This window comes from Lepidochelys olivacea, assembly GCF_965140295.1.
Source record: "Lepidochelys olivacea isolate rLepOli2 genome assembly, chromosome: 26".
In the NCBI taxonomy this organism is placed as follows: Eukaryota; Metazoa; Chordata; order Testudines; family Cheloniidae; genus Lepidochelys; species Lepidochelys olivacea.
In genome coordinates, this window is record NC_140436.1 from 4,781,205 (window position 1) to 4,925,383 (window position 144,179).

At 46.7% G+C, this 144,179-nt stretch overlaps 1 long non-coding RNA gene across 4 annotated transcripts; it reads right to left on the reverse strand.

Moving 5' to 3' along the window:
* Positions 1 to 1,723: 1,723 nt before the first annotated feature.
* Positions 1,724 to 119,777, reverse strand: LOC311513525. Of its 4 annotated transcripts, XR_014709745.1 has the most exons (5): positions 85,035 to 85,122; positions 83,553 to 83,658; positions 28,361 to 28,497; positions 3,707 to 3,864; positions 1,724 to 3,244 (listed from the first exon to the last, which is right to left on the reverse strand). It is a non-coding gene; the product is annotated as an uncharacterized lncRNA (long non-coding RNA). The 4 variants fall into 4 exon arrangements; XR_014709744.1 differs by lacking the exons at positions 83,553 to 83,658; positions 85,035 to 85,122 and adding an exon at positions 119,647 to 119,777; XR_014709746.1 differs by lacking the exon at positions 83,553 to 83,658 and having other exon boundaries at positions 85,035 to 85,117.
* Between the last annotated feature and the right edge of the window lie 24,402 nt (positions 119,778 to 144,179).

A 144,179-nucleotide genomic window follows, 5' to 3' on the forward strand; every position in this document is an offset into this window, starting at 1 on the left:
CCTTCTCCACCAGAAAAGCATTATGCTAAGACAATGGCTGTCCAGGCAGCAACAGGAGCACTGATGTCAGTACCTAATTCAGCAATTTTTATGGTTCTAAAGAAAAATAAATTGCCAACAGCATTGTTCCAGTGCTACCAACATGTTTATGGCTAGGAACCCACGTCTGCCTTTCCCCTCTTCATTGGACTCTGTTGGCCAGATAACTAGGGCTGCTCCTACTTAGCTGTATGTGGAATACGTGATCTGCTACGAGACTGTAGGGAAAACCCAGTGCTTTTTACTAGTGAATGGCAATTTTTGTCTAACACGTCTTTTCTCTCTCTGCGATTAAAGCTCATGGTAGGTTGAGATTTTTCTAACCTGCCAAAGAATTTGGCCACTGGCTACCGGAGGCAGGAAAACTTTTGGGTTTATTCATGGCCACCTGTCATGCCCCCAGCTGAACGATAGTCTGAAGTTTGCTATTCCATAAATCAGTTCCTCTTGGACATCATAACTCTTCTTTATACGTTCCTTCCCTCTCATAAATAAACTTCATTCCATATGTATATACTGCAAGGGGAAGGCTGATTTGCAGCCCTGTTCAGGCTGAGGTGGCATTTCTTTGCCACTTGACAAAATGCTCAAGGATTCTTTCCAGCTTCTGGGTGTGCCAGGAAGAAAACTTGCTCCTGTGCTCCCCTGCCTCATCCATACCACACTGGGATGTGACCCACCAGACCTCAAGTTTTGCAAGGGTGGGATGCGTCAGGGAGCTTCAAGGAAGACGTTGATCAGGTGGGGGAGTGGTGAGGGAGTTTTAGTGGGTGGCACTCTTTCTTCTGAATCAGGATAGAATCATGTGGGGCTAGGGTGCACTGGAGATGCTGTCCTTTGGGATGAGACTTAACCATAAATGTCCAGGATGTTGGGTTTATTAAAGATTTCATGGCCAAATTATACACTCAGGTAATTATGTCCTACCCTCCAGTTTCAGTTGGATATGAGATTCTTCCTCACTTTCCTACGTAACTGGTTATGTGTATGTTGTATGTAACTCCATGGACTTCAATGGAGATGCCTTGGCACAAAATCATTGTAAGGGACAGCAGAATCGAAATATTGTCTAATTCAGTCTATATATGGCACCCATCACTGTCACATTCTATCACTGAGAAAGCAAAATTATCTACATTTTACACAGGAGGAGCTGAGGCCCAGAGAGATTAAATGACTTGCCCAAGGTGAATCCAGTGTTTTAACCACACCATCCTTCCCCACTTGCAAATACTTAAATGCATTTGCTGAAATCTGCTCATTTAATGGTTCTCAATTGATGCTGAACAAAAAATCAACAATTCAAACCACACCAAAGCTTATTTTGCCCCTTCCCCTCTCCTTGTGTTGTATGTTTGCAGAGAGTGAGGATGTGGAACAACTTGGACGCTTGTCCAGTAATACGAAGTACGCTGGGAAGTGAAGGAGGAATTCCTTCTAAGCTTTACCTCCATTCCTTTTGACAGGACAAAGGAAGGATCAGAGGTCAGCTGCTAGTTAGACAAAAACCTTGTTTCAGCTGCAAGAGTGGAGCAATTTAGGTCCCTTGCTATCTAAATGAAGAATGGAGCCCTCCATTTTGCCCTCTGGCTGGTATTTTAATAGCAGATTAATAGGAAATAGGTTTAAAGAGGCAGCCTGCTTTTTTTTTTTTCATTTATTTATTTAAGCGGTGGTAAAACTGAAAATTAGCAGCGGTGGCAGCTGTATCCATGGGACTCTGTGCTGAAATCAACCTTCTACCACAAGCCCTGGACCCATGACATCTGTCACTTGAGCTAAAATGACTAACTCCATTGCAACCTTTCTGTATCTGGGCTTAGTCACAGCATGGAGAGGAGGGGGCGGAGGGGGCGGACACTTCACGGGGGCTTGTGCTCGCTTCCCCTATAGTCCAACACCCTTTCAAAACTAGCTACACTGTCTGCTCATGCAGATTAAGTGGGATGTTGTGTTTAGAGCCCTGAAGCCAAGTAACCCAATGAACAGGATCTTAGGAACTTCTCCCAACCCAGCTTTATTCCTTACTTTCCCTTAACACATTCAGAATTGGATTAGTAGTTGTGCAATACAAATAACCAAGAAGCCCCAGTCCTGGAGCAGAACCCTATTGTGTTAGGTGTTGTACAAACATAGAGCAAAAAGACTGTCTGTGCCCCCAAAGAATTTGCCATCTAAATATAAGACACAAGGCGACAGGTAGACACAGACTGACAGATGGGGAAGCACAAGGACACAATATTCGGCAGCATGATAGGCTGGAGTCTCAGCACCCTGACTACCTAACTGGAGTCAAGTTTTTTGCAGACATCCTGGCAAAAGCAAGGTTTTAGGAGGTACATGAAGGAGGACAGTGGGGTGGCTTTGTGGAGGTTTTCAGGGAGTTCCTCCTATGTGTGAGGGGCAGCATAGGAGCCTGCCTCAAGATGCTTATTTTGAAAACACTCCCTGCAGATGCTCTCTCCCTCAATACGTAACAAGTCACCCCGCAAGGGTCTTAGAGGACATTCACAGCCCACAGAGCCTTGCCCAGTGGAAAACCTCCCAGCAATGTCTTCAGGTGGGGCAAGGGCTTGCCAAATACAAAGCACACTCTCATTAGCATTCGTGCACCCAAATCTGGTAAAATAATGGAAAAACACGGTCTGTCTGCAAAGAACCAGTTCACCAAAAGTTGGGAAAGGACTGTCAAACCTGAAAACTGATGTGTGTACCTTGGTCTTCACCACCCTCAGTTGAGTATTACAGTAGCATTGTGCTAGGAAAAAAATAAACCAGGAGAGAAAAAGGAGGGAAGTGACTTGTTTAAAGCCACTTAGCCTGGACAATAACTGATTCCCCTGGTTGCTAGTCCAGTAGATCCACATGGTTTCTCTTTGCTGCATGTGCTCCCCACTGGTGACAACTGTGCTGCACCATCTCTCTGAAAATCTTTCTCCTTTCTTTCCCCAGACCTTGAGTACTGGATTCAGCCCTGTTGTTTGTAGATGCAACTCGCGCTGAAGTCAGTGCTTCCAATTCACCACTATTACTCCTGCTTTCTGTCCGCACAGCACCATTGATTTCACTGCCGTTACAACAGCTCGTAGCTGGAGAAAAGCCATGGTGAACCAGGCCCAGGGTCTTTAAATCTCCTCTCCAAATCAGTACTTGCACGGCAGCTTGAGGGTGGAGCATTTGGGGAGGCTGTGGCTAGCGGATGCCGCTGTAGAAATAAATAGAGGTGCACGAGCACCTGTGAGTTGGTATCTGCTCCGCAAAGCTGCCCGAGCCCCATGGAGCAAACGATGTGCGCTCCGGCTGAATTACTGCCGCTGCCCAAATTATCATTTTGAATGGTTTAACTCTGCGACTTCCCCCGTGGAGAGCGAGGGGCGAAGATTAATCCAGAGCCAGGCACTTTAATCATGCCAACAAAGTTCTCTGTGAGGTGTTTAGGCCACGGGGACAGTGGTCACCCCGGTATAGCCCTGACATCCTCCCCAAAATCAGACTGGTAGCTCCACGTGGGAGAGGTATGCCAGGCAGCAGTCTCAGTCCCAATATCACCCCACCCTTATCCCAAAAGTTTTATGCAACTGTGCTTCATCCCACAGTGAAGAGCTGTGTGTGCCTGAGGGGGTAGGACTCCACACACCTGCGTTCTGTTCCTGGGTCTACCACTTACCTGCTCTGTGACCTTAGGCAAACCACTTCCAGTACCATCTTCTGCTATAAAGACAGCACATCTCCACTGGTTCTGTGGAGGGTCAAGGGTGGCTGAATACCCTGCAGGACTGGGTTCTTAGTAGAAAACCATGTGGTTTCTCTATTGAATTGGAGAGGCTGGAAAAAAAATAACCTTGGTGAGTGGTGAATCAATAGGAAAACAAATACTATAGTGAATTAGTGTGCAGCCTAAATGATGAGAAACTCAGAGATCCGGAAAACAAATCTCAGAGCAAGCACATGTGGCTGGCTGGCTGGACAGATAAATGGACAGACATCTGGCTCTCCCACAATATTTTGGCCATGTAGACAAATGCTAGCTGTATATGAAAGTCAAATTAACCACCCACATGCACTGTACTTGCATCCTGCCTAGGACATTAACCTAGCTGTGCAAAGGCTGGTACATCATCTCACAGCCTCTCTCATTACCAAGCAACCAAGGTAAAAAAATAAAAAAATCTGTAACCACAATGCTGAGTAGCAACCTGACACTTGTATTTATTTATGTATATTTCTAAGCTCAGACCTTGTTCAGCAATCTCTCCCATCTTTATTAGAAGTCAGTGTTGGAACAGATGTTGTTTCCCTGCATCCTTGACTTTATCTTGATAAATAATCCAACATACTTAGCAGGAATCATGGTGTCTTTATTTAGAGATTAGAGTTTGAGATGTATTTAAACAGCATCAGGAGAGTTCGTAACCCTAAAAGTTTTCAAGCAATATTGATATTACAGAGAAGTCAAAGTAATGTATCTAACTGTCACTAATCACCATATCATTTGAACAGTGTTCAGGGTATTTTATTATTTATTATTCCTAGAGGTGCCAATCAAAGATCAGGGCCACATTGTGCTAGGGTCCCTGATCCTATAACACAAAAACAGTCTCTGCCCTGAAGAGTTGACAATATAAGTATAAAACGGGAGCCCTGTATGAAAATATGATCTCTTGAGTATACTTCCTTGCCTAACTCTGAGCGGAGTCCTCAGTAAAGACCAATTATACACACACATGTGTTTGGTACCAGGACTGGAAAATGATGAAGTGTGAATAGTATCCTGATAATTTTCTGATGTGGTGCTCGTAGACAGCTCCGGTCTTTTGGCTGCTGTCCCTAGTTTATCTAGTTCATAGCATTATTTGCCTCCTGACTTTTAACACAGCTGTCGTCCTCAGCTGCCTTTGCTGCCAAGAATTACTTTGAAATCATAACTGAGCCAAATCAATACAGCTTTCACCTGCACAGCAAGCCAGTGGGGCGGGGAGGCAGAGTACTGAGCAACATGTACATTCAACGCATCTTACTGGGCTCCCAAAACATGGCCAGACATTATTCCCACTTCTGCAGATTCCAAATTTTTGTTTCCCTGCCCCTCAACTCATTTGAGTGTCTTGACAGTCTAGGGCAGACCTGCAATGAAATGAGCTTGGAACATCTCCATGGCAGTCATAGCATTTCGTCAGGCAGGTGACTTGCTGACTGCAAGGCTATGGACCCAATCAGCAAAAGGATAGCTGGTGCTGTCCAAAAGGCATGAATGAGCCTTTGGTGGCCCACTGAAGCATTAAGACAGAGCTAGGGAATTCAAAGGGAGTGCGCTTGTGGGATGAGTGAAATGAGTTGAATGAAATAAGACGTTGGTTATGGTCAGTTGCTCACAAAGAAAAAATGTGTATCTCCTGATTTGCACTAGTGATCTTAGTTACACTGGTGTAATGCCAAGGAAGTCAATAGTTATTCCTGATTTTGACCAGTGATCTGATTTACACCAGTGCAATGTCACTGAAGTCTGTCAGTAGTGATTTATACCAGTGTAGTAGAGAATGGTATCAGGCCCTTAGATTACCTTTAAGCTATCTTGATTTAAAAAAATGTCTTCTCCAGGCTAGCCTGTGCCCTTGTCGCTCTCAGAAATACAGAACATAAAGCCCCCTCTAGCTTTATGCTCATCCTTCCTTCCCCTTAGAGCCAAGTCTGGTGCAGAGTGAAACCTCTGCTCTCTGGATATGCCACACCATGAGCACATGGATGATGCCTTGCCTCCATCTACTTCCACTTGTGGCCAGATGAGCTACTGTTAAGAGCTTGTACAGAAGGGTGTTCTTGTGGTTAAGACACAGAACTGAGACTCAAGTGATCTGGGTTTAACGCCTGCCTTTGCTATAGACACCCTCTGTACTCTTGGGCAAGTCACTTAACTTCTCTGAGCGTCAGTTTCCCACTTTTAATATGGGGATAATAATGTTTCAGTTTTCCTCCTGTTTATCTATTTTAAATTATAAACTCTTCAGGGCAGGGACTCTCTCTCACTGCATGTTTGCATAGTGCCTAGCACAACAGAAGCCTGATCTTGCTTGAGACCAATGGGTTCCACTGTAATACTATTAATATTATTATGCCCATTTCATAGATGGGGAAACTGAGAGACAGAGTGGGGCAGTGACTTGCTCAAGGTCACAGAGTGAGGAATAGAAGCCAAGAGATGTGGGAAGACAGCCAGTCTTGTTCAGGTCTCAGTGAAGCCAATGGAATGACACCTATGGGGAGATCGGTGGGTTTTGAATTGTGTCCTTCGTGAACTTCTGGAAACCACAGTGCCTGCGGTTTGACCCAAGCCATTCCTGGTGGTGGTCCCTGTTCCACTGCAGCTGCTGGCACGGGTAATGAAATAATTAATTATCAGCATGCCAGTGGGTTTTATTGGTGCACTTACTGCCCCTTTATTGGCAGTAGGAATGTACTTTGCTAGCATTGGTGCAGGTCTGGCACAGATGGCACATCAACCCCCTGCTTTTTGTGTGTGCGCACGCGTGGATCTCATTTCACTTGTTTGCAATGAATTTACAAATCCTTTAAGCATGGAAAACTGAACCATTCCCCGGGGGAGACAGATGGAGGCAGAGGCATTATAAAGGCATTCAAAGCTGCTTTTTTGGTTAATATCTCTATGTGTACATCTACAGATGACTCATTAGTTTGTTTGACACTCCTGCCCTTCTCCTCTCTCTGCCTTTGCAGACACAGTGTGCTTCAGAGCTCCACTCAGAGGAAGTGCTTTCGAGACAAAAGTGAGACCAACACGGGCAAACTGTTAACGCAGCCCCTAGGTGCAATCCCTGCCTTCAGTGGAACGTCTATTTCCTCCTCTTGTGGGGTTTCATTTTAACACTGGTTTCAGAGGAACAGCCGTGTTAGTCTGTATTTGCAGACTACCCCCCTCAGACGTTCTGGTTAAACTTGGATTTATGCTGGAAATGGCCCACCTTGATTATCATGCACATTGTAGGGAGAGTGGTCACTTAGGATGAGCTATTGCCATGAGGAGAGTGAGTTTGTGTGTGTATGGGGGTGGGCGGGGGGGGTGAGAAGACCTGGAAATGGCCCACCTTGATTTTCATACACATTGTAAAGAGAGTGGTCACTTTGGATGGGCTATTACCAGCAGGAGAGTGGGGTGGGAGGAGGTATTGTTTCATGGTCTCTGTGTATATAATGTCTTCTGCAGTTTCCACAGTATGCATCCGATGAAGTGAGCTGTAGCTCATGAAAGCTTATGCTCAAATTGGTTAGTCTCTAAGGTGCCACAAGTACTCCTTTTTCATTTTAACACTGGATCTGGGACTGGAGAATAAACTCATACAGGGCCGGATTGTGATCCCCTTGCTCACAATCAGGAATTTTTGATGGAAAAAAATGCTGATTTGTTGTTTCCCAAACCATTCACAAACCAGTATCCGGTTCAACACAACATCTGACTCAACATTTTTGATCAGTGTTTCCAGACTTTTCCAGAAGTCCCATTTTGACATTGCCAGACCAGAAAGTTTTAATTTTTGTGTTGAAACAACTTTTCATTGGTAAATTTACACTAAAAATAATTTAAGTCAAAATAAAAATGAAACATTTTGACCCAAACCAATGTGGGTTTTGGGGGGAGGGGTATTCAGTTCAGGAAAATTAAGATTTTTTTTTTTTTACTTTTCATCTCAATTTGGAACAAATTTTTTTTCTAAAATGTCAGATTCTGATGGGATGGGAGAAATGTTTCCCACTCAGCCCTAGTGCTGGTGAACCATATCTTATACCACCAGTGATCCCACTGATTCATCGGTTCCTAGATTATAAAGACAGAAGGATAATGGTGATAATCTAGCCTGACCTCCTGTGAAAACAGACCATGGAACTTCCCTGAATAATTCCTGTTGAACTAGACCAGATCTTTTAGAAAAACAATCTGTATCCAAACAATTAAAGCCAGTGGCTAAGATTCTGGCGCAGCCTAGAGGATGGGCTTTAAGGCACCTATATGAGAAGAGTGTTGTCTCCCTTTTAAATAGCCTGTGAACCCTCTAGTGGTACTTATCGTGTTCTGTGTTTTAGAAACCAACCGGCGCAGCAGTGTGCGTGTGTAGTTACGCCTTACATGTTTGTGTTTATTTAGTAAGCGTGGTTATCGGAACTCAACTGTGCCCCGGGTGGCTTCTTCCTATTATCATTGTACAGAAAGCAAAAGACACAACACTGCCTTGGAGTCCTCCTAAATCTGGGCTGATGTGGGGGCCCAAGTGTAATGCAGGGCGTCCCGGGGGGAGAGGGGCTGCACTAAATTATGCTAGCCTCCTCAGGACTACCTATGGCTTACAGCACGCCCCAGAATGTGTGTTGCCATGCCTCCTGCCAGGTTTGCAGGAGTGCCCTGTGCGCAATGAATTCTTCTCTAGCCCCTTGTGGGCTGTTTTGGACTGGAGCAGGAAGCAGATCCCAATGGGATTATTCATGGAATTATGTTCTGGTCAATAGGATTGAAGGCAACATATGCCCCCCCCCCAAAAAAAATAGTAGCAACGCTTCTCTAATTCTCAGCGTCATGAGTCACTCTGTCTCTTTTTCAAATAACATACAAGCAAGGGGGCTCCGGGTCTGCATGGGACTGGATCTGTATTGAAGGACAGCTTGCCTGCTGCTTAGCTATGTTACAGGAATCAATGTCTACTCTGCATCAGCTTCTTGCAAAGCCCCACTAAGTCCTTCCGGCCCCAGCTCCAAGGCTCACTTTCTGCCTCAAGTTTAATAAATACGTACACAGCCAGAAATTGATTTTCTAAAAATGTAATATGCGCACAAAACCCAACATGTATAAAATACGCTAGCGTCCAGGGGAACAATTGAATTTCTTTCCTGCCCAAAAAATCAATTGTAAAAGTGTATGTAAAAATACAATGACACTAAACTCCAAATAATTAGGTGATTGTGCTAAGCGAACATCTTATTTAAAAATGGCTCAGCAGTATGCGTCTGTAAGACACAATCTAATCAGAAAGAAACAGGAAATGTAGCAGTTTCCAGGTGAGCAAGCAGAAATGCAGAAGTCATTGTATGTAGGCAAAAATATATATATACACACATCAGGGTTGGAAATGACAAGGGGAGGAAAGGAATCAACTACACAGACAGGAATAATAATAACCCATTGCCATCATTATTCCTCCGTGGAAAGCATAGCAAAAAGAATAAGGGGAAACATGAAATTAAATCAAATATGATTACCAAATAAATAGAAAAGGACTGGCTGTTTTCACAAAGCATGTTTTGGCACCAGCACTTGGCTGGAGGAGCAGCAGCAGAGAAATGAGAGAGCCTGGAAGGAATTGGACAGGAGTTCAGTTCCTGCAAACCAGCGTGGTAAATGGAGAACAGCATTTGCCACCCCCCAAGTGGAGGAAGAATAGTCCTGTGGTTTAGGCACTTGAGCGGGATTCAGGAGGTTTGAGTTCAATTTAGGGCTCTGCCACAGATTGCCTGTGTGACCTTGGGTAAATCACTTAATCTCTCTCTCTGCCTCAGTTTCCCATGTGTAGAATGGGGATAATAATCTGTCTTGTATATTTATAGCTAGTTCTTTAGGATAGGGACTATGTCTGTGTACAGTACCTAGCACAGGGGAACCCTTATCTCAGAAGGGGCCTATAGGTGCTACAGCAATAACGTTATAAAGAACAGGCCACTGATCCATCTGATCCAATATACTATCTACTGCCATAGAGGCACAGACCACATGTACCACATACCTAAGGACCTGGTGGCTCCTCCATCACCTGCAGGCTTTAAGACAGGACTGGGTGTCTTTAAAAGATATGCTCTAGCTCAACCAGAAGCTGTGGGTTTGATGCAGAAATTACTGGGTGAGGGTCTCTGGTCTGTGCTAGACAGAGGGGAGTTCCGACTGAATTTAAGCCCAGAGCTCTGCTCAGGTAAATATTTTCAAATCCACAGGAGCCTCAGCGCCTCCCGCGGGGCTGAAACCCCGAGCCTTGGCGTGACCTGTGGGGCAGAAGCCCTGAGCCCCAGGAAATATTCGGTGAGAATTTAAGCCCTGGTTACTCAGGAGGTCAGGCTAGATCTGTGGTTCTCAGCCCGCAGCCCACTTGTGGCCCAATCTGCACGCAACTGCAGCCCATGTGACATCCTCAGGGCCATACAGGTAGTATATATAGTTAGTGACAGTTTTGTCTGAGTAAAGAATGCAGGAATTTAGTTCCTGGGGATCAGTTAACTAGTTTTAGGGTCATTTTTGAAATACCCCATTTCTGAAGCACTCCCTTGCTTAACGAGAAGAGAAATGGTGAAGGAACAAGGCATGCCATTATAAGTGGAAGCTGGAAAAATTACACTTTTGTTGCAAGGACATGTAAATGGGGGTTGGACTAGATGACCTCTTGAGGTCCCTTCTAACTCTGATATTCTATGGTTCTATGATTCTATATATCTTGTGTGGATGTGGCCCACATAACAGAGAGCTGCACCTGTGGCCCAAAGAGGTAAATAGGTTGAGAACCACTGGGCTAGATGACCATAGGGGTCCCTTCTGGCCTTAAATTTTGTGAATCTATCCCAGAAGGCCGCCCTACCCAGACCAATGGTCAAACATTTGCAGCCAGCTGAGGAGCCGGAATTAATAGCCCCCTGGTTTCCATAGGAGAGGGCAGGAGGCAGAGCTTGACCAGTAAAAAACCCTTGACTCAGGAGCTGACTCCTCTCTCTGGGTTTCTTGGCTTTCAGGACTCTCTGCAAGGTCTCTCTGCTTGCTTAGGTGTCCCCTGAGGCGGTCGATAGGGAGGCGATGTGCTTGGGAAGCCACCTTGCGGGTGAGAATCCATCAGGATCTTTTGCATGTGGCTTTGTAAATAAACAACATGAATTATTAACAACAAAACAATAATGATAGTTCATCAATAATACATATCCCAAATGATCGGCATCCCGAGTGCCAAAAGGTGCTTTTAATCAAATTAAAAATTAAAATAAGAAAATAATAAGTAAATCTCATCTAATATCTCCCCTCCTGTTAAACCAGAGCAATCAAATGGTCTGTCTACACTGGCATCCTACCTCCCTGCCTATGCTGGCATCCTACCATTTCAGACAAGTAGCCTATATAAACCAGTAACCCCCTGAAGGCATGTCTACTCTGCAAGCCGAGGTGAGCCTGCAGCATTTGGAGACCCAGCTGAGGTAGCCGTGAAACTGCGGCAGCAGCATGGGCTAGCTACTCAAGTGCTGTCCAGGGTCCCGGGAGGGGTTGACCAGACTTTGCTGCCACGGCTTCATTGCTTTTGTTGTTTGTGGGAACAGGTGGGAATCTTTATTTTTTAATTAAAAAAATCCTATTTTCATGCAAATGTCCTTAGCAATAAAGACTGAGGAAGTGAAATGCAATTATACCAAGATACCTGCATCTAAATAAGTTGCTTTTTTAAAATAAAAAAAATAAATAAATAACACAAAATCCACACGGCACCAGTTTCTCTTTTAAACTTCTCTGGCTTCCAGTCCTGAGCTGCTCCCATCTCAAAGTTTAACAGCTCTCATAATCAATGAGCACAGGAGCCCATGGTAGGTTAGTCATTCATCTTTCCCAATGGGTCATTTATCACGTGTGGCGGGTGTATTTGGGAAAGGGGGGGGAAATCATGATTGAGCCTTTTCTCCTTGTTAGGATGTATTGTGGATGTATTGTTTCTTGACTTTAGCAAAGCTTTTGACATGGTCTCCCACAGTATTCTTGTCAGCAAGTTAAGGAAGTATGGGCTGGATGAATGCACTATAAGGTGGGTAGAAAGCTGGCTAGATTGTCGGGCTCAACAGGTAGTGATCAATGGCTCCATGTCTAGCTGGCAGCCGGTATCAAGTGGAGTACCCCAAGGGTCGGTCCTGGGGCCGGTTTTGTTCAATATCTTCATAAATGATCTGGAGGATGGTGTGGATTGCACTCTCAGCAAATTTGCGGATGATACTAAACTGGGAGGAGTGGTAGATACGCTGGAGGGGAGGGATAGGATACAGAGGGACCTAGACAAATTGGAGGATTGGGCCAAAAGAAATCTGATGAGATTCAATAAGGATAAGTGCAGGGTCCTGCACTTAGGACGGAAGAACCCAATGCACAGCTACAGACTAGGGACCGAATGGCTAGGCAGCAGTTCTGCGGAAAAGGACCTAGGGGTGACGGTGGACGAGAAGCTGGATATGAGTCAGCAGTGTGCCCTTGTTGCCAAGAAGGCCAATGGCATTTTGGGATGTATAAGTAGGGGCATAGCGAGCAGATCGAGGGACGTGATCGTTCCCCTCTATTCGACATTGGTGAGGCCTCATCTGGAGTACTGTGTCCAGTTTTGGGCCCCACACTTCAAGAAGGATGTGGATAAATTGGAGAGAGTCCAGCGAAGGGCAACAAAAATGATTAGGGGACTGGAACACATGAGTTATGAGGAGAGGCTGAGGGAGCTGGGATTGTTTAGCCTGCAGAAGAGAAGAATGAGGGGGGATTTGATAGCTGCTTTCAACTACCTGAAAGGGGGTTCCAAAGAGGATGGCTCTAGACTGTTCTCAATGGTAGCAGATGACAGAACGAGGAGTAATGGTCTCAAGTTGCAGTGGGGGAGGTTTAGATTGGATATTAGGAAAAACTTTTTCACTAAGAGGGTGGTGAAACACTGGAATGCGTTACCTAGGGAGGTGGTAGAATCTCCTTCCTTAGAGGTTTTTAAGGTCAGGCTTGACAAAGCCCTGGCTGGGATGATTTAACTGGGAATTGGTCCTGCTTTGAGCAGGGGGTTGGACTAGATGACCTTCTGGGGTCCCTTCCAACCCTGATATTCTATGATTCTAGGATGCAGCTTGGCTGTGAAATACCCAGCCACCCAGTCTTCTCCCTTAACTTCTGCAATGCATCTCCAGAGCAATGGGCCTGATCCGTAGTTCACTGAGCTCAGTGCGTTCCTGTAAGTAGCTGGGAGACTTTCCGCTGACTCCAGTGGGTTTTGGATCAGGGCATAGGAACTGCTGTATGTGTACATTTAATACTAATTCCTCTGCCCCCTCCCTATCCCTCTGGCTACCATTGCGCTGGTTTGCAGAAGGAGAACCTGATCCTGCTGCTCCTGAATTCAATGGAAACATTCACATGGGGAGGAATTCTGAAAAACAAACAAAAAACAAAACCACACCATTGAAATCCATGGCAAAACTCTTGCCAAGTTCAGTGGGGCCATTGGTTTTGGTGGGCACAGGTTCAGAGCCCAATGCGCTGGGTGTCCTCAATCCCCGCAGATTTCTCTGACCATTAGGGTGCTGGGCCCTATGCCAGACTTGCCTCTGATTACCGTGTTGCTCTTTTGTCTTTGCTCAGTTATTGCTCTTATTTTCTCTGTGTTGGCAGGGAGTGATTAAAGCACCAAACACAGTAACATTCATCGTGCAGGGAGTGTGGTCTGGACGGCGCCGGGGACTGCCGTTTGCAGAATAGATGTAGCCAAAAGAGCAGCCGCACCACGCTGCCACTGAGTTCTGTGCCATTGTGCCTTGATTTCTGAGCTGGAGGTACCATCTGTAAGACCTAGCAGGAGGGTTTGGTTTCTCTTCCACCCTCGCCTTATCCACTGTGACTCAGGGCGCTGCTCTGGGTTCTAGGGCTTTGACCTTTCAGACTACGAGTGCGGCTCTGGCCCAGCGTGGTGAGTGACTGTGGGCTTGTCTGGAGCTGTGCCTTTGTATCGCTTCAGTGTCGATGCCACATACACTGCTGGGAAGGGTTCTCCCATCAGCATGGGTCATCCACCTCCCTGAGTGGCGGTATCTTTTCTTCCATCGACCTTGTGCTGTCTAAACTGGGGGTTAGGTTAAGTCAGCTGAGCGACGTCCGTCACTCATGGGTATGGACTTTTTCCCTACCCCTGCATGACAAAGTTGGGTCGACCTAACTTTTCAGCATCCCATCAGCCAGTTTGTGAGGGAGAGTGAGTAGCCTTAGGCTGGCTCCTCACTCTGCACTTGACAAGTATCCCTACATGAGCCAAACTGAGGAGAGAATTGGTTAAGTACCAGGTGATATATCAATTAAGAAGGTGAGTCAGCTCACCCAATAAGAACAGTTAAAAGCGAAACAGGGAGGAGAAGGGAAGGCTAGAAAGCAGGGCTATAGAAGCATAGACTCACAGGGAAATGTGATCTTCCCTAGGGAGAAGGTAAAAGCCTTATGTTGTAGGGGAACAAGGACTTTACAACATACTGTAAGTAAAACATTTGGTGCTTAGCTTGCGTGAAGACTGTTTGCAACCAGGAATCCAGGGTGAGGGAACCCCACCCTGTGACAAGGCTGTGTGGTAGAACGGGTTCTGGGGAACCTCCAGGTATGTCTACACCACAGTTAAACAACTATGGCTGGCCTGTGTCAGCTGACTGGACTCGGGGCTCAGGCTTTGAGGCTGTTTAATTGCAGTGTAGATCTTCGGGGACCTATTAAAACTGCAATTAAACAGCACTGAGCCGGAGTCAGCTGCTGCAGGCCAGCCGCAGATGTTGAGTTGCATTGTAGCAGGGTCTGTCCCAAAAAAACACTGCTGCAAATGGTTCTAAGTGACCCCAGAGCTGACAGCTCCAGGAGCACAGGTGAATTAACTGCAGATTTCCACTGTCAGGGTGGGAGACTTGGGCCCTGCATTTTATTCTGTTTCCTGAACTTGATTGTCCTCTGCATCATGTTTCCTGCTATAAACTGAAAACGAGAAAGAGCAGCTGAAGGTGAGAGAAGAGGGAGGGGAAAAAAATCACCTGCAAACACAAGCAACACCCACATCCGGCTCTCTGACACCTCATACCTGGCTTTCATTCCTCCCTGACCAGGTGCTAAAATTCAGGGCCTGGTTCCACTTATTTCTGACAGTTGCTAGGAAAGTGAAAACACTCTGAAGCCCAACAGCTTCCCCCCTAAACATCTCAGACCAGCCGTGTTCCATCCCCTAGTGAAGAGAGTGAGAAATGCAGGGGGCGGGGGAATGAGATGGAAGGGGACATTTGGCCAGGAGTGTAATGTGAGTTGACAGGTTAGTTTAAAAAAAACCCAATGAAATGCAATTCTCCTCTGTTCAGAAAATGAGGAGAGAGAAAAATCCGTGGAGGTGGATGGACTGAGTGAGGTGGGTAGTTTCATTCTCCCTGCCCCCCTTCTCTCCTGCATACAAGAGAGGTCAGCGCTCAGTAGCCCCCGCCGGGGGAGGGGGGGGAGAGAAATAGAAAGGATCAAGCTATGCAATCCCTGTGTACTCCTACGAATCAGATACGTTCAGGACCACTGGAAAAGTCACAAGTAGGTTTAGAGGTTGGGTTTTTATTTCCTTTCGCCTTTTTTACAATTTCCGTGGTTCATGTTTTTTACAAAATCCCCTTCCCCTGTGCTCCTCTTTTGATCTTTTTTGGTGCACTGCAGCTGTTAACAAAAAATACATCATGTTGGAGACAAAGTGAGTGTGTGTGAGTGAGTGAATGCACGCTCCCTCTTCCAGAGAGGAATCTTGAGGAGAAAAACGAGTGATCTGAATTGAGAGAGAGGGAGGGAGGGAGGGAGAAAAAGCAATGAGGGAGAGCTTTGATCCCACTATCCATGACTCTCTGCCTTTCCGGGGTTGGATTGTTCTAATACAGAGGAGTGTTGGGAGGAGGATTGTCTCCTGACTCGTCACCCCTACCCCCTTCCATCTCCGCTGGCCTAGTGACACAGTGCCTGGTTTTCCTCTGGCTTACATACCGGTTTTACAACTGTGCAGCGCCATTGTGTCATTATTTACACCAGAGTGCAGAGTAGGGGAGTTAAATGCCACTCTTTTTGATTTGCTCGGTTCCTCCACTGCTGAGTCTGGGTTACATAACCTGCTCTGTGCCCAGTCCACAGAGGAGATGGGTCTGTCAAGCTGTATTGACTCTTGCTTTATGCTCTGGATCAGTCCCCAGCATCGGCTGAGAGGGCAGCTACCACACAAGTAGGATTTGAACTGCTCAGAGCCCCTTATGGGATGGCTACCATCTTAGCCAACACCAGGAATTAAACCTAGCAACCACTGGTGCGGGATGCATATGAATCCCTACAGGTTGAGCTGAAAAGCTAGGTTCTCAGCCTGGTAGCTCTGATGGGCCCATCAGAGCTATGTCTGCATTTGAGCTGGCGGGTGGGATTCCCAACGTGTTCCAGTTAGCTCCTAAAAAGAGCAGTGTATCTGCAGTGGCATGGACAGGGGCTTGGGCTAGCTGCCCTAAATACGCTCCTGCCCAACCCCCTGGGTCAGGCCGGAGCGTATTCAGGGCAGCTGAAGGTCCCTAAATGTGGGGGGCAACTGGCACACAAACCGTGGCCCCACCACTGTGCCACCCCTTCCCCAAGGCCTTGCCACCCTTTCCCCTTAGGCCCCACCCTCACACCACCCCTTCTGCCCTCGCCTCACCCCTTCCCCCCCAAAACCCTGCACCCCGCGCATTCCTTTCACACTGTCCCCCCTGGTGCTTGCCATTACAGACGGTAAATGTGATGGGGCTATGGTCTCCTGCCTCACCCCCCCACCCCCGCTCCCTGTTCCAGCACCCTTGCCCTGGGTACATACGCGACAGGCCATGCCGCCGTGGAGACGCTGCTATTTTTAGGCACGAGCAAACATTTGGAGCTAGTCTAAATATGTTGACACAAACTGGGAATCTCAGCTCCCTGCTCAAATGTAGACATACCTGGATTCTCTGTGGATTAGGTGATGTGGGGGGCTTCGAACATGCTGAGCAGTTGGTTACGCTTATACAATACCTGGAGTTCGGAACTGGTGGTGTATCCTAGATAAGACGTCCCACTAAGCAGAACAAGTGGTTCATTTCTTTGGCAGGGACGTGATGTCCAGTTACTTCATGAATCCACCTGGAATGCAGCAGCTTTGCAATTGCCCCGTACCTTGCAGAGTGAGCCCGTGAAAGTTGGGTGCAAACCACTGCCCTTCTGCATCAGGAGTGACTTCACACCCAGCCCACAGTGGCATAAATGGCCACACTGGGCAATGGGGACCCTGGGCGCACATGTTCCGATGCTGGGTGTCTCTTTCCTGCCCTGGAGCAAGACTGTGTAACTCAGCCAAAGTGATTTTGATGGGGTATACAGCTCCACCCTCCCTGACACCGAAACTATTATTGATGGGAACTAACTACTTGCCCCCGGTCAAGCTCAACAGAGGCCAGCAGCTGAATGGACTGTAGAAATGGAACTGCCGCTCAGCCGGAGGTGGTCCTTTGGGGTCAGGGTTGGAGCAGTTCTGCTGGAGTCAGCAGATGAGGAAAACTTGCCCTACCCCTGCCTCTGTTCTACCTCCTCAGTAATAACCAGAGGCCTTCACTTTCTGAGGCTTCCCCCCTCCACCAGCACTGAATTCAGGAGGGAAAGATTGCCACAGCAGAAATTATATAGGTTTAAAACAAACAAACAAACAAAAACAGGGGTTTAGCTGTGACAGGATGGGGGTAGCTGAGATTAGCTTTATAATAACTGTCCCTGTTGCTTTGGTGCCTGCCTGTTCCTGGAAACAAACACTTGTGTTTTCCTCCCAGGGCTGATTATGTGAAGGTCAGTTTTGCCCCTTACTCTCCAAACACATGCGGAGTCCAGCTGAGCTCTCCACCTGATTTCCTATACATTGAACTTCACAACCCTGGAAGACTCTCTGACAAGAAGACATGAGGCTTTGGCCATTATTTTTCTCTCTCTCTCCCTTCTCCCCCTTCCAAAAGAGGATTATGGGTTGCACCTATTAATTCTAGTCCTGAAGCACTGAATGGAACCTTTCCTCCTTGCAGAGTGTTTTATAACCTGCTTCCTCCCAAATCCCCTCTCTGTCTGGAAGTGTGCGTGTGTGTCCTTCCTTGGCTCAAGGAGAAATTGTTGGCAACAGAGTGAGGGTAGCAAGCAGCACGATTCAGGCTCTTCATGGCCGAGAAAACCCTTCCCCCCCACCCCCGTTAAATAACACTTAGTTCCTATATGTCACCCAGGGATCTCAAAGCACTTTAGAAATGCAGGTATTTGTTTGCATCTATGGTACAGATGGGCAGACCGAGCCATGGAGAAGTGAAAGTACTTGCCTATGGTCACGCAGATTAAGTCAGTGGCAAAGCAAAGACTCTCAGGCTCTTGTATCAGCTGCTAGGCAATGCTCTCTCTTGGGTTCTGTGCTATTTTGAGAGAGACCGTGGCTCTGCATTGCCTTTCCAGTAACGCAGAGACCAGTAATTTAAGAGGAAGGAGGCCCTGGGCTAGGCCTCAGAAACCTGGAATGCAATTCTTGGGTCTGCCATTGACTGCCAGCATGACCTTTTGCAAACTGCTTAATTTCTCTGTGCCTCAGGTCCCTAGCTGTAGAACTGAGATGATCATATTCCCTTTGCTCTGTCAGCACTGTGCCATAGGGACTGTCTTACAGTACAGCACCGTGCACATCTCAGCTCTGATCTAGTCCTACCACAATATGAATAACTAACTCTGAATACAGCTTCTGAGGGGAGAAGTATCTGTACTGGGCTCCTATGCCAACACTGAGCAAAGTCTGGCTACATCCCTGCAAAGTTAATTTGGCAGCATCGAAGCTCAACTAGAGGGACTTGCATCCAATCCAGCAGCACACGAAAAACATAGGTCTGATTTTATGTGCGTACTGGTAACCAAATGCATCAAAGTTTCCATGTCCCAGGTTGTTCTGACCTCCCCTGTCACTTGTTCACTGAGTTGGTTTGCTTCTTCCATGTAGTCTTCTGTCTCAAAGCTGCCTGCAGGCGAAGCAAGCAGAGAGGTGCACTGAGCTTTGTAAATGTCAGCAGCATGCTTTATCTAGGCATGCCCATGTAAACTCTCCTGACCAAGTTGTTGACTGGATTCAGATGGGAGAGAGGTGAGAAGGGGATGCAGGTAATTAGCAATCCTATCGCTCCACTGCTATGGTTTCCTTTTTATCTCTGGCTCCTTCAAGGGGCTTGTCAAACAAGGCTGTGAAATGCAGTCCAGCTCCCACAGCTATTTCACTACTCCTGCCCCACCCCGGCAGATGGTTATTGTTCGGAGGTGCCTGTTATGGGGACCACGGCTCCCCCAGGGTGAAATGGAAGCCAGCAGAACCCTCTTTCTTCCCAAGCAGGTCCCTGCCAGGTCAACACCATGGACTTCCATGTGGCAACGTTAAAAAAAAATGAACTATGTTGGACTAATTAAGTGGAAAGTAAAGATCTTTTTGTGAATGTTTCCCCTGAGCAGAAATTGATACCTAGTCATTACACCATGACTGTTCTTACTAATGAGGCTGAAACTGGGCAAAATATTTATACAGGATTAGGTGTTGTGAAAAGACTGGAGATAAAGGAAGCCCCTTCTATGCACTAGGGAATGAAGCACTGTTCAGAGGTGTGTTTGATAGAAGACATTGATCTCCAGGGCTGTCTGCAGTGCCGTAAAACAGCTACAGGCAAGGGCAGTGCCCCGGGGGGGAGCATGTTCTGGGAGCCTGGATTCTACTCCTGGCTCTGTTAGTGTGTGATGGCTGCCATCTTCTCTGACAGGGACTGCCAAAGCTGAAAGCATGACTTGTGATAACATGGGCTAGAGAGCCAGGGCTCCTGAGAGCCTCTGTAGATTGGGCACAAAGGGGGATTGGTAACATACATTGACTCGCAGGTTACATTCGCAACTGGCCATGTGACCATGGGCAAGTCACATAGGGCCAGACTTTCAAAAGAGTTCACCAAGCAGGCCCCTTGGTGACACCTAATGACAGATTTTCAAAAGATCTCAGTCCCCACAGTGCTGAGCTGTCTCGAAAATCTGGCCCTTAATCCTTATGTACCTCAGTGTCCCCACTGGTTAAAAGGGGAACATCATACTTCCCTTCTTCCAAAGGGGCACTGTCCTGTTGAATTCCTTCATGTCTGTAGAATGCTTTGAGCTTCACAGCTGGGAGGCCGTAGAGAAGTGCAAAGTGGAACTACACTGTATAAAAGGCCTCTCTGACTGGAATGCCAGCTAGAGTCAGTGAGGAGGAGTCCAGTCTCCATGACCCATTCATGCCTTTGCCTCTCAACCGAGAGGAGGGACAGTTAGTACCAGTTCTGATGCTGGCTTCTGTGATGGGATCAGTAGTCCCAGGATCTCACAGGCCACTGGGTCAGGAGTGACTTTTGGTTGTATAGCTTCTTGCCCCCTCTCCATATATCTTTGTAATCTGTGTCTGTATAGCGTGTACACACTCTCTCTCTCTCTCTCCCTTTGTTATTCCATTCATCTGCCTCTGTCAACCACTCTTTTTTCTGCTCCATCCTTCCTGTGATGTTGCCGCTCAATTTGGAGCTCAGCTTCTTGTCCTTTGCATTTTGTTCGCCCCTTGGCCCTGCCTTGTGCTGTTGCCTTCAGCCTTATCTAGTGTAATATTGATTTCTTTCTTTTTTAAACAGAGTGCACAGCGAAATCAATGATTGATGAGACGGAGCGAAGCAGCGGCATCCGAAGGACTGGGTTTGGAAGCCAACTGAATCAACATCCTAGAGCATAGCCGGTTGGGGAGCTAGGTAACAACCTGAGCAAAAATCTGCTGTTTCTGGTATAGCGCATGGAATGGAGAATCTGGTATGGGCAGACATAGATCAATTATTATAGGGTCATGTGCAGAGTGGGGGAGAGGTAGGGATGAAGAGAGAAAGGGAGAAAATAAATAATATAAGGCCACCCAGATTCATAGTGCTTAAGGCCAGAAGGGACCATTAGATCATCGACTCTGACCCCTGTATTACATTTCACCCTGTTACCCCTGTGTTTGACTAAAGCCTATCTTCCAGAAAGGCATCCAGTCTGAATATGGAGACTCCACCGTTCCATGGGCAGTTTGTTCCAGAAGGTAATCACCCTCTCTGTTAAAACATCTCTTTTCTTTCCAGTTGGAATCTGTTTGGCTTCAGCTTCCAGCCATTGGTGGTTCTTAATGTCTTTCTCCACTAGATTAGAGATCCCTTTAGCACCCATGAAGGTACTGATGCACCATAATTAAGTCCCGGCTCAATCTCCTTTTATGATAAGCTCAACTGAGCTCTCTACATTTCTCACTTGTGTTACGATGTATTGGATAGCACAGAGATGCTCTAATCAAGGATAAGGTCCCCATTGGGGTAGGTGCTATAGAGGGATAGACTTTAAAGGGCACTTAGGACCTCAGATCCCCATGAAAGTCAATGGCCGGTGGGCGCCTAACTCCCATTTGTACCTTTGAAACTCTTTTAATGAAAATATAGTGCCTGTGAGGCAAACCCACTGCTGGGCCAGCGCTGCTCACTTGCAACAGCGCCTCAGTGGAGCTTGCAGTGATGCAGCTCTCAGGCAGCCTGCAGCAACTCGGCTGCACTGACTCGTTGCTCAAGCAAAGACTGCAGTGGTCCACCTCTCGGGCATGCTGCAGCAGCCTGTCCAGGGGCTGGGTCAGATGCCCGCAGGCACAGGGATTTCGCTCTCGCCGTCAGAGCCGCAAGTTAGTCTGTGCAGCAGCACTGCTCAGCTAGGAAACCTCCAGCTACCTCGCGGTGTTGCAGACTCCCTAGTTTTCCAGCCTGCCCTTGATCCTGTCCCTGCCTGAACCTTGTCCCAGAGTGCTTCAGTGTGTCCTACTCTGACCCTGCTCCAGCCCTGCACCCACCTCCTGATGCCCAGACCCTTAGAATGACTCCAACCTGGCTTCAGACTCTGACTATGATCCTGGTTTGTCTTGTCTACAGACTCTGTTCCAGGTTCTGACTCACGGCCTGTCCCTGGTTTCAGTGCTGCTCTCAGCCTAGTGCTGACTCTGCGTTCAGCATCAAACCTTGGTACCTGTTCTTGACCACTGCTCCAGCCACCAGGCCTGACAGTTCCTGCCCCCAAAGAACTTAGTGTCTAAGAGAGGAGCAGAACCTAGATCTCCTAAATGGTAAGCCAAGAGCCCACCCACTCCACTACATGATAGAGAGGAAGGATTTCCTAGTGATTTCCTTGGGAGACCTGGGTTCAAGTCCCTGTTTTAATACAGACTTCCCCTGTGGCCTTGAGAAAGTCACTTAGACTGAGAGCCTGAAAGGTATTTAAGCCCCATTTACATCAATAGAAGATACCCTCAATACCTTTAGAACATAACAGCCAGACTGGGTCAGACCAAAGCGCCATCTAGCCCAGTATCCTGTCTTCCAACGGTGGCCAATGCCAGGTGCTTCAGAGGGAATGAACAAAACAGGGAATCATCAAGTGAGCCATCCCCCATTCCCAGCTTCTGGCAAACAGAGGCTATGGACACCATCCCTGTCCAAGTGACCAGACAGCAAGTGTGAAAAATCGGGACACTTTTTTTTTCGGTGGTGGTGGTGGGAATAGTTGCGTATATAAGACAAAGCCCCTAATATCAGAATGGTCCCAATAATATTGAGACATCTGGTCACCCTAAATACCTTTGAGGATCTATGCCTCAAATTTCCCCATCTGTAAAATGCAGATAATAGTACAGCCCTACCTCATCAGGGGTTCTTGGGATAAATATAGTGTTGTGTGCCTGGGTGAAACCTTGTTACGGGTTGAATTCAAGCCTCCTTCAAACTGATGTGTGGACAGGCCCATCACTTAAAATAGTTGTAAGAAACACATAAGGGCCCACACCTTAAAAAAAAAAAAGCCTAATAGAATCTGCCCAGACACTAGCCCCACTCAGATGGTGGTTTTCACTGGGATTTTGTGATCCTGGGTGTGTGTGAGAGACACACACACACACACACAGAGAAAGCCAAGCAGGAGCCTGTGAGCACAGTGTGTGTTTGACCCTGGGGAAAGCTAGAGAGAGCGAGCTCTTGGATCTGGTGTTGGCTAAAGAGGCTTGGGGGCTAAGAAACTGCTCCTTTTATTTTTGTCTCCTCCTGTGTTCGGAGGAGCAGGACTTTGATACAACGTTTTTTATTTACAAGGACTGTACAAAGAAAATACCAGACTCTCATCAATTTCTACTCCAGACCATAACATCTCTAAGGCTCTGAAATTTGACCAGCTGCTCAGGTCAAAACAGGGCAACAATATTAAAGTGTGTCAGATGCTCAGATCCTGTGGTGACCATGGGCAGGTAAGTACCTTAAATGGATAGAACAAGCAGACAGAACCTAAAGCTGCACCGTCTGTGGTTTTGGTTGGTCTTTTCTATGTTTTGAAGGAGTTTTGATATAGTTCTGCACTGATTAAAATGTAGAGTGCTTGTTGGGCTTTCGCACACAGGGAGCTATATAAATCCCATCATGATTGATTGATTGATTTTTTCCATTGCCTAACTTTTACATCCCCAGTTCTGGAGCTTGACAATGGTGAACACAGGCCGTGTAGTGAAGCTTTTATGGAGCATTTTACTCCTTGCACTGGAGCATAAAAGTGAGTGAAATAAGAGAGAGGAGCCACAGGAGATTAAAAAGCAGAGCCTGCACAAGAGGTACTCTGTGTGGTGTGTGTATGAGAGAGCGAGATTGATTCAACAAGGATTTATTCACACTTGCAGGCAAGCTGGGGTGAGTGGAAACTGTCTGAGGACAACATTCAGATGACTGTGATTGCAGCTGAGCCACGCTCCATAAAAGATGCGCTTCTCTGGAAAGTTTCTTGGGCTCTGGTCCTGATGCTGTGGGATTCAGGTGAGGTCAATCTGAGGGAAATGTGGAGCCTGGAAGCTAGATCTCCTCCCTACTATCATGGCACCCGTGGGAAAGTCTTGAGCTGTCCTAATTTAAGATGCCCTAGTAGCAGGGGGTTGGGGATGGTGAAGCAACATGGCTCAGAATGTTAATAGGCTACAGACCCTTTTGTTTAATCTCTGAGCCACCCAGCCAGCTATCTGGCTGACTACCTCTGGTGTTCAATAGCCCCCAGCCCGTCTAAGTACACTTGTAAGCAATGATCAAATCCGCCTAGTGCCAGTTAGTAGCCACTGGAAAATAAAGTGGTAGTTTTCGTTATGGGCTTCTATAGGATATACAACAGCAATTTTCATTAGAGAGCTGAGTCTGGGAGAAAGAGAGGGGACTTAAACAGGAATCTGCCACCTCAGAGGTAGGAAGTCCTTATTCCAAATCTTCCTTAACAGGCAGAGGCAGGATTTGAAGCAGAAACTCTAAGGATCTCCCACCTCTTACGCAAGAATCCAAACCGCTGGACTACAGAGAGATCCTAAGTGGTGTGGGCTGCCCCAGTTAATAAAGTGGAACAGCTCCAACAGGAAAGGAAGCTTTCTGTTTAAATGAAACCCCTTTGCTGGCGGAGAGAGGAATTGAACCAAGTTCTTCTCCAACGTTCCAGGTGAGTGCTGTAACCACTGCCCTATAGAGGGTTTTTCACACCTGTGTCTTGCTTTGGCCCAATTAATAGTTAGTTAAAGTGGAACAGCTTCAAGAGGCAAGGCTGAGGGTGCTCCTTCTTCAAATCCCTTTGCCTGATTAGGGCATTAAACCAAGGTTTTCATGCTCTCAGCTGAGCATCCTCACCACAGTGCTATAAAGGGCTTCTCCTGCTTGTGTTGTGCTTTGCTTTGCCCTGCCCCAGTTACTAGTTGAAGTGGAACAGCTTCAACCAGAGAAACCCACATCAGAATACCCCTTACTTCCGTTGTTAGGCAGTAGCACCTCACACAAGACAGCAGTTCCATACTAAAATCCCTTTTCCCCAGGAGGCAGTGAAAATAATTAAACCAGCATCTACCACATCCCTGGGCTATAGATTGGGAGGGAGAGCTGTTCCTCTTCTCATCACACAGAGAGAAGTCTCTCCTGTCTTCTAGGTGGGTGTCTCAGCCTCCCTGATGTTTAGCTCAATGGTTGTCTCCCCACAACTGCCTTGTGTGGAGTGAGGCAGCCACTGAGCATACCTCCCAGAGCAAGTCCCTTGGGGAAGACATGCAGGTTTGGGGCCTGAGGCATGAGCTAGACCTCTGGTGCCTAGGTGAGAGTAGTACACATGTGCAGAGGCATCTGATGCCAGGTGCCTCCAGGGTTGGGTAGGGGCCAAGGAGCAGTTTTTGTGGAGTGCAGTGGTGCCTAACACTGGGACTTAGGCACACACAACCAGAGCCACAAGGGGATGTAGGTGCCTGGGGCGCAGACAGACAGTGTGCCCGTCCTTAGCTCCCTGACATTGTGTTGTGCAGCTGTGACCTGTACTGAGCAGTCATTGCAGTTCACACCCCAGCTCCAAACTGCATCGACATTGATGCTGGAGTTCCTGGGTGGTTTGTCCCAATGTAAAAACACATCAGAGGAAAGGGGCTCCGTGAGCCCAAAATTTTACCCCAGATGCAATTCTGGGTCTTCAATCTGGCGTACCCGTTCTCAGGCCAGTCTGGCTCTGAACTTTAAAGTGCTCTATAATGCGTAGAGTCAGGCTGGCTTGGAAATTTGTGTGCTCAGAGAAGGCTTTGGGGTCAAGGATCTGTATTTAATTTTAGAGAACATTGAAAGTTTACTTCTAGATGCTAGTGCAGCCTGTGTGTGTCTTGTACCTGTTGGCGTCCCATGTCTTGCTCCAACAGCCCCACCTTGTAGAACCAACGTGAACATTTGTTCATGCTGGGACTAGTGGGTTTTGGGCAGCTCAGGAGATGGCTAGTGAGATGCATTCTGAGTGAATATGCTCACTTTCCCCCCTAGCTTTGTGATTTTTTTTTTCCCCCAGCCCAGGGTGAAAAGTCAGCTCTGGTAGGTCATCAGTAATAACAGGTTACTAAGCCTGCTCCAATTACCTACATTGTGAGCAGTTTTAAGGGCAAAGAGCAGAAACACTCAGACATGCTCACACATCAAAGATGATATGACAGTCCTGGAGGTAGCTACATCTCTGCCTGTTGATGGCTTAATAACTTAGGACCATTACTTTGGACAGAGTTGACCTAACCAGAAGGATAATGAATTAGCCCCAATGGACAAATAGAGTTTGATTATAGAAGTCTAAATTAGCTTTTGAAATTTCAGATTGTAACTCCTTTGTTTGGTTGCCTGAACCTTGTAAATTAACTCTCTAATTTCCTTTTCCTATTTAATAAATCTTCAAATAGTTCACTATAGGATTGGCTCCCAGCATTGTCTTTGGTGTGAGACCTAAAGCACAATAGGTCTGGGCTAAGTGACCAGTCCTTTGAGACTGAGAGTAACCAACCATTTATCAGAGTACCCACAGGAACCATCTGTGACTCCAGGTTAAAGCTGTTATGATGCCCAAGGGGAGTTTACACTTGATAATGGGTTGGTTGTAAGTTCTACACTGAGGAAACAGGGCACAAACCCCACAGTGGTGAAATCTAACTCTTTGCCCTTAGGGCTGTACTCTTGTCAATGCAGGCAGCATTATAACTTACTAGTTTTGTGAGTAAACATAGCTCTAAGCATTAGACATTCAGTAGCTCATAGTTATACCCATGTACTCGTATGAGCAACAAAGGTACATGTAGGAGTTGTATATAAAAGACACTCTAAGCATCATTACTGTTAGAGAAGGGCTGTAGTAGAAGTTGTTTCCATGTACTGTGATTGGAAAAAGGAATTATACTTGTACCAGGTGCACTTTAGACTTGTCTGTGGCCAAGCCGATATCATCAAAAATAGAGGTATTATCTGTGTAACTTCATAAAAATAGCACAAAAAAACATTTTCCAGATTAATCCATTCTACAAATATTTTAGTGTATTACATGGTACAAAAACTTATTCTGTTACAGACTTGCTTTAACCAAAACCAAAAAAAAAAAAAAAAAGTCAGCTGGGGCTAAATATTTTATGCTCTTTCCAAAACACTACTCTTGAGTACATAGCTCCATTATCGATTGTATTTTGGTCACAAACTATGTTTCTATGAGTTATGGCCTTTGAGCATCCAATCTGAAAAAAACAACATATTTTAACAGTGTATGATATAGAAAAACACACCACTTCCAACATGTACATCCACCCGCCTAACATGTGATAGTAATGAATTTGGTCTAGCTGATGGGTTACCCTGGAGTGCCCCAAAATGGATCTGGGCTAGTAGTTTAATCTGTGACTAAGTGTGTCCAAATTTGGATGTGTGGGCGTGTGCACGCACATGCACACTCAGGTCTTTGTGTGGGTGTTCACGTCTGCCTTTGTGTTCCATTTAACTTCTCTAAAGAAAAAATCAGCAGGGCTAGCTGGTGCCAATAAAAGAAATAAAAAACAAACTTTGCCTTGCTGTAGCACCTTCCACCAGAGGATCTCCAAGCACATCACAAACATTAATTACTTAAGGCTCAGAACACCCACGGGTGTGGTAGAGGCAAACACTTATCCCCATTTTACAGACAGAGAAATTGAGGCACAAAGAAAAGTGACTTGCCCAAATCAGTACCTGAGAACAGGAGTCCTAACTTCCAGGTGCATACCCCATGGGATCTCAAGCCTGGATTAGAACCTCCTTGGGCCTACAGGTGATCCATTTCCTCAACCACCTATTTGAGGAAAGGGAAGAAGAGAGCCCACTTTTGGCATATTGATTAAAATATTCTCAATTGATAAGCATTTGTAATTATTTCTGTTGTGTTTTCATTGAGCATGTGAATTGCTCATGTAGATATTAGGCCTGACCCAATTCTGTAGCTATATTAAATAACCAGCTCCTGGCCTGCAGCCCTCCCTGCAATTCCATTCCATGGATCCTTTCAATCCTGAGCAGTAGCACCCCTTACTATTTCAGTCTTGGGACCTTCCCCCCAGACACCCACATACAACCAGAAGCACCAGTCCTGGACCAAGACACAACTCTGCCAATGCACTCCTGACCTACAGCCTCTCCTGAACACACATTGTCCATTGGAATAAATGAAGATGGATGTTCAATTTACTTTTTAGTGCTCAACTTCTAGGCCGCCAACCTAATAGTCAAAAGCTTTGGTCTCATTTCCAATTTAAATAGGTAAGCCATAATATTGATGGTTTGCAACAGATACATGATAAATTGAACTCCTCCATCAGCTAGCAGAACCTCTTTTAACAGGGAACGTAGTACAGTGATAAATTCCCACAGACAGGATTGCTATGCAATAGCATAATATATCTTCTATTCCATCTTTTATACATTATGTTTAGTCCTGCATTTTAGTGGAGATATTTATGGACTGGGAGATTTCCTTTGAAGAAGAATCAGCCCCAGCGTGCATCTCTCTAACAAACAGTTTCATGGCCTTTAAAGGAATGGTCTATGGATTTCAAGAATCCAAGCCTACCTTCTGAATGGAGCAGCTGCTGTTATTGGAGGGCGTGGGGTGTGGCTGAAGAGTTCAAATGGTCCCTCATGACATAGCACAAGTAGTCTCCAGAAGCTCAGCAGAACAGAGAGTTGCCTGGTGCAGACATGAGCCACCTGTGGGAGGGATGCAAAGTTAAGAACTCAAGAATTCATTTATTTAACACAAGGTTACTTTGCACTAGTGTGAAGACCACCACATGCACAGAGATCTGGTTCAGTTCCTGGTCCAGTCACGTCATTGTTCCATGCCTCTGTTTTCCCACCTGCCAAATGGGGAGAGTAATAATCTTGCTGGCAGGGGAGAACTAAAAACCAATTCATTGATATACACAAATTCCTGCCTCTGTGTGAGCACAGCCATAATACAGACTCATTTTCCTCATCTCTTGCATTTTACCCTGAAGGCAAAAGCACCAAGGAAACACTCTTTCAATAGGTAAACAAGAAGAGGAACTCTCCTGCATCATAATCTTCTTTCATGTGCATCTGCCTCAAGGCATCTCATTGGTAAAATTAAAGCAATACAATTAAACCATAGCTGGCACCCAGGTGCCCTGCACAATGTGAAGGAAGAATGTTACCTGTGCATGCAACTGGCTTGATACTTTAAAACAGTTAGGCCCATTCCCACTTAGCTTTTTAATTTAAATTTCCTTCCACATTCTGGTCTGTGACCAAAAGTTGTTCTCATCTGCTGCTACTTTCAGCTCAATTCCTACTAAACATGCAAAAAGAAAAGGAGTACTTGTGGCACCTTGGTTAGTCTCTAATTTATTTGAGCATAAGCTTTCGTGAGCTACAGCTCACTTCATCGGACGCTGTAGCTCACAAAAGCTTATGCCCAAATAAATTGGTTAGGCTCTAAGGTGCCGCAAGTACTCCTTTTCTTTTTGCGAATACAGACTAACACGGCTGCTACTCTGAAACCTTACTAAACATGCAGCATCCTAAAATCATCACAAATGCAGGTTAGGAATACAGTGATGGTAATTAATCACTGGAACAGCTTACCTAGGGAGGTGTTGGATTCTCCACCTCTCAAAGTCTTTACATCAAGGTTGTGTGCACTTTTCTAAAAGAAATGCTGTAACACAGACAGAAGCTGTGGGCTCAATGCAGCAATGACCAGAATTGAGCCCATAACTTGGAATGGAATTCTCTGGCCTGCATTAAGCAGGTCAGACTTGATGATCAGCAGAGCTAAGGAAAATTGAAATTTCCATCTCATGGAAAATTCTGATCTCAACATTTGCTTTCATCTCCAAAAATTGAAATATCAACATTTTTTGCAGAATAAGAAGTTAAAAAAATTCTGTTTAGAAGTGACAAAAATGTTTCATTTCAGTATTTTCAATCAAAAGGAAATATTTCAATATTCCCAAATCTAAAGGTTTTGTTTCTCGTCAGTTCAACTTTAAATGGTATTTCCCTGAGGTGTTGCCTCGTGGGGATTATAGTTTGGATTTCTGATACTCCTATTCTCCTCCATGGACCAGACTCCATCTCCCATGATGCATCTACATCCACATAACTCCCACGATGCAAATAATGTATTTTCAACGCTTGTCATTTTATATTTGTATATTGTGTTGTCGTTCAGGTGGGGGTTGATTTAAAAGGTGGAACTGATTTTGGGAGAAGGGGTAATCTTGTATTTTTTAAACTGTGTGCATTTTATTAAGCTATGCTTATTTTAAATCATGTATTTATCTAAGTATCCCTTATGCCCCAGGGCTAAGATACTCATTAATTAATTTGATTTGACTCCCACAATGTATGACACCAAATGCACAGATGACATACTGCATTGCATCATGGAAAATGTAGTCTGGCCAAGCAAAAATAACCACAGCAATGCTCTACCAATCATTGCCGCTGTCAAGAATTGGTTGTCCACATGGTTTTATTGCTGATTAGGCAAATTCTCTCTTCCTACTGTAACATCAGGCCAATTATGTCTTTGTCCCCCTCTAGTGGCTGTACCATATAAAGACATTTATGAGCCCAGTGCTGAGGCTGCTCCTTGAGTTCAAGCTGTAGAGGCCCCTGGTGTAAGACCCAGAGGTCTTGTGTCTGATCCCTGCATAAGAACCCCTCCAGGTCGTCACCACTTGACATAATGATTGACGTTTTCTGGCATTCCAACCAGCAATTCAATAGTTTCCAGTCATGAATCAGAACTGCACGGCCAGAATGCCAGCATTGAGAAGAGATGTTATCAAGGAGGGAGAGGGAAGAAGGGAAGGCACCACACCCCGATTTCAGCAGTTAGCATCAACAGTGTCTGACTGACCACAAGACAATATGGTGGCTGTTATCACACGTACAACCAAGCTCCATTGTGTGAGGGGATGTACAACTAGGAAGCAAAGGACAGTCCTCACCCCCAAGCAGTTGATAAAGTCTGCACACTGGTGTAAATCAGGAGCAACTCCATGGAAGTCACAAAACTTACAGAGGTGTAAGTGAGATCAGAATCAGGCCCCAGCCCTCCAGAACTAAGCAAAGGGAACTGCCAAAAGAATCATTTGATTCTTGGGTTCTCTGCAAGGCGGCGCATTAGGAATGAATTCCGCAGCTGCTGTTTCCTAACTTTGCAAAGAAACTGTTGCATATTCATTTCCAGGTAAAAGGAAAGTGATCGAAGAGCAGGAGAATGCTCACTTGCAAAAGCAGCAGTGCTAATACTTTGTACTTCTCGTCTATTGCACCTTGCACTACTAGAGGAAATCAAACAAAGAGGAGAAGCATCACAACCTGTGCAAGCATCATTATCCCTGTTTAACGGAGGGGGAAAACTGAGACATGGAGGATCAATCAAAGTTACGCAGCAGGACACTTGAAAAGCCAGGGAGGGAACCCAAGAGTCCTGACTCCCAGTTGCCAGCAGTAACCACAAGACAGAACCTAGTTTTCTCTTGATTTCATATGCAAGTCCCTGCACGGCCCTCTCTAAACTTTTCTTTAATCACTGGCCTTGATTCTTATTTTTTCTTCATCAGAAACTTTTGAAAGTGACATCCACAAGTAAAAGGGAGAAAGAGCCATGTCCTCAAGGAGACCTTCCAGTATATTATATCTATGCACATGCAGCAGGGAAGGGGGAAGAGACTTGTACATCTTGGCTTGCCAGGGCTCCCTCAGCAGTCACCAAATAAATCAAAGCGCAGTCAGAGCTGCGCAGGCAGACAGGAATGAGAAAGTTAGAGGAAGGCAAAGAGATTTGGAGAACGTATCCCTGACTTCTGGAGAGAGTTTTATCTCATTAAAACAAATGAACAGATGCCTATTGCCTGCGTCGACGGGGGAACTGCGATTCCTGATTACACTTTATAAACCCCAAGCTGTTTACTGCCTCAGCAGATAAGTTTAGCCTTTAAGAGGAGGAGATACAGTCTGGGGTTTATACATTTAATGGACTTTTTTGTGTGCGTGTGCGATAACACATCTCACTGAAAAATTGATTCGGAGACCAGCCCAAACCAAACTCTGCATGCAACTGCCATCTCTGGGTAGCTGAAAAGGGGGAACTCGCACTCTGCCCAGAGCCCTGCTTGTAACAAGCCAGGGTTCTCAGAAGCTGCAAGGCAGAGGGGTCTAGCTGGGGAAGAGGAGCTCATGCTGGTTACTCAGGGTCGTATGAGGGATTTTGCTCCTGCTCAGCGTCCTCCTGAAGGCAGTGGGAAGAAGCTATAGCACAGCTCAAGCCCATGATCTTCTCTCGTGCAGATGACAGAAAGCTAGGGGAGGTTGCCAGCGCTTCAGAGGATAGCGCTAAAATTCAGTGGGATCTTGATAAGTTGGAGGACTAGGCTATAGACAACAAAATGAAATTCAACAAAGACAAATGTCAGGTGCACCACTTAGGGAAGAAAAACCAAAGACAAATACAGACTGGGGGAAAACTGGCTGGGCAGCAGAACATCTGGCAGTTGTGGTGAACCACAACCTCAACATGAGTCAGCAATGTGATGTTGTTGCAATAAATAAATAAATAATTTTTTAAAAATGCAATCTAAAATAGCATTTGCTTAACAGAGGCATTGCATGCAAGTCACGGGAGGTGACAGTAACTGCTCTACTCGGCACTTTGACCTCAGCTGGAGTACTGTGTCCAATTTTGATCACTAATGCATAGAAAGGATGTAAAGAACTGGAAAGGATCCAAATGCAAGCCATATGAGCAAAGGCTGAAGGAACTGGGTATGTTTAGTTTGGGAAAGAGGAGATTAAGGAGGGGATATGATAGTGGTCTTCAGCTACTCGAAAGATGGAGAAAAGTTGTTCTCTCTGGCCACAGAGGGCAGGACAAGGGGTTCAAACTACAGCACAGCAGATTTAGATTAAATCTTAGGGAAAATGTCCTTCCTAGGGAGGTTATGGGAGCTCCTTCACTGGAGGTTTTCAAAAGGAGCTGGATAGCCCTGTGTCTTGGATGGTTTAGATACAAGAAATCCTGCATCTTGGCATCCTTGGGGTCCCTCCTAACCCTACGGTTTTATGATTCTAAGGGAGTCTGAGCTACCGGCAGGATCAGAGAGTTTGTGTCAATGAGGCACAGGAGGGCAGATGGCCACTATGTTTCTCTCATTCCTTCAAAGCTCTGCAGCATCACAGCAGAGCAAAGAGGTATTTAGAGGGTGCCTGTACCATTACCCACAGTGCTCTCTGCTGTGATGCCAAGGCACCTTAAATGAGCAGACAGGCTCCCATGCCAAGTTACTCTGAACTATCCAACCCACTGGGGTCTGCAGTGCTGGGATGGAGGTTATCTATCTGTCATTATTATTCGTACACAGCCCCTCAGCTGAGATCAGGGCCCCATGATGCTAGGCACTGTTCATAAACAAAACGAAAGAGAGTCTCTGCTCCAAAGAGCTCACTATCCAATAGACAACAGAACTGGTGGGAGGGGAAATGACTTACTTGAGATCACACAGCAAATTCATGGTAGAGCTGGGAGTAGAATCTACATGTCCTGACTTTCCTGCTTGGGTCCTGTCCGGTTGAGCACACCACCTGGAAATCCCCCTAGTGCCTAGGAAACCAGATCAAGGATCAGAGCCCCATGGGTGGTAGGTACCATCCAATCCAATTACATTCACAGAGGCTTTCTAGCATGACAAGCTACACAAGTGTTGGCAAAGAAAAAGCCGGGCCCCTCGCATATCTGTCCGAGGCAGTTATGTCCCACGCAGCATAGGGCACTGTTTACAGCCAAGTAACAAAGATGGCAGTCTATGCCATTGACAGCTTATGGTCTATAGGTCAGACAGGACAGAGAAGATATAATGTGGTGGGGGGGGAGGTTGGGAGGATGAAGTTATAATACAATGAACAGGTTAGCAGAAAAACCATCTATCATTCTGGAGTCTTAAATATTCACCTATTCTATTAGAGAGAGGCGTGCCTGTTTCTAGAGCAACTAAATGTTGTGGTCGACCCCTGGGACAGGGGAAAAATTTAAGTTTTCAGGAGTCACTCACCTCACTCATTTGTCTGTTTATCCCCCTACATAACCCTCTGCAAACCCCATCTATCTGTAGATCTGTATGGTGATTAAATCTAGCCAGCCAGCCAGCTACTACGGTGCCCATCACTGTATCCAAGTGCTGGCTCTCTCCTGAGATTTCCTTTGTGTCCACGATGAGGGGGGCCAGAAATACTGCTGGAAAAACCTTCCTTAAAGTCTTTCTGCATATTGACCCCTCTCTGCAAACCAGAAGTTGGAGGTTGAGTGGGAGGGGGTGGGGAGAGGAGAGGAGAATAGAAGTAAACAAATATTTGGGGATCTCTTAAAGGTTCTAGAGGCTTCTTATTTTTTCCACAACCTATTTGCCCACCCCTAGCCATTCCCCCATGCCGTTTCATTTGGTAAAAAGCCACTTTCAGGCATATTTCTCCACAGCCAGTTTTTACAGATGCACACTACACTCCACTTCATCAATGTGAGAGATTCTGCTTAAAACCCAGTGATTCTGATCTGGAGCCTGACAACGTGGCAATTTATATTCTGTGCCGCATAACCAAAGAGCTTGTTATGCAAACACAGGCCACTGATTTGACAAATCTTCTGGAAACAGAATTAATGTCTGTATTCTGAAAAAAAGATGTAATTTATTTTAATATTTTAGAGAGGAAATATCATATGTATACACATGTCTATAAATACGTCTAACTAGAAAAACACCCCCCCTCCTATCTATTGACTTCCAGAGGCCTGTGCTGATTTACCAAGGCTAAGGGAGTGACTCTAGATAGATAGATATTTAACTGGTGTAAACTGCCATAGTTCCAGGGATGTCAAAGGAGCTATGTTGATTTACACCAGCTAAGGATCTGGCCCACTATATAAAACCATCCCAGGAGGTATCTCTGCATTCAATAGTAAGATGTTACAATGGATATGAGCCCACACACACACACCTTACTGTCAGTGGCATCTTTCATTGTTTGTTTATGGTCTGTGATTTTATTAGCATAATAGTAATGTCCTTTTGCTAACTATGTTTTATTGAGGTTCTGAGGAGGGATGTGCACTCTGCGTAATTGAGGTTTGGATGGAATTAAGAGTTTGGCATCACTCAGATTCATGTGTGAGAGATTTCTTAATCTGATTTGAGGCAGGGAGAGTGTTCTCTCTTGAATCTCCTCCCTCCCCCCATATGAACACATCCATCTATCTATCAATCTCAGGTTTCCATGACACAAATCTCCATGTGATTTAAGTGCTGGTGTTTATGGAAGAGGGAGTGTAGCAGGCAAGAAGGCAGGGGGAGTGGGGTGTTGAAAGATGCCTCTTGATGGGGAAGTCTAAACAAGCTAATAAGGAGGATGGCGATGCAGGGTGGAGGGGAAAAGAGAAAAGCATATCTCCAGGGAAAAGGGAACAGAGAAGATGAATAGTCCAGTGGCCGGGGCACTCATCTGGGACTTGGGAGAACTAGATCCAATTCCCTGCTTTGCCAGAGACAAGTTCTGTGACTTAATCCCTCTATACCCCAGTTCTCCACCTGTAAAAGGAGGGACATAGCATTGCCTCCTAAGGGTACTATAAAGAAATGCACTAAAGACAGTGAGGTGTTCTGATGGTCTGATACTGGAGGGCCATATAAGTGCCTCAACTTGGTAAATTTGGAGCCTTCCATGTGATCTGCGTTTCACTGGGGGACTCTGTGGTGAGGTATTCACGGTGCGCTGGGAAGGAAGTGAAAAGATGATTGACTGAGCTCTCAATTTGAGACACACACTGGGCTTGAGCCAATGTGCATTAAATCACTGGAAGCATCTGCATTGACTTGAATGGGTATTGGATAGAGAGTAATTCATTTCCGCCTGTCCACCCTACAGAAAGTGTCCTGCCCTACAAGGTGAATTCCATTGAGTTCCTGAATAAAACACACTTTTTCTCTTTCAAGACAGGGGACTTTTAACTTTCACTGAGGTGTCAGGCAGAGCTTTTATGGTAACTCCTCCCTTTTTTTCAGGCCATTATTCCATGCTGAGTATCCCACCCATCTGACAGTTCCTTATTCTCACTTGCGAGTTGCTGTGTTTCCCAGAGCATTACTAGATTCCTCCCACTCCCCGCCACCAACTACAGCAATATTTCTGTCCTTTTAATGCCTCCGCAGCATCAAGGCCATTCATATTCCACATCATTTGCTCTGGGGGCTGCAAGACCCTTTTGTCTCTATGAGTAGTTTATGGATCACTAACCCTGAGCCAAACCTCTGAGCCAAAGGTCCTTACTCACGCAAAACTCCCCGTTAAGTCAAGGGGACTTTTGACACTCTACAAGCTGCAAGATGAAGCTCTCTATATACCAGTATATCCTATATCACAGGAGGGGATGGCGGGTCAGGTATTTGCCTGGCATTTTGAAGACATGGATTCCATTCCTCTCTCTGCCACAGGCTCACAGTGTGACCTTGGGCAAGTCGTGTGGATCTCTCTGTGCTTCGGTTCCCAGTTGGTAAAACGGGGTTGCCAATTCTTCTATTTAAATTTTAAGGGCGTTGGGGCTGAAGCTGTCTCGCAGGGCGGGATGCACAGAAGGAGTGAGCACGCTGTGATGTTGAGTGTTACAGCAGCTAACTCTTAGGCACTTAGAAAATCATTGCAATCCACAAAGTCTGAGGCTCCCTGCACAAGGAACAGGGAGAAAGAGGCTTCTTAGGCAGCGAACCACAAAAGCCAGCATGCTAGGCAAGGAGCTGCTACCTAAGCTAGCCAATGGGAGATGCCAACAAGAGGAGCGTGTCCTATTCCTCACCCCTCTCACTGAGATGGCACCTGCGTCAAAGCTGCAGGAGGTACCTATTGCTGCTTGGGGTTCTCAGCTGTGAGCCCTCTCCTAGAATTAAAATAATTGAAGGAGGGGGGGCAAGGGAGCTTGGGGTTTTCCACCTCTCAGGGGGGTGCCCTAACCACTGAACCAGGGAGTCATTCTCCTGCTCTGGCCCAGTGACCATTTCATTATTTATCCACATAGGAACAGTCATTTGACAGCAGTTTTGTACATCACAAAGGTCCTCAAACCATGGCACCTAAATCATGAACTTCGACACCCAACTCATTTTGTGCATCCAGCCATTACTGCCCAGCATGATGGGATTTGTGGGTGTGCCTGTATATCATAAAAAAATTAATAAATACCATGTGGTCTACGAAAAAAATGGCCCAACTGATCACTCCAGAACATAAGAACGGCCATACTGGGTCAGAGCAAAAGTCCATCTAGCCCAGTATCCTGTCTTCAAACAGTGGCCAATGCTAGGTGCCCCAGAGGGAATGAGGAGAACAGGTAGTAACCAAGTGATCCATCCCCTGTCACCCATTCTCAGCTTCTGGCAAACAGAGGCTAGGGATACCATCCCTGTCCATTCTTGCTAATAGCCATTGATGGACCTATCCTCCATGAAAGCACTGGACAAGTTCAGAGTTAGCTGCTGGGAAACTGCTTTTAACTAAAACACTCTGTAAGATAACCTTCTGACAGTCCAGTGTAGTGTATTCTCACTCTTCGTATTACAGTCGCAACATGAGGCCCCGACCAAGATCAGGGCCCCATGGTTTTGCATGTTGCTTGTACCACAGAAAGACTGTCCTTGCCCCGAAAGGGATTACAATCTAAAGCAACAAGATGGACTAAGGGAGGTTTATTAACCACCTTTTATAGACGGAGAATTGAGGCCCAGAGAGACTTAGAGACAAATATTTAAAGAGGTATATGGGAGCTTAATTCCCACCCATTTCAAAAACCAGCCCCCTTACAAATCTGGCCCGAAGTGACTTGTCTGGGGTCTGACAGGGACTCTGGGGCAGAGCTGGGGATTAAGTGCAGTTGTTCTGTGTCCAAGTCCAGGGCTTTTACCACATGGCCATTCTTCTGATCCAAGCAGGCACATTGGCTAGTGTACTGGCTCATCACCTGTGGCCATGCCAAAGTGATTCCCCTGAACTAACTGGTTCCCATCTGCAGCTGCGCTTCTGAAGTTCCCCGCTGTGCTGAGAGGCCAGCACAAGACCTAGTTTTGAGGCCTCGGGAGTGGTGCATAAACCTCGCGTTGGCTCTCTGTGCAGGGGAGAATCTCACACTTTACACAGACATCCCCTGATTTGCGAGGGCACAGGAAGCTCACCGTCAAGAACAGTGTTTGATGGGCCTTGTTTTCAGCAAGGCCTGCTCATGTAATGGCTGCTGTCTTGGCCGACACATCAGAGACTGAACTGCAGAGGTAAAAGTATGAGCTGCTACAGCTTGAGCAAAAGACATGTGTTCCTAGCTAGAGCTGTAACTGCTAATATTCTCCGTGGCTCAGGCAGTGGGTTGCAAGGATCTCCCTCAACTCTTCCCTATTATCTCATTCTCATTCTGAATGCTGCACCTCATCTTCTCTCACTCCCCCTTCTTCACCCCCAGCCATGTACAGCTAATAGCCTCACACAAATGCTCATTAGGTGACTACACCGGTCCCCAAATCCTCCACTGACGCCTTCTTTCCATATTCTCCAAGCGAGAAGATTGGCAGTGACCTTTAAATGTCATTTCCAAATGCCAGCCTGAGCTAACCGGCTACAAAGCGCAGCATTTACGCTAGATTATGGGGAGAGATGGGGCCTGAACCACTCACCTTCCTGATGGGGAGTGAAAGGAAGGACACAGGACAATGCAGAAAGGCAAAGGGTCTCGTGCCAGCAGACAGCTAGGAGGCTGGAGGAGGTTATTACAGCAATACAGATCAACTATCTTGATGGCTTGTGTCTCCTCTAACCAGGGCTCTCTCAAATACTTCTCCCGGGGGTCTACTTCCCACACAGAGAACTAGGTCTGCGCCCAACAGAAGCGTGCATGTGATTTGTTTGGTTTCATTTGCTCTCACATATGGCACATTAGCAAACATTCAATCAACATGCTAATGAGGTTCCGTATGGGAGATCAAGCGTGGATGAGGAGGGCCAGGGTTCACGGCAAAGTCACCAGGCAGACAGGCCACGTTAGCACTGTAACAACAGACAGGGTTTGCAATGCTGTGTTGGCCTTAGCATGATGGCTACAGCGGTCTGCGGCCAAGCGGAGGGTTCCAGCCTTTAGGACTCTGCCTGCTGGAGTCCAACTCGAGAATAGTTGGGATCTCGGCCTGGGTACAAAAATCATTTCCACTAGTCTAGGGCAGTCACGGACTTAACTGGCTGAGGAGTCCTTCTGAAATATCTTCTGTAGCTTGACTAGAAATGATGGGCCTGACCCAGAGATCACTGGATGGAATCCTCTGGACTGCCTGATGCAGGGGGTCACATTAGATGATCACAGTGGTCCGCTACTTGTTTTTTAAATTAACTTTAACAAATATAGTCCAGAGCATGTACTGGAGAAATTTGGTGATTTTTTTTAGACTATTTGATTTAAATTATTAGCTCAGCTCTAGAGCCGGACAAATAATCTGAAATAAAAATCAAATTGTTTATTTTAAAATTAGTCTCAAAATTCAAATCAATTATAGAACAAATATTATTTGATCCTTCCCACCATTGGCCTGCCCCAAAGGGGCGTACATGTATGTGGGTGGGGTGACACAAGGGTCAGCTGTTTAATCTTTATAAATGGCTTTGAGATTCTTGAATGAAAGTTGTTGTATACATACAAATGATTATTTACAGATCAGCCCTGACTAACTTCCCCAGATTGTACTTTGAATTTGTCTCAGGTGGGGAACAGAACCCCAGAACCTTGCCTTGTTCTCTTCTCCCTTAGAGCCTGATCCAAAGCTCATTAAAATCCACAGGTGTCTTCACACAGTCTTCAGTGGCTTCTGGATCAGATCGTTACACTGATGTGAATCAGGAATAAACCATTGAAGTCAATGGGGTTACCATAGTGTAAAGGAGTGGAGAATCAAGGCCTTTGATCAATTAATTGATGTTATAGTAGCATCTGGAAACCTCAGGTGAAATCAGGACTCCATTGCGCTTAGCAATGTACAGCAGGTACACAGTAAGAGAGAAAGCCTGCCACAATGAGTTTAATAGAGAAATGGTTGGAGGAGAAACAGAGGCAAAAGTGATTTGCCCAAGATCATACAGTAGATCAGCAGGTGATCTGGATATAGAACTCAAGACTCTTGACCCCCTGTACATTCCACTGCTCCAACCCTGGCTACCAATTTGTTCGTTTGAAATTGACCTCACTCCTCAGATTTCAGCCAGCACTCGAATTTTACAAATCCTCAGAGAGAAGAGGTTTATTATGGAAACTCAGTTGTCATTATATCAAAGTGAGACCCTGGCTGGTCAGTGCAGTGAGGGGGGAGGGGAAAAAAACCAAACAACTTGACATATGTTACCTTTATGATCAAATAAAATAAAGCGACAAGAGTCACAGCTATAATCACTGCCAAGTTGGAAACATCAAAATTAACCGGCGCAAGATAGCTATCCAGAAGAAGGCAAGAGTGTCTTTGGCAACACAAATCGTATTTCCCTAGGCATCGGATTAATTAAAACTATCAGTGTTCCCAGCTTTTTGAAATTAACTTTGAAAGTGTTTGGTGTGAAGGGATAGATTAAAAAAAAGAGAACGAACAAACGAATGAATGAAAGAAAGCCTGGATGGTTTTGCTCCTTTTTTCCCCTCCCTTAAATGCAGGGAAGGAGAAGAAGAAAGAGTCCAGCGAAGGGCAACCAAAATGATTAGGGGTCTGGAACACATGACTTATGAGGAGAGGCTGAGGGAACTGGGATTGTTTAGTCTGCGGAAGAGAAGAATGAGGGGGGATTTGATAGCTGCTTTCAACTACCTGAGAGGTGATTCCAGAGAGGATGGTTCTAGACTATTCTCGGTGATGGAAGAGGACAGGACAAGGAGTAATGGTTTCAAGTTGCAGTGGGGGAGGTTTAGGTTGGATATTAGGAAAAACTTTTTCACTAGGAGGGTGGTGAAACACTGGAATGCGTTGCCTAGGGAGGTGGTGGAATCTCCTTCCTTAGAAGTTTTTAAGGTCAGGCTTGACAAAGCCCTGGCTGGGATGATTTAATTGGGGATGGGTCCTGCTTTTGAGCAGGGGGTTGGACTAGATGACCTCCTGGGGTCCCTTCCAACCCTGATATTCTATGATTCTAAGAAAAGATTCAGAAATTTTCCTAGGGTGTTTTTAGCCCAGGAGGCAAACAAATACCCTAAGGAATCATTTCCTAATTGAGTATGCTAAATTGCTGCTTCTCCCTGGGGCTGGGGCCAAACTTCCCATGCACTGGATTTCTGGACGGTTGGGTTATTGTGGTTTCTTAAAAGAAGATTCCTATGTTTTTCTTCCTGGCCCCTCTCTTTTTACTTCTTATTCTCAGGCACATGAGAATGTGCCTCCTTGCTCCTCTCTGTGGGTAAACTGACCCTCACAACAGTCTGGGGAGGTAAGGAAGGGTTATTATCCCGATCTGAGGCACGAAGAGAAGTGATTTGTTTAAGGTTACACACGTCAGGTAACCTTAAGCAGAGGCAGAAACTGACACCAGATCTCTGGAGTCCCAGACCCACTCTTAACCACAAGGCCATCTGGCCTCCGACTCAGTACCACTTTGACCAATACATGCATTGTCTCAAAGGGTGGGAGGCCCTAAGCAGACCTCAAAATCCCAGCTGTAGACCACTGCCCCGGCCCTTGGAGTCATACAGTCATGACCATAAGTCGGATTAGCTGAGGGAACAATGGAGACTTGCCTCACACACGTGGTGTCGAAACAGATGGCTGAACAAGACAAAGCAAACAAATAGAATTTCAGAACAAATCTCCCAGTCTCTCTCTCAGCCTGGGTGAGCTCTGCATTAGCAAGCAGCCAGAGTGGCAGCTTTGGGACATGGCTCTCTGGGTGACATTTTGAGTGCTTTTCCTAATTAAGGATGAAGCATCAGCTGATCAGCGATTGGAAGTCCTAGTCAAACGTGGCAGGTGCCAGTTAACTCAGCCGCTCCCTTTGGGGGTGTCACTGCTGGTAACATGCAAACATTAAGGCGGAGAGGGTTAGAATTAAAGGGACACTTGTAAGATAAATATAATCTATTTACAAATATCTGGGCTGCTAGTAGGAAGAAATGGCTTGCTGTTAGGGTGCTAGCTTGGGGGGCTCAGGGCACCTGTGTTCAATTCCTTCCTCCCTGTGTGACCTTGGGCAAGTAATTTAGTCTGTGCCTCATTTTCCCATCTGTACAATGGGGATAGTAGCACTGCCCTACCTCACAGGGTTGCTGTGAGGATAAATACTTTAAAGATTGTGAGGTGCTCAGATACATCAGTAAGAGGGGACATACAAGTACCTAATTAGAGCAAAGGGCTGGACTTGTAATGAATAAACAGCCCCACAAATATGTTTGCAGTGAAGAGGCCAACTTAGCTCTGCGGCTGGTGCTACATTATTCATGACTGAGGACTCAGATGTATGCCAACTGAGTGTGGAACACAGTCACACATGCTGAAGGATTCACAAATTCAAAGACAAAGGATCACTGGTCTCAAAATTCACCTGGGAGCACACATCATTCACTGTTCATCCTTCACCAGTTGCTATTTTCTGTTCTCCTGTTCTAAAAATTTCTATCATGCAATCGAGGAGCATGAAGCAATAACATGTGACTTAGGAGTCCAATCACACACCATAAATCATGAAACAAAGAGAGACCCTGGATGGGGTAGACTGGTGCTCTGATATGGTACAGAGAATTCTTTCTAGATGCCTGGCTCACATGCTCAGGTTCAAACTGATCACCAGATTTGGGGCCGGGAAACGATTGGCCAGGACCCGATGAGCGTGCATGTGTGTGTACACACACACACACCCCCGGGTTCAGGGGGAGGGAATCACTTTCAGCTGTATCATGGGTCATTGATCACCACTTAAAGCACTATTGGAAGGCACAGAGGCACCGCAGTCATGGGCTCGGTATGAGAACCTGAACGAAACAGAATTAAGTGAGGTGCAGTCCATGTGGGGGCCTGCAGCCCAAGTGAGAATTTCACCCACAAAACCAATGATATACCTGAGATACACTGATGATATTTTCATCTTCTGGCCAGACGACCTAAACTCTCTCACAAATTTCCACCACAACTTCAACCCATCCATCCAACTCTCTCTAGAACACTCCACACCAGCATCAACTTCCTGGACAACACAATTTTCTTCAACAGCAGAGCCCCACAGACAACCATATACGAGAGAAACCTACAGGTCCCCACCCTTACCTCCCTACAGTGATAGCTGTGTTCTCCCATCGGCATAGTCAATCCACCTCCCCGAGATACAGTAAGTAGGTGACTGGAAGAATTATTCTGTCGACCTAGCACTGTCTATGCCAGGAGTTAGGCCAGTTTGACTATGATACTCACGGGTGTGGATTTTTCACTCCCTGGAGTGCTGTAGCTGGGTCAACCTAACTTTGAGTGTAGTCCAGGCCTTAGCAACTGGCGACAGCCTCTATAATACAAGAGGGTGGAACAGCATGCAGGTGCCATAGAGACGTTTAAGCTCTTTCCTACCTGACAGCTAGGGAGGAAAAAAAATCTCAAAAAATATTACCATGTGTCACAACCTGTCAAGTATCAATTTGATGTTCCTAGTGCAGCATTAGGGAGCTGCGCTGATGTGACACTAGGCGTCAACTACCTACAGCGCATGAAAACCTCTAGCAGAAGCACAAGCTAATGCTCAAGGAGAGGAGGCAGCATTAGCTCTATCTTCTGGGTCTGTCAGAAGCTCCAAAAGGTCAAGAGGTCCAGGTAGAAACAGATCAGGAAAGCAGTGGGGTTAACTTTAACAAGCCATAAAACACAACCAGCTTCTAGAAGTGCAGCCACCAAAAGGCGCTACGACAGCTCTGCTCAAGCGCGTCTCGAGTTTAGAGCGAGGTGACTCTGTTTCTGTACAAAGCTCAGATGGCAAATGGAAACCTGAAGCACCTATCAAACACACAGCGTTCATACATAATTGAAACACCTGGGGGAGAAACACTCGGATGCAACAGACGAAGCCTGATATAAACAAGAGGAGAAGGAGAAATAAAAAGGAAAAACAAAACAAAACCCAACCAGCATACAAGATGTTGCAGGCTATCATGAAGAATTCTGCTCAGCACAAGATGAAGAGAGTGCACTAAGCATACCTGAGTTAGCTGCCTGAAGGGATGGCTTAGTGATCTAAGACATGGATTTTGAAAATGCAGTACCTAGTCTCCCTGGGGGAAAAAAGTTCACTTCTCAGCAGGTTCAGCCCTACAGCAGGTAGGTTTAACACTTTGCTGTTTATTGCCTTTCAGGTCAGAGCTAAGAATACCATCTCCTTCATATCCCATGGCACTTTTCAAAAGAGCAGGTGGTCAGCCCAAGTTTTCCTGACCAAAACATCCTTCTTTCTTGTCATAATAGATGTACTTTCAGAATATTATTCAGCCACTAAATGTCTCCATGTGGTGTGGAGTTCTAAAATAGTCCCTGGTAAACAAGAGAAACCAAGGCGGAACTCACACTCGGGGGAAGCCTGTTTACCTGAAGCTGCACTTGTTTTCTTTACTAAAAGCCTCCTTCTTAAAAAAGACTTATTCCATACATCATAATGACATCTGCCACTGCAGCACAGCGGGCTAGTTGCCAGCCTTCATCTTAGTATTGCTGCATATGTAGCAATGTGTGAGAAGCACTTTTGTATGGAGGACGATATATAAATATTCGAGTTAGTCGAAAATGTTCTGACAATGTTTTTTTATGGGAAATTATCCAAACATTTTGAGATAGTGGAAACATTTCAACTTTTTCATTTTGATTAATATAACATAAATCATTCAGGAAAAACATAAGAAGAAATTAAGCTCCTTTATGGAGTAAGATACACGGAAACAATAGAAAACACTGCCCAAAGGACTAGATCACATGCAAGGGCTTCATGAGCAGAGGTGTTTCTCTGGGGGCTGATTGCAAATACAAGGGCTGTGCATTTCAGTGTATCAGAAGCAGGCAGGACTAGAAAAAGCCAGAGAAGCACTGATAGCATGGCCCTAGAGAAAGCCAAGAGATAGAGCTTCTTTGGGGCAGAGTGCTGATTGGAAGCGAGTTTGGATTCCTGAACCAGGAAGGTGCCTCCTGTTCTTTGTCCTTGCTGTGCTCAGGGACAGAAGACTTCATATACATTCTCTGTACATAAAGGGGACAGCACCCTAGAAATACCTGGGCTCTATCATCAATTTCTCCTCCTAATGGAAACAACCCTCAAGACTTTAAAGATTGGCTAGCTGCTCAGGCCAAAAGGGGCAACAGGACTGTGGGGAGGGAAGTTGGCCCTGCTGCTGAGGATAAATAGAGGCTTCCTTCACCAAGTTGACCCTGCTGATGGGGATAAATAGAGGCTTCCTTCCAAATGAGGAGAGAATAATAAGACTGGGACTTTTCAGCTTGGAAAAGAGGTGACTAAGGGGGGATATGATAAAGGTCTATAAAATCATGAGTGGTATAGAGAAAGTAAATAAGGACATGTTATTTACTCCTTCTCATAATACAAGAACAAGGAGACACCAAATGAAATTACTAGGTAGCAGGTTTAAAACAAACACAAGAAAGCATTTTTTTCATGCAACGCACTGTCAACCTCTGGAACTCCTTGCCAGAGGGTGTTGTGAAGGTCAATACTATAACAGGATTCCAAAGGGAGCTAGATAGATTCATGGAAGATAGGTCCATCAATAGCTATTAGCCAGGATGGGCAGAAATGGCATCCCTAGCCTCTGTTTGCCAGAAGCTGGGATTGGGTGACAGGGCATGGATCACATAATGATAACCTGTCTGTTCATTCCCTTTGGGGCACCTACTATTGGCCACTATCAGAGGACAGGAGGATACTGGGCTTGATGGACCTTTGGTCTGACCCACTATGGCTGTTCTTATGTTCAGGGTGGTCAATGCAGCACCTTACAACCAGGCTGTGTTTAGCCATGCTAAGCTACCTGTTACTACAAAAGCCTAGCTATGACTGTGCTGTTTATCTTCCACAGGAGTTTGTCAGAGACATGAGTGAAGGAGACTCATCTACAAGGGATGGGAGCAACATGACCAAGAAGCATAAACATATTCTGCTTAGCCCCCGTTAATATATATAGTGGGTTCCAATCAAGTGTCCATCTTAGATTCCTGGTGCAAGGACCAGCTCTCCCTAGGCACCAGTTTCCTCATCAGAGAGGAGAGGGGTGGAGGGGGCTAGGAAATGCCAGTCCAATCAGGCAGAACTGGTGGGCTGTATGATTTTGGAATACCTTTTTAGAAATGAAGCCAGAGGGCTGAAATAAAACACCCTGGGCCAAGCGGAGCTCTCATTTATGCCAGTGTAAATCTGGAGTAGCATGACTGGCTTCAGGGGAGGTTCTCTGGATTTAATCAGACCTCTGCATTTTCTCCCATGCCCTATTGCACCCCATGACATCGAGTCAAGGAAGCGACAAGAGCCCATGGCGATGCCCCTCAAAAACGGTTGGGCAGAGCCGGGGATGGGGCACCTCTGTTAATATTGATGTAACAGGCCTCATGACCGTGCACGCCGATCCTTCTGCTATGCGTGCGGAGGAAAACAGCAAGGGGGGGAGGGGCTAGAGATGGTGTGTTGTGTTTGCAAGTGCTGTGTGAACTCCCACTCCAAGGTATCACAATGCCTGCTTTTCCTCTTTACAGCTTTGCTGGGGCACAGCAGTCCAGACTTACACCAGCCCCTGCTATTCCAGTCCTGGGCCCCATGCCACGCGCTGCCAATGCACCCCAGTCTTGGTCTGCAGCAGCCCTGCCATTCCATTCACGCCCTGCCCCACACTCAGCTCTGCCAGTGCCCCTCAGTGCTAGCCTACAGCACCCTGCTGCTCTTCAGCCCAGGCAGCTCCACCCCAGACACAGATACACCCATCAGAGTTTTGCTAACAGGGCTGAGCAACATTTGAAAATAGAAACAAAATACCCTCGGAGCAAACTGAGCAGACCTAGGATTCCAGAAGGCTCCTGGACCAAACCTAATTACTCTTAAAATGACTTATAATCATCTCTCCCTCTCCCTGCCCTGCAGGATCTAACGCTCTTACAGCCGTGACATGGAAAGGAACAAACAAATGCAAAACAAATCATTAGGAAAAAAGAAACAACAAAACGCTACTAAGGGTTTCTGCGCAATGGCTTGTCCTGTCTTGTGCATTTCTGGCAGCCCTTGGCAACCAAGGGAGGTTTCCTCTTCCCTTCTTTCCTTATCGTCAGACTCAGGCTAGCTGCTTTGGCTGTGAAGCGTGTGGTGCCTCTAATCCCATCTCATACAGGGGCCCTGAAACGAGTCGACCTGGAAGGATGGAGGCAGCAGGTTTCATACTCAGGCCTCCTTCCTCCTCCCCCATCCAAGCCTTAGAATTCACACTACAGTGAGGAGGCTGAAAGCCGCAGGGAGCCTGTGACAAGTAACTGGGGCAGTGGGCAACTGATTGACAGCTTCAGGGTGGAGTAGATGAGCTGGAATGCTTTGGTGCCTGGGGAATCCACTCTAGGGGTGAGAAATCCAGTCCTAATTTGCCTCCCTCTTCCTTTAAGGCATGGAGGAGTTCCTTTCTAGCCCAATCCCTGCAGCACTTGCTGAATGGTAAATCCCAGACTGCATCCATGGTGCACCCATTGAACAATCAGAGGGGTTGGGAGAAGTTTAGGCTGACTAGATAGCAAGTGTCAAAAATCGGGACTGGGGGGGGGGGGGGAATAATAGGTGCCTATGTGAGAAAAAGACCCAAAAATCGGGACTGTCCCTGTAAAATCAGGACATCTGGTCACCCTAGAGACGTTTGACCCCCTCATTTCTGCCCAGTGTTCATGGCGTTGGCGTGCCGAGTGACATTGCCATCCCTGGAGCTGGTGGGTTCATGCCATTGGGTTGGTGACATTTTGACCACATGATGACATTTAATAGGTGTCATTTCTAAGTCACTTGAGTAACAAAGGGGGAAAAGTTAGCTGCAAGGTAGCCAGTGACATGGCACATGCCTGATTTAGCAATTTCTCCCCCTCCTCTCAGGTCCAGCTCACATAATCCAGTTATTGGGGTTATTTTTAAAATGGGTGAAGTGCTGTTGAAAGGTGTCGGCCAGAGAGCTGCAGAGACAGAAATCCTCTGTATAGCCACAGAGGATGGGCAATGGCAGGGCAAACTTTCCCCTCCAAAGAGGAAAGAGATCGTTTCGCCACACAGTTCACAAAGCATCCCAAAGCAACGTACAAGCTCTCCCTATAGAGAGCTTTTCAGCCATCAGTGAAATGCAGCCACCTCCAGGGTGGAACGTGGCAGCTATTCAACAGTACACAAAAACACTTCACTGTAGTCCAGGAGAGAAGCCCAATTAGAACCCTTCAGTGTATTCAGCAGTCCATTCCAACACTGCGTCATCTAGGTCAGGATGTGGACAGAAAATCTGCATTGAAACCCTCCAGCACAATCTGTGTTTCTTAGCCAGCTACAGAGCTAGAGCAAGCTACAGGGTTAGCCTGTGTCCGGCAGCCTGAATCAAGAATTCCTTTGCCTTCGCAAGAGCTGAATCATGACTTTTCTCTGCTACAGGAGACAGTACAAATCACTCTTTGAAGTCACAGAGGGAGAATTATCACAGGGGGGATTTAGCCAGGATTAGCTGGACTGCCACAAGATCTTCCCAACCACTTGGGCTTTATGTCTCCTCTGAAGAGCAGCATCTGCTTAGTACAGCACACCATGATGCCACAGAAGGTCATTGGGTTCTATGCTGACTCAGAGCCACAGCAAGGAGGCTTACCCCTTGAGTCACTTCCTACAGCATCTGGGTTTTTCTAGGTGGTCTCCTAACCAACTATGAAACCCTACCCCAGCTGCTTACCTTGTACAAGCTGACAAGTGAACAATCCAAGGAGGGAAAGTCACTCTGCTTTACTCCCTACAAAGGAATGCAGGCTATCTGCATTGCCAATGACAAACAATCCAGAATCATGAGTCTGTCCACCAAAATCATGAAATTATTTTAAGGCATGAGATTTTGAAAACATAATAAATTTGAGATTTTTTTCTTTAAATTTGCCTTCTTTTATCTGATCCTTTATGGCTCATATTTTCAAGCTTTTCTCCACAGCCACAAAGACTAACCACTTACTTTCTTAAAAACAAAAAAAAACCACAACAACCACCAAAAATAGAGTTGATGTTCTCAGGTCATCACATGACTCCCGGACCAGGGACTTTAAGAGAAAACACCAAAAGACAATCGGCAATGGTGGGGTATCTCTGCCAATGGACAGTTGCCTCTCTCTCTCTCTCTCTCTCTCTCTCTCTCTCTCCTTACGAGTGGGATCCCTGGTCTTGCCAAGAAGAGGAACGATGATCAATGTCATTGCAGGGGCGCAGACCCCAGTCACCGCGCAGCTCAAGAAACTTATTTACCCAAACCCACACCACAGAGACGAGAGACCAGCCACAAATGCATCTCACTTAGTAGCACTCTTCTTCCATTAGTTTAAAAAAAAAAAAAAAAAAAAAAAACCCCCACAATCAGGAGTTTATTTGCTATTTCCCCCCCCCCCCAATTGCAGTGAGTCTTTGCCAAGTTTAGTTTAAACAACTTATCCTGGCTATTGCTGTGCACGCGGGGGCTGTCCCCTCCGTCACAATCTCCCATGAGATGAGTAGCCCTCTTCTCCACTTCTGGCTTCCTCGACAGAGGTCGAGGACGCCCTAGAGTCAGTTATTTCTTAGTGTGGACCCTCTATCTCAGTACAGGCATAAAACATCTTGGCCTCTCCCCTCTCTTTCAGTAGAGGCCACATACGTCTTAACTTGTCCCCTGCACCCCGGCACTGGCAGCAGCTGTCTCGGTGTAGCCCCACTACCTTGGTACAGGCCGCAGACACACTAACGATTCTGCTCTTCGTTTGTTCGAGAGACAATAAACGCACTCCTAGTGGTGTAGGAAGGGAGATGGAGACAAGGCAGTGAGGGAGCATTCCGATTAATGCCACGATGTAATATGTAAAACACAACATTAGCACAAAACCTGGCCAAGCGCATTCTCTCGATTACCTCGGAATTATAATTACACTGGCCCTTAATATCCCCACATCCAAGTAATTACAGCCGGCTTACTGCTTCCAGCCGTGATCTGATATTAACTTTTAATCACCTCGCCTTTGTTCTGGGGAAGGGACGACCGAGGCTCCCGGGAAACTGGGGCCTTGTCCAAGTCCCATAAATCTGTCAGCTCTTTGCTTCCCTGCACTTTAATAGGCTTTGGATTCTTTTCACTCTTGGAGGCTGGGCAGTGTAATGCATTCCCTTTCCACAGCACTCAGCGTTAGCGCCTAGGTTAACAAAGGGGGAAGAGAGAACTTTTGATGCTGCCCTTTTCCCTGGAAAAAAAGACTGTAGACCGTGAGTACTAAACATATGGGGAAAAAAATCTATCTTTCAGAGCCCACCCAGAGAGCTTGGAGAGAAACTTGCTCCAGGACAGTCTGTAACAGGTACCTGCCACCAGCATTATCAGAGACTCCATCCACAGGTAGAATGTGGAAGGACCCACCTTGAATGACCTGCCCCATTCTTAATAATAATAGTAGTAATGAAATAATACATCATACTACAGTAATAGCCTTGGACATTTTAGCATCACCATTCTATGCTATTTGGAACCAATAACATAGTACATTTTTTCAGCAATTGAGACAAAGACCGCTGAAGAGTGAGTCACTGGAACCAGATCAGCTTTGGGACACTATGTAGCAAGAAACCCTTTTGCCCAGCTTTCAAGAAACCTACACACTGGTGGTGGAGGGGGCTGTTCTCCTGTGTCCAGTTTCATATTCTGCATTTCTCTTTACACGCACTGGTTGCTGAACTTCATCCGGGTGCAGAGGGGCAGGGTGAAGTCCCCACATCACCTAAATCCAAATTAAGCCCTAGGGTTTAAATAGGATTGAAATGCTGTATACCCCTTGGGCTGTCCCACAGCACAGGGCGCAAATTGGACTTTCTTGTGCATATTCTGAATTTCTATCAGGCGTTCCATGCTTGACATGCATTAGCTAGACTGCAGGATCCCCTGTACGGCAGGTATTTATTATCCCCTTGTCAGAGAGAGGGAAAGTGAGGATGAGAGGAATAATAATAATATCAGTGATCTGCCCAAGATCACACAGTAAGCCAGTGGCCGTATCAGAACCAGAAACCAAGAATCCTGGCACCCAGGCCTCAGCACTAACCACTAGAGAAAATTCCTTCCACGGATATATGCACACACACAGGACCTAATTTTCTCATACAAATGCTATATTTAGCAGTAGCACAAATTGCACCAAGGCACAAATATTGTATTTACATATCTCTGTGCTACACCTAGACAAAAGAGCAATTAACTGGGTAGGCACTGTAATTGGGAGGCAGTGTAGGCTAATGGCTAGGGGCCAGGTTTTTAAAGGGATTTAGGTATTGCTGCGCTCAGCATTGCAAGACCTAATAGATTTAGGAGCCTCAGACTCATTTTTTAAAGGGATTTATGTACTTAGGAGTCAAAATCCCTTTTGAAAATGTAACTTAGGTGTAGCAAGGCTGACTGCAGTAATGCCTACATACCTGTAAAAATCTGGGCCTAGGCCCCTAACCTAAGAGTCCTGGTATCTACTCCATGTTCTGCTGTGTGACCAAGAACATGTCATTTTCCATCCAAGCCACTGTCTGCCCTGTCTGACTGTAAGCTCTTTGGGGCATGGATTCTTTCATTCTGTGTTTTATCAGTGCCAACTTCAATGCCCCCCCCATCTTGGTTGTAGCCTCTAGGCCCTACCGTAATATGAATAAAACAATACTCCTCTCAATTAAATTACTTATAAAAACATCCTGGGTGAAACCCTGGCCCCTTTGAAGTCAATGGCAAAACTCACCTCCTGTGCCTGCTAGAACAAAAGCATCTTCCGCCAAGCTGCATTATTATGGGGATCAGTATGGAAATTATAACCCCAGAGGATGGAAGAAAAATTTAACACCTGAAATTAACAGTAGGGACAGATGAGGAAAAGAGGGAAAAGTCAGCTAATATAAAAGATTTTCCCCAGAGGACTGATTTCAAAACACGGTTTTAATTAACTGTGCCTTTCACTGAAGCTTAGCATCAGAGTTATTGTATATTAAATAAATACCAGTTGATTATTAAGAGCATATTTAGTGAGCCTTAACTACAGTAGGTCACAGACAGACACACCTCTCTACTGCACATGTGTTTCTGAGTAATCAGTTATTTACTTAGCATATAATAATTGCCTCGCTGAATCTGAACAAACTCCTCTAATGGTGATTTACATGAAACAAATCCTAACTGTTAATTACAGGGGCACTTTGGTCATTCCCAGGGGCAGTTATGGAATTAGTGCCTATGGTGGGGGAGGGAGGGGACCTCACGCAATAGGTTTGCATCCTTTCTGAGGCATACAAATTATGGAGTTAAAGCACTCCCCGACACACAGCCTCCATTTCTTTCCGTAGTGGAGCAGAGTGTAAAAGAGAAGGAACGTTGGTATTACTTATTTGTATTGTGGTAAGAGCCCGAGTCATAGACTAGGACCCTATTGTGCTAGGTGCTGTACACACACAGAGGAAAGAGGCAATTCTTGCTCCAAAGAGCTTTACATCCTTCTGTATCTGAGTATGTGCTGCAACATCCCGCTATCGCTTCGGAATGATTCATTCCAAGGGCTCTGAGCCAAAGCCCATCAAAATCAATGGGAGTCATTCCACTGACTTCAGTTGCTCTGGATCAGGTCCCTAACGGCTCAATTTGATTTAGCAGCAGAGGGTTCTTCTGGCAGAGAGATACAAATTCATCTCCAGAGGTGCAAAGCAACAGTGCCACTCAGTGGCTGGTTAGCTGACTGACTGGTACCTAGCCCACCACCTGGAGAAGTCCTTGCAATACAAATATAGCCCATCCTTTCCTCCTCCTAGTCCTGTTCTCTTTAACAATAGCAGGCGCTTAGTCATATCCCCTGGCCCGGTTTGTTACCAGACTAATGAGGAAGAGCTAAAATAGGAGGGAGAAAGTGATTAAAACAAATAGACCACGGGAAAAGAAAAGGTTTTCCTTCCCCACCCCTTCTGCCTTAAGGAAAAGTTGTCTTTGCATATTTATTGGCGCAATAATAAATGAGGGTCCAGGCTTTTACCCCTGATTGATGGACACAGGGATTAGTCTCTCTTTGTGCTTAAACTAAGTGGTCTGGCTCGGACCACAGCACATCCATCAATTCAACAGGCAGAGCATAGAACTTATTTCCTCCTTCGCAGGGGATTTTTAAGAAAAAGGTGAATTTTTTATTAGAGCAAATATATAGAGAGAGTCAGTGCTGTACTTTATCCAAATTAAGGGCAACTCTGGCAACCAGTTAAATAGACGGACTCAGAGTAGTTGGCTTTGAACTGATCATTAAGATGTCATGGATGCAATTCAGTGGTTAACAATGCTTCATGATTCCAGGACATTCTCTCACCCCACGCCTCAGATCCTCGTAAGTCAGTCTGTCTATCCATCCGTCCATATGGCATCACAGCATCTAGTTAAATAACCAGGCCAAAGAGCAAGTGCCATACCTGAACTGGTCCATCACGTCTGATATCCTGTCCCCAAGAGCAGCCTATGCCAGAGATTGCAGAGGTTTCAACTCAATTATGCAATACCAAAGGGAGAAGTTGCTTCCAGGGTCTGTTAAGTTTTTCGCCCCTAATTCCTGCAAGGCTAGAGAAGGGACAATGTGCATTGCCACTGCCATCCTACATAAGTCCCATCCATGCCTAGTTTCCAAACCTTCCCCCATCACAGACTCCATAAATCACAGAGAGGCCTCCCTAGGCTCCAGTCACAGATGAAGATGAGCCCTTTCTTCCTCACCGAACCAGGGATTTTTAGTCATGGAGGTTCCCCACCCATCAAGTGCACGGACATAGGGAGGCGCAGGATCCATCCCTGGGTGGGAGACTCAGGATCCAGTCCGAGCGGGCACCATGGCCTCACTCAGAATCCCAGATCCCAAGCACTAAAGAGAGGGATGTCAGAAAACAAGAGCCAGATTTTGTGGCTCTCAGCCATGTCCTCTTAAAAGTGAATTCATGGCTCCTGCCTGCCTGGGCCATCATTTCACAAGGTTTATACACAAACCACATGCAACTAGCCTGGAAACATAAAATTATATAGGGCAGTTAATTGAAGAAGGGCGGCGCTGCATGCAGTAATTAAGTGTTCTTTGGAGCAGGAAATCCCTGGATGTTCAACAGGCACAACGGTACCATATCAGTGCTAAATGGCTTGGTGCCTGATCCAAAGACCATGGAAACTAATGGGAGTCACTCCACTGGCTTCCATGGAATCTGGATAGGCCTCTTGGTGCATGGAAAATAGAGTTTCCATTAAGCAGGATTTTCCATTAAATCTGTTGAGATTAATCAGGAGGCACTGTGTATCATGAATGGACCGATCAGGCTGTCCTGATAACCAGGAAGAGATTCACAGACTTGAGGTGTTGTTCCAAACAGCACAAGAAAGCCAGCTAAGAAGAGTAAAAATCCATTATACAAGATCTGTCTTACAGGGAAGAGGGAAGAGTTCTAGCCCATCCCAGTATTCTCTCCTTTGGCTCAGGGTGCTGGAGAGGCTCCATTAATACAGCTCCAGCCCCCCCCACCCCCAATAAATTAGCCCATTGATTGCTCCAGTTCTATTACTTATCTTCCAGCAACACCTTGAGACCCCCCAGCCAAGATCAGGGCCCCATTGTGCTAGGTGCTGTACATATACAGCATAAGAGACAATCCCTGCCCAAAGGAGCCTACCATCTAAGTAGGTGAGGTGAACAAAGAGTGGGAAGGAAAACTGAGGCACGGAGAGGGAAGAGACTTGCCAAAGGACACATAGTAGGTCAGTAGCAGAGCCAAGAATGGAACCTAGGTCTCCTGACTCCCACTCCAAAGCCCTCCATCCATCACCATAGTATCTGATGCTGAGATCCTGAAAGGTATTTCGGCACCTAATTCCCAAGGGAAATTAGACCCCTAAAGACCTTTGAGGATCTGGGACCAAGTTCCTAGATGGAGGCCCAACCCATGCAGAGTTCTGCGGGTGAGGAATTGCCTTTTAGCTCAGAGGGACAGAAATGGCCCTGTGGAAACAAAGAAGGGCAGCTGAAAATCACCAGCTGGTTGCAATATAGCAGAGATGGTCTCAGCCTATGTTCTGCAGAAGGGTTCCTGCTGCTCTGGAGATCTATCTGCTAGGCTTCCGGTAGTGATGCATGTTATGGGCCTGTCTAGGACCCTAGAGAAGGTGCCAAGTGGCTTTTTTGACCTACTAATCTCCAAAAGAGACAGGCTGAAATATTCAAAGCCACTTAGGGGACTTAGTCACACAGCTCCCATTCATTTTAAAACTGAAAATCTCAACCAAAGACCGCTCTGCACCCTGCCCGCATGCTTTGTACCCTCCTTTATTGGATGGCTGTTTGATGTGAGATCCACTTTAATCAGACTTTCCAAGGAAAAGTGTAAGGGGGTTTCTGACATTGCACGGAACGTGTACAAGACAAATGAAAGTATCCGCTGTGTGATGTTGGTACCCTGTGTGCGTCTAAGTCGTAAAGCTGGTCAGACTTTGTTATGAATACACCCTCTTTATCCTGCTCCTACCATGAGACCAAACGCACACTCAGAGTTCAGAATAGAACCCTGGAGTCCTGACTCCCCACTCCCTTGTCTTAGGGCTAGACAACATTTCTTCTTGGATTCTATTGTCAGTTCCTACAGGCTTGTGAAAGTCACAGTCTCTGGAGCCAAGCTTTTAACGTGCCGATTACAGCAACCGTAATCTTATTAGGAACCTCAAGCAACCGCAATTTATAGATGCTCTTCTAAGGAGACCTATCAATATATTTATTTTCCTTCTGAGATATAGCTGAGTCGTGCATGAAGTGTATTATGCCTGGACAATCTTCTATCAGGATCTATAGATTTTCCCCCATATAGATATTTGGCTCCACCTCAAAACAGAAAATCATTTTTTAAGAAACAAAAAGCACTTTAGTCCTCTCAAATGCCCGTAAGTATAAGATGGAAGTTCTTGTTGTCTGTAGGTGACAGCAAAATTTCTACAGTCGATCAGCCAGGGGTAACCCAAGTCATTTAAACATGGTCACACTGGAAAAAGTATTACCTTTAATACCTATAACGTTGGATTTTATTTAATATTTAATATTGTTTAGCACTTTCAAAGGGTGGGTATTATTATTGCCATTTTTCAAAGGGGAAATGGAAGCAAAGGGAAGTCAAGTGACCTCCCAGAGCCACAGAACTGGTCAATGGAAGAGCTGGGAAAAATATGACCCACGAGTCCCCTTACTCCTAAACCCACTGCTTTAACTACTAGACCACACCGCCTACTAGAGGTGGGAATAAAACTTAGGAGAAGTCCTGACTGCCAGTTCCTGGTTCTAACCTTTAAACAACACTGCTGCCCAGAGCTAGGTACAGAGCCCAGGAGTCCTGGCTCTCAGTCCCCACTTCTCTAGGCGCTAAACCCCACTCAGATCCAGAAGTAGAACCCAGGGCTGCTGGCTCCTTCTGCTATGGCCATTGGATCACATTGCCTCCTTAATCACTTTGCAGGGTGCGGTGTGGCACGCCCTTCAGATCTACACAGACAGACACTCTGCAAACAGAGCTCCCCATCCTGCATACAAAAGGGGTCTCTGGCAGCAGCATCCCTCTCTCCAGGTGCCATGGCAAGCTGTCTGCAGGTCAACGATGGAGAGGAGCGAGCTGTCCAGAGGGATGGCTGGGCAGGCACATCTCTCTCGACCCAACAAAAGAGCTTTATTAACTGCTCCATTGAACCCTCTCAGCATAGGGCACCCTGAGGCAGTATCAGCCACTGGCACCCCTGGGAAAGTGGATCCAATCCAGCCATGCTGCTGGAGAATGGTTAGGGCCATAGGGCAGTGTCTTGGATCTAGGGGTTCTGCATATTTCCCACTGACCTGCCAGGTAGCATGCAGATCCTTGGGCAACCAGGACGTTCGAGGAGGTGGGTGCTGCTGCTGCCTAATCTGGTGGGGTGGCAACCCCTGCACTGACAGGATCCAGAGCGACTGAGTCCCCTCCCATGCACATACCCACAGAAAGGAGCATGGTGGGGCCATCCCCTTATGTGGAGAGGCTAGGGGAACTGGGGTTATTTAGTCTGCAGAAGAGTGGGGAGGGGGGGAGGTTGGTTGCAGCCTTCAACTACCTGAAGGGGGGTTCCAAAGAGGATGGAGCTCAGCTGTTCTCAGTGGTGGCAGATGACAGAACAGGGAGCAAGGGTCTCAAGTTGCAGTGGGGGAGGTCTAAGTTAGATATTAGGAAACTATTTCACTAGGAGGGTGAAGCACTGGAATGGGTTACCTAGGGAGGTGGTGGAATCTCCATCCTTAGACATTTTTAAGGCCTGGCTTGACAAAGCCCTGGCTGGGATGATTTAGTTGGGGTTTGTCCCTGAGGTCTCTTCCAACCCTAATATTTTATGAATCCATGGAAAGCAATGACAGCACACACCGCAGCCTACTATACAGCCCATTGAAACCAATAGGAGTCTTTCCACTAGCTTTGCATCAAGCCCAGAGGGAGAGATTGTCACTGTCTGGCACAGCCTCTGTGCCAAGAGCAGCCACAGAAGGAGCCGTACGGTGGAGCCTCATTGATTCTCCCTGACGGGGCTGCTGAGCGATTTTGCGAATGAGGAAGTGAACAAATAAAGAGCCAGCCTAATGCCTCCCAAAATGTACTCTGCTCGTTTATTTTGACAGTGGTAGTTTAGCTTTAAATATTTATAATGCTTCCTAATGTACTAGTAAATGTACTGTAGTATATTCCACAAAGATGATGAAGTCTCAAAGACATTGCTGCAAACATCATTGTCTCTCCCCTGCTAAATCTTTGATGAGATGTAGGGGTGTGTGTGTTCATGCACTGGGAAATGGTCAGAGTGCTGGGTTTCTGCTAGAAGAAAATGCATGCATGATTTCCCCATATGGGGGGAAATTTTTCAAGAGCTCCTGTGAGATTGGGAACCACAAGTCCTTCAAAACACAAAGCTTGCAGATATCCCCTCTAGAGCCTGATTCTGCTTTCACACACACAACCCCCCACTGTAAATCAGGAGTAATTCCATTCAGCTGATATAAGTGGTGTGGTATGAAACTGATGTCAGCGTGAGGATATTCAGTCTTGGAGAGACACCGAGCAGTGAATGCAAGACAGCTTGCAGTAATAGTCAGGGAAATACCCATGGTGTTCCTTTCAACCCCCACTGCTCACCTCCTTCAATCCTGGGAAAGGAAGCAAAGTTTTCCTCACATGCAGTGCTACACAGGCATTCCCCATAATTTCCAGGCACTACATTCAATCGGAATCTGAAACCTGTCCATTATTTCAGTTCTGGGTCCACATCCAGCTGAGCCAATGTACCTCATTCCTGACCTACAGCACTTCCCACTACTGCAGTCCTGGGATCCCACTCAGCTCAGTCAATGGCCTTCAGCACCCTGTGATGCCAGACTTTGGCTCCCCACACATAGCTCTGCTGCTGTACCTTTACACCCACTGTGACATCCTCGTCCTGTTCTTTCATTCTGGGAACCCACCCATACAGCCTTGCCAACACACCTTTATCCTGACTTGCAGCCCCCCCACCTGCTGTCTCAGTCCAGGTCCCAGGCTGCTAATTGTGCAGAAACTTACACTATTACTTTGTTTGATGCGACTGGAACCCCCACCAGGATCCACCCAAATGAGACTCAACCCACTCAGTCCACTGGTGACCTAAGGCCAGGATTCAAACCCAGGTCTGCAGGCAGGCCCCCTGGAGCCACTGCCCCCAGGGCTGTGTGTTCAGCTGTGCTTCTACCATCCAACTGCCCGTACTATAGGAAGGGCATCCTTAGCTGCTCTCAGCAGGCAGCCCAAGGGAGGTGGTGGTGGGGGGGGAGGGAGGGGTTGGAAGAGATTATTTAATCAAGGACTATTTAAACTGCAGGGCGGACTTCATTTACTATTACGGCGTGACATAAAAATTTAAAGACTTTAACAGAAAAAAAAAAATCTATGATCCAGTTTTATGCCCCTTCAAGTTCTTCTAATAAATCTGCAAAAGGGAATTTATCTTCTCTCGGTAAATGTGTCACTTCCCCATGGGCTTCTGAAAAGCCTAGGAGGGCCAGGCATAAATCCCACGCTCCAGCTCCATTTCATCCTCCCCGTCCGTGTCTCTGAGAGCTGACATACCCCACCTTGGGAGCTGCCGAGAAGACTCATTGCCAGCCTTATTCAGGCCTGGGGTGAAAAGGGAGCTTGTTCCAGATTCCCATATAGGGTCACCCGGAATACACCCCTGCTGAAACCAGCAGCATGACTCCGAGCCCATGGAGAGCGGGATGGGGTCTGTCTGTCTTTACAAGCCCATTATCACGGTATCTGAGGTCAGGACCTGCTCCGGGAAGAGCCGAGACCGGAGACACAAAGGAAGTCCTGGGAATGCTTGGCCTGCATGCACCCATCTATCCCTGATGGCTTCATCTTTTGTGCTCCCATTGTGACAGCGCAACGGCAAAGCGTGAACTGTGTTTCTGAGGTCAGAAGAGCGGCTGTTGAGTGACAGCCACTGACCTAGCTGAGGGTGTCCTATGGCACCAATGACGATCCCCACCTGCAGGTATACAGTGGAGGCCGGATACAGGATTCGGTAGTTCACTAGCCCCAGTTTGACATAGCTTTCCTATGCATCCCATTGCAATCCTACAGGGCTTTCCTAAACACCACTTCTCAGCAGGAATAATCCTCCTCTGACCTGCTATCCTGTGTTTAACAACACAGTTTTTGGAGCCGGGGAATGGGTCTCCTCTATTGATCCTGACCCATAGCTCACCGAAGTCAATGGAATGACTCCTGTTGTCTTTGGATTAGATCCCAAGCACATAGAGAACCATGCAAACCTCCAGCTCTACCTAAATGATTGTTAATAGTAAATCAATCGTGATAATTGCACAGGTAGTTTTGCTAGCCGAGGAATCGGATTAGACACCTAACAATGCTGCTCTGACATGCTAGGACCAGAGGGTGCTTTGAAGTGCAGAGTGCTCTGAAAAACTCCCTTAGCTAAAGTTTGCAATGCCCAAGCCCCACCCCGCTCTGAGGCACAGGCAGGTTGACTTCAAAGTCAGGACTCCTGGGTTCTGCTGCTGGCTCTGGAACAGACTTGCCGGGTGACAACACATTTCATCTTTCTCTTCCACAAGTTGCCTCTCTGTAAAACAGCGAGGATATTGCTTAGGGATCAAGGGGTGCTGTGAATAGTAGTGACCGATGTTTATAATGGATGAAACAAGACCGAGAAGGGCAAGGTCTCTCCTGTTTTATAAGGAGACATGAGGAAAGTGAGGCCCAGAGCGATGAAATGATTTGCACACAATTATACAAAATGAGTGTAAGCACCTTGAGAATGGCGCTGCTCTGTCTGTGGTGCTTATCTTTTCCCCATTGGGTACTCAGCAAGCTGTGGGAGGGAGGGCTTGACCGCCCCCATTTCCATGTTATGGAGTCAAGCAGCAGGTGCTCTGCAACACCCATGAAATCTGGCTTGCTCAAAAGCATGCCCACCAGTTGCCGAGAGGATCTGGAAATAGAACCCAGGAATCCTGACTCCCACCCCTTTGACTCACTTGACTGATGGCACCATACAGCTGTGGCATAAGGAATTAGTGGAGGTCAGCGGAACAGCCGGCTCCTACTGCACCAATTAAATGCCCATGTTAGAAATGGCAAAGGGAGAAAGCCAGCTCTTTTCCTTCCTCTTTACCCTCTTGTCATTCCTGTTGCACAGAAGCAACAGCCTCCAAATATTTAAGCTCTTGCATATGGAGCCCCTTGTTTCAGGCAGGCGTGCTCTACTCATCTGAGGAGGCTTGTGGACCAGAACATTTCCCTTCCCTTTCCCATTGTTTGGCGCCCTACGTGATTGCATAATCACCGAGAGGGGACACAGGCTAGTTTGCAGGGGAAATTTAAAAAAAAAAGATAAATCCTATCTATAATTAATGATCCTCCAAGAGCACACGGCCCCTTATTAATACAGCAATTTGGTGAAACAGTTTATGAGATGCTGAACTTAATCACCTGCAAGATCCCAAGTCAGATGCTAGGGGAGAGAGCCTGCTCCGATCGCACATCCAAAGGATGCTTGTAACATGCAAAACTTTTGGCAGAAATTACCCCCCTCAAGCTATGACTGGAGATAACCCAGGGGGCTAGGGCTGATTTTATTCCCTTCACAGGCCTTTCCTATTATTTCATTTTTTGGCAACTGTAAGCCAAAAGTTTGTTTTCAGGCTTTTGGGCTTTCAGTGAAAGCCATTCGCCATTTTTTGGGAAACGTATGCAAAAATGAAAATTTCATGGATGAAAAAAGTTCCCCAACCAATTCTAAAAACAGGCCATTTCAAACTTTGTGAAGTGGAAACAATTTTGAAGTGTCAATATTGTTTTTAAAATCACTTTCTGATTCTTTACGGACTTTAGTGGTAGGTGCTCAGCACTTCCAAAAAACAAAACAAACCACTTAGGCTCAATGTGGGATGCAGCGCATGTGTGAGAACTGTTATTTGGATTACCGTCACTAGGAGCCTTAGTCACGGACTAGGACCCCATTTTGTTCTGTATTTGTACAGCACCTAGCCTGAAAGATAATCTCGGTCACAAAGAGCTTACAAGTATAAATGGTCAAAGCTATTTTTGCGTGCGTGGATAATGGATACACAGTTTACACGTGGGAGCTGCTCAACAATTAAATAAACCCCAGCGTTATTTATATTGCAGTAGTCACTAGATCTCTCAATCAGCAACCAGGATCCCCCCACTGCACTCATTCCTGGCTTTAGCATAGTGGTTTCCGCATTCAGGTTGTATAGTGCGCTTAGATGTTTGTTGGAGATGCATTTCTTTTCTAACAGCCCCAGTGTATTCGGTGTCTGATCATTTTGTCACGTACAGGCACTCTTACCTGTGCACTGTCACCATAGTCTTTAATAAAATTCACACCCAAAGGGACTTCTCTGCCACTCCTCCTTGTACAGGACAGCATGACGTACTGATCAAACAGGAGAATGCCACAATGGGCTGACTAGTATGCATGTATGACAGCTGCTGTCTCGTGGATGGAATCAGAACTGCCCAATTGTGGGTCACAAGCCCTGTACAGCAGTACTAGCAGAGATTCTCCTTGAAGAACATAAGAATGGCCATACTGGGTCAGACCAAAGGTCCATCAAGCCCAGTATCCTCCCATCCTCTGACAGTGGCCAATGGCAGGTGCCCCAAAGGGAATGAACGGACAGGTTATCAAGTGATCCATGCCCCGTCACCCAATCCCAGCTTCTGGCAAACAGAGGCTAGGAACACCATTCCTGCCCATCCTGGCTAATAGCCATTGATAGACCTATCTAGCTCCCTTTTGAACCCCCTTATAGTATAGTTTAGCCCAATTGGTAGGAGTGTTTGGGTTTGAAGGAGGCAAATCTGAGATCTACCCCTTTCCTAAAGTTTTAAGTGGGCAGCCTGGCTAGCCTTGCCCTTGTCCCACACCTTTGTCTGAGGATTTCAGAACACTCAGCACACATGAAGTAGTGAAAGCTGGCAGTGCCCCAGTTGGCGACATGAGCAAGATTACCTCCAGTTATCCAGAGGAGCAACCCAAGGTTCCCACTCCCCTCCACTCCTTGCTGATATTACGTCCCAGGAAAGAGCGTTTTAGTGGGCGGAAAGCCCGCCCACCAACTCTCTTCCCTGCATAGAGATGCGCCCGCCACCCTCACAATCAGCCAACATCCCCGCAGGCACCCAGCTCAATGTTGCTTTAAATCATGTTACGCTCCGATAAGCATTTGTGAGCCTTTAAAATGATAATTGCACAGTATGGGGCATAGCATAGCGGTGGCCTCATGAATATTCAGGAGCTGGGGACCCACCAATGTTACTACTTCCAAAGGGAAGCCAGGGGTGCATCTCTGGTCGCAGCCTCAGCAGGAACCGAAGGGCTGTCTCCTCCCCAAGGATATGTGGGGAAATAGTATTGTACAGTCATTGTGTTTCTGATCTCCATATTCCCCTTAGTGCTGCCTGATCTCCTCATTAGCCTGGTTACTCCCAGAGCCTGAGGTGCAGACAGGCAAAGTCCCAACAAAGCAGTATCAGCTGAAGTTCATCCATAGAGGATGCAAAGATGTACTGAGTGAGTGGGAAGGGATAGAGTGCTCTGCTCCATGACCTGCCAAATGCAACCTAAACCCATTCCTGCAGCATTTACAGTGGGCAGAGTGTTGTAGTTATGCATCCGATGAAGTGAGCTGTAGCTCACAAAAGCTTATGCTCAAATAAATGGGTTAGTCTCTAAGGTGCCACAAGTCCTCCTTTTCTTTTTGCAAATAGAAACTAACACAGCTGCTACTCTGAAACCTGTAGTTAAAATCGTGACTGGCTGTCTGGCCTCCTGGATTCTATTAGAAGGAATTAAGAGGCTTGTAAGCCCAGAGCAACTCTGCTGGATTCAGGGGAGCAGATCCAGGTTTACACTGGTGCAAACAAAAATAAGAACATGTGACTCAGCTGAGATGGGCAGCAGGGTCAGGAAAGGAACCCAGGACTGTCAGTCCTACACAAACATCTGCCCTTTATGGGTAGCAGGGAAAACTCAATGGGAGAGAACAGAGAAAGCCACCCAGAAAGCACTGAGTGCAGTGTGTTCAGCATGGTGCAGCTGTTCCCGCTGCTGCTAACCTTGCCAAGGCGGTTTTCAAGGGCTATGCACAGCTCTGACATCCACCAAGAAAAGGTGCCATGAAATCAATTATCCTAAACTCTGCAAGGAGAGCCCTTGGGGAGGCTGTAGTCAAGCAGCAGGATTACCAAGGGGGCATTCACACACCACGGCTGGCCTGGAAGGTTGGAGAATATATTTTAAAGATAGTTTAATTAGCATGATATATGTCACCTCCCATTGATCGGGACCCCAGCATTGCAGAAATCTATCACAGGGAAAATGGACAGTATCGATTGCTTTGAACCCCTTGCTGGAATAACACTGACTTGTGCTCTGTTTAATAAGCAAATAGCTTTGCTGTAAATATAACCAGAGGAGATGCTGGAACAGGGAAGCGTGGCTTGTGGGCCTTGCTGTGCAAAAGGCATGCTGTTCTGAGAGACTCTTATTTATTTATTTAAACCAGTGGCTACAGAAGGGAGTTAGGCCAGGGGGACAAATTGGTTTTGCCAGGCCCATGTGAAAACTGGGTCCCTGAAGGTCAGGCTAACACTGCAAACACCAGCAGCACAAGGGCCAGGAAACCTGCTGCCATGGACAGCGTGAGCTGAAATGGCATCTGACACACTAGCTGTGCCCTAGTCCCAGTGACGTCTCAGACAAATGGCACTGCCATGGATAGGATTTAGTCAGGCTGCTCGGTGCTGAGTGACTTTTACAGGGACATTCTCAAGGTAAAACCAGGGGTGTGTGGCGGGGAGAATTTCCATGACACAAAGGGCAGTTAAGTGTCCAACTGCCACTGAAAGTCAGTGCCAGTTGGATGCCTAGTTCCTTTTACTTTCAATGGAAGTTGGGTGCCTAACTGCCCTTTGTGCATCTCTGCCTGGATCATTTTTGTTTAAACATCCCTGAGCTAACTAACCTCTGGCTAATAAAACGGCTTTATTCTCACCCCGTGTGCAGCCTGCCTGCTTTTTTGCATGTCATTGGACTGCAACACCACCACTCAGCCTGCCCAGCTTCACTACTCTGTTTCTAGCCCCTTTCATGGTCTGGTTCTCTGGCACTGACGCAATATTGCTGTGCTTGGACTTCTGGCAATGCAAGGCAGTGTATACGTTCCAATAGACGGGGCAGAATCATCGGCACTCTCTCACAGCAAAGTGTCACTCAGGTCACTACAAAGAAGTAGGGAGATACATATATTTGTATGTACTACTGTTCCAGAATCTAGTTCTCTGTTGTCTGGCCTGAACCTCCTGTGAACATTTACACCAATGCAAAAGGAGGGGCACATTACAGCCCCTCTGAACTGTTATGCCTTCCTGAGACACACTGGATCCAGAGATAGAGCATGAAACCTTGGTCTTCGGAGAGCAGGGTTCTATTCTTAACCTGCTTTGTGACTTTGTTTCCTCTTATTTCTCTTTGGTATTTGGAGCAGGAATGGTCTCTAACCAGTTTGCACAGGGCCTGGCACCATAGGTTCCTGATGCCAGTAGGGCCTCCAATACAAATAATCGTTTTACATCTATTTTACACATATGTGAATGACAAAGGGCAAGGCAGTGGAAAATCAGAACCTCCAGTAAATTTATTAGGGGATGAGAGTTATCACCTCCCTGGAAGAATCCAGTACCTTGCAGGATCAGGCCATCAGAGTAATTGCCTGCTGAGTTTCTGAATCCATCCCACTCCCTGTAAGTTGACCAGACCCCAACGGTTAAAGGTTTGATGCCGTGAACCTGACCACATTTGAGGAGATAAGAAAGTGACCAAGGATGAAGGTTTCCTGCCCTACAGAAGATGCAGCCTGTGTTCAATCTTCGCAGGACTGTTTCCTCCCCACCCTGCCCCCACAGGGTTCTAATACAAATTAGTGAAACAAATGAAAGCAAAAAGCTTTATAGGGCAAAGATGGAGCAGGCAATTAGCTTGTACTCTCAAAACATTATTCACTAATTGTGCAAAGAGTTGTGTACAAAAATTGGACTAATCAAATAGATTTGATGCTGGGAAAGGAGTGAGTGGCAAAAGAGGAGGCAGAATGCAGTTGAAGTGCTCACAAGCTCCTCATGTACCTCAGCTCGTCCCTGTAATAAATACTTCGACAAATATGAAATGGTCTCTATTGAGATCAGGGGCTGCACTCCACATGAATTACCCATGCCTATCCAAGTGCCTGCTTTCCAGGGGGATGTACCCAAAGCCAATTGTTCTTGTGATCATAGCCAGAGTGCCATGGATGTACAGAGGGCTTCACACGTAAAAGACAAGGTCTCTGGCTTGAGACTAGGAGAGGAGACCAGAGCATTTATGTGCCCCTAGAGTGCATCAGCTCTAGCAAAATCAGACCCATAGTTCAGCAGTGGTCTAGCTGCAGTGCGTCTAAGCCACTCGTGCAACGAGCCCAGGTGTTTCTGTGGCTGTAATTTGCAGCACACCAGGTCCACTGCACATCAGGACTGAAACCCTGTTCAGCCTCCTCCTCCCGCAGGTTGTCCCAAAAAACCATTGTAGTGGAGCTCTAACCTCTGCTATGCCTGCGTACAAGCCAGACGAGCAAAGGAGACTCTGAGCTAGCTGTTAGTCACAGTGCTTAACGCAATGCTGGAGGATGCTCAGATGTTATCCTAGAATCACAGAAGATTAGGGTTCGAAGAGATCTCAGGAGGTCATCTAGTCCAACCCCCTGCCCAAAGCAGGACCAATCCCCAACTAAATCATCCCAGCCAGGGCTATGATGAGAGCAATATAAGAACCTGAATAAATAAATACCTGCCTCTCACATTAGCCACAATCACAGAAAAGTTTGTTTGGGGCCAGAAGGGACTGAGATAACAGTCCCATCCCTAATACACAAACACTTTTGCTTAGACTGTAAGCAGTTCTATGCGTGGACCATCTCTTTGTTTGGCCTTTGTAGAGCCCAACACAGTAGTGACTGTATGAATCCCAGCCTGGATTCTCTCAGGGGAAACTGTCTCTTTAGGTTGTTTCAGAGGCCTTGTCAAGAAGTGGAAGGGGACATATCTAGGATTTTAGAAGCCCTGGCTAGTGTTCTCAGTTTGTGGTGGTCCAAGTTCATCCCACCATACAGCCACCAACTCTCAGTCTCCACCAGCCTCCATTTCATACAGGCATTTATCCATTTCAAAGGGCCTGATCCAAAGCCTATTAAAAACCAATGGAAAGTCTTCCATTGACTTCAGTGGGCTTCAGAGGAGACCATGAGAAAATGGAGGACTCCTGCTGTAACTGGACCTTATCGGTCAGGCTCTCCAGCTTCTATCCCTCATTCTAAATACTCAGGAGTCTGTGGCTGTCTGGATTTAAGGGACAGCATCCCACGTGTTAGAAGGAAGCTCAGACTATGCTCTCTGACCTGCTCCATTAGCAGCAAAAGATCAGGGTTCCGTATTCTTCCAAAAGCCACCCCCGCCTCCCTTCAACCAGCCAAGCTCAGCCTCAGTATCCACTGCATCAGCGCTTTTAGCCACAAATTAGCTGGCTGCTGCATCGGAGATCACATCAATATTTCTCCTCTGTTTGTAGTAATCCTCCCTAAGCTGCGACATAACTGCTCCCGCTATTGCCGAGGAAACAACAGATCAATCCCAGCTACAGCAAAAAAAGTGGTGAAAGCAGCAGAGAGATCACTGGGAAGTGTGTGTGCACATGTGCAATACCCACAACATCAGACTGGTCTGCACTGCGGTTCTCACCCATTTGCATAAGGCTCACACATCTGAACGCTCTCCCGTTGACATGATTGCATGTGCAGCCATTAGAAAATCCACACAAGAATCTCTGTAGCAAGTACACTAAGCAAGCCCTAGTCCACACTAAAAAGTTTAGTAGCTTAGCTGTGTCTGTTAGGAGTATGGGGAGAGAACAAAGAACACATGCCTAACTGACAGCTATGCCAGCAAAGACCTTTCACTGGCATAGCTTATTCTGGGAATTGGTATAGGCCTTGTTTGCTGGTGTAAGTCACCTCTCCACTGGAAGAAGGGGAGGGTGGTGTTCTGGTACAGCTATACTGGCAAACCCTTTTAAGTATAGGCAAGGGGTAAAACCTCTCTGCTTGGCAACGGTGCCCCACCCAGTGAATTCACATTCCAGCCTGGCCTCATTCCTGTGGCAGCCCCAGGACTTTCTTCTTTTTCCAGAGCAGGGAGTACTGTTCCTTTTATCAGTTAAGTCTCCCTTGCCACCTTGCTCCTTGGATTGAATTAATCTGCTACAATGGATAAAGTGTTTGAAGTGCCCGCCTCTTTAACCTGCTACACACATACCCCTTCATCACCCCTCTGTTGCAGATAGCCTGGCAAATTAAACAGACACCTGTTATGTACTGGGTTCCAGGCAGCTTCTTAACATTGAGACACCAAGACTCAGTAGTGGCTTATACAAGTATGACCTTGATTAATTATGTGTCCATTGCACGCATGAATTCCCATGCAAACCTGAGGATTTGTTCAACTGTAGGAGAATTGCACCCTGAACTCCAAAAGTCCTGTCCCAGCAAGCACTAGGCTCTGTGTAAAACCTGGAATCGACTCTCCAGGCCAGTCTTTTCTTGGGTCGTTCTGAAGACCTAGTAAGGTATTTAAGAGGCAATGTCCCATTATATCTAAGCAGCCCCAGTTCATTCTCATTAGAGGGTATGCTACATTAACAGAACAGAATCCCCACCAAGTCTGAGCAACAGAGCTGTAACCAACACAAAGAAAGCTGCCCACTGCCGGTACTTCACCCGCTTTAACATGAGCCCCATTTGTTCCTGATTGAAATCCCAAATGACATTAAAAAGGGATGAGTGTGTTATACAGCTGCATCATGTATTTCTGAATGTAGACAGTACAGGAATCCACCCCTCTTATAATAAAGATACAAGCATTACTTGCTGGATGTGTCTCTGCCAGCAAATTGCAGCTTTGCTGACCCAGTAAAGACCACCACAACAAGGCAGTTCCAGAAACTGGGCTGGAGACTTAGCTAACGCTGCTAGTTGGGACAGAATTCAGAGGAGAACTCGTGAACTTCCTAATCCTTGGCTTGCTGCTGCAGCAGGAATGAGAACTGCATGGACATGGATTCTGGCTGCTAGGAGGTAGGCAAAAATGAAATCCCATGGTACCTTCAGGATGTACATGCAGAGATTGGATGCAAGAGCTTCCCAAACTCCACGGAGAGCCAGAGTGTATGGGGGCAAAGGAAACATCAGCCTGTGCCAATTGGACACCACCTGCGAAATGCTGCTAACCTGCAATAAAGATGGTTAAGAAGTCACGTGTACAGCATAAAGCAGTGGTTCTCAACCAGCAGTCTGTGTACTCCTGGGGGTACTCAGAGGTCTTCCAGGGGGTACAACTCATCTAGATATTTGCATAGTTTTACAACACATAAAAAGCTTTAGCTAAGTCAGTACAAACTAAACTCTTACAATTATTTGTTTGTACTGCTCTGTATACAGAAATGCAAGTATAATATTTACATTCCAATCAACTTATTTTATAATTATATGGTAAAAATGAGACAGTATGCAATATTTCAGTAATAGTGTGCTTGGACATGTTTGCATTTTTATGTCTGATTTTGTAAGCAAGTAGTTTAAGGGAGGTGAAACTTGGGGGTACACAAGACAAATCAGACTCCTGAAAGGGGTACAGAAGTCTGGAAAGCTTGAGAGCAACTGGCATAGGGGAGAAAGCATAGGTAGGGGTAAAGTGTCTCCACCAGGGGTTCCCTCACAGCACTGACTGGCAATCCAACTTGTTTGCCACTTTGAGTTGTAAGGAAACTTTCTTCCTCCTTTGTGCAGGTCATGCTGGTGAGACGGGCTGCACTGCCTGCTCTGGAGACTAGTCCTCTGCAGAGAGCAAATCTAGCTACAGCAACAGTACAGCAAGCTTCTGCAATTTGGGAGATAACCCCTGCTCCAGGGAGACCACACCTAGGGGGTAGGGAAGAATTTAGTCAGTGTGGCCAGACTCCTCAACAGCACCAATCTTAATGGATGGGTTTGAGATATGGTTACCTGCCCCCTAAAGAACAGACCCTACCATGTTCTTTTCACGTAGGCCACCAGACAGGTACCATGTGGTCACTACAGACCTATACTGGATTTGCATTGACAGCCTTATTATTGTTCCAAGATTGTGATGGGTACTCGCCAATATAAGTGAAGTCATGGGGTAAAAGTCCCAAGAGTGCATTAAGAGCCTAAATCCCATTCTTGCAAGGGACTTGGGCACATAGGGACAGATTTTCAGAGGTATTCAGGCACTTAGAGATTCAGATAGGTGCCTAGTGGGATTCTCAAAAGTACCCAAGTCCCATTTATTTCAGAAAGGAAGAGAAGGAAATTTACTTAAAAAAAAAAAAGTGAACGAACCAAACATTCCATGCCAGTACAGATTTGGCATTGCTTTTATCTGAAAGGCTACCTTCGTAATTACATTGCAATTTTAGTCTGTTGTTCAGGGTAAATCAGAGGGCAATTCTTGTGCGATTTCAGTCTCCTAAAATGGAGCGTTATGGGAAAGTTAGAAACCTCAGCTTACATGGTGACTAATCTTTAAACCAGTTGACAGCTTCAAATCTAGTTAACAGGTGACCTACAGGGATGTGTAAAAATGGTGGTGTGTTTAGAGAGCAATTACATTTAACTCCAGGGTAATTACAGGATTATTAGACCTGGTTTGTACAATAATTCTGTGCACTTTACAGTTCCTTTAAAATGAATCCGTCCAGGAATCCATGGAGAAATTTAAGCTGCTCAGGTGCAGCTCGGTGGACAAACATCCTCATGATATTTAAAAAAAATAATTGTGTTCTCTGAATGCCATGTCTTCACTTTTCAGTTCTGCCCACTGGAAACAGACAAAGCAAAGCAGCTGACCAGATTTGGTTGCTTTTAACCTCCAGGACCAAAGTCACCTGGAAGGAAATTTGAGTTGTTGGGTCACAGGCAAGAAGAATAAAAGCAAAGAAAGAAAAAATAAAATAAAATCTACCCTTGAATTTCACATCTGCGATCTCGTCTTTGATACAGATCACCCACTAGTGTACATCTCCACGGATCTGGCCTGTTATCTGTCACTATAGCGTTATTTGTATTACAGTAACACCTACGTGCCCCACCGAGGATAACAGTCCCATTGTGCTAGGTGCTGTGCAAACCCAGAGTAAGAGGCCCAGTCTTGAAAAGTCTACGAGACAAAGGGTGAGAAAAACAAAGTATCATCCCCAGTTTACAGAAGGGCAACTGAGGCAGAGAGATTAGGCATCAGATGCTCACCCAGCCACTTCCAGTGAGACCATGGAAGGCAATGAGTGTCTGATACCTTTTAAAGCCTAAGTCACTGGACCAGGGTTCACACAGTAAGTCTGGCAGAGCTGAAGAGAACCCAGGCTTCGTACATAAACACACACATATAAAGCACCTGTAAAAGCAAAGCTCTTTCCAAGTTTGTGCAGCCCCTGTGCAAGTCTCTGGTTGTGTTTAGCCTGTTATTTTCTCCTGTGTCTTTTTTGACAGGGCTGATTACATTTACGTTTCCTGAAAGTGTCAATAAAAGCCACTTTCGCTGAAATCACCTCAATCTAATTTCCAGTCAAACGTTAAAAAATAAATAAATAAATAAAGACAGGCCCCAGATTAAAATGAAGGCCTGGCTGCTTCTAACAGCCTGTCAGACACATGGTCCTGTCCGATGGTACCTTTGCTTTAGAATCAAACGACAAAAACAGTGTGCTCAATGGTTTGAAAGTGACAAAGTGGCCGAAAAACAGTCAGATTGTTAGCAGTCCAGCATTGGTAGCAATGGTCCAGGAATGGCATAAAGACAGATATTATAATCTATGCCTGCACTATGAATGAGGGACGTGATTCCCATCTGTGTACACATACCAACATGACAGCTAGCATGAGCATAAGATAGCAGCGTAGTGGAGACAGTACCCAACTGAAAACAGTGAGTGTTTTACTCTGCATGGCTCGGCTCAGCTGCTGTTGTCCAGGGTAATGTGGTTACACTATTTCTACTCATGCTAGCACAAGTATGTGTGCATGAGCACAGGAATCCCAGTCTTTGATGGCTGGCTATAGCACTGGCTTCAGGATTAAGGTACAGGAGTGGAACACTCTGGATTCGTTTCCCAGCTCTGCACAAACAGTGAGAGACCTTGGGCAAATATTTAATCTGGGACTCAGTTTCCCACATTAAAACTGTAAAACGGTGATGACAATATATTTTACCAACCCTTGGTAGGCTTCTCTATTTAGATAGCAAGCTCTCCGGGACAGGGACTGGCTCTTGCTAGGTGTGTTGACATCACCTAGCACAATGCCGCCTGCAGCCTCTGGGTGCTACTCTAATACAAAGCTTCAGGATCAGGAAGAAATATCCCCCAGGTCAGAAGGGAAGGGGCCTTGTTTTGTTTTGGGGTGAGGGGTGAGTGTGTGTGAGGGTGTTGCCTTCCTTGGAAGTCTGGGGTAAAGGCCACTTTCTATGATCACCTGGGTATAACTCACAAAAGCAAGCCTTCCATAGTGAGTTGCTTTGTCTCAGCTTGCTACCTTTCACTCTCATTTTCCTCCCTTCTTTCCACAGTGCCTTTAAATTCAATTAGCTTCCAGGAAACAAGAGCTACTGTGGGGAGCTCTCTGCTTTTGAAAGCCAACTCCCACTTGGTTCAGAATTATTCCTCAACAGCAGCAGGACGGCGGACATCATTTTCCCTCATGCCTGGGGGCGGCCAGTCGCCTGTTTCCCTATCTTAAAATACTGCTGAACATTTAAAAATAGGGGAAAGGAGGAAGCTCTTTTTAAGAGTATGAGAGGGAGAAATGGAACAGGGATTGGTGACCAAGGCAAGTAGAACCAGCTAGCTAGAAACAACTGAAGGATCTGCTCCTGTCATCTGAGCTTCCTGGTCTGCAACATCAGAAAGAGACACACTCTTATTGGGAAGCCAGCCACCCCACCACCTGCAGTTTAGGACGACTGGATGTCTGTCTAAAATAGGTAGTTTAGTTCATTCAGCCAGAAGATTTTACACTCCATGATGTGCACTTACATACCAGGGAAGAATAATTCCGTTCTTGGAGGAGTAACTGGGTGATATTCTACGGCCTGTGTTACACAGGAGGTCAAGTTAGAAGATCAGAATAGTCCTTTCTGGTCTTAAGGCCATAGATTTATGTACCTACCTGGTCAAACTCCAAGGACCTAGAGGAATGAAGCTAAGGCCACAAGTTCATTTCCTAAGTTACCCTAGAGTGGTCTGTTGGTAACAAGGTCTGGTGACTAAATTATTGGCACACATTGAACCTGCCATCCAGGGATCTCAAAGCACTTCACAAGTGTCACTGAATCAGCTTTGCAGACCCGATGATGCAGATCAGACCCAGAGGGTCTACTTCTCATTTACATCAAGGCCACTTTTATACCACCCCTGACTGTATGCCCCCTTAAAGGCCCCTTTGCACTTTTACACTCACTCAGAGGCTCCATTACATGGTCAGAATGCTATAAAATGGCCTTGGCACAAATGAGAATGAATCAATGGGCTAAGGATACTGAGCTTCCCATTGTTCAGATGGCAAAACGAAGGAACAGAGAGTTAGCTCGAGGCAACTCAGCAAAACAGTGGCAGAGCCGGGAGCAAAACCAGCACTCCTGGCTCCCAGACTGGTTTAGATGCAGATTTAGATGAAGGGAAAATGTGGCCTCACATCTCCATCTTCCCACTACTTCCACTTGGTAGGATCCAAACAAGCCCAACTAGAAGAAAATGGCTCCCACAAGCCCTCCTGTTCCTTCCTTTCCACATGCATGTATTATTTATTTTTACTAGTCAGTCTTTTCCAAATACCTATAAAAAGAGACTCCGCTGTTTTAATTTATGCAATCTTCTACCGTCTGTGGGGTTCCCTCACTTGAGTGCTTCACCCAATGTATTCCTTCCCTTCCCCTCTGTTGGATTGTACAGCTGCTCTAGCTTTCACACTCTGGAGTTTGATTTCTATGTTGGTTTTGTCATAAGCTATATTCTAGTCGCTCAAGTCTTTAGGTGGCAACTCATGCACTCCCAGTTAGCAGAAGAGCCTTCAAAACCAGATATCCCAGTGCATGTGGAGGTGCAGGGGAGTAGCTAAGGAAGCAGGGAGGGGAGTGGGTGTTTACAGCTGTGAAGATACCCCTTCCCTATTTCTGCCTGCAGGGCAAACTTTTTGGCAATTCCCGGCAACAGAGAGTGAACTGAAGCAGAAGCGGAGTGGTATCTCTCTTCCACCTCCTGCAGTGGATCACTAGTCTTGGACACAGAAAGGAGACAGACTGGGACTCCAGCAAAGTAGAGCTGCTCACTGTCTGACCAGCCGCCAGTGCATCTCTGCACGAGATTCGCTCATTTTTAAATAAATATACTTTTATAAATCAACTCCTCCTCCCCGTGCCCTCAGGAGCTCTCACTTGCATCTCTCTGCTCATCTCAAACTCCCCCTGAACCAAAACTGCACTGCTATGGAACCCAGGGACAACTGAGCAGTTCAGGTGGAATTGCCTTTCAGTACTAGTGCTATTATCAGACAGTCTGGTCCGCTGGTACAAGTCCGTGTAGCTCAACAGCGCTGCCAAAGTACACCAGCTGGGGGCTGGGCCCAGGCCTATCAATGCCAGCAGGACGGCACCAATTTACACAAGCTGGGGCTACGGACACTGTAATTTCCTGGCGGAGGACTCTGTCCCCTGCAGCGGGTCAGCCACATCCTCGAGCATCCCACTCCATTCTTGAGTCAGATTCCAACAACAGGTCTTTGGCTTTAACTCCCTCGATGGACATTACTTTCCCCGAGAAGGAATAACCATGCGGGGGGAACACATGAATGTTTGACCCTGAACCGGGACTCTAGCACCACTTTGTCCACCAAGTACATTTCCTGAGAGCGAAACATGCAGCTGGAGAGGGGAAAAAAAAAATTGCCACGTGGCTTCCTCAAATTTTCCCAACAGAAGCACATCACTTGTGAGACCCTCACCAGAGCGAGCTGGGCTGAATACAGAGAGCAGTCAAACACTGCCATGTGAGGGCACCAGCGAGGAGCTGCGGAGACAGGTCAGCTCACTGCGCATCCATAGGAGCTGTGTGCCACCGCACTAAGAGGCTTCATCCCCAGCAAGACCTGGCTGAAGATATCGGAGGGTCTGTCCACACAGCAACCTGGGGGGATTGCTAGGTAGACACACCCGCGCTAGCATAGCACGGGTAAAGATAGCAGTGCAGACCCTGTGGCACAGGCAAGTATGTACCTAGGGTCCCCAGGAGGTCCGTACAACCTGCAACGTAGCTTGTTCCACTGCACCCACGCTGCTGTTTTTAATATGGGTGCGTCTACCCAAGCTGCAATCACATCACAGATTGCAGCATAGACGTGTCCTGAATGCTGGATTGGGGACTGTACCTTTAAAGGGCTGACAAAGTCCCGACAGTGCCCTGAGAAGATCTTGCTGTTCTCCGCTAGCTGGAGCTGGACGCCGGTAAAGCAGAGCTCTTGCCAGCACTGTAAGTGCTGCGTGATCACAGACCACTACACTAGGTACGCAGCAGTAGTCTGTGGGCCTGACTCTCCTGCACAGAAGGCAGTCGTTTGCCAGTGCAATGGAAATGCAAAGCAGATGTAACATGCTACCAGGCCAGAATGGACACGCTTCATACTCACTTGGCATGGATATGAATGACTGCATGAAGTGGAGCCGCAGGCCCTGGGACTCCCAGGGCAGCATTGCATGCGTGACCGCCATCCAAAACTCAGTAAGCCACTGTCATGGGATTTGTTTATATTTCATGTCATTTGGAGTCCTTACGCAGGAAGATTCCTCAGTGGGCTAACCCTAAGCTAGGTTCTTACCTCAGTCCACTCACTATAGTATTTCAGGTCCTTATTTAAGGTTTTACTCCAATGGTACACAGTCATAATTGGGCAAATTGCTAGCACTTGGAAAGCAAGAGTTTATCAAATAGTCACCCATAAACGCGGAATTTTTCTTCAAGACACACTCAAACAATGATGCCTGCAGCCTCAACTGCAGAATATTACTGAAACCAGATCCTTAGCGTCTTCCTCATTGTCTACAATTCTATGTATTGGAGAGCACCCTAAAAGGCTAAAATTGCAGTGCTGGTTTAGCAGTAAAAGCACTTGCCATCTGCTCGAGTGTGTAATAGCTGCCTCAAAGAGCCGTGCATTAGAAGAAAACAGCAGCACACCTGGGTACCTGGTATCCTGCTGTAGATGAAACACAGGAACACACAGTACTTCTGCTAAGGAATCAAAGCGGTGATTGAAAATCTAGGGCATGCACAAACAGCTCTGCGGTGTTTGTTAGGGAAGGCACAATGGACTATGCAAGAAGCCTTCTGAATTTGAATGCAAGATGTACCACATGTTCTATTTCAAGCCCCTTTCACCTCACAAAATGCTCATGCCCAGTGATTTTCTCTATGCAAAGCAAAGCCGTGCACAGATCGGATGTGCTCATGGAGGAAACAAGGAAGGGATCGGGAGCAGAGGCCTTCCCTCAAGGGTTGCATGGCCCAAAAGCTAAGGGGAGCAAAGAGAGCAGATCTGTCCAAGAGACAGGTTATAAAGAACCTGTAGCACTTTGGCTTGTTTAGCTGAAAAGGGTATAAGAAACATTTAATTGCAAACAATTCACCCCACCCTCCTGAATGGTCTCTGGAAGAGGCAGAGTCCCTAGTGCTTGTACATCTTCAAGACACTGGCTAGGAGGCTTTTCTTAATGCCTTTTCCAAATTTTGTGGAGAGCTGACCTGACCCCGATGAAGCTGTACTGGGTAAAGGGACAGATCCCAACAAGGTCCGGAGAAACTCAGCCAGGTCAGCTGGTCACCGCTCCCATCCTGGCTCACCCCTTGGGTTCCTGTACTTGGAAGTCACGTGTAAATTTTAAGTCTTGTCAAAGAGGTGATGTCAGGCACCTCAGGCTCAGCCATCAAACCCTACTTGCCATTCTGATTCCAGGCTCCCCACACAGCTCTGCCAATGTACAACAATCCCAGTTGGCAGAAGCCCCAGCCAGCTCTGCTGGTGCACCTTGCTATGGACCTGCAACCCCCGCCCCACCACTTCTAGGCCAGCCTGCCACCTTCCTCCACATCTGCTGATACACATTTAGCTAGATACTTATGGCCCTATTATATCTACCATCATATCTATCCATGGGTGTAGTTTGAGGGGGAGGCAGGGGGGGTGTTGTCCCCCAAACTGCAAGCATCAGGCAGGCATAGAATTTGCCCTCCCCCCACCCCATTGGCCTGATTGGAGCGCCCTGCCCCCCAGATATAGATGTCAAACTATGCCTATGCCCTCACAAGACCTCTGCGAGGCTGGGCGGGTGCTATTATCCCCCATTGTACAGATGGGGAACGGAGGTACAGAGAAACTAAATGGCTTGACTAAGTGCACACAGAAAAGTCAGTGACAGAAGAGAGTTAAGGCAGGTATCCCATATTCCAGGCTAGCATCTCAGCCACTGGACCAGCCTTCCTACCCTGCTACACCCTTTGCTATTCATTTAGGGGTGTGGTTTTTTAAAACTGCAGTAGTCACACCAGTACAAACATTTACAGTAGATGCAGCTATGCCAGTATGAAGGTGCATTATACTTGTATCACTTATTCCCCTTCCTATACTGGTCTAAGTTTATTTCCATTAAGAACCTTCATACTGGTATAGCTGCATCCATGCAAGGCGAGTTGTCCTGTTTAATTGTGTTAAGACAAGGCCTAAGTATGTGGCTTAGCTGAAATGGGGTCAGCATGAGCAGCTGTAGGGCAAGTTTCTGCCATGTGTTGCTCTGCCAACATACTACCACCAAGCGGGTCCCTCTCACTGGCCCATTCATTTCTTGGCATCCCTGCAGAAACTCCCCACAAAGATAGATAGATAATGGTTATGGGGGAGGCGCTTGTGTGACGTGGACAGCTGTTCAAGGTATTGGATTGAAACCATCAATTATGTGGACCACGAAAAGGGAACGAAGGTCACTATTCCCCAGCCGGGGCTGGATTTAAACTGCACACGTCGAGTATCTCTAGACTGCAATCTAAGGCATGACTGCAACTTGCCTAGATGTGCCCAGGCTAGCTTTGCCTGAAGTAGCATGTCTAAAATGAGCAGGGTGGCTGTGGTTGCACTACCTTTAGCAACAGAGGTAGGTATGCAGAGTCCGTGGCATGCTTGTATAGCCCGGGCTGAAGCCCATACTGCCATGTGTATGTTGCTATTGTTAACCATGCTAGCACAGGTATGTCTACCCAAGCTGCACTCACACCATAGTTTGCAGCGTAAGCATACCCAGGGTGGCAGCAAAGACTCTGTCCTCTGCTCCCAAGTCCCTGAGCTCTGTCTCTTGCAACTGCACATTAAATACCCTTTCTGAAAAGCCACTGGAAGCAACTAGAACAAATCCAAGATTAGTATATAGGCAATAGGGAATTCTTTTAAAAGTATTAATCAAGCCAACTAAATACAGAGATGTATTTTATCATTAATCTGCCATTGCTCATCTCTCCTCCTCTTTTAAAAACTTCCTTTCAATCCCTTTTCATTCTTCCAAACACTGTCAAAGTGTCAGGCAAGAAGGAGGGACCTGGGAGATAAAGTGGAATTGGTATGCTTTGCAGAGACCCAGGACACCAGGGATTTATTTTAATCCAGTCCATTAATCAATTTCTCTGTAGAAATTGAATTAACTGTCTTTCATCAGCATCACATCCTGGGACTTGAAAACAGTAACTGCTACACAGGAATGCAAATGAAGGGAGAGCTCTGCACGCTCTCTTTGTAGCGTGTGCAGAGCGAGAGAGAGAGCATGAGCGAGCAAGAACACATCTTTAATGAAAGAATAGTGTGTTTTGCCCATTTTCTAAGAGCATTTGGCCCTTTCCATTCCTCCCTTTAACACTAGAGTCTCAAGTCATTAGCAGTCCCTAACCGGAAAGCGGAAGGTACAATGTCCCATCTCAATTTGAGTAAGATTTTCACCCTCCCTCAAACTAAACAAACTCAGAATCAAATCTTGCTCTCTGTTTACATCAAATAAAATTGAAAAAGCAGACATAGTTCCTTGTTTCAAAGGCAAAACACCTTGTTCCCTTCCTTTCATTTGCCACTGGGATTTCTAACACTATGCAAGTTCAAAAGAGCCAGAAAGAAAGGATTCCTTGTAACTCTGCCTTGAAAAATCCATCTCTATGCCCCTTCTCAAGCTCTCCTCCCACTGTTTATTGAAGGGGCTGCACAGAACAGGGCAAACTGTGCAGGAGACAGCTTTGTCTAGGGCTGCTCCAAGACCATGGAATAAACTCCCTCAGAAACTAAGGATCATCACAGATCTCACCACCTTTGGCTCCAAATGCATGGCCTAGTTCTGACTTGGCCTTCTACAACGCACACACAGAGTAGTGTGCACACACACACAGTCCACAAAAAAACAAGAACACCCAACTACACACATGGTTCTCCCGTGACAGATGTTAGTCACATTGCTTAATGCACATCTGGGAGATGCTCATGTATGATGTGACAAGGGCAGGATAAGTACCTGCCTAGAACATAGGAACAGCCATACTGGGTCAGACCAAAGATCCATCTAGCCCAGTATCCTGTCTTCTGACAGTAGCCAATGCCAGGTGCCCCAAGAGGGAACGAACAGAAGCCAACAATTTTTGCTGGAGTTTTACAGGAAATTGCTTCAGCTGCAGTTTCAGAACCCTAACCCCAGCTGGCTTTAAGAATTAACAGGATAGATCTTCAGGTGATCCCAGGGGAGTTAGGCACCAAGGGTGAGGATTCGGAAGTTCCTAATCCCCTGTGGTCACTTAGGTGCTTTTGACTCTCCCACCCTAAAATCCCATTGACTTTCAAAGAGTCAGGTGCATAACTCCCATAGGCACCTTTGACAATCCCAGCCAGTATTAACGATAGGCAGGGGTCAGAGGTCATTGCCTGGATTTTAGTTTCCTCACTCTTGCCTACTCTCATACAGTCTCAGCTCTTCCAGGGGTCAGCACTAGCAGGGCCGTGGTTTTACATTTCCTTTCAGACAAAGGACTCCCAGCGTCAGATTGTCCTGCTGCTTTCAAGGCTCTCAGCCAGGAGTGAGCTCTGCTAAAGCCAGGGGAGTCACAATGGCGTAAGCAAGAGAACAAGCGCGTCATGGAGCCAAATCCTGCTCCACTGAAGTCAGTGGAAGATTTGCCACTAACCTCAAAGGGGCCAGGATTTGCCTGGAGTTTGTTGGGAAATGAGCCCCCCCAAATACTCAACTACACAGCAACGGTAGTGGGAGTGGTACCATTGACTTCAACGGGGCATTGGATCAGACCCTAAGTATGGGTTCTGGTAGTTGCCTAATTAACTAGTCTTAAGCACCACCGCTGGTAAGTCATTCTGAACTACCTTGGAGCAAGACCTGGTGGGTGAAGTATTAACAGAAATTGTTCCACTAGAAGGTAATGGAGAGAAGAAGAGGCGGCGAGCTCTGTATGTGTGGGACCAGGACAGCTGCAACACCACAGTTAACTTGGAGCAAGACACAAGACAGATTTACTCTCCCTCCCCTGTGCATATTATTTTCCATCCCCAGCCCAAGCAGCAAGAAATGAAAGTGGAATTTGCAAGAGAACATTGCTGCATTATTTAAAAAAAAATGCTGATGAATAATTTAGTCAAATGAGTCTGTGAATGTTAGACCATATTGCATTACAAAACAAATGAATTACAATACACAAAGAAATTCCTACACTCATTGAAAAACATTGCAAAGGAGAGCCATATTCTCTTATTTAAAGAAGGGAGGGATTTAAATAAGAATCTGTTATAACAGCCAAGACGCCATTTCTAGCATTATCTTTATAGAACCATAAAAGAAACAAATCCTCTCTAACAGCTGGGCTCTTTTTCCAATTCTCCTGTTTTTGCCAAGTTGACTTTGAACCCAGAAGGTATCCTGGCTTATAGGAGCTGTGGAGTCATTCACAAGTATACCTAAATTAGCATCCATCCAGTCCACCCCGGCCTTCTTAAAAGGCACCTTGTTCAAATGCTCCTGGTAACCTCAAGGATCTGCAGGATCTTCAGCACTATAGTCAAGGGAATTAAATACATTTCCAAAAGGTCTGATCAGCCCTTAGTAGCTTTTAGCTTAGAAAAGAAGGATGGGCTTGTAGTTAATGCACTGGTCTAGTACACAGGTGATCCTGGCTCAAGTCCCAGTTCAGCAACAGACTTCATGCGACATCAGCCAAGTTGCTTCCTCTCTGTGCCTCAATTTCTCCTTTGTAACTCAGGGGTCACAATACAGTATTGCCTTCATCCGTCTTGACTACTAAATTGCAAACTCCCCAGGCAAGGGACGGTCTTACTCTGTGGACACACAGCATCTAGCATAATGGGGCCACAGTCTCAGTGGGGCCTCTAGTTGCTACCAGTAACAGAGGCTGCAGTGTGGAGATCCACCCCTAAAAGGAATTAAATACTTTGTACTTGTAGAAGGATTGCAGATTTACAAACAAACACTGAAAGTTTCCATCCTTGTTTTAGAGATGGGGAAACTGAGCCCAAGAATAGCCAACTGACTGGCCCAAGGAGCTTCTATAGCCCCCTGTTAGCATGGTATCTAAGCTTCACCATCTGTACCCCTGGGAGGCAGGGAAGTGCTATTATCCTCATTTTACAGATAGGAAACTAAGGCATAGAGAGGCTAAGTGACATGTGGAAGGTCACACAACTGGATGTGAGAGCAAGGAATTTAATCCAAGTCCAAGGCTAGCCACCTAACCCCTACCCCACCCTTCATCTACTGACTGGGTGAGATCAATAGAATCTACGTTTCCCGATTCCCAGCTCTGTGCACTGACCCATAACTGCCTTCCTGGAGTAGGCAAGTTCAAACAGGGAACCAGTCATGGGGTCCCAGAGCACAGGCTCGAGCCTGCACATCTACACTACAATTTTATAGTCTGCAGCCAAAGCACCAGTCAGCTGGCATGGGCCAGCTGCAGGTGTTTTGTTGCAGTGTAGACATAACCTAAGAGCCAATCACTAATAAAATTTAAAAATCCCTTGAAACTGACAGCTATGAGAAAATGATATAAAGTTTCAAAAATACAGGAAATGGCAAGCAGCTGGACTGCCCTTGGGTACAAAAGGAATTTCAGTTTCTTCTTGCCAGCACAGAAGTTGAGCTACAGTTAGTTATTGCTTTATTTTGGATTTGAAGGGTTTAGGAGAGAGAATTCAGACTGTTCAGAAGCGAGTTCCATGCCCAGGCACCTGCGTATTTAATTGAATCCTGAAAAAGGAGTTAAAATGTTAAGCCTATTCCTGTCCGTGATAATTGGTTATTAGCATGACAGAGAAGACCTCTGCACTCAGCTGGTGCATGCGTTCACCTGGCATCTAAGTGGGAGAGCTAACAAAATGAAGGAGCCGAGAACCAGGGCCAACAGTTGTGAATCCAGGACAAGCTACAGGACTGGCTGCCCAAGGGGAGGGGGAAATCTGTGCTGTACTCACATAATTCCCATGCACTTTAGAAGAGAGATAACAATCCCAAGCACCACCAAGCCCAAGCATTCAAACATCATGTGTTATGCCCCCAAGTCATGATTTTAAAACTAGTGTTTTGGAGTGTTGTGGGGTTTTTTTTGTTTGTTTGTTTGTTTTTTTTAAGAGCCTTGAGGGGTCACATTTTCAAGCTTTTCTCCAAAGCCAGGAAGAGTAGAAACCTGGGAGAAGATCCTCAGCTGGTATAATTGTCATAGTATTTACACCAAGGATCTGCCCCTTGCTTTTCTTTAAGTGAAAGCTGCAATTTTCATAGTCACATGACTCCAGGAGCTGGGGCTTTAAGAACACCCCCCCCGGACTATTGAAAGATTCAATAAAAATTGTGCGAGTTGACAACAATCCCAGCCCTCCTCTTCCCTTTATCAATAGCTTATTTGCTTTTAAAAACACCCTCAGTATCAAATTTGTCAGCAGACTTCTCCCTCCACCCTCACCCCATGCTTAGAAGGTATCCAACTCTTCAGCCATTGAGCATTGTGGAAAAGGAAAAATTTGGGGTTAGACCACTAGACTGGGACTTCAGTTTACCATTATAGGGCCCATAAAAGTACCATAGATAGCTAAGAAAGGCACTCTTCTGCCGTCCAAGGGTGAACTGATGCTTTGGTAAGGTAGCCGCGCGTACACTACGTTTGGATGCTTTGAAAGCACAGCACCAGAAGGCCGCTGGCATGAGGCCAGAGCTAGCTGGTTGCTTTCTGTTTAACTGCAAAAAAGGGCTAATTCTGTTCTGTACAGGGGCTTTGTTCTGAAGCTTTTTATTTAAGGATAAATGGGAAGGGAAAATGCTTTATTTCCAGCTCTTTGCTTCCTCCAGTCTATTCTGCTCAAAGATTCGCACCCCCCCCCCTTTGTTACAGGATTATAAACAAAACTTTGTTGAGATTTCTCTTTGGTTCAGCCCTTTTTCCTTTCAAGCCCCCTTCACTGCCTAAGGCTCCTACGCGGAGCTATTTATTCTTGAACATAAGTCTCTTGACGAGATCTCAGTTGGACTAATATGGGGCGTTTGGAACTGCAGCTGCTCAGAGATCATGTTTTGTGCTAGCACCATGGCTCAGGAACTGAAAGAAGGAAAAAAAAATGCTTTTGTCAGAGGGCATGACTCACCCCTGGTGTAACTACTGAAGTCAATCCAGCTATGCCACAGATTGATTTGGCCCAGAGTGAACATCATGTGCAAGTAGGAACATCAACATCAGAGTTGCAGGACTGCCTTTAAAAATAAATAAATAAATAAATAAATAAAAGGCATTCTGGATTCTTTTTAATCTATCTTTTGGCTTTTAAGCCTGTGAGGTCACATTTTCAGGCTTCTCCCTGCAAGCCTAAGGATTAGAAACATACTCTGCTCTTCAAAATGGAAGCTAAAAATCTCCCAGATTCACAGGACTCCAGGAGCTGGGGTTTTGAGAAACACACCCAATATCACATCCCTGTTCCTTCTCTAACCAGAAGCTGAGGCAATGGGTGATTAGACTGGTACCACAGTGCTGCAACCCCTCACCTTGCTCTCACTGCAGGGAAACAGAAAGGCCAGCCAGGGGAAAGGTGTTTTCTTCTTCACATGAGCCATGGAAGTGCAGATGAAAGCCTCAGTCCTGGTGTGCATGTAAAGGTATCAACAAAAGGAACTGATGGAGGAGCAAGTCCAGACAGTTTAATTAAAAAGATAGGATTGTTCAAGAGGTAATCTGGGAGGGGGGGGGGAAGGAAAGATAGTGATTTGCAGATAATGCAAAGACCTGGAAATAACCTCAGTGATGCAAAGCTTAATTCTCAAGGCCCTAAAACCAGGGCTGCGAGGAGGATGTTGAAAACACTTGACCAGCAAGAAATGAATGCCACAGAGGACAGTCTGTTGGCAAAGCAGCCCTGCAATACCCACCACAATAGGATACAACTGTAGGTTCGCTTATGCTCCAATTACCCAGTCTGAGGCTCTGTTGTAATCAGTTTGGGGTCAACAGTGTTGCAACACAGATAAAAATAGCAGCAGAGCAGAGAGAGAACAGATGGCCATGTGGTTAAGGCACTGCATGGGGGCTCAGTAGATCTAGGTTCACTTCCCTACACTGCCACTAGCTCCTTGTGACCTTGGGAAAGTCACCTAGACCCAGACCCATCCATTGTTGATTGGATTTAGGCTCCTATATCAGTTAGGCAGGGCAATGCTGAGCACAGCAGCCCCTAAATACCTTCACAAGTCTGGGCCTAAGTCTGCATGCTGCAGTTCTCGCTTATGAAAGGTGGATAAAAGCACTGCCCTGCCAGCCAGGAGAGTTGTGAGGGATAAACACATTAGAGACTGCAATGTGCTCAAGTACTACAGTAAAGAGGCTATTTACACCCATGAGATTATGTCTACACTCCAGCTGAAGGCACGTTTGCAGTTTAGGTAGGCAGACCCACACGAGCTGTAATCTAGCTAGCATGGTTTAAAAAAAAAAATAGACAATGTTTCAGTATTCAGGTTTATCATCATCTACACCCAAAGTCTTTAGTCCCATTTCCCCATAAATTGCCTCTCAGGCAAATCCAAAGTTGCCTAGAAAGGCAGCCCCCATGCCCACCTCTCCCCAAACTCAGTACCTTTTTCCCCAGGTGATTCTCTCTCCTCCAGTGTTTCCTCCTTAACACCGGCCCTTCAGCACACAGGCTTCTTGGGTCTTGCCTCTCCTTTTCCTCTGGGGAATGAGCTGGGTTTGGTTATAAAGACTCCAGACCCCTCTCATTCCCAGCAGCTGCAGAGGGGATTGATTAATTGGCGCCAGCTGCTTGAGGGTGTTTTTTTTTCTGCCCAGGTGGTAGTTCACTCTGTCACTAGCCTGTTACTGTGGAGGGCACTGCAGAGTGACACATCTACTCCTCTGATAACCATGATTGAGCATGATGCCTCTGTAGCCCTCTGGAATTCCAGCCCTGACCCCAGATGACAACACATTGTGCTACTAAAGAACACTAGGTGATTGTCTGTCCTGAACTCACCTGTGTGGGAGAGGCAAGAATGGAAGAAGTGACCTGAGATGGTGTGAAGGAGCATACAGCTCTGAATCTTAGCAATACAGCGGCAGGTCCATGCAATGGGGCTATTTATGCTGGTCCCTTACTTTGTTTTGTTTAATACAAACCAACTGGCCATTTAATTCAGTTTTATCTGCCGAGCTCCCAAGACTCTCTTTGGTCCTTTTGTGATTATGTCTCTTCAATTCAAGAAGAGTCAAGACCAATGCCAGGACACAGCAGAGTCTGCGTCCCCATCTGACCTCCTCAAAGTCCTGGCTTGAGAGAAGTCCAGAGAACAATCGCTGGAGAGGTTGGGACCCGCTGGCCAGCTGGAGGGAAGGGCTGTAGCTTTCCCTGAGGTACCCATGAACAAGAAGCTCCCACAGTCTGTCTTCCCCTCTCAACCTTAGTCCCAACACAGTCTTGGAGTTCCTCAGCCCATTGTATATTTAGAGGGATGTTCCAGCCCCAAGTTCCCCACACAGCTCTGCCAACTCTGCCCCACATCCCCTTTATTATTCCAGCTGACACCCTCAATCCTGACCTGCTGCATCCCCTGCTATTTCTACCCTGGGGTCCTGTGGGGTTACCACAGCAGCTGCATTCCCCTTCGCTTCTTCTTACCACACCCCTTCCCAGGAACACATAACTATCTGCCTGGGGGACTTCCCCATTGCCATAATGACAGAGCACCACACAATCTGTCATGTATGTACTCTCCCCACCCCACTGTGAGAGGGAACTGCTCTTTGCCCCATTGTACAGATGGGGAATGGAGGAACAGAGCTTGCCCAAGGTCACAGAGGAAGTCTGTGGCAGAGCAGAACCTTGAACCCTGGTCTCCCAAGTTTTAGACGAGTGCACAAACCCCAGGACAATCATGCCCCTCGTTGGTCACCCATAGGCCTCCTGTTACTCCAGTCACCTTACCCCTCCAGAGCACCGACCTTCTATCGTGCTAGATAACACAGTGGTTCTGTGATGAGGATGAGCAATTGCAAAACCATAACTCCCACCTGCCATCAACTCAGCACCTCCCAACTTCCTTTCAGCTCCCAGAGAGGAGGATGCAGCTTTCACACTGCCTGGCACCCTGCCTGAATACGGAGACTCGGGGTGGAAGATTTCCCTGTGGCTAGTCAGCACTTTCTCAGCCTACACTTGGTGGGAAGTTGAGCATTGCAAAAAAACTTCTCCACACATCTCCCTCCCCTCCTTGTATCCCTCTTCGGTAGTGACAGGCTATTCAGCTGAAATTTAATTAAAAGCATCTACTCACAGGGTTTGCAGCCATCCATAACCCGACCCACATGCTGATGTGTGTGCTCCAGCCCTGGGGAAGGAAGTCAGTGATCAATTACCTTCTTCTGACCACTGCAAAAAAGCCCTGCAGCTTGGGAGTGTGCACTGAAAGCCCCAAATCTGAAACACTTTGGAAAGACTTAAGTGTCTTTTAACAGCCCAAGGGAGGTCAGTTTTCTTTCTACTTTTAATCTGTAGGGAGTTTTAAAGGGCCGGAGGAGTACTCTCCAAAGAGAGAGGAAGCGGGAGGGAGATGATGTGATGTCACAGCGATGGGCATCATATAGGAGCCCTGACAGAGAGAGACAGAGAGAGGGAGGGTCTTTGCCTGAGGTTTGCTGACAAAAATCTCCCACCATTCCTAGGAGCGATACAACGCCAGCAACAGGAGCCCTAATACCTACAAGGTTCTAAGCACCCACCAGCACCCTAGCCCCTGTGTCGTCTAACCCTGCTCAGCAAGTTGGCACAATATGCTGCTTAAAACGCAGTGGAGTGCTGGCACTTTGTCTTTACTAGCCCTCCCAGGGGTGGAGCTGCAGCTGTAGCGGCCATGGTGGGAAATATAGGGCAAAAATGTTTAGTCCAGCCATAACACACTGTTCAGCGCGTGCCTTCCCTCCTTCTGTGGCCGAGCAGCTGCCTGCTGCTACTCTTTAGCTGATGGACTCAGCTGGTTCGCTCAAGTGGTGTAGGCCAGAGCGGAAGGATCGAGGGCAGTGTTTGTCAAACTTAATTGCGCCGCGAGCCCTTTGGACAACAAAAATTACTACAACAACCTCAGGAGAGGGGACCGGAGCCTGAGCACACCTGCTGTGGGCGGGGCGGGGTGGCCAAAGCCAAAGCCTGAGTCCCGCTGCCCTGGGTGGGGAGGCCAAAGCCCAAGTGCTACAGCTCTGGGCAGAGGGCCTGTAACCTGGGCCTCGCTGCCCAGGTCTGAAGCCCTGGGACTTCGGCCCCGGGTGGTGGGGCTTGGGCTCTGGCTTTGGTCCTGGGCCCCAGCAAGTCTAATGCCAGCCCACGACCTACTTTGGGGTCCTGACCAACAGTTTGAGAACCACTGATCTAGGTTCAACCAAGCCCCCCTGTTCCCATGGGCCCTATGTGCTGTATTCGAGGCAGAGAAGGGACTGCATTCCTCCAGCAGGAGTGGAATGGATTACATGAAGGGTTGGAGGTGGGCACCCTAAGGGAATCAGTAACTGCCTTAGAGTCAGACCCTGGGGGTAGCAGGATAAGGAAGCCCGCTGAAGGAGGGTGAGGGTTGCCGTGGCTGTGCACGCCGAAGCTCTGCTTTCCCAGGCAGCTGCCATCCACCATGCAGCAGAGATAGAAGCTCTCACCAGAAGAGGCATGGAGCAGTGATCCCACCGCTGCGTGTAGGACAGCAGAGCATGGCTGTGCAGCCGGGGAGCACGTCCGCAGTGTCATATTCGTTCCTTTTTTCGTCTCTGTCCTTTAAACTGTTCTGACACGTTAAAAGTTTCCGAAGACCAACCATCGCCTGTAACCAACTGGGGGGGCTGGAGCTACACTGCATCGCCGCTTCACGTGCATGCCTGTGATGCTGTCACTTTGTAACCGTAGCAAACCTGTCGAAGCAGCTCTGCTGGGCACGGCAGGGCGGGATAAATCTAGTATTTCTCCCATCTAGCAGTGTTAGGGCGTCATCCGTCAGGCTGTCAGTCCCGGCCTGTTGACGGACATGGCTGGGGGGCAATGCACATGGCGCAGAGCCTCTCAGAGCCTCGTGGGAGCAACAGGAGACAGGGAGGGAAAGACCATGATGGAAGGAGAGGGCAGAGGAGAGAGGCTTTGATTGTCTTTTCAGATCTGACGCCAGGTTGAGAAATGGTTTGGCTCTTTCTCCGAAACAAATGGGCACGGCGTAACTTAGCACCTGTATCCACTGGTACAAGTACGCGCACACCCAGAGATACTCACATCTACAGACACCCACGTGCACGAGCGCGCACACACACACAGATGTGCCCACATGAACACACCTACAGGCACCTATGCACACACACACGGATGTATACACATACATGCAGAGACGTGCTCACGTGAACACCCAGACAAATGCCCACACGCACACACGCACAAAGCTGCCCAGACTCCTATCTACAAAGTCTACTGAGGCCATCTATCTCCTGCAGGTGTGAAACTCCATCCTGTTGCTAGAACTATTCAGACATCCAGAGCTGTATCACCTTAGGTACTAGTTTCATTAGCTAAGACGTGTTGAGTCTGGTCAATGCTTGGATAGGAGACTTCCAAGGTAAACCGAGGCGGTTTCAAGAAGTGATGTTAGTGAGTTAATAAGGGGCACTCTGGGGTCAGTGTTGTACCCAGTTAGATTTCCCCTGTAGTTTCAATTGCACACAGTGTTTTTCTTCACTTCCCATTCTAAACTCTTCGGCAGCGTTGCTGTGAGCCACAGTGTTGCTGTGAGCCCAGAGGCAGCTGCATTTCAGTTGTGGGGGAAATAGAAAAGACTGCTGCTGGTTATCCCCAGAACAGGCCCAGTGCAGACAACGGCAGTGCAAGGCATTCCCACGTGGCCCAGCTGGTATAATTTGACCCTGCCCCTTCTTCTAGGAGGAAGAGGAGCCAGTCTCTATGGGCCTGTTCAGTCCTTCATCACTGGGAGGGTTAGTTACGGCCAGCTTTGGTGGTGAGGTAAGCAGGGTGTGGACTCAGACCCTGCAAACTCATTTCATGAAGGCCACTGGACAGTTGTCAGATGGGAATAAGGCCAACTCGCAGCCATTACTGACCCAGGGCCAGCTCTGAGCTAGTGATCTAGAGACACAAGGTTCATTACCAGTTCCTCTGAAAGCCCCTTCTTCAAATGAGGCCCGGGCACACCAGGCTGCCTGATAGCATTTAACCCATAACGCACGGACCCTGAACAGATGCTGTCACCATTTATTTTTCAATAAAAGCCCCCCCCCCCCCCAGGAAAGGTGTTTCATTTTCCATTAAAGTGGGTGGGTTTTCATAGAAAAAGAAATGCAACCAAAACCAAAGTATTGGCATGCTGGGGTGGTTGTAGGGTTTCCAACCCTCCAGGATTGTCCTGGAGTCTTCAGGCATTTAAGATTAAAGATTATGTCATGTGAGGAAACCTCACAACCAAAATTGGCAACCCTAGGTGGTTGGTTTCTTTGGGTTTTTTTCATTACGATGATGATGAAATCCTGATTTGGGGGGAGGGGAGGTTTGAACATTTTCAACAGAAAATTTGATTTTTTTGTTGTTGCATTATCAACAAAATGTTTCACTGGGGGGAGGCGGAAATAAGTCTTTTGCTGATCAGCTATAACAATCACATCTGAGCGAATAACTCTGTATACAAACTAAGGGTGGCCAGAAAACAAGAATCCCATTTTACAAAAAAATGTTGAGGCTACGCTTGGTTTTGTTTCCCATTGGAATGAAACAGAAACCCTTACATTTTTTGTAAAAAAAATAAAAAATAATAATAATAAAAATGTAAGAGCGAGAGAGATATACCCAGGAATCGTCTGGCTAAGCCAGTCACCTGGTATGTGGGAGACTGGGTGCTTGCACTGCCTTATTATAGCAGGAACTGGAAGCTGGATCTCCCACACCGGAGATAGAATGTCCTAACCACTGCTAAATATTCTGGAACCTCTGTCTCTCTCTGACCAGAAATCCATCCTGGAACTGAGAAAACTTCCTGGTGAAAGTTGTCAGCACTGACGCGTTTCCTCAGAAAGTTTCCGTTTTGATAAATCAGCACTTTTGGAGGGGGAAAAAAAAGTATGTATTAAAAAAAATTCCCAACTAACTCGACTAAATGTAACCCCGACAGGCCCCGGTCATTGGCAGGCAGGATCGAACCTGGGAACCTCTGGAGCCAAATGCATGAACTGCTACTGCATGAGCTAAAAGCCATATGGCCCTTAGCTAAGGCTGTGGCAGACTCATTAATCTCTAAGTGGTCTTGGTGCCAAGAGAGGGGACAGAACACCACACCCAGGAAGCATGTGGGTTACATAAACACCTCTGCAGAATGGTTAGAAAACATAAATAAATTAATCAAACAGAGCAGCTGGATTAATAGGATTCAAGAAGCTCCACCCCTATGCCCCTAAAGCAAATGGAACTGGGCTATCATAACTGCCACTGCAACACAGAGCCTAGGCATGCAGTGAAAGCGCTCAGCTTTCTCAATCGCCCTCTGATTAATGTGCCCACAAACCTGGTGCCCCTAAATCAGTAGACAGAGCGCCAGGGGGATACAGGAAGCGGGGGGGGGGGGGGGCTGGGTGAAAAGGAACCACTTTTATATTTTTCATAAAGTAGAGCTGTAAATCTCAAAAATCATATGAGCTTTTAAAATTGCCTTCTGCTGGCTGGACACAACTCAATAAAGTTCGGAGATCTATTGCCAATTCCCAGTGTGTATACAGGAGTGGGGAGAGGGGGCTGCTGCCAGGTTTAAAAAATGGAGGGTCCCGAGTTGATTTGATCAAATGGACACCCTGAGAGGAAGAGAGGGACATCAGTTGGTCAGGACTCCAGTCTAAATCAGACATGACGCCACTGAGATCAACGGCGCTGCATTGCTGTGACTCGGGGCTTGGGGGCTAGAGTCTGATTTCAGGGATGCTAGTACGAATAGGGAATAACTCCAGTAGCTCAGTGGTGTTTGTCCAGATTTACACTGGTGTCAATGAGACAAGAATCTGGTCTTGGTACTCACTTTAATTTTCTTGGTTCATGCAATACAGAATCCTGCACTAAGGAAGAGTACGGGTGGTGCGTGTCTATCAGTGTGGGCCAGATTTTGAACAGAGCTCAGGGACAGATTTTCCAGGGCCCACCCCCTAATTTAGGCACTTAAATAATACACAGATTTTTCCTGCTCAGCATCCTGCGGCTCCTACTGCAACATTTGCGGCTGGAACTTCAACAGAGAGCAGCACCCAACACGCTGAGCTCTTCTGAAAAATCAGTTCTCTCGTGCTTGTGAATCCCTCTCATAACCTCACAGGGGTTATGCCAGGTTGACAGGGAACTGTCTGTCAGGGCCTGATTTGCTCTCAGTTATACTGGTGCAATTCAGGAGAGGCAGGACAAAAATCAATGAGGACAGTGGTAGCTGTGCCCAGCCACCGCCTCTGTCAGCGCTGGTTTGGTTTCGGCAGCTGTCTTGGTACAGACATATTAGGATGGAAGAACGGCAAATTACAAAGCATGTTTGCCATGTTTGTCATGTGGTCACCAAAAGCTTCAGGGGCGTGATCAGACCGCCCATGAGGAGTTTAACAGAATATCTTGCCAGACCATCTTAAGACCCTTGCTAGAAATCGAGCTGAGTGGCACTCGCTCTGCCAGGCAGCTGTGTCTGTTCAGGATGTGCCTCGGGGATGATGATGAATTCAAGAGCGACTCCAGCAAACACAGTGTGGTGTAAACAAGAAGAGCATCAGCTCCACGTTGCGTGGCATGAAGGGCTCTCCAAGCCGCTAGCTTTGACTCTTGGAAACATCAAGCAGCACAACCAGGATACGCTCTCCTCTTGGGGCCATTCGATACAGGGAGGGCAGCTCCTTCTGGTTGCCACCTGATTACCATGGATTAGTGCCAGGATTACATATCCTCAGAGGGACGAGTGGCAACACCAGGAGGCTCGTTTCAGGAGGTGGGCACAAAGAAGGAGGATTGCAAGAGCAAGGAGGGGGATGCATGGGAATACAGCAGGAGGAGCACAGGGAGGAGGTCACCCCAACTCTCTGCCCACAACTGTCAGTGATCCGGGTGCTGGTCCAAGGGGTTGCTTCTTCCTCCTTTTCTGCTTATATGTTATACCCCAGTCCCTTAGCCTTTATCAGTTTTGAGTCTGTTAGTGTGTAAACCTCCAGGGCCAGGACTGCCTGTTGTCTATGTACAGCACCCAGCACCACGGGGCCCTGATCCTAACTCAGACCTTTGGGGCTACCATAATAATCCCAATTATTCATTGCTCCTTCCTAGTAGCGGGCGAATAGGAGGCGCTGGTGCACTGGCTGTGAAACACACTGATGCCAGTGACAAACGCACACTGCTAGCTAGCGGGCTGCTCAGCACAAGTCTATACTGAATAGAAGATCCCAGCCTGACACATCTGTTCATAACAGCCTTGGGGTTTAAGGAGCTGAGCACCCACACCAACTTCTGAGATATGCAGACAGCTTTGTAACGTTCAGTTCTGCATTGGAAGGGACAGTCTCCCTGAGACGTCAGGGGAAAGAGACTTAGGGTGCAGAACTGTAGGGATGAATAACTGAAGGCAACGCGCAGCTCAGGAATTTCAGCAGGTGTCTTTCTGAACTTGTTAGACTTCCCAGAGAAGCACAAGTGGAGGATACGCTTGGCTTGTGTTAATGAAATCGTAAGAGAAAATGATGGAGTGGATGAAAGAAAAAGTGCGGAGTGGTTGAAAGCTGCTAAGAGTCTGCTAATGACGGCTGATTCCATATTAGCATGACTGCCTTTGGTGAGCAGACCAAATGTGCTGAAGCAGAGGCTTTTGTCAAGCAGGGCCAAAACACATCTGTGAATAATTGAACAATATTCATGTTGGTGGAGTCAGCAATTTATCGCTGGCTCTCGCTGTGCTCTCTGACAAAGGGGAAAAACTTCTGGATAGAGAGAAGAAGATGAAACAGATCCAGCTCTGCTTGTTAAGGGAGCATCAGACTGAGGAGGGTACTAAGGGTGGTGGTACACCCTTAGCACACAAGGGAGAGATTGCTTGAAACGCAAGTTCTCTCTCTCTCTCTCTCACACACACACGAATCTCATCTCATGGTCACAGGCTCCCACCCACAATCACAGATGCACACACAGAATCACACATGATCCCACATCTGCACACAACACACACACAGTCTCATACTCCCCTACAAACACGTACATGCAGCTACATACATGTTCTCACAACCTCACATAGTCGCTTCCTGTCCATGTGCATTCAGACACACACACACAGAAGCATCCATAGAGATCATACACTGACCTGGAAGGACTCCACCTCTAGCTTCATGGGCAATCAGCCCTTTGCCACCTTTGCTGGCAGGCTCAGCTGAAAGGCTATGAGAGGAGAGTGGATACCTGTCCCAGCTAGAGGGCCAAAACCCTAGACATACACACAGCAAACCCTCTGTGGCACCTCCCACTTCAGGAGCTGCACCCCACTATAAGCAGACACACCTCTTATGCAATGCTCAAGTGCAAGGAGTTGGCTCACTTGGGACAGAAAGAAATGTACGTGGAGGAAGAGGTGGGAGAAGAGGGGTTTCAGGTGATAGCGGCTTTGGATGTGTTGTCATGTATTTCCCCCCTGTAAGGTCAGAGACAACTGGCCCCATTAACACAGATCTTTAGTGGATAAAATTGCCTGGCAAGAGGATGATTTTCAAGTATCATTACATTGGACTAGAGAAACAAGGTGGGTGAGGTAATATTTCTGACTGGACCACCTTCTGTTGGTGAGAGAGAAAAGCTTTCCTGCCTACCCAGAGCTCTTCTTCAAGTTGTCTGTGTAAGCTTGACTCTTTCACCAACCAAAGTTGGTCCAATAAAAGATATGACCTTGCCCTCCGTGTTTTTCTAATATCCTGGGACTGGCGTGGCTACAACACCCCCACACTGACTGTTCCACTACTGTTGTTTAGGGGCTGTCCGGTCAGCTGCTACCAGTCATTTAGCCTACGTCACACTGAGCGTGCCCCCCAGGTTTGACCTAGTGGGCTGCCCAGCACAAGTCTATTCCTTATGATAGTGACTCCGACACTCTGTAGTTAGTGTACCACAACTGCCAGCTCGGATGAGAGCGACAACCTGCTGGAAGAAAGGACAGGAGCCAGATGGAACAAGGTTTTAAATTGATGAGATTAAATAGGTATGGCCATGGTTTTTGTCCACAGTGAATTTTGTGCTAGAGAAAGGTGCCCAGATTGACGGCTCCAGTGAAATGAGACCTCTGCCTGTCTACAGAGCAGGGCGAGCGGCAGGGGGAGTTCTCTCTTTACTGTTCACCAACTAACCTGGAAGGACTCCACTTCTACAGGAGAGAGGAGTTCTGGCTCCATGGGCAAACAGTCCTTGGCCTTTCAGCTGAGCCTGCCAGCAAAGGCAGCAATGAGGAGAGAGTGGATACCTGTCCCAGCTAAAGGGCCAAAAGCCCAGATTTACACACCCCTGATGTGGGAAGGCATTTGGATTGGAACCGACAGCTGGTCCATGACTGGACTGACCCAAAACCCCAGAACTAGACTATCCAGCTTACCAAGCCTAGATCCAAATATTGCTAGAGCTCATTGGAAAATTAGAATTATATTTTTGTGAGACATATTGAAATCAAATCATTTTTATCCTGAAATTTCCTGAAATTTGTTTAAAATGAAGAACCAAAAACTGAAAAATTGGAGATTTTTGAAAGCGGTTTTCAGTAAAAATGATTGGTTTCCAAAAATGAAAAAAAAAATACCATTTTTTAAAACCAAAAGCAAATGTTTCATTTTTGGTGTGTTTTTATTTTAAACTACAAAAATGGAAAATGTCAACCAAAATGAATTTTTTGCTGATCAAACCCTCCTCTGCACACACAAGTCTCCTGGGGAAAGGATGAGCAAGAGAACAAACGACACCTGACAGACGTCAGTCCATCACTTAATGCATGACTTGAGGGCACTCAAACACTATGGGAATCAGAGCAGTGTAAGAAGCTGTAGAGAATATAATAGTAGCAAAATTTATTCAGCCCCATTGAACTGAGCTACACACAAACCAGAAACCCATTTAGCCACCTAGCTAAGGACCTGATTCTCAGAACTGTTCTGCACCAGGCAACTCACTGTAGCACTTAAGGCTGGATTTTCCCAAGAGCTCAGCTCCCATTTATGTGCCTGAGTAAGTGGTTGCATTTTCAGAAGAGCCCACTTTCAGGCTGAGTGCACATTGTATAACACTAACAGACCCCAGTCGTCAGAGTCAGCGGGCGGGATCGAACCTGGGACCTCTGGAGCTAAATGCATGAGCCTCTACTGAATGAGCTAAAAGCCACATGGCCCTTGGCTAAGGCTGTAGCAGAGGCTCCTTAATCTCTCTCTAAGTGGTCTTGGTGCCACTAGATGGGACAGAGCACCACCCCCAGGAGGTGTGTAGGTTACAATTGCATACTGGGCTCTTTTTAAATCTGGCCCCTTGGGCTGACAGGCTTTGTAGGCCATCCCCTACTGCCCCACTCCCCACCCGCAAGCCTTCCAGTCCCCCCAGCCATCTTACACAGCACACTAGAGCATGCATCTCACTGGTGCTGGGCCTTTGTAAAACTGCAATAAGAATAGAATAGTAAATCTCACTTGAATGTTCTAGGCTGACACTTCCCCTGCAAATCTGAATTTGTTTTTCTTCTGAACATTACAGTTTGAGCATAACATCTTTTTTCTCCCTCTCTCTGTCTTTGCACTGGGTGCCATGACAGTTGAAGAAAGCGGAGGGAAACTAAGTCATTCTGTAAAAGCTGAGAGTCAGGCAGGATTCTACACGACTGCACCACACAGGAGAGATCACTATGAGGCACCATCACCCAGCTACCCTATCCTTCCAGTAGCCAGCAAGGAGCACCATTCATGTTGCTGAAACAGGGAGGTAACACATGGCCAGACTTTCACCAGCCGCTGTAAGCAGCTGCTACAAGTCCCAGCTGCTGCGATTATTTCTTTCCTTCCCTCCCAGAGAGCCAGTGGAGGGAACATTTCCTCATTGGCAACCCACTGCAGGTTGCAGCAAATTTCATTTACGGGTGTCATGAGTCAAGTTTTAAACTCAGAACTAATTGAACATACTATTAAAACTAAATGTGTGATTTCCCCTCCTCATCTTCAGGAGGAGCAGGGTTGGGGTTGCTAATCTGTTCCTGATACCCAAGGTCTCTAGCACCACTCTGCTGTGAGATGTGTGTCATTTTATTTATCAGCTGTATTTCATTCCAAAACCAAACACTTGAATTGATTTCTTCTTTAGCCTGGTACAGGGCAATCCTAAAGTAAGGGAATAAACCAACAAGTGCTGCGTAGAAGCATAGGAATTTCAATAGTTTGCAATCAGATCTGGATCAGACCTGGGTTCCATCTAGCCCAGTATCCTGTCTCTAACAGTAGTCCACACCAGATGAGCCAGAGGATGATGTAAGAACCCTGCGCTAGCAGATGTGGGATAACAGGCCCCATCACAGGTCTCATCCTGATCTCTAATATTTACAGACTGGCTTAAGCCATGAAGCCAAGATTTAATATCCCTTCTGAAATGTTTTGTCATCATTAATCATTAATAACTGTGGATATTCTTGGCAGTCAGAGAAATATCCAATCCCATTTTTAATCTTATTAAGTTCTTGGCCCCAATAACTTCCTATGGCAAGGAGTTCCACAGTTTAATCATGAGCGTGTAATGCTAGGCTGGCAGCAAAGGCAATATATATGGCCTAGAATTCAAAGGGAAACGTGAGGCAAGGGAGTTTGTAAGCCTGAGCTGGTGCCAGTTGTTAGAGCATGAACAAGAAGAAAACCATTGCAAGGATAGTAACTGTGTGAAATGATTGGCTGTTTTGCAGTGCAACACTGTTTCGGTGCATTCACACTAGCACCTTTTACAATCTGGCCGCCGAGTTGCATCGCCAGCCCTGTCACTAACATTCTATGACCTAGAGCAAAGTCACTTCCTAGGAGTTTACTCCATCTGTAAAATGGGGACCATGCTATTTACCTGACTTTCCACAGTGCTTTGAGAGCCTCGGATAAAAATCACCATCTCTTTATCCTCTGCAAAGGACTTCTGAAGCATTGCGCCCAGCACTGTTGCCAGGAGTAGGGGCTGCTAGGTAGCCCTTGTGGGATGGAATCAGGAGGCCTGGCAGCTGCAGACTACCTGGCTCCCTGTCACAACCAGGGAAGACCTACTGAGGGTGACACAGGTTCAACTGGACCCCGCTAGCAGCATCTCCCTAGGGTGCAGTAACCAAAGGCTTGGCAAATGCAGGAGGCGGCTGTTGGAAAAGGGCGCAAGGTGTTGTAAGCTCAAAGGCTTCCAGCCAAGGGTTTGTCGCAATAGCTGTTTGCTTAGTGTGCACAGGGAGGCCGGAGTTCAGGGGCCTTGTGGCCGGACAGAGCTTTTTCTTGCCGTGAAATCCCACCAGAAAGCCTTGGCTCTTTCACCAACAGAAGTTGGTCCAATAAAAGACACAACCTCACCCACCTTGTCTCTCCAAAGATCATGGCAAGTCCCACAAGGTGGTCACCTCTCCAGCATAAAGCTGCCCATCACCCCTACTTTGCCTACAGCTGTTTCTGCCCTCAAACCATCACCACCCCTGTATTGAAATGTTTTCCCTGCTTCCACCAATGTGTGCAGTCCAAATAAACCATAGCTCCATCTTTCTACGTGCACCCAGCAGCTTGGCTAAGAGTGTTCGTGGCTTTTCATTGCCTAGAATGATTTGGGGGATAATCACAGAGTCTGGGGAAATAATAAAGCCAGAGTCTTGACGCAGGATCAAACAGAAAAGCCAGCTACACATTCTCACAAACACTCGCAAGCAAAGCCACGCAAGGCTAAGATTCCCCATAGAGTCTGGGAGATGTCCCTCAGCTCGAATGGCGATAACACAGGCCTTAGAAAGGGCCGCTTCAATCACAGACAGCAGCAAATCAAACTCATAATCACTGCTTGGCTGTTTCCATTGATTGCATCAATAGAAAAACACAATCCCTGGCAAAGAGGTCATGTCAACAAGACCTGGGGAGAGCAAAGCACATTTTTATACTAGCTGGAAAAGTTACAAAACTGGAGAGAGAGAAAGGGTCTGGCCTCCGTCTCAAACGTCCTTTTCTGAGCAGTTGGCAAGCCCTGGCACAGGGCGGTACCAGTAGGGTGTGCTCAGATGCCAGAGTGGTAAAGGAAGGACTGGAATAGCAGGGGGAAGGGGAACTCCAGGTCAGGATTCAGGGGCTCCAGCGCAGCTGTGTGGGAAGCCCAGGACAGGTACAGCAAACACAGATCGAAGTGCATCAGCAGAGCTGTGTAGAAAAGCCCAGGATTCAAATAGTAGGGGGTGCTACCTGTCAGGATTGAGGTGCTTCAGCAGAGCTATGGGGAGGGACAATTGCTCAGCATCTTCTAATATTACGCCTGGTTATCTTCAAAGTTCCCAGTCCCTCATTTCCATGAGTGCGAACAAACTAATCCAAGGATTAGCTAGCATTATAAAGTGCTTTGAAGATGAAAAGCACAATTGACGTGATAATTATTTAACAAACAATAATCATAAACACTCAGAGGTAGCCGAGAGAGAGCTCTGGAGTCTCCATGAGAAAGCAAACCATCTGCATGTCTCTTGGAAAGGCTGTGGAGCTCGGTAAGGTTTTTAGGTGGCTATGCTTGTTAATGGGATCTTAATTAAGGCGGAGTGTCAACAGAAACACACCCTGGCATGCGCTTGTCAGCTATGAGCTAAATTCTCCTTTCAGTTGCAGTGGTGCAATCTCCATCCTGAGCTGCAGCCCGGGGCTCCCCACGCAGTTCTGCCAATGTGACCCACAGCCTCCCTGCCAATCCAGTCCTCACCTTCCCACACACCGTTCTGCCAAGGCATCTCAGTCCAGACCTACGATCCCCGCTGCCCTGAGTTCCCCACAGCCATGCCATAAACTCACCTCAGCCTTCATAAAGCTGTAATGGTGTCAGTGAAGGTAGAATTGGGCCTTATGGGTACAAGAAACCATCTATCAACCCATCAAGGTTCTTAGATTCCAGGCTGCCAGCTCTTTGGGGAAGGAGAAGGAAGGAGCTGTTCTGTGGTTGTACAGCTCCTAACACAATGGGGTCCTGGTCTATGACTGCACCTCTTAGCCACTACTGCAGCACAACTAATAAATAATAATCCTAGTAATATTAGGAATTGTTGTCACCATGATATCTGAATGCATCCCGAAGTAAGAGTGAAAGAAAAATGATCTGAACTCCATGGGGTTAACAATGCTTGGGGCAGTACAGTCTATTGGGTGAATGAGGACAGGAGCTCACACCAGGTCTCCTTCTACTGCATGATCAATCAGCTGTTAAAAAAAGAAATCCCTTAAAAACAAGCTTGCGAAGGAAGGTCTGGGAACATGCAGTTGGGAAACAGACGGTGGAACCTGCAGGAAATATTATTAACATGACTCTGGTGTTGCAGGGGATATTAATATTAATGGCGATATTAATGCCAACAAACATCAGACTCAATATTTCGAGGCATCGTATAAACTCTCCTAATGGGCAATGGCAGGCGGGCGATTTCTGTGCAGAACAGCATTGTTTCTACTTAACATGATAGATAAGTAGAGAATGCCGAGCCACTTCCCGGATCAGCGCACGCACCGTTTCTGCCTCTCACCTTTTAAAACCTTCTTCCATCTTTAGAACTCTCTCCAGCTTCTCATCCTTCAAACCAGCTGCTCCTAAAGCACTGACCAGAGATGTTAATACTTACGAGATGTTATCCAGACAGGTTGCAGCACTCATCACACCTCAAGTGTCCATAAATCACAGGCCAGTGCCAAAAAATAATGAGACTGGCTTAAAACATGATTTATTTTTTTTAAATATCAAGTTCTGTTTATTTTCTTTCTGGCTTTTGTACCTGTAGGGCAGGGCTTCTGAAACTCAGGGTTGCAAGGTAGTTACATGGGGGTCACCATTAAATTAAATTAAACCCCCCTCCTTTTTAATTTTTAAAGGGGGGGTCACACTCAGAGGCTGGCTGTGTGAAAGGGGTCATCAATACAAAACGTTTGAAAATCACTGCTGTAGGGCTAACTCCGCTCATGTTTTTAAGCTTCCCTCTGCCACTGTGAGGTCTAGAAACTTACATTTTTTAAACTGAGGTATTCATGAAATCACAGGACTCCCAGTGCTGGGACTTGACGGAAAACACAAAATATCATGAGACTTGTCATAAAATCACAAGAGCTGGCAACAATGAAGTAATAAACCACCTCTCAGACTTAATTTGTAGCATGTTATATATTTAGTTTTGCGAGTAGTTTTGCGAGTAACGCATTTGTAAATTTTTTTTGTAATGTCATTTTACCTGAAAGGGGGAAGAAAATGAAGTGTCTAGGAATGGAGTAGTAGCCCTTTAAATAGTTTGAGAGCCTTTCAGTGGTGCTCACTGTGTTCTATGTTCGGAGAAGCTTCCAGAAAGCAGCCAGATCAGCAGAGTGTATATACCAAGGCCTGGCACGTTTGTGCATATCAAGGCCATGTCAATACGAAGAGCTAGTGCACAACAAGCTGGAGTATGACACTCCAGAGCGCTATCATGCCTTGCACTAATGCCTGTGCAGACCCTGCTGCTGTGCACTTTTAAACATGATTATTTGGAACCCCTGTGTTGTCTTCATATTGTTTTTGTTGTGTGAAGGGCAAAAGACGCAACGAGAAGCATGAGCCACGTTAGGTGGATAAAGGAGAAAGCATCCTGATCAAGAACGTGCAAAGTAAATAACATTGGTTAGCAAAGACCAGGCTTTAGGGTCAGAGGCCTCCTTTGGCTTTATTTACCTGGAATAATAGAAAACAAGAACCAGGAAGGGGATTCTGTGCCCCTTGGAATGGGCTCTGGCTGCAGCCTGGGAGGAGGAGAGAGATCTCAACTGGATTTCTGTGTCCACTTGAAAATGATCCCAGTTATTCCAAGAAGCAATCAGCCCAAGTGATCTGAGCATATAGACCCGACAGGCAGATACAGGTCAAGCCACTGGGCTTCATACAGCCTTGACAGGATGCTCATAGATCAGAATTAAGCTGGTTCTCTACGTGGCACCTTTCTATGATTTCTCTTCTTTGAGTAAATCCCTTGGGTTTGGCAGGTGTTCGACATCTTTGAAAGGTCTCAGGCACTGGTGGGTACAATGGCCATGGCCCACCAGCCAGGAGAGATGAGCAGCTGCTCGCTGCTTTCCTTCTCGCTCTGACACCCTCTCCCTCCACGTGGCATTGACAAAGCAAATAGATGAAGCCCCATGAGGATGCAGCTGTGTCCTGCTGGGGTGTGACTGAGAGAATGCCAAGCCAGCTGGGGGTCCTTTAAGATGTCCCATAATGCTCCTCTCTGGACTGCCCTGTGGGGCAACAAGTGGTGCTCTGATGCCTGCCCCAATAACATTAAGTGCAGCTCCCCACTTGGATCATGCCTCATATTTCACAGCCCAGGGGATTCCTCCACCCACCCACTCCATCCAATGGCCCTTTGGAGCCCACCAGTTTCCTTTGCGTACCTCCCAGCACATAACAGAGAACTCTCACATTCACCAGTTGGGATGCCACCGTAACAGCATCAGCCCCATGTCGCACCATCCCTCGGGCCTGTGGTGAGCTCAGCCACCAGTTAGATTTACTACCACTGATCTGCAGTACCTCCTCCCAGGCTGATGTCTTCCACGCTTACTCCCCCTGCCTCATCTCACCACCCTTCTGCGTCCCATGGGAAAATAGAGAATGGGGTGACAAGTCAGGAATAGGGTAAGAAGGTACTGGCAGAGCCTGGATTTGGATTTCTGCACCGGGGCGGTTAGGTTTGGGCTAATGGCTCCATGATAACCAGGGATGGGAATCTCTATTTTATTACACACAAAGGATTACATTACATTACAAAGGATTTCAGCATCACTGATCTAGTTGCCAAGATCATCTTAATAGATACGCTCTCATTTACTCCAAACTGCAAAGTCCGGCCAAGATCCACCCAAATTCCTCTCTCTCTTCCTCCACAGGGCAAGCAGCCAGCTTGCTCTGCATGATTTCATGGGACGTGATGAAGGCAGTGAAAGATGCGCACACACAAAACCATTGGCGTGTTCCTTCAAATGGTTTCCATATGGAAAGCCAAGAAAGCCTATACGGGGTCTCTGAAGACCTGGGGATTTTATTTGGTCAACAGAGCCTGCGTGATTCAGATCAACCTTCTTCGCTTCACTGGCCTGGCTCCTTCTGCTGCCAAATGCATGTACTTGAGCAAGGCCTAGCCTCTCTGGCTGCAGCACCTCATGCTCTGCTGGGGTTCGGGGTGGCTTGCTGGGCCAATTCTCAGGATCTATTTCAAGAGAGTAACACTCAGGTGTCAGATGCCCCTGTGACTGTTCTGGGGAGCAGCACCCCCTACTGGCATCCACAACAATATCAGAGCAGAAGACGGCTCCATCAGAGTGAGATTCCTCTGAGACAGCAATGGTACATTATTCTTTTTCTTTAGTCCCTAGGGGATTCATAGGCATCACTCTTCCACTGGGCTCGAGTTGTTCCATTGTTCTGGGCTGATGATACGAGAGTGCTCTAAAGCCGTCTATAGGTAAACAGGTATTTAACAGAGGAGGTGCCTGAAGATGGTGCTCAAGAATATGGGGTTCATAGGCATAATAAAGCTTGTTGTGGGCTCCAAACAGATTCCTCTGTGGAGCTCTTAACAGTAGAGGTCAATGCTGAGATGCTGAAGGTCCCCAGTTCAAACCCTGCAGCTCACCCTTGTGGGCTGGGGATGGGGCGCTACAGGTCCTATTTCCCCTTTGTAGGGAGAGTCCTCTTGGGATCATGGAAATAATTCAGGTAAAGAAAAAATCACAATGAAACCAGGACCCTTCACCACCAGGACAAAGATCTGACTCCTTCCCCCAGTGCTGCAGCTTGGCTGTATGTATCTTTTCTTTTCTTGTAGTGTGCTGTATTATAGATCAAAGTGAGTCATTTTCGCTGGGGCCCAGCAACAGCGCCTGCCGCACTCCGTCGCCCTCCTCTGTCCCCCCGCATCATTTCCCTCTGACCCGTCCTGCTTTTTCAGCATGTTTATGGGCATAATTACAGCGTGCTATTGATTTCCTGACAACCGTCCTGATGTAACTATTTTACAGAATCAAGCTAATTTCATACATCGAGGTTTTTATGGTCCCTGGCAGGCTGATGAACACAGCTGACTTGGTAAGTAATCATGTTTTCTAGCAGAGCTAGAATACCTGCACCCCAGTTGGCCAGGGGGTTGGGCAGAGTCAGGTTTAAATCACATAGCCACTGGCAGCTGTGAAGAGAGTGCCCCCTGCTGATACTTTCCTTTGGATGGTTGGTGTGAGAATAAGTGATGGTGCCAACAAGTGATGTGCATTGTAAAAGGGTCCAGAGGCAGCAGTGGACTGAGACCATAACAAACCTAGGGGTAAACGGAGAATGGAAATTTCCGTTCTGTGGGGAATTCTGATATTTTGACATGTGTTTTCATCCTGAAACAAGCTGAAAGGTCAAAATACCAAACATTTTTACAGAATGAAAAGTTGTGAAAGATTTCAATTTGGAAGAGTTGGAACAAAAAGTTTCAGGGTTCAAGCAGAAGCCTTCCACTTGGAAATGCCAATATTTTCGACATTTCAAAAAGTCGATTCAAAACAGAGCGAATTTTCCCATTGGAAAAGTCTGAACATTTCATGCAATAATTGTGGATACTGACCAACAAACCCCATATTTCATCAGGAACAGGGTTTTTGGGTTTTTTTGGTCAAAACATTTCAACCAGGCCTGGATCCAGAGGGATTTTGCCCCATCAGCTCATCCTGCCCTGGTCAGCATGTGCTGCATATGCAAGATGCATCAAGTCACAGAACTGTCAGCCATTGCCAGTCCTTGCACGTCATGACGGGAGCTGAGGGATTAGTGGGGGCTTGATGGAGCACACTGCAACAGCAGGATCTACTCGGCTGCAATCAGCTGAGTATCACTCTTCTTGCGGCTGGGACCACTTTGACCAGGGGTTGCATGGACCTTGCCTCCTAAAAGCTCAGATGTTCCCAGTTCAGGACATTTACCCAGGGTAGTCCTGGATGCCAACCACCAGGAAAACTCAGCTCCAAATCAGGATCTGAACTTCTCCAAAGTCTGGGGTTGGTCAAATCTAGGATTGTGGTTCAGGCCCAGCTGAAAAGCAAAGAATATTTTAGATCTGGACATTTAGACCAGGGTCCTGAGACTCGTACCTAGAACAGTTTTGAAGGGGGTTAAGATGCTTTAAGCCCTCTTGGAGGTTCCTATATTTGGGGCCTGTCCAGCCCCAACTGCTGCTCTGGCATACACCCTGCTTCCCACGGCCTTTCTATGTGGCCAGAGAAGCTGAGAATAGCCATAGCATAGTACAAAACAATGCAGCCATGCCACTGATCCACCCCCCATTCAAGGGGCTGGGATCCTGGCTGGCACAAAGCTGTTACACCGGCCATGGGGCATTTTCAGGGGCCATATATATCCATGTTATGGCCCCTCTACTCAGCCAGAGTGACTTAAAAGGGCTATAGGGAGAAGTGAGAAGCTGGTCTAGGGTATCTAAGCACCATGCGTGCCCTGACCTTATACAGGGTGGATCTGGAGGGCTGAACGCCAGGCCAGACACTACAGTGATGGGAATGGGATAAAGTCCACAGTCAGACAGGCCTCTCTTAACGAAGAGTTTGTCTGTTTTCTTTACGGTGATGGGGGCAGTTGCACAGCGCTCCTGGGACTACTAGGAACTTGATTGCACCTCAGTGACTTGCTGGTATTTCCTTCCCTGGCAGGTACGGTATCATGTAACCAAATGGCAGCGATGTCTGCTTGGTTCTGTGGGAAGATCTGGAGTAGCAGCAGTGGGCTTAGAAGTCTTACATAAATCAGAACCATGGCTCGAAGCCACTGAAATAGGAGACTGCACACTCCAGCGTATGCTGGGCAATTAAAATTGATGCTCGGGTTCCCGTTCTGCGGAGCTCTTCTGACCCACTTGTGGGAGGAAAATATCTCACCGTCAGATTGGCCTGGGTCTCTGCCTTCCACCAAACAGTGTTTAACTCTTTCACGCCTGAACCCCGCCCTCCCTTAGCTTGGCCTCTCTGGGCTTTCACTCTGGCTGCATCTCGCTGCACAGACCTGAAGCTGAACAGAAGTGACAGATGGAGGGACCTGCAGCATAGGCTCCCATACTGCACGGGCCTGGGTGACCTGATCGGTCTTTCCCCATGTATAAATTCAATGGGCTTCTTTTTTCTCCCAGGGTCACTCCATTGACTTGTGATTTACATCGATGTCAGAGGGGGATCAGGGTAAAGCCTCTGAACACGGGGCTATTATTGTCTCCAGGGCCCCTGGGGTTAGCACAAACTATGAAAGCAGAGAAATTTTTTCCCTCTTCATTATTGTTTTTTTTAATAATACCAGTTGCTCCCCACACGCTTTCCTGTTTTCCATCCCATTCCACCTCTTTCCCATGTGTGAAGACTGGAGTGCTCTGTACGTTCACAGAGTGAGTAGATCTGCAGTGCAAGTACAGTGCCCATGCACCCTATTGTGTCCTCCACATCAGTGGGTGAGAGAGATTTGCAGCCTTCATGGCCTTTCTGCTAAGACACATGCAAGGGGAAATGGGTGTCCACAGAAATGACTCCAGGGAAAGCCAAATTGCTGTCTAGAGAACGCATGATTGTGCTTTCACTGCAGCCTTATGAGACCATTTGGAAACCATACATCCTCAGCATTGTATTCTCCTCTGCTTCTCCTGCATCCCCTACCCTCCTCTAAAACTCTGGTTCCAGAAATATATTGCGCCTATTAAAACAGGCTTTGGGGCGGCTGCTGATCTCCCCCAGTTGCTTGTGTAGTGGTATGTCATTTCCCTCTCTCCCGCTTGTTCACTCCCTGATGGAATATTTATAGGACAGCAAGACGGAACGATCCCAGCCTTGGTGGATGGATGGATGGATGGATATCCAGTGATATTTTCTCCAATCACCACTTCCTCCATGAGCCCAGGGCCACAGATGGTATCTCCAGACACAGCTGCTATCTGGGGATGCTCCTGGTGCAGCTTCCTGAATGCCCCTCTCATCTAGATTTGATAAGGCAGCTATTTGGTGATAGGTACCAATTCATTATTAAAGCTACTGCCAAGAAGGGTCATTCATTGCAGAGCTAGGCTGGCTAACTCCCCTAGAGTGATACAGGTCCCATTAGAGCTGCACAGCCAGATTCTTCCCTCACTAAGGGTCTGTCACAGCATTGGCTTCACTTGGGTCCTTCCTGATTTGCACCAGCGAGAGGAGAACCAAGCCAACTGGGAGCACGAGGACTAAGACTCCATCCTCATAGTTCAGAGATATTTCGGCTCAGATCCCAGTTTGGTGCTGACAGCCCCAGTGAGCTGAACCACAATGCTGAATCTGAACCTGCTCAGACTTTGTGGGAGTTCCATCTCAGATCATAACTTTCAGCCTGATCCAACTCCCGCTGAGCTCAATGGGAGTCTTTCCACTGGCTTTATGGTAGAGTGGCTTGGATCCTTGAGCCACCCATCTGGGATCCTGGCTGGGCCCTTTGAGGAGCACCCGCAGGAGACCCCCAAGGGAGAGGGAGACATTCCCATTTTGTCTCCATTCCATTGTACTGTCTCACGCCTTTCCCTGACCTCCAGGAGATGCAACCCAGGGGGAGAGGGGCCAAAGATGGCTTAGGGGCTGAGGGCTGCTCTGCAGTCTGGAACAACCTACCAGTGAGCACTATAGAGACTCCCCCTCCAGCTTCCAACACACCACCCTGGACCCACACCTGGCACGTCTCCTGTGATGGGGCGTCCCTCTGCTGTGCCTGCAGCAGGGGAATTCTGCTCCTACCCCCTTGTAGCACAGTTCTGGCCTCTCCAGGACACCAGGGGGATGTATAGGGACCTGGAGAAACAACCTGTCTCTGACCACTCTACATGCAAACATGTTGTAGCATTTACTAAAACCTGCCTCGCACCCCCATGCAAAGGTAAGGTCCCTCCCCAGCACACACACACGCACACACACACACACATCTCATCCCCTAATCTCCTCTACAGCTGCATCAGATGCCCAGTGCAGCCCAGGCCCCGCCTGTTGCAGTATAGTGGATGTTCTATCCTGGATCCCAGCAGTCCAAGAAAACAATTGTTCAAATCAAAGTACCTCCACGGCAATCAGCGAGAAGAGGCCTGCGGTAATAGACCAACCTAGATACAATTATATATTGATTGGTAGCATTATGGCTGGCCCTGATTGCTTCTTATTGATACAAATCCTCTGGGCTGCCTGTTCAGTTCAAGTCAAGTGAGAACAAGTAGAGAAAGCAGTTCATTAGAGGGGTGTCAGGAATTCCCAGGGGTCGACCCCAGGTGGCTGGCAAACTACCAGGACTGCTTCATTCACTGCCAGCCTGGGCACTCCTGCTCTTTACCATGTCCCTCTTCGTTACTTGGTGCCCCACAGTTATCAGCCTTGCCCCTATGGCTGTGATGCATCCAGCATCTGATGAAGTGAGCTGTAGCTCACAAAAGCTTATGCTCAAATAAATTTGTTAGTCTAAGGTGCCACAAGTCCTCCTTTTCTTTTTGCGAATACAGACTAACACGGCTGCTACTCTGAAACCAGCAAGGAAGCTGGCTCACTAGCTCAGTCAGGTTTCTTGCCTGAGCTCTGAGCCCAGAAGAAGCTGCCCGGCAGCAGTGGACTAACACTTTAGCCTTTAGAAAAGGAGTACTTGTGGCACCTTAGAGACTAACCAATTTATCTGAGCATAAGCTTTCATGAGCTACAGCTCACTTCATCGGATGCTGGATGCACGAAAGCTCATGCTCAAACAAATTGGTTAGTCTCTAAGGTGCCACAAGACCTCCTTTTCTTTTTGCGAATACAGACTAACACGGCTGTTACTCTGAAACCTGGCTTTAGCCTTTCACCGCCAGACACTGCAGCAGCCTGGATCTGAGCAAAATCCTGGCCACACTGAAGCCCCATTGACTTCAGAATTTCACTTTAAACATTTGTACAGCTTTTGTACAAAAATCAGCTTGGGGCAGACAGCCAGCATGGAAACTTTCAGCCCACACGCACAAAGTTGGGCCAAGTTGTAAGCAACTGAATGCAAGGTATAACGGCAAGTGTCGGGCAACTGTAACAATAGGTAGTGTTACCAGACCTGCTTGTAATATATCACATGACAGCAACCCAACTTTTCTGATTGCCTCCGTCTGCATTGTGAAGAGACGGGCTACAGCAACGAGGCACAGCGCAGCACCCGAAGCGGCATCGGGGGAAACACATGAGAGAAATGGAAGGACAAGAAAACGGCTCGCCGACGCCACATCTCCATCACGCCATCCACAAACGCACAGGCTTACACTCCTCCACAGCCCAGGCACATGTGCGCGGCAGTGATAAGAGGACTTCCCATAGGCTTCAATTCATCACTCTGCCCCGGATGAAGATTTATTGAGTTATCTTTAAAGCACCCAGAGAGTTTGTTGTGTTTGGGGGACATAGGCCCTGGGAGACTAAGTAGAGGGCAATGGAGATAGGGAGCAATCTAAATCAGAGGTTTCCAACCTGAGGTCCACAGAAGATGTCTAAGGGGTGCGCGAAAGGTTGCCGTTACCATAGAACAGCGATTTTCAACCTGTGATCCGTGGTCCCATAAGGATCCGCAAACTTAGATTTCCAAAGGGGTCCACACCTGCATTTGAAATTTTTTAGGGGTCTGCAAACAGTGGTGTTGGACCAATTTTTACTCTGGGGGGTGCTGACGGTGGAAACCATGTATTTGGGTTGTTATTACTACTTCAAGCCAGGGGGTGCAGCATCACCCCCAGTTCCAGCACCTATGTCCACAAATGAAAAAACTTTGAAAACCACTGACCTAGCTCTTCCTCTGATTCCCTCTGGCTCATTGGAGAGGGAATGGTTCCTTGCACAAGCAAAGAAGGAAAAGTAAGGAAGCTAAAGCTGCACATATCTAAGGGAAAGGAACAGATACAGACAGAAGGGCTGAGATAGGAAGGAGGGAGGGAGAAATGAACCTCCATCTCAGCCAGAATCTGAGGTTCTTTCCATGGGATTTTAGGTTCCAATGGATGCTGATGATTAAATAATACCTTGCCTTTCCCTGCATTTTTCTTTCTCTGGGCAATCTTAAATTGCTGTGCCAACATTTCACAGCATCCCCGGGAGGGAGAAATCTACTTGTAGCCCCATGTTAGAGCAGGTCAGGAAAATATTTCCCTCCCACCCCGCCTCAAAAAAACAACATTTTGACAACACACAAATATTTCCAAATTTGTCAAAAAAAATAGTTTTGGGGGTTTTTTCCCCAACAAGAGCCTGAATATTTAAAACAAACATTGAATCTCCACCACCCCAAAATTCATTTGGTCCAAAGCCTTTTTTCACCCCGCAAAAAGTTTCACAACATTTTTTTTGACTAGCTCTGTGTACATTTACAGTAAACCATATTAAATGCATATTGTTTGCTTGTACCTAGTTTACTAAACAATCCAGATTACTCTGTATCAATAACCTGTCCTCTTCACTGTTGACCACTCATCCAATTTTTGTATCATCTGCAAACTTTCTCAGTGATTACTTTAACATTTTCGTTAATGACCTGGAAGAAAACAAACAGAACAGGTCCAAGAACCAATCCCTGCAGAACCCCCTGCAGGACCCTGCTAGAAACACGCCCATTTGATGATGATTCCCTGATTACAATTACATTTTGAGACATATTGATTAGCCAGCTTTTAATCCACTTAATGTGGGCCATGTTCGTTCATTCTGGTTTTTTAATCAAAATGTCATGTGGTACCAAGTCAAATGCCTTACATCAACACTATTACCTTTATCAAACCAAACTTGTAATCTCATAAAAAATATCAAGGTAGTTTGACTGACTATTTGCCATAAAACCCACATTGATTGGCATTAATTATATTACCCTTCTTTAATTCTTTATTGATTGAGTCCTGTATTAACAGCTCCATTATCTTGCCAGGGATCGATGTCAGACTGACAGACCTATAATTACCTGGGTCATCTCATTTACCCTTTTTAAATATTGGCACAAACATTAGCTTTCTTCCAGTCCTCTGGAACTGCCCCAGTGCACTAAGACTTATTGAAAATCAGCATTAACTTGCCCAAGGTTGCACAGCAAGGTAGTGGTACAGACGGGAAGAAATTGCAAGGGTCCTTACTTTAGTTAAGGTACATATATGGCTCCGGTTACCATAGGATCTGAGGACCTCACAGACTTTCATGGATTTATCTTCACACCACATTAGGGTTGCCAGTTTTGGTTGGACATATTCCTGGAGGTTTTATCACGTGACAATCTTTAATTCCTGGAGACTCCAGGATGGTTGGCAACCTTACACCACACCTGTGAGATAGGCCCAGATTCTCTAAAGTATTTTGGCACTTAATTCCCATTGATTTAGGCACCAGCATACCTTAAGGATCTGAACCCAAGTGATCTGGCCAAGGTCATACAGAAAGGCTATAGCAGAATAAGGATTTGAACCCACATCTCCCAAGTCCCACGCTATCTACTACACCATCCTTCCCCTTCTCCAGCCTCCTTGATGATCCATGCCCTATCCACTGGACAAGACCACTACTCTAAAGGGTGTGACTGGGGCTGGATTTTCACAGAAGTTAGGCCCTCCTTCCTGTTGAATTTAAGCACCTAGCCCCCTTAGGTTCCTTGGGAAATGGCAATCCTGAATCTCAAGATATCTAGGCTCCTGTCCTCACCAGAACAATTCAAAGAGGCACCTGGGACTTCAAGAGAAGGGAGGAAATGCAGAACATTTAAATGAGCCTTCCAGGGCATTTGTTTTTCTTCTAAAGTGTTTATCCCATGGTAGCTGAGTGCTTCTCTCAAAGAGCCTCCTGCAGACACTTCTCAAAGAGGCTGTCAAAAAGCCTCATGCTGCCAGCTAAGCTAGAACTGCTATGTTGTGTCATTGCTGGGAGCTGCACAGTTATTTCCTCCCTTTATTTGTTGCAATTTGGCTGCCAAACGGTTTTCAAATACACACCATTAATTCTCCGACACGGTACAAGTGTGCTTGGATCTTGAGAGAGAGAGTCTGAAAGAAAAGCTGGAATTCAGACGGCTCTGGAGCAGAGCTGCCACACACAAAGGATTTTAAGGGGAACAAAACAATGAATTTTAGATGACTATTAGTGTGTGCGCTACAGTAGCATCTGGAGGCAGCATTGTCTAGTGGTTAGGACAGTGGCCTAGGTGTTAGAGACCAGAAATCTATTCCCAAGTCTGCCACAATTTGCTGCTGTACAGCCATGGGCATAACTTGAATGATGTGACCTGCTGTAAGACATGGGGCATATCACTCTGTACCTGTTTCCTTTCCCACCCTGGGCCACTTTGACTGCTAGTAATTCAAGGCAAGGACGGTATCTTACTGTGTGTTTGCACACGGCCTAGAATGATGGAAGCCCAATCCACACAAATAATGAAGTGCTGCATATGAAGCCAGGTCATTGTAAGGAGCAGCCATTAGACAAATTAGCCCCAGTGAAAAGAAGTGGGGAAAAACAGCAAAGGCAGTAATTGAAGCCAAATAATGAATATTTAACTCTCATAAGTAAAGTTTAATTAAGTTATCCTCTGGCTGAGGCTTTCTGCAATATTGCTAGGGCTTTCAAAGCACATTAAGATGAGTGGAAAATAACCATACCAGAGACACAGGATCCATTCCACCTCCAGTTCCCCTCTCAGAGGAATACTTTGAGGAGTGTCATTGTTTAGCCTGTTGGTTTCATTAACCATGAAGTTGAATTAATTTAAAGAACCAATCCCACTGTCAGCCCCCTAACCCCCAAACTAATAACAAATAGTTTATTTCCATTGCAATTAATTGCGGGATGGTCTATGCAACATCAGGCTTGCATTAGTGCTACCTCCTCTTCCTTAGCCGCTGGTTTTGTTCACCCACCTGTTGGGTCTTGTCCACCACCACAGCCCTGATTCTATAAGCACGTGCTTCACTTCACAGGAGAGATGACTCCTGTTGGCTTCAGGATCCTGAAGTTAAGTGCTGGGAGGATCGGAGCACAAATGCTTGTCAGCTCTTTTGGGGGTTTGGGGGGGAGGACTGTCTTATTAACTACTTCCAAGAGGTGGGTGAGGTAATGTCTTTTAGTGGACAGGCTCCTGGTGCTGAGAGAGGCACGCTCTTGAGCTCAGGTCCAGACCTGTGTTTTAACTCGAAAGCTTGTCTCTCTCGCCCACAGAAGTTGGTACAATAAAAGATATTAACCGCACCCAGCTTGTCTTTCTAATTATACATCCTGGGACCAACACGGCGACAACAACACTGCATACAATGGTTTTCACTACAGGTCAGTGCAGCTCCTTGCACAGCAAGGACATGATACCTGATTCACACTTCTAGATGCTACTGTAACCCAAAGACTAATGCTAGAAAAATATATATACCTGCCTGTAAAGTCACCCATTTGTAGAATTAAACTTGAAGCAACACTCCTGCAAGGTTCTTTAGTGTTCCAGCGGGAGGAGGGGAGAGACAGAGAGATGCTGGATTTTACTTCTGATTTCTGGCTATTGTTGATATTGTGGGACTGTGAATGGAAGTGGAGGTGGGGCATCAATGGGAAGGGAGGTGGGGCTTGAGCAACAGCCCATAGAAAGCGAGTGGGACTGGGTGATTGATAGTGAAGTGGGGTGGGGGGAAGAGGTGAATGGAGAAAGGGAAGTTAGGTGGGACTGGGTGTTTGATAGTGAAGCGGGGTGGGGGAAGAGGTGTGGGGTTTAATGAATGGAGAAAGGGAAGTTAGATGGGGCTGGGTGATGTGAATGGAAGAAGGGGTTTTTCCATACCACAATCTCTGTATTAAGAGAAGGTCCATCCTCTGAAAAGTTTGAGACCCCCTGTGGTATTTCATTCAATCACACCTGCTGTATTCACTGAATCTTATGTTTGGCATTAGGATAAACAGCCGAGCTTCAGAGAGTTTATGCAAGACCACAGAGACAAACTCTGAACCAGAGCATCACCCAGCCCAGAAGAAAATGCAGCCTTGATAAAGTCTTGGGTACAGCTGCTCAGGAATTTCCTGACAAAACGGATTTTCATCAGAAAATACCAATTTGTCAAAACTGAACGTTTTCATGGGCAAGGGTCGGGTTTCTATGAGCTTTGTGACTTGAAAAGATTGTGGGGGGAAATGGTCTGAAATTACCAAAATGAAAAATTCTGGTTTTGCAGCTCAAAACAACTTTTTATTTCAAAATGTAAGCTAAGTTTAGTAAAAAAAAAAAAAAAAAAAAAAAAGTGAAATGGTCAAAGCTCAAACAAAATGTTTAGAAATTATTGAAACAAAACATTTTGATTAACCTAAACCAACGTTTTTAGGGGGATTTTTGTTCATGAAATTTTCAAGATTTTGACTTTTTATCTTGCTTTGGAAAGAGAGGAAAAGGTTGAAATCTGGAACATTTTTGCAGGATGGGAAAATGGTTCCCCACCGAGCCCTAATCAAGGAAAGCAGACGGGAGCGTGATTAACAATTTGAAACCTACCCTTTTCTCCTCGCCCTACACCTTGCTTTAATTTTTCTTGCAACCAGCTATTACTAGAAATTGATAGCAATTGTTGCCATCAAAATTAGTTTAATTGAAAATTAATGTGGCTGTTTCCTCTTTTGAGCAAGTGCATGGCAAATTGCTTTAACTTTCCTGTTTAATCTAACCCTCCAATTTATTCAACATTAAGATGTTTTCTAAATTTGTTTATTTGTGGCTGTCAGGCTGTTAGTGGCTTTACCAGCCTCCAATATTCTGCTCCCTTGTAAACATCAAGAGCTACTTTCTCCTCCTCCCATCTCCGATGAATGTGGGGAAGATTCAGGGCCGGCCCAAGGTGCACTTGCAAAAGCAGGACTGACTGTGTGAACAGTCAAAGGGAGGAGGGGGAATCCAAGCAGTTGAATCCAATTAATCATTCCTCTCAGAGCTGCTGGGAGTGGAAGGGGCGCAGGGGCTGTATATAAACCAGACCCAGCACGTTGCACAGAGAGGTAACATCCAAGAAGACTGCAATGCTGAAGGAGTGCTGAGGCAAAAACAGCCCCATAAGGGGGAGAGGCAATTGTCTTGCAGGAAAAGGTACAGAATTTGTGGTGATTTGGGCATGGGGGGTTGGAGCTGCCTCCCTAGGAAACTCTGGACTTGCCTGAGAGGTAAGAGAACTTATGGGGAAATGGGACTGAAGACTGTGGATGTACATGACAGACTAAATACTGACACTCTTTTATAAGTAGTGCTACATTCTCTCTGGTTTCCTTCTGTGTGCCCCTTTCTCTCTCATCCTGACCCACCAGGAAACTGCTAGGTAACGTTTGGAGCTCTGGGTTTTGTAGCTTGGGCCAGAGGGCCAAGTCACCATAGTGCTCGTCTGCCAAACTGACATCCTCTGGTGGGCTGTAGCCAGCAATGCTTGCTCCCAAAGTTGACCCAGAATCCATTGCGCCAGATGCTGTGGTGTTTTGAGGGAGTTGACGTGACAGCCTATCAGATTTTGGAGGGCACCTGGCCTGATAGCCACAGAAAGTGGACCACATGGGCAGAAACAGAGCAAGTGGAGCGGAGCCCTGCAGGACTGGCCTGCTGATGAGAAACCACTCTGGACCTAGCACTCTTATGGCATCACTTCTTTCACAGTAGTGCCCTAGGCAGGCGCCTGCACTTAGCCTACACCTCAGGCCATTCCTGGAAAGCTTAGAAGCTTGTGGGTGATTGCTCTTTTAACTAAAACCAAATTCATTAGTGTACTCTGTTCTCTCTTGGGCTTGCCTGGTAGAACTCTCAAAGATTTTTGCATAAACTTCACCTCCAACGATGCAGGGAATATATCCGACTATCGATCTTGCTGTCATACTGTTAATTGCAGAGCCTTCCCTCTAAAACCTCTTCAAGAGCTTCTAATGCGCCATTAGCACCTGGATGGGAGTGTGCCGTTTACGTGCTTTGCTCGCCAGAAGGTGGGGTGAGGCGGAGGGGAAAGCAGCTCAGCAGTCTCTGTAGGGCCAGGACTCTGAGCTTCCCCCCAAATCTGCATCTGCTTATCCACTCCAAACAAAAATCACTTATCCTAAATGGCAATCAGCCACTGATGGCCTCTTTCCCAAATGCCTGGTATGACAATGAGTGATTTGTAACAACATCCAATGAGGTGCACCTAACCTTCTTGTAATTGCTTGTCCTTTCCAGGGCTCTTAAAAGCTTTCCAGTGGAAGAGAACAGAGGCTCCTTGTCAGAAACAGGCTATTACACAGATGAAAAGCACCTTCTTTCCATCCTCCTTCTGTTGGGCGGGGGGGTTTTTCTCTCCATTTTCACCTCTCTCTCTAGCTATAATGGGAGAGGGTGAGTTGAAGGCATTTTTAAAAGGGCAACAGTTTGAGTCTAGAGTAGCAGCCGTGTTAGTCTGTATCCGCAAAAAGAAAGGGAGGACTTGTGGCACCTTAGAGACTAACCAATTTATTTAAGCCTGAGCTTTCGTGAGCTACAGCATCCGATGAAGTGAGCTGTAGCTCACGAAAGCTTATGCTCAGATAAATTAAGTCTCTAAGGTGCCACAAGTCCTCCTTTTCAGTTTGAGTGTAGTGTCCAAATGATCACAGAGGAAGGTGGCTCTGGGTAGGGCAATCTGGGAACTGCCCCTCCTTCTAGATGCAGCTTCTCTAACCCTGTAGCTCCAACACACTTCATCCTACTTCCTACAGGTTGTTGCATTGGCACAGTGAGGTCCGGGTCCAGCAAGTGAGCCAAAGCTGCAGGGGGAGCTGAGCCTCCCCACACTTGGGGAGGATTCTGAATCTCTCTTCTGGAGGTATGATACAGTAGGTTGGTAGCAGCACAGGCAATACAGAAGGTCATGGAACAGGTGGGTTGAGATTTGCCGGGATCTGGTGTGAAGTGCAGTGTGGTCTGTTGGTTAGGACAGGGGAGTGGGAGCCAGGGCTGAAGGGGTTTGTTTCCAGCTTGGGGAGGGGGACGGTGTTTACTGGTTATAGGGGGGGGAACTTGCCACCAGGACTCCTGGGTTCTATTTCTGTTTTTGAGGGACCTACCTCACAGGAAGGCGAGGGCTGTGGGGATTCCGCACAATTTGTCAAGTGCTATGTAAATACAGAGCTTGATGATTTTTTATTATTATTATTATTATTATTATTATTTTTAGCCTCCAAGGAAAAGTAGGGCTCTGGCTGGCCAGACACTCATCTCCCCTGGGAAGGACAGATGACATCCGAGGTTCAAACTTCCTAGGAAATGAAGGATTGTACTAGACATTCCAACAGGTGGGGAGGGGTGTTACACCAGATCCTGAGTAAGAGACTCACCCAAGCTGCAAAGTTCAAATCCAGATCTTGCCCTAAATTTGGATCCAAGATTTTGGTAAGTGGACACGTCCAACGCCTAGGGCAGTGGTGTGTCTGATTCCTCGGTGCTACCACAATGCAACCAACAATGATAACGGTAATAGCAGCAGCAGAATACCCTGGTCACTCCCTGCTCAGCTACTTCCACAAAGCAGGCCAGGTAAGCACATAAAGTGGGATTTTCAAAAGCACCTAAGTGACTTAGGCACTGAGGAGTAAATGGGAATTAAGCTCCTTAGGCCCAGATTCTCAAAGGTATTTGGGCACCAAAATCCCATTGAAATCAGCAGGAGTTAGAAACCTAAATACCTTTGAGAATCTGAGCCTTGAATCTGGGCTTAAGTGCTTGTCACCTGAAAATGGAACTTAGGCTCCTAAGTCACCTGGAGCCAGATTTTCAAAGGGAGTTAGGACCCTAACCTCCTTAGGCCCATTTGTAAATCCCACTAGGCACCCAACTGCATCTTTAGACACCTAAATACCTTTGTAATCTGGCCCCCTAGATAAAAAGACCCAAGCTATATCACAACAATCCATCCTCTTTCCATCTCATCACTTGTACGAGTGTTTTATTTCTCCATGTCTCAGTGATGCTGGGCAGAGCATGGAACCCCCCCCCAGGTATCCTTTTCAAAAGCACTTTGAGGCACTTTGACAGTCCCTGAAAGCAAATACATCACCTGGAATATGGCAGGGAGGGGGAAGTAGCCCCTTTCACTGCCACCGCTTTCAGAACCCACCAAGCAGCCCAAAAGCTCTGGTCTCCTATGGGAGTTTAATTTGCAAGAGCTTCACCTCCCTATCAGCCTGGGATAGCAGTGATTGAAACAACTTCAAAGCAAACCCATTGAAGGGATTTCAAACAGCTCCCTGCCGGTCTCCTGGAGATCAAATTGCCCAACGAGAGCAGCGCTGCTGACTTGCGTCACTTCATTAGTGATTCACCCACAATTAATTGATCTCATGGCAACGTCCTGTCACTTTTGTACACAGGGAACCTGATGGTCTGATCTCAGAAATGCTAATTTTATGCAAGCATAGCCCCACTGACTTGACTGGAGTTAGTCCTGATTCACACAGGTTTAGGAGGAGAATAGGTAACCTCTGCACAGAGGTTCTCAGCTCTGCTTGGACCACTGGTGGTCTGCAGAGAGACAGCAGATCAGACATTGCTGGCCGTGGAGCCACTCCCTTCTGCAGAGACCCAGGCTCTTCCATGCAAAGAAAAGCCTCCGATGCCTGTAAAAGCAGCTCAGAAGAAGACAGCAGAGTCTCCATTAGTAGGCGATGCCATGTGTGTTCTTCTCTTGTGTAAATGAACAAGACACAAAGCAGCACAGCTGCAGAATCACAGCACACAGCCCCCTGGAGGTCTTCTATTTAAGTTCTGTATTAACCAGCTCTGCACACCCTGCGAGTCCCAACACGAACCCAGCGGCAGGGGGGCACATGACAATCCTCACTTACAAAATCGCCCTTAAAAGTCTCAGGTGACCCAGAGGCTATCGCAAAGGAGCCATCAATTCCCCGAAATCATGGCCATCTCTTAAAAATGTCCCCATATCCCTGAAAGATCCGCAAAAGATAGTGCGGAGATGGGAGTGGCTCAGCACAGGTTCCCTGGAAGGTCTGCAATAAAGCACAAAGCATTTGCACTCATTGATTCAGGAACTGGAAGAAAGATGTTCCCACTGTCTGGTTTAGTTCACATTAGTGTCTGGGCGCCAGATGGCCATGGGCACAGAAAGAAGAAACCCCAGCTAAGATCGGGGCCTACTCACGATGAGCTACTGTATAAACCACTCGCTCCTCTTAAGTGAAACTTCTGATCTTAGCAGACAAAGGAGACACAAACAGGTGAAATGGCTTCAACAAGGCCACACAGCAGGCCAGGGCTGTGAGTAGAACTGCAGGATTCCTGAGTCCCAGTCTATCCCTCAATCCACTGAACTAAACTGTCTCTACTAGAAAGAAAAGGAGGACTTGTGGCACCTTCGAGACTAACAAATTTATTTGAGCATAAGCTTTCGTGAGAAAGCTTATGCTCAAATAAATTTGTTAGTCTCGAAGGTGCCTCAAGTCCTCCTTTTCTTTTTGCGAATACAAACTAACACGGCTGTTACTCTGAAACCTGTCTCTACTACAGCACCTTGGAAAGTGGGATTTGTATCCCATGGGGAATGCTGACATTTCAGGGGGGAAAGTCAGTTAGAATTGGAATGAAAAATTGAAATTTTCCACCAAACAAGAATTCCGAAATGTTTTTTTGATTCAGGAACATCAGTGTTTTGTCTCAATAATGTAAAAACAGTATAATGTAAAATATATAGTATGATTGTATTAAAATTAATTAGAATAGAAAAGTCAGAACAAAATGATAAAAGTCTAAATAAACTGAATTTACCTTCTCAAAATGAAACAAGAAAGTTACAATGCCTTTTTCACATAGAAAACATGGAAACCAACCTGTTCCCATGAAACATTTAGATCTCAACAAAACTGCATTTTCTGACCAAAAACTGTTCAGTCCAAAAAAAAAAAAAAAAAATCTTCACCTGTTCTAGTTTCTTCTGATGATCTCTTTCTGGTTTCTTGCATCTTCCTCTAAAGCAGCTGGCTCTAGCTAGCTACAGTCAGAGACCGGACACCGGACTAGAAGGGCCACCATCAGATCCGGTCTGACAATGCCTGTGATCTCTGTGCTAAAGACTATGAGAAATAAGAAGTTGGAATTTTCCTTTTGAGTTACTACTTAGATGGCTCACAAGGAGTATTCAGGGTCAGGGAAGGGGAAACTATTTCATTCTACTTAGAAATAGGTCATTACCGAGCAGCCGAGCTCTGAGAACGAAGGCTACAGCTGCAGAAAAAGCTGATAAACATCTCCTCATTTACCCAGACTTCCTCCCCTTTTCTTTTAAACTGGACTCTTAATCTAAGAAAGACTCTGACTTAAAGTGAGTTTAATAAGCTCCTGCAGACATTGTGCAGGAAAGCTGCCCAATTCCATCTGGCGGGCAGATAAAGCAACAGAGGTGGCTGCAACCGGGGATAAGACTTACATATATACAAAGGGAGGAACTTGTGAGGTGAAAATCCCAGCACTGTTGAAGGCAATGAGAGTTCTGCCATTGATTGCAATGGAGTCAGGATTTCATCCTTGCCTGTGTTGTTAGCTACACCTTGTCTTATGAAGGGCCCGATCCTGAGAAGTGATGCACATCCTCAATTTCCACTGAAGTCAAACAACATTTATGCTAGTCTGAAGCCTTCTCTGCACTACTGAACTGAACTGGCTGTTATAGAACCAGGCTATGCACAAATGATCCAATGCATGGGGCCCCAGGGGAAGTGGGAAAATACCCAGAATGCAGTGAATGCACTCTGGCCCCATTCCTTGCCCCCCTTTGCTGGGAGTTTGGCCAGTGTTAGACTGCTAGGGAAGCCATCAGTAAGCAAGGGTTCCCCTCTATGTAGGTGGTGTTTCCCCAGGAACCTCCTTCCACTCCCTTCAAGGCCCCGTGCATGCAACGGAGAATTACCTACATACTCCAGTTGGTAGGGCTTATGTAAACTATGTGGAACACTTTTATGTATGGATACAAAGTGTGTTACAAGCAGCTGGAACCATTCTTAGCAAGGCAAATATCTTTAGGAAGATCAAGCCTGATTCTGTTCTCACCATCAGTGCAGCTTGTTTACTTTTTTGCACTTCATTCAGTTTGGATGGTGGGATTAGACTGCTCTGCTTCACTTTCCAGTCACTTCCCCATCCTCATTCTTGTGTACTAACCCTAGCATGGTTGTAGCTAGGATTTTCTTCCTAGTTTCCAAGGCCACGAAGGACCACTGTGATCATCTAGTCCGACCTCCTACATAACACCAGCCATAGAACTCCCCTGCCTTCCCCCAAATAACTGCTAGAGCAGATCATTTAGAAAAAACATCCAATCGTGAATTTAAAATGGTCAGTGACAGAGAATCCACCACAACCCTTGGTAAAGTGTTCCGATGGTTAATTACACTCACCATTAAAAATATATGCCTTATTTCCCATCTGAATGTCTAGCTTCAACTTTAAGGAACTCACAATTCCTATTTATATTAGAGTAGCACCCAGAGGCCCAACTGAAAAAAAGTGCCCCATTGTGCTAAGTGCTGTACATATACTTATTAAGAGACAGTTCCATCCCAAAGAGTTTACAATCTAAATATACAAAGGGTGGTGAGAGAGGAAGAAGGATTATCCCTTCGTTACAGAGGGGAATACGGCTTATTACAGAGCAATTTGCCCAGTGTCAGAGAGAAAGCCTGTGGCAGACCTGGGAATTAAACACAGGTTCACGGCCCACTGCCCTAACCCCAAGACCATCCTTTCTACCTGCAGAGAAGATTTAAATATACATTTTAAAAGCCTAACTCATTTAAAGATTTATCCTCTTGCCAGGCCCAGTTCTGCAGCCCTCACTCAGGCATAGTCCCTGTTCCATGCCACTGGGAATTCTGTCTATGTGAGAAGTATCTGCTGCAATAACTGGCCCATTAGGTTCTGTAAAACCCTTCTTACCAAAGCCAAATTCCGGGCCTAAAACAACTTGATAATGTCCCTTTACTCACTGTACTTTCCCCCAGTGAATTTGGTACTGAATATATGTCGGCTTTGATTCAGGGAAGGGATTTTTCTCTCTCTCTGTAATTGTCTTCAGTTTGCCGATTATTGCTTTCAGAGCTTGTGTTCCATATTTAACAGTGCCATGATGTAGGGCAGGCAGAGGGAGTCTTAGCGGGAAGTAAAGAGGCTGAGAAGCAGGTTTGCAGGTGAGGAAAGAATCCCCCATGAAGCAGGCAGAATGAGGCTTACTATTGCTTTGTTTCAAAGCCAGAAACATTTGAAGGCCAGATCCTCAGCCAGTGCAAAACCACATAGCACCACTGACTTTGGAGTGAGGCCAACTTACACCAGCTCAGGATCTGGCCTTGAGCCTGTGGCTGTTTTAAAAAATACTTTATCAACTATTTTTCCAGTAACAGAAATCCATGTTGTGCTCTGTACACATGGGTGGGAGCCAGGAATTGCTGAGTTCTAATCCCACCTCTGCCACTACAGCTGCAGGCAAATTGCAAGCTCTCTGTGCCTCAGTTTCCCACACTTGTGAAATGTTCCACCCTGCTGGGATGCTGTGTGGATTATGGACTCTGTTTAGCCTGATTCTCCCTTACTTTGTGGCATTGTAAACCACTGGTCAGTGTGCGCATTATAGGTCCCCCTCTGTGCCCAATCTGCAGAGGCTCTGAGTCCATAACAACCCCCAGCTACAGAGGCTTGGCTTTAACTTAAGATGGAGCAGTTTATGCTTTTGGTTCTTCAGGTGCCCAGTTCAGTCCCTGGTGCATCAGCAGCATCACAGATGATCATTTCCTCATGTGCAAAAAGCTGGTTTAGTAGCATTTAAAACCTATTTGCATGTGTGTGAATGGCACAGAAAATTCAAGGCAGGGCAGTACAAAGGTCTGGAGATGCTGAACAGGGTTATCTGACATGAACCTTGCAACCAGAGCTGGTCAGAAAATGTTTTTCAAAATGCTGAAAATATATCATGGGGGAAAAAAAAATCAAATTGTCACTGCTTATAGCCAACTCCACTTGGGACCCGTGAGGCATTTGCCATCACCGGTTACAATTCAGATCCAGAGGGAGCCTCCTTATTCTTCTGAGATGCCTGGCGGGAATTTTCACCATGACTGAGCCTTCTGTTCATTGCATCAGCTCCGGGCCCTATTGAAGTCAAGGGGAGTTTTGCCATTCACGGCATGGGGCCAGGATTTTTAGGGCCTGAAAGGACCATTATGATTATCTAGTCTGACCTCCTACAGAACAAAGCCAGAGAATCACACCCCATGGGCATGTCTACGTGGCAGTGTAAGCCCAGGGTTAGTAGAACTCGAGTTAGCCGAACCCTGGATTTGTTAACCTAGGGCTTAAGTGTTTACGTTCATCTGTAACCGCAGTTTAAGAATTGTAGAAGCCTGGAACTCCAGTGTGAGTATTGCATTACACAGGCCTAAGTCCAACTACCCATATGCAGACTTCCTAGGGCCCTCCCAAAATGTTGCCACTCCAGCCCTTTGTTCATGGTGCAGGGGGGGGAAACTTGACTGTCCACCAAAAGACAAAGAAAGTCAGCCCATGGGATTGTGGGATACTTTTGGTGGGCTCCCAGAACATGAGTCCAGTGGGGCTGTATCTATACAGCAAAGCAATAGGGATGGGTTCCAGCTTGACTCAGGCTCAGATCATCCACCTCCATAGGGTCCTGGGACCCTGGATCTGACCCCTGGGTTAGCTCAATTTGTGTGTGGACAGAAGGTGTGTTACGCTTGATCCTGAGCTTAAATCCCAGGCTTACGCTGCAGTGTTAACATACCCAGTAATCCTGCATCTAGCACATCAACTTGTTAAACTGTAGCATCTCTTTTAGAAAGGCCTCTAGTCTTGATCTGAAGACTCCAAATGATGGCAAACTTCTAACGTTCCTAGCTAATTGTTCAACTGTTAAAAATGTGAGTCTTATTTCTAGTGCTGGTCTTATTCCACTCAAAACTATTTTTTTTTTAAATGAAAAAGGGCTCTTTTTGGGGAAATTAAATTTGTTGTTTCCCCAAAAATTTTCTCAGTGAAAAAATCCAACCCCCGATAACTCTCCCTTCCTATTTTCTTTCCCCCCCTTTCAAACTTTTTCATGTTTCCATTTCGCTACTGCAAAAAGGGGGGAACAAAAAAAAGGGTTGAGTTTTTTTGGCGTTTAAAAAAAAATCAGAAAATTTCAAAAAAAAAAAAGTTAAAACTTTTGAAAAAAAATGAAATTTCCAAAAAATTTTGGTAACCTATTTTTCAGCCAGCTCTGCTTATTTCAGTATAAACTTCGCCGACTTCAACTTTCCCTATAACCTCCAGACTTTTCTCCTACTTCCCTGCATGAGCCATTAAGGCACCAGAAGGATACCAAATTCATTCTGGTTCTGCTGTGCTGTTCACGATTTGCAACAGAGGTTGTTGGGTCCCCCCCCCCCAATGTAAAACCTATTCATCACCTGAGCTCCTCCAGCCTTGTTCTTTTATTTCTTTTTCTTTGTCCTCTCCCCCCTTCCCCGCTCCATTTATTTGAAGCTCCTGGTTTCCCCCCACCCCCTCTTTTCTTTTCCTCCCAACGCAGCATTTGAACAACTCCAGTCAGCGAGATTTGTAAGTAATTGTACAGAAAGGGTGACATTTAGATGCATAGTCCCAGAATAAATAGCATGGATTTGCTTTGGCTGGAACACTAAATTTAACCAGGCAAGAGTCCCTGAGATTGAAAGAGATTTCTGTCTCAGGAGACAGGCAAATGCAAAGCACCAGGAGATGGGATATACACATATACACACCTCACTGGGAATTAACAGAGTCTCAATCAGCCCCCCATTCATCCTTCCTGCCATGCGCTGTTGTTCCTCTGAAAGCCTCTAATCATTTCTCTTATCTTCAGGATGAAAAGGCTTCTTGTTAGTCTCTCAGGTGCCACAAGTACTCCTTTTCTTCTGGTTAAAGAATGGCGTCATCCCCTGTGCCTGCCTCTGTGGAGATTCGTGCGAGGAGGCTGGGAGCCTGTTCTAACCCAAGGGTGGGGGGATGAAGCAGTTCGGTATCTCCCAAAGAACTCCTGCAGTCAGTGGCACCTATTTGGGGGCTGTTGCCCTCGGCAGCCAGGGGAAGGGGAAGACTGATGTGACATAACTCCACAGGACCCTGGCAGGCCAAAGCTAACAAGCTGCCTGATCTGGCCTGAATTTTGATTCTGTCCAGTAGGGGCCAGGGGAACACTCACTCCAGCCAGTTCATTACAATGATCAGGGCATTGTAGAGTAAGACAGATGGTGCTAAGATAGATGATGCAGGCGGCTACCCGCACCACTGCTTGGAACCAGGGATCCAATTCTGTCTGCTTGGCCCATTCATTCTCTGGCCTCTTCACTGAGACTGCCAATAAGGGAGCGAATTAAAACACGGCTGTAGATACCTCCCCAATGGAAACTGTGTGGAGAGGCACCCGCCTATTGTCAGGGCATGGACACTGATCTCCACAGTCACTCCTAGAAGGCGGGGGCAGATCATTCCAGTTGGGAGCAGGGCAGTGTGTATACGTGGGAGGGAATAAATTGTCTGACACGGTCCATGCTGTGCCTCTGAACAGCAGTCAGGGCAGCATCTCTCTCACCGTGCTCTTGTCCATTCACACAGCTTCCCTTTGCCTCTCCTCAGAGCTGCGAGTGCTGCCCTGCACTGACACTTCTGACTGCACTCCCTGCCCTGCTCATGGCCCTTTTTAGTTGACCTTCATTTCTTTTTGGGACCCTCCCCTGCTTGTCAGCTGAGTGGGGCCCCTCCCACCAAGTGAGATCAAATGGAGCAGCAGCTTTCACCACCATCAAATTCAATTTTAAAACGGGGGAGGACGAGGGCTGAGTGCCCAGTGGGAAGTGAACAAGGGGAAGGAATCTAATACAGCTAGTCCTGTCCCCCAACCCAGTCCCTCTGTGTTCCTACTCCCCCAGCTCTGACCTCCCGGGTCAACTTCTATAGCAGTTCAGCATATTTTCAGTGTGAAATAAATGTTATTTTCTCACAGGCCTAAGCCCAATTCATCTTCCTGTCAGGGAGAATCACAGAGAGAGCCTGAGCAGAAGGCGGCTACTTATTGCCTACATACAGCAAAAGGGATAATGTTACCACACGCACACACAAATCCCCGCTTCCTTGTTTAATCAAGTCAAAACATGGATTATATGAGGTTGAAAAAGAGTTACCTTGTTCTCCTCACCAGTCCCTTTGTTCCGTCCAGAGCTATAAAACCCTTTGTGATTTTTATCTTTTCATAAACTTTTATTGAATCTGATGGTGCGAGGGCCACGGAGTACCATCCAATTAAATTTTCCCGTAATCCCGCTCTTAACTCCACCGTGTCGCACCGATGGGAGACTAAGGACTAATAAAGATGACAAATGAGAGGAGATAAACCAAACAGAGTTGGAAAGGCGTATGGGGGCAAGAGGGCACAGGCAAGGGGCTTTAATAGTGTAAGCTGTAACCCCAGTAACTCACTAGAAATATGGCTTTCATATACTGCCGGGCAATCAAAGATTCCTAAAGCTGGTATTAAATACCGCAGAGCTCTTTCCCCAACCGTGCAGCTCTTGGAAGGCTCCCCAGAGACCTCACTCCATGCTGTGGCAAGGCAACAGGCAAAGGGCTAACTGTCGCCCTGTTCCTCAACCTTAGCAAGAGAGCCGATTGGAATATTTTTGACATGGTCAAGAGACAAAAACTCTATAGCTTCACGGTTACAGCACTAGCCTGGGACGTGGGAGATCCAGCTTCAAGTCCCTGCTGTGCTTGAATCCAATTGCTCAGGGATGAAATCTCTGCTCAAAAGTCCCTGGCCCACACCTGCCTAAATCCACACAGCTTCTCTTTCACAGAAGCATTCAAAAGGTTTGAGTTGTGTTCCCACACAGAACCGAAACAAACGTTCAAAAGTTGCCAGGCAGCAGAACTGTCATCCTCGGGTCACCCCTACTTTAGTACCTATTGGGTTCCCCTGCAAGCCTGACTCACCCCAGCAAGCGTCTTCATTGGGCGGAACTCACCCCTTTGCCGACTCACCCCTGCACCACTTACGCTCTATGGTAACTGTGCGTGTGTGTGAGACAACTGCCGTCTAATCTGATGCACCTGGGATTGAACCAGGGAGCTTCAGAGCTGGAAAGCTCTCCAGGTGTGGGCTTTAGAAACATAGCCTCTGCGGAGCAGCACAGAGGGGGGCCTCTAACATCCACTCTCACCAGTGGATTCCTGTTGCAATAGTTCCTGTAAAATGCTTGGGGGCATTGTGCTGGCCCTCTGCCCCGAGGCGTTTCACCCCGCACGGTGAATGAATTGGCCATGAATTGTTTCATCCAAAATTTAAAAAAAACTTTTTTTTTTAAACCAAAAACATGTTTTTGCAAACAGAAAGGGCAGGGGGCTAGTTGAAAACCATTTTTTTAAAATCCCCATTGTAAAATAATTGGTGTTTTCCAAGCAGCTCTATTCCTAAGCAGCTCCCCCATCCCTTGGAGAGAGGGCCCATGCCAAAAAATCAGAGACAAACGCATGGCTGTTTGAAATATGAATTGGTATGCAAATGTCCTGGGTCATACCCATCTGGAGTCTCTAGCTAGCTGATTCATAAGCCACTTCCTCAGTCCCTGCAGTGTCCACAGATGGGGCTTTCTGAGGGACTTCTGTGTTCTGCAATTGTTTTCTACCAGACATACAGAAAAGACACACACACAAAGCCTTAATCCCAACTATTTTGCAAAGCTTTGCTGGAGGAATTGTTGCACACAATGCACAGAGCAAGCCTCAGACATGAGAGGCCTGAGTTGGAAAGGGAGGAGAGGAAACAGGCCCCTGGAAGCAACCCCTCTCCGGTGAAATAAAAACACAGAACAACTTTTTCCAGTTGTTTCTGCATCAAGAAGGGAGGAAGGGACAATACGGACCTGAAGGCAGGGCTCTCTGTGTTTGCGCCCCGTTGCTGGGCAGAGCTGCCTTGACTCATTGTAGGGATTTGGGGGTAGAGATTGGAACTGGAGTAGCTGGGAGCTCCCCAACACCATTCTCTGAGGCACTGCCTACTGGGAGAGGAGTAGTTATGAGGAGAGCCCCAGGAAATTCATTTTTATTTTTGAGAATTTTATTGGTTTATTTTTCGGGAATTTCATTTTACTGGGAGGACCTAGGGTGTAGATGGAGGGGGTGTAGGTGGAGACCCTGGGGGATGGGGGTTTGTGGGGTGAGCCTATCCTACACTCGCCCTGTAGCAGCAGCTCCTGTCCTCCAGGGGCTGGGCCCTGCTCTGGGCACTATGAGCTGCTGGCCCCTGGGGTTGCAGAATCACTCACTCAAATATATTGGAATGAGTGATTCTGCATCCCTGGGCACCAGTCACAACATCCAGAGTAGAGGGCCAGGCTCCGCCCCGCAGGACAGGACCCGCCACTGTGAGGTAAGTTTTGTGTGTTCTAGGCTGTGCTTTGCTTTATTTCATGTTACTTCGCATTTACAGAAAACCTGGGGCTCCAGGTTAGGCATTTCCAACAGCCAGTGTTATGGCATCATTCTTTGAGCATCTCCTGCTGGGAGGCACTGGGCCAGGACTAGCGGTGGTGGTCCACTCTTCAGCATGTGGCTGGTGCACCATCCTCTCTAATTAAATGCCTATAGCTTTGCAGACTAGAAGAGTGGCCAGACCAAAGGCCCATCCAGCCCAGTGTCCTGTCTTCTGACAGTGGCCAGTACCAGGTGCCCCAGAGGGAATGAACAGAGCAGGTCATCATCAAGACCACTCTTTTGCCTCCTATTTGTGCACCCCAGACAAGTGAATTCCAAACATCAACCCCTCTCGGAGGAAGTACCACCCCTTTCCATCACTGACAGATGAAATCCCAATAGCTCTGGAAATGTTTCCCATCTCAGTCATATTTCACTCTCCATAGCCAGAGCTCCTGCATCATCAGTGCCCAGTTTTTGGACAACACAATTAAGTGCTTCACCATTGCTTCTCTTGCCCGGCAAAGGGGGAAAGGCTATTTAATCCAGGGCAATGCGGTTTCATTTCCAAGCCCCGAGCCCTCAGGGGTGGAGATCTGTGTAGCACGCAACAACCCAGCAGCCCCATGCTCTCCCTGTGAAACTTTTGCAGCGCTTCCACTCTCCAATTCCAGCGCTCAAAACACACTGAACAGTCATTTCATGGCTTTTAATTAACACACAGAGACACTGGTTGCTGTGGCGGCAAAGTGGAGATACCAAAACCTGCACCTCTCCTGGAGTCTAATCGAAGAGCTGTCTTGGGCGGTTAGCTGCCTTCCTCCTGAAACCAAAGCTTCACACCCATAAATACCCTCTGATTTTTTTTTTTTTTTTTTTTTTTACTGACATGCTATAATTAAAACTTCCGACTATGCCATGCTTTGCCGAGCAACACATCAAGTGCTCCTGTCCTAGGGAGTGGAAGACAGTAACTTGTACAGGAATGTAAGGCCCGGGCATAAGGCCATTATTCAGCCAAGCTTTGATGTAACTAGCTCAAGCACCCAAAGCCGTGATGCCACGGCAGCATGGACTGGTCACCTGAGTACGTAGCCATGCTCCCTTGGGCCGCTAGCCTGTGCTGCCACAGCTTCTCTGCTATTGGTTCCCACGCAAGCGAGATCCAAGCTAGCTCGGCTATGGCTACATATGCAGCCATCACCCCTCCACCTGCAGTGTGGACACACTCCTGTTTAAATGCCTGGGAAAAGAACTAAGCCTAAAGCAAACTCAGGCTCCCTCCACCAAGGATGCTGATTTTCCAGCTCTCCTTAATATCTAAAATAAAGGGACTGTTCCATAAAGTAGCCCAGCTGACCTCGATAGAGCCTGGGGAGAAAGGTAGCGAGCTGAACAAATCCATGGTCATCACCTTGAGTTGCTCCCCAAAGTTCTGGGGACTGAAGAAGACTGACCCACCAGCAGAGACGTGAACATCTCTGGGTACGTCATCACTGCAGAGTGAGCTCCAGTTACTCCTGTCGAGTTAGCCCAGCTCGAGTGAGAGCAGCCACAGTGTGAAATAACATTCGAGCGGCTGCGTCCACACTGACACTGCACTGAGTCCCGGGCAGCACCGTCACGGTCAGCGCTGGGGCACGTCCCTGAGTTCTTAGTGTTTCGCCAATCTGAGCCACAGCAAAACGTTTTTCCCAAGTGAATTGTGAGAGAACTTGCCTTTTGTTTCCGGGCACATGGAGGGAATTGTGGGAAGACATTAGTGGACTCATCACACTTGAGTGGGGCTATCCTTGTTCCACACAACACAGTGGCCGTGTTAGCAACTGACGAGTTGGGCTAACTTGGACTTTAGCCTGAACCTCCTGACAGGCCAGCCAACTCGAGTTAAAAGCACCACCGTGCCCGCGTTAGGGTTTGTTGTGTGCAAATGGGCCTTGAACTAGGGGCAATGCTTGAGTTACCACTGGAGTTAACTTTGCAGTGAAAACGAGGCCTAGAGCATGGACGGAATATATCCAGAAGGGTGCGCAGAACAACTTCCTCCGATTTCCTGAAGCAGGGAAAGAACCAGGAAGGAGACAGGTGACGGACAATAGGCGGGATGGGATGAAACAGACCATGGAAATGTCTGCTGAGGGGCAGGCCCTGTTTCCTAAGGGTGAGATGCGTTAGATGGTTGACTCATTACCCCAAGCGAAGTGAGCATAAGAACAAACTGCACCTGTGCCACTGCAGTGCGTGCGGTGAAAACACCCGATGCTGACGGGAGAGCGCACTCCCGTCGACAGGATACAACCACCTCCGCGAGCGGCAGAAGCTACGTCAGTTGGAAAAGCTCTCCCGCTGACAGAGCACTGTGCCCACGAGCGCTTACGTCGGTGTCATTTACATCGCTCAGCAGGGTGGTTTATTCACACCCAAGCATTAACCCGGAAAGCAAGCGGCTTCCATCTGAAGAGCATTTGCATAACTCCCTGCGAGGCTGCCAATTGCAACAGGCAGCTTCTTCATCAAAGTGGGTATAGACGTCAGCTCTAAATCCCAGCAGGCCAGCTCCATGTCAGCAGAGAGAGCAAACATGCACGCAGGGCATGCTGGTGTGTGTGCCTGTCTGGCTCTGCGCTCCCTGATGGGAAAACTCTCTGTAAGCTTTCCAAGGCTGACGGGCATGGGAGGGAGATGGAGGTGGAGAGGAGGAGGGGGGTAAGGGGGGGATCCTGCAGCATTGTGCCCACTCTCTGCTTGCACATATGAGCGCAGGGAATGACAGTAGCATTGCCAGACCATGCTTCCAGGAGCACGTGATTCAGACACACCCAGAGCTACCCTGTCCCTCCTTCCAGGGCCCAACAACTCCGCATGGGACCTTTCAGGCATTTTATTTTGAAATATTGCTGCCTCCCTTTCAAGCATTTCCCCTATCACCGTCCCCTCCCAATCTCTTAATAGGCACATTTGCATGGCAGCCAGGGCTCTGCTGCTTAAGGGCACAGCTGCTCTTGCTGCTTATCCCCAGAGCTGTGTGAGCCATTTGCAAACTCTGTGCAGAGCTCTCCAGGTTTCCTGATTGGTTACAAACTCCAGACTCAAACCAGCTTCACTGAAGAAGTCTACACACTTGGGTCCCTTCCTGACTGAACATGGGACAGGTCCAGCATTAATTCAGGCAAGACAAAGGAGGGAGGAGAAAGAGGGGAAGTGACTTGCCCAATGTCACTCAGAAGAACAGTGGCAGAGTGAGGAATAGAACCCAATATCCTGGCACCTAGGCCAGCACCCTACCCACTAGACTACAAGGATGTGTCTACACAGCAATTAAACACCCGCATGCAGCCCAGGTCACCTGACTCAGGCCCATGGGGCTCAGGCTGTGTGCTAGAAAACTGCAGTGAAGATGTTCTGACTGGAGCCTGGGTTCTGCGATCCTCCCCTCTCGCAGGGTCCCAGAGCCCAGGCTCCAGCTCAAACCTGGATGTCTCCATTTCAATTTTATAGCCCTGCAGCCCAAGCCCGAGTCAGCTGACACGGGCCCTACGCAGTGCAGACATAGCCTGATACTCCTGGACCTACAGCACGCTCCCGCTCTTTTCTCAGTCTTGTACCAGGATTTGGCTCCCATGAGCTCCTGCTCACAGAGTGCTGGGCTGGGGCTCAGCCGCTCGGATCTCTTCCTCCCTGTGAGCCCCACACTAGAACTTGTTTCCTGGAAGCGTCTTTCCCCCTATGAACTTTGTGCCAGGACTCTGCTCCCTCTGGGAGCTCCTACTCCTGTGAGCTCCCTGGGTCTGTGTTCCCAAGAGCTTCTGCCCCTCGGGTTCAGCTCTTTGGAGTCAGTCCTGTGAAATTAAGTTTCCTCTGGCTCCAGGGCATTTTCACTGCGAGCGTCTGCCATTCTATGAACCCAAACCACAGGGGACATGAAGCAAAGCCACGCAGAAAAGATCCAACCCATATCTGTGATAGGAAGCCTTCTAATCTCACTCGGTTGGCTCTCTGTTTTAGGGATTTATACTGCTGCCCATCACTCTGGTGTCCTAGCCCCTGCCAGATAAAATCAATAGCAAAGTCCCTACTGTTCTTCCTGGAATCTCTGACATCGCCCTTCTCAGGGTCAACACCACTCTGGTTTGAGTAAGTCTCCATGGGGGAGACATTGGTAAGGGTTTGGGAATAGAAGGGTGTCCTAGCCCCACCTAGGGCAATGCCTTTCTCCCCCAGCTCCTGTATTTCACCAGCCTGGCAACTGCTTCTCCGTAGTCATTTCTAAGACCCACATACTGGCCTTTGATTGGGAGCAGCTGCTTTTAGCTCCCGCACCACTGACTCATACATCCTAATCGCCAGCTCCCCCTTCCCAACCTGCGCACGGAATGGCATGCCAGCTCAGCAAGGCTGGTTTGATACACCAGGTAACTATCAGTGGATTGCTTTTTAACACAAACACGTCTTTGAGACACTCCGCGACTATCACACAGCTGCAGGGTTGTGGCTCAGTATCTGCCCGAGTCTTTGTTTTTGAAACCCTCCATGACCTTGTGTTTATTAATTGGTGTGGATTTTATCTATTCCATGTGCAACGGCCCTCTTCGAAGCAACTTTAATGAGTCTCTTATTCAGAAATGTTTAGCTTCAAGAATCACCCAAGTTGTGGTGTGTCCCTGAGCTCCCATGAGGGCAGGGCTACCATCAGGCTTTGGAAGGGGCAGATGCACAGATTTCCCAGCAGCTGGGATAAAGGAATTTGCCTAGATTGGCCCAGCTACTGTGACCCAAGCCAAGTTTTTGCTCCATTCCTTTTTAATAAATGGCTAAGCGAGTTGTGCTTAGTGCTGGCTAAGCGAGTTGTGCTTAGTGCTGGCTAAGCGAGTTGTGCGCCATAGAGGTTAGCAGGAGAGCTGGCTGGAAAATGAGGCGAGAAGGGATTCTACTGAGAATTTTAACCAAAATGAAAGGAAGGGAGAGTTTTTGTTAAAATTTTCAGCTGAAAGTTGTGTCTTTTTCTCAAAACCTGATTTTTCCCCCCCATTTTTTGCTGAAATTTTTCAGTTTTCATTTTTCTGACCAAAAGAATTTCATTTGGTCAAAACCCCAATTTTTTGATCCCAATAAATAAATAAATAAATAAATAAATAAAGTTTTGATGGAAACATTTCAAGCTGTTCTAGAGAACAACCTGCTACTGCTGCCAGCTCAGAGGAGTTATACCTTTAGCTCAGGCAGAAGGGGCTTATGCTTTCTGGGCCTAATCTGAACCCCTTCAAAGTCAATGAGAGTCTTTCCCTTGACTTTCACAGGCAGGGAATCATGCGTGTAATTCTGAGGTCCCACGTTTGATCCTTTCGGGCAAGCTAGAGTGGAATGGAGATGGTTCCATGGGCAAGCCCTGCATGTGAATAAATGTGAGGAGCTCATGGTCTGGTGACCCAGAAAAAAATGAGTTTTAAGGCCCAACTGAGCGATTGCAGCCAAAGTAGCCCAGCACCATTTAAAAAATGGTACTCCACATCAAATTCGCCCATCTGATTCCAGGTCCTGGGAGCTGCCGGCAGAGTGCCTGCCATGGTTCTGATGACCCATTTGAAGAGCTAATGGATGCCAAACCCAGTTAGTGGTCTGAGGTCTCCAAAGTGTTACTGGTACGGGTTTTGTTTCATCATCATGACAAATCCCAAAGGGCTGTAGCCTCCTTGGAAATCACGCACCACCCAGATCAATCTCTAGCTAAGTCCTTAAGACAGTCTCAGAGATAATAATATTTTAAAGTACAGTGAAGTCAGGGGCTGTATTCTTTCAAGCAAGGGGCAGGAAAGAGCTTTTAGTTTGTCTTCCCTGCCCCATTCACCCTCTATAGCTATGAAATGTCTTTCTGATATCCTAATAGAGATTAGGAATAAACGTCCTGTGAGGTCAGGTTATTCCATTACACCATATTTCATGGGAGAATTGAGTGGGGAAATGGTTTTGTCATCTCACAAAAACTTTCAAGATTTCTAAAATTTCTCCTGTCCCCAAAATCAGCACCAGAAGTTAAAATCTCAAAACTTTTTATGAACTGGAAACGTTTTTTTGGATGGGGTCAATTCAAACCTTTTGCTTAGATAATTTCAACATGTTTTGTTTCCATTTCAACCATTTATTCCTTTTTAATTCCATCCCTATTATACATTCCCTTTAATTTCTAAATGAAAAAATCATTTTGACCCCTAAAATGGAAATTGTTCATACAGGAAATGGCAAAACAGGACATTGACCATTTTCCAAACTTCCCTCCTCCCCAAATTTTTTCTTCAAAATCACAAAACCTGATCCTTTCCCAGGAACAGTTTCTCTTTCGACAAATCTGCATTTTCCGACCAAAAAAAGAGACAAAATACTGGGCTAGATGGTTCACTGGTTTGATCCAGTCTAGCAATTCCTACCTAACAAGGAAGTGCCTCAAAACTGCCATGCCATTGGCCAGGCCCACAACTTGCCAAGAGGCCCACGGGATTCTCTGAATGGGGCAAGGAAAGGATCTTGCATGGGAATGAGTCCTAAAAGCTCTGGACAAAATTGAGCTGAGGGAGGGCAGGTACGTGGGGTATGCTGGGCGGGGAAGCAAAGAACTTGCAATTCCAGCTTGGTGCCAGGCCTATTCCAGCCTGCTGAGAGCCCTTCCCTCCTAATTGCCCCATAGCCAGCAATATGTGACGCTCCTTTTCTCTCCTCCCTCATTTTCCCTTTTGGCTCCCTCTCCCTCAGCCTGCCCTAAGTACAGTTGGTCTATTTAGAAGGCACATTTGAAAGGGCCTTTTGAGTCAGCAGCAGATGCCATTCAGCCTGGCATTTTCTAGCCATTAATAGCAATTTATGGAGCTCCGTGACCCCTTCCGCCTTTCCACTGCTTTAACCTGTGAACCCTTCAATCGCTGGCTTATCTAACCACCACCAGAGCTGCTTTTCTGCTTGGGTCACAGCCTCAGTCAGAAGCCAGCAGTGTTCAAATCCCTCCAGACAAGAGCCCTTTGAATGGGCTCTTCACAGCTCCTTCACCATGAACTTCATCGCATGGCTTTTCTTTCATTCCCACTTCCCACCCATGGGGGGTGCTAGGGGTTCACAGACTCACATTGACAGCAGTGAGCTTTGGATCAGGCCATAGGTGCTGTTGAGGTGCTAAGAACCTGTGACTTTCTGCCTATCAGTGGTCTCCGGGTGGGTACACCACCATCTGAGCTACCCTTAAGAACACCCCTCCGCTTCACTGATACCCTAAGCACTGAGCTCCTGCTTGCCTGCTGCTTGGAAGACCATGCACGGCCCTGCAGAAAGCTAGTGGGCTCGGTGTCCGGGAGCCCCATTGTTTGCTTGAGCTGGAGGGCAGGTGAACCCCAGCACCGCAGGATTCTGCTTACCTAAACTCTCTGTGGGACTGAAGGACTGCCATAGATCTTGGTAACATTTATTAGGTGACAAGAGTGAGCGAACAGGAAGCTTACGACTGCCATTAGTGTGCAATGAAGCACACCCAAGGTTGATGTGTTTTGTCAATTTAGTATCTACAAAACTCACCGCCTCAGGGCAGCCATAATCCTGTGCGTGTGTGCGCGCGTGTGTGTTTTTCTCATCAGGCTCCCTCTGTGGATTAGATGCCAAAAACATAGGCATGCTTCTATAGAGCCCTTCGGTTCCTGGCGGCACTCTTACCTCAGAGACCCACACTAGGACTGCCCTCCTGTAGCACCATGCCTGGGCTCCTCCACTCACACCCTCTGCCCGACTCCCTCCCATGCTGGGACTCAGTTCCCCAGAGCTCCTTTCCCCTCTGAGCCTGGGAAGCTCTTAACTCCCTGCAAACCGTGGGCAGCATGTATGGTAGGCTAAGGCAGGCTGTGCCTCCCCAAACACCCCAGCGTGGCCCCACCCACAGTCTTCCTCTAGAGGCCCCCTCCTGCTTGCTCTTTCCACTGCAGAGGGGGGGCCTAGAGGCACTGGAGCTGCTGGCACTGCTGCCTGCCCTATGCTGGGCAGGGGGCACGCGCAATGCTGGGGCGGGGGGCCACCCACCCACAGCTCAGGGGAGCCTGCATGCCACTCGCCAGGTGCTCCAGGGCTGGCGGCCACGGGAAGGGGGAAGGAGGGGTGGGGCCAGCTGGGGGCTAGCCTCCCTGAGCTGGTGGTTCGTTCATCGCCTATGCTCCAACCTCCCTGTGGGAATGGGTTCCTGGGTGCTCCTGTCCCCTTTGGTACTCCATGTCAGGACTCCGCTCCTCTGTAACATTCTGGTTCCACATCTTACCCCAGCCTTGGCCCTGAACCCTTGAGCATCTGCCCATGGGAGCTGCTGGGTGCTAAGGCCCGCTGGAAATTATACCCGCGACTGCCTCTAGAAGTGCCCATTCCAGGAACCCTATCCCTACTTATTATACAAAATACTGCCTTCTTTTTTTGTGTGTGTAGCACAAGTAAAAAGGCATAATTGAAGTCTTGTAAAGAAGCCCAGTACCACAGAAGGACTTAATGTAGTAAATCATTTTGACTCTCGTAATTATTTTCTTTAAAACTACAATTAGCTGATAAACCTCCAGGTTTTTTTCCTTCTTTTCTTGCTAGCACCGCATAATGAAGTAATTATGTCATAAATCGTCAATCCCTGGCAGGAATGAAAGGCACACACACTCACCCCACATCAGCAGAAAAGACAACGTGCCATGTAGTTGGAGGGAGTTGTGTGTTGTAGGAGAAAGACAGCCTGAAGCATGGGCCTTAAACAAGAAATGAGGCCTGAACTAAAAACAGCAAGAGTCAGGCCCTGGGACAAAGTAAATGCTTGCTGACAGTTCACTATCCGGTACATGAACTTGGCAAGAATTTGTCTGGTGTTACTAAAATACAGACATTCCTAGGAAGTACTAGGGCACTAGGTATTCATGTAAACACATTCCAGAGGTGCAGTACCACATCACCCCGATATATGTTATGATATAAATGCACTCCCAGAAGATAGTACAGGGGCACACTGACCCCTCAGAGATAAGGTCAGGATGATGGATGGAGAAGTTTTGATCGAACCAGCGGGTACAAGGTGGTCACTTCGCATGTCAGAAGGGTTCTATGTAACTTGTTTGTATCAGTGTATAAAAGGGGGTCACAGACGGCATGTCTTTGTCCGGCCTAGGGGGGAGTGGAAGGTCCGCCACCCACTGAGCCAAGTCCATTTTAATAGGCATACATGTGTGTGTCCCCCCATAGGGCCTACCAGGCACTAGGACTGTGCTTCATTAACAATAAAGCTGGCCAAGTGCCTTTGCCATCAAACCAAGTGCATTGTTTTCTTGGGCAGTTCGATCGAGGTCTGCTGTATGGGCTACCTGGCCAGAGCCAGTGCAGAACACAGAAAACATGCATGCAGCCAACAACTGACCAAGGCGATGAACATCAGTGATCCATGATCGGGCAAAGACTGGCCGAAGCTGTATAAGTGGGGCAGTGGCAGGGCAAGCTTCACTCACACATCATACACCCTGCCAACACAGTCTTAATTCTGCTCTGGGCAAGGTCATCAGTTTACTTGGCCCACCCAGTACTTGGGCTTGCCTCTGAGATTGCCACATATGGGGCCTGCTAGCACCAGTGATGACGGGGATGGATTTCAGCCTATTTCACACAGGCCACTCAAGTAGAACAACTTTCAGGTTATGACTGCACTGCAGTAGCTGTGTCAGGTGAGGAAAAGATGGCCTAGTAGTTAAGGAACTGGAAGAGTACACAGGAGATCTGGGTTCAATTCCATCTCCCCTACAGATTCACTGTATGACCTTGGGCAAGTTACAGCATCTCTCTGTGCATCGTCTCATCTTCCCCAGCTGTAAAATAGGGAGGAAAAATAGTGATTCTCTCTCTCTCTCATTCTCATCTATTAGTTTGTAAACTCTTCAGGACAGGAACCGTCTCTCATTTAGTCCTGGTCTCCACTATTGTTGAACCCATTTTACACCACCAGTTTGATAACCAATATGGTTAAATCAGTAACCGTCCTAGTGCAGAAGTGAAATTCAGCAAAATAAGCTACACTGCTCCAAAGGTGTTAGTCTATCTGACTACATTCCCACTGGGGGTTACGCTAGTTGTTAATTCATACAAAACCTGTGTGCAGCAGAGCCCCAAGTGTCTGGACAGCACCTAGCCCAGAGGGACCCTGATCTCAGTTGAGACCTCTAGGTGCTAATATATTTGTATTTCAGTAGCACCTAGGTTGAAGCCCCAGTCATAGACCAGCCCCCTCTACCCCAGTGAGCTAAGTCCTGGTATAAACAGAGAACAAAAAGATGGTACCTGCCCCAAAGAGTATACAATTTAGGTCAACATCATCTCCTGAACTGGTTGCAAGCCTGGTCCATGCAGGACCTTAACTGTATTCACAGACTGTGCAGCACTTTGGAAATTCCAAGGTCTGGGATCATAATGCAGGTCTGATCCCTGTGGCAATGTTGTAACTCAGTCAGTAAATGGTCTGTTGTGCATGTTTTGAACACAAGACCGCACCCACCACCAGTCTAGGTAAGCCCCAGGCCACCAACTGCATGGTGAAAGGTGCTAAACAGAGCCATTTAGGGAATTATGCTTTTCCTCCTAAGAAAACCAAAAATTTCTGTATGCATCCGATGAAGTGAACTGTAGCTCACGAAAGCTTATGCTCAAATAAATTGGTTAGTCTCTAAGGTGCCACAAGTACTCCTTTTCTTTTTGCGAATACAGACTAACATAGCTGTTACTCTGAAACCTTTCAAATCACTTGTTTCCTAAACTCTTTGAAAAAGATCTTGGATTTTTTCCAACAAAAACAGAAAATTCTTCTTAATTTTCAGGGTTTTGTTAAAAGTCAAAAAAAATTGAGTAAAATCATTTTTTTCCTGTGAATGTTGATATTTTTAATCAAAAAGCCATTTTTGCACTGAGAAAAACTGAGGATTTTTGACCGGCTTAGTAGTGAATGTGAGTACTAGTTCTTAGAGCCATCCATTCCTCCTGCATGTTCTAATCAGGATTACCCTTTACAATAGGATGAGAGAAGCTTCTTTAATTACAGGAGAAACAGAATGCTTGGCACCAACAGCGTTTTGAGACAGAGAATATCTGATGGAAACGTTTTTTCTTCCTCCTGTGCTGCTGTTCTCAGCCCAGGGCAGCTGTGATCTCTAGAACTTAAAAGTAAGAAGGGGATAGAGAAAGGTTAACCAAGCTGTCAATTTTTTTTTCTTAAGGTGGCCAAACAGTGAAATGTTTTTACTGTTCAGCACTGGGAAACTAACGAGAAATAGATACTCCTCTGCATGGCACTAACTGCCTTGGATACCAGTGACGGCCTTTTGGTTGGAACAAATTCACTCAGTGCCTAAACAGATTATTTTGAATGTGTTGGTTTGACAGCACCAACTTTGCAAATATTCTAATGGTCGAACTGCCTTAGTTAATCTAGGTATCTACAGTACTTCGCTGAGTGTAAGCAGCAGTAAAGAAAATCAGTGGGTAAGCTGTTTGGGGCAGGGACTCTTCCTTGCCATGCGTGTGTACAACATAAGGCTCTCCCCCTGATTGTATTATAGTAACAGCCAGGACCCAATGTAACACCACCACCACCAATCAAGTCCGAAGTCAAACTTCCTAATGGCGGTTCAATTTGGAGATGTGCCCAATAGTTCTGATGTTGCTGGTCCAAGTGGGTCAGGTCAGCAAATCTGGGATGGAGATTTCATGAAAATGGGGTTTTGAGTGAAATTCTTAGTATTTCAGACTTTCACATGGGCTGAAAATACTGCAGGAAAAACCCTTTACTCTTAACTTTCAGGATCTCCTGCTATTCCAGTCCTGAATAGCTCTCTTGATGAACCTTAATTTTGACCTGCAGCAACCCCATGCTGTTCCAGTCCTGCATCTCCTATACATCTCTGATGCATCTCAGTCCTGACCTGCTCTTCCTTCCACTATATCCATCAATGGGCAAATTAAGACTAATCGATTTTTTAGTGATGGAGAAACTGTCTATCGGGAATAGACATTTGCAGTGTCGTCATAACAATGTTGGTCCCGAGGATATCAGAGAGACAAGGTAGATGACGCAATATCTTTTGTTGGATCAAGTTCTGTTGATGAAAGAAACTTTTGAGCTCTGTGCAAATCACTCACCTTGTCTTTCTAGCACCAGGAATTGAGACAAGGCAATCAAACTCGTTCTCCTTGGGACTGAGCTTTCAGCACATCTCATACCTATATTAATTGTGAATAATTAAGTCTAAAGGCAGAGCAGCGCTGCAGCACAACTTAGAAGAGTGATAGCCAAGTGACTAAGGCCTCCAAGAAACGCAATAACCCTGCAGATGAGCACTGTCTCGTCTCATTGGTATCATAACATATGGAAAACAGGAAGATGTGAAGAGACAATGGCGTAGATATGATAAAGTTTTCAGTGAAAGCAGCACATCACTGGCAAGCAGCCCAGCTCCCTTTGAGGACCTGAGTCCAGCATTCAGCTCCAAGCTCTGCCCTGACACTCGTGTGTACACAGCTTGGTATTTTCCAAGACTGATTGGTTTGGAGAGCAATTCCTGCTGCGTGGGTGATTGATCCTGGAGCAGCAGAGGGTTCTGTTGCACTGCATGGCAGGGTTTATTTGCAAAGGCTCCACTTGAGGTAGGTGTGTGCCGTGGGGATTCGGCTGATGCGTGCCAGCAGTAGAGCTAATAGAAAAACGTCTTTAAAAAAGTTTTTGGCCCAAGAAAAACATCTTTGTAAAAAATAAAAATAGTCTTTTCATCAATGCCCACCCCCTTTTTTTTCTTCCAGTTTTCAACTACCAAACTTTAAAAAAAAAAAACAAAAAAACCCACAAAACTGATTCTGCATTTCTGATGACAAAAATCAGAAATGGGCATAAACAAAATTGTTTTTGTTTGCTTTGAAATGTCAGACCAGTTCTATCCAGCAGCTCTAACTTATGCAGAGGAGGCTCTTTTGGCCTCTGGCAGCCACCCACGATCTGGACAGGATCTGGACAGAGTAAAGCCTCCCCCATCCTGAACTGGGCCTTCTGTTCAGAAAGCCTGGCAGACAATCTGCCCCAGTGTATTTACCTCTGCAATGGCTGTGATCAGACCTTGCCTGATATGCAATGATGGTGAAAATCTCCTTCTCTTTTGTTCTGCATTATTGAGATGTTGGGACACATGGGAAGGCTAAGCTGCTCCTTGCCAGGGCAAGGGAAGGGCAGAAAAAACTTTGTACTTCTTGGATTTCATACCTGGAGGTTAGAGAAGCATCACTGGGACAGGAACAACATCATGAGACAGAATTTACAGGAAATCAGTAGAAAAAAACCTCAACCCTTATGGCATCAGTTCATTTCTTTATCACTTACTGACTTGGCTGTGTTTCCACTTCCTTGTTTCTTTTACTAGTGTTAAAGGCAATCATGTGGGCATTCAAAGAAAACAGCCTGAGGAGACAAAATAGCATAGCAGACCAGGAAAGTGCAATGACACTTACTGGGTCTGGAAAGGATTAGGGTGGATGTTTTTAGCGGCTAGAGCATTGGACAGAGAGTCAAGACTCTTGGGTTCCAGCGTCCTCACATGCACTGTATGCTCAGGATTGCTGTGACCCCATCCACTAAGGAAGCAGCCCCACTTGGGGTTGTGAACTATAGCTTGGGAACTTGTGTGCCTCAATTTCCCTGACTGTAAAATGAAATTAATACAGACTCCTAGCCCCTTGTTCAAAACACCAGCCCTCACTTCTAGTTTGCAAGGACAGAACTTTGTTTTGCAAGCAAAGCCAATATGGGCACCACCAACTCACATAATTAACTTTAAACGAGAGAGACAGCAGTTTCCTTTTCTCCTCTTTCAGAGGGGATAACCTTATCTGTTCACGAGCCAATGCCAAAGGATGAGAATATGATGCATGAGTAAAGACTGCAGGGTTCTTACAAGTAGCCCTTACTTATTCTGTACATCAATTCACACCTGTAGACAGATACAATCACTGCATAAATCCTATACACATGGGAACGTTTCTTTGGGACCCTGGCCTTATAACTCAAGATGTGTAGCTCCTTTGATTGCTCATACGAGTATGGGTGCAGGATGGAGCTCATCCTCTCTGCGGGAGACAGGTACTGAAACACTGCCAGGGCCTGATTTTCAGAGGTGCTGAGCACCTGTAGCCCCCATTGACTTTCACTGGTCTTGTGGCCTCCTGAAACCCAGTTCGTATCATTGAGACTTTTGAAAAACTCCTCATGCTTCTCCCTGTTATCAGTTGTATTACAGTACAACTTGGCAGAACTCACTGTACCAGGTGCTGTACCATACCCATGTAAGAGACTACCCCTGCCCCAAAGAGCTTCATCTAAACAGACTCAGGGTGAGAGAGGAAACAGAGAAACCAAGTGGATTGTTCAAAGTCAGAAAGCAGGTCAGTGGCAAAGTCAGATCTCCTAATTCTCAGTCCGACCACATACACAAGGTGCATTTTTGCAGATCTGCCAAATGAACTAAGTGGCACACGGACTCCAGGCATGAGAGGCTGTTGCCGCTGCGTGTACGGAAAGAAACACCGAAACGGGCAGCAATTTGCCCAAGTGCATGCAGTCATATCATGAATGTTAATTTATTTCCCTGGCAAATTATAAGTAACAGAGTCATAGTCTCGCTGATAATATAGTGCATAAATCCATGTATAAAAGCTTAATACATTCATCTCACTCCACTCACTGACATGCTGTAATATTTGTAATGGGCCTTCACAGACAACAAAGTCAGTCGGATGTGACTGAGTCTGACACGATGACATTTCCCTGCAAAGCAATTAAGCAATTGGGGGGGGGGGGTGAGAGAAGAGGCTTGTTTGTTTTTCTCCCTGCTTTGTTTTTGTTTGCAGTGTCAACAAACTTTCCTGGAAAAATCATTCCTTGTTAGCACAGCTGGGTAAAAAAGTCAGAACTTCCATTCCATGGGAAACTCAACATTTCAAAATTTGTTTGTGTTCTGAATCGGGGGGAAAAACCCCTCAACATTTCCCACACAAAAGATTTTTTTCCAAATAAAGAAAGTACTAATTATTAATTTTAAAATAGTTTCAAGTCAATCAAAATGTTTTATTCAGATTTTGATTTTACGTTTATAATTTATACTTTCAAAAATAAAATACATTTCAAAGTAAAAAGTATATAAAATTTGAAATTCTCTTGACTTTATAAAAACATTTTTTCTTTTCTCTTTTTTTAAATTTGTTTAAGTTGACGTGTCCCTGCAGCAAGTTATGAATGGGACAAAATGGCATTTTCTGATGGAAATAATGTTGTTGGAAAAGTTTCCAACTGGCTCTAATGCTTAAACCTGATCTAATGCCCACTGACACCAACAGAAATGGACTTTAACAAGCTGTGGATTGGGTCCTTTATGGGGGTGAAAAAATGAATTCAACTCTTTGTGAAGGGACAGCACCAGGCCTATGCATCACTTCAGTCCTCCTTTTCAGAAGCAGGACAAGAACTCAAAAGTTTGACCCCCAGCTCCTGTTAGCCAGCGATCTCTCTCTAAATAGAAAAGGAGTACTTGTGGCACCTTAGAGACTAACCAATTTATTAGAGCATAAGCTTTCGTGAGCTACAGCTCACTTCCTCAGATGCATATCGTGGAAACTGCAGCAGGCTTTATATATACACAGAGAATATGAAACAATACCTCCTCCCACCCCACTGTCCTGCTGGTAATAGCTTATCTAAAGTGATCATCAGGTGGGCCATTTCCAGCACAAATCCAGGTTTTCTCACCCTCCACCCCCCCACACAAATTCACTCTCCTGCTGGTGATAGCCCATCCAAAGTGACAACTCTTTACACAATGTGCATGACAATCAAGTTGGGCTATTTCCTGCACAAATCCAGGTTCTCTCACATCCCCCCCACCCCCATAC